The 144179-nt window shown below is 39.1% G+C and overlaps 1 protein-coding gene and 1 long non-coding RNA gene across 2 annotated transcripts; one reads left to right on the top strand and one right to left on the bottom strand.

Moving 5' to 3' along the window:
- Nucleotides 1-31577: 31577 nt before the first annotated feature.
- Nucleotides 31578-35694, bottom strand: LOC119871577. Its single transcript, XR_005358629.1, has 3 exons — nucleotides 35374-35694; nucleotides 34548-34636; nucleotides 31578-32061 (listed from the first exon to the last, which is right to left on the bottom strand). It is a non-coding gene; the product is annotated as an uncharacterized LOC119871577 (long non-coding RNA).
- A 21842-nt stretch (nucleotides 35695-57536) lies between these two features.
- Nucleotides 57537-113001, top strand: CDH6 (cadherin 6). The gene is made up of 11 exons (XM_038535409.1): nucleotides 57537-57893; nucleotides 81179-81473; nucleotides 84689-84808; nucleotides 86765-86932; nucleotides 88974-89161; nucleotides 91528-91781; nucleotides 97245-97381; nucleotides 99905-100026; nucleotides 101084-101201; nucleotides 101325-101576; nucleotides 106961-113001. The coding sequence occupies exons 1-11, from the start codon at nucleotides 57666-57668 to the stop codon at nucleotides 107449-107451; spliced, it is 2373 nt and encodes a 790-aa protein (XP_038391337.1). The 5' UTR covers nucleotides 57537-57665; the 3' UTR covers nucleotides 107452-113001.
- The last annotated feature ends 31178 nt before the right edge of the window (nucleotides 113002-144179 follow it).

The following is a 144179-nucleotide window of genomic DNA, read 5'->3' as shown; positions in this document are numbered from 1 at the left end:
AAAGCTCCACGCATAAGTGGACCCACACAGTTCAAACCCATGTTGTTCAAGGGTCAGCTGTACCTATGAGAGCTAAAGTTAAATCCAGTTTTGATGGCCAATACTCTTTCTTATGCTTTTTATGCTTAGTATGTATGTATGTATATATGTATATGTATATGTATATATACTCAGATGATAGATACAGATAGGTGGGTGGATAGATTCAGATGTATATATCTCAAATCCAAAAATAAAGTGTGGGGATATGCAATGTATATAATATATGTAACATGTACACATTTCTCAGGATTCAGAAATACAACTAGGAAGAAAACAAGAAAACACATCCTTCCTTTTCATCCCTCAATGATTATATCAGTACGTTTGCATAACAATTAATCATCAATTAATGATAGCCCAAAACACCAGATATCATCAGCCCCATGAAAGCATTTTAGTTTTAGGCCTGGCTATTCACTGTAATTTGAGTTAGTCTTGCAACCACTTAATGCTGGTCCCCAAAGGGAACCCAGCAAGAGTATTTGGGAGGTTCAGATTCATCATTCATTAATTTATTCATTCTATAATATTTACCGAAGGCCTCCTGTGTCCCATGCAGAAAGAAGAGCCAGCGGTTGACAAGACAGACACGCACTGGCAATTTGGGGGAAATAGATGCTTTCTTCATACTCTATACCAGATAAATCCTATAGGGACTACAGGATTTAGGAGTACAAAATAAAACTGGAACTTTACTAGCCAACAATTAGGTAAATCTCTATTCACAATGTTGAGAGAGTAATAGAATTGCTAAGCATGAAGCCAGAACTTAAAAACAAAGTGAAGGAACACAGCACCATTAGAATGTATGCTCTACCAATAGTAGGCCAGTAGGACCAGCTTGGTCGATAATGAATGGGACTTTCAGAGTTGATTATGTCTTGTCTTCTCCCAAGTGACAGTTTACATGAATATAGAAACTAGCCACTAATTTCGGGTTACATCATGATTTGTAGGGAGAAATGGAGAAAAATCTAATCATTTTTTAGGTTTGGCTTCTGACCTTCCACCCCAGCGCAGAAACAACCACACAGCCAAAGCCACTCATACCAAAAGCTTATTAGAGTTTTACTCTTGATAGGATGCCTCAGAGTATGTTCACAGTGTTTCTTCCCCCAATCCCTGCAATTTCACCAATGAGCTTGGTGTGCAGCAGAAAGCCTTACATAGATTGACCAGTAGAAATATATTCAGCAAGAAGTCACTTTACAGAGGCAGACCAGCTGAAATTAAGGTTCAGATGATAGAATTTCAATTCAATTCAAGAAGCATTTACTAACACTTTTGTGCAAGGCGTTGTCTCAGGTGCCACGGGTAATACTACGCTAGGATGTCAGGTTGGTTCCAATATGTATTTAATATAAAATATGACTGCTCATAAAATGCCATTTTAGAAACTTACCTAATGAACAGATAGATGTTCTGTCAGGATTGAGTCTTTTAGTCACGCAACAGATTAGGGTCTCCTTTTGCTCAATGGTTGACGCCTAAACTGTGTAGAGTATTCAGCTGGCGCACACTGGGACAACCGTTCGGGTTGCTGCCTCTGGCAGCCCCACTCATCATCTTCACGTGGCCAAATCTTATTGGATCTTCAGGGAAAAAGGGCGAGAGTCTATTTTTCCCAGAAGCTTTCCCTGACCTTCATTCAGCTGGCCTGCTCTCGGCTTAGACTTCTCACTGTATGATTCTCTAATAGCCCTTACTTCACCTCAATGCAACTGTAAACGCATCTTTCCCAAAGTCTCTGCATGATCATCTGGGTCTCGCCTATAAGCATCACCTACCTGTGAGCTTCTGGAGAGAGAGGCCTCTGGGTCTTACTTTTACCCCTAAGGCCTAGCACTGTTTTTGACTTTTGGCAAGAACACATTATTCTAGACTACATTTATGTGTTTTTATATTATTCATGTTGGATGTTCGTTTTCTTTACTTATGATCAGATTTCTTTTTGGACCCACATTGTAGGAATACACTTAAGCAGCAAGAAAGTCAGTGCCAGCCTTCCAGACTGTCCAGACCAAAGTGATACACCCAATAGAAGGGTGATATCCCTAGGACAACCTTGGTGACTTTGGCCCAATATGTGAAATAGTTACAGACCCTGTAACTGGTAGGTTTCCCAGTACAACACTTGAGGTTGTTTTTATTTAGGATGTTTTCTTATCTACAAGTTGACATTTGGTCACTCTACACCAAGGCATAGAATCGTTTATAGTTTTTATTTATGTGTTCAGGTTGAAAACTGTGGCCATATATTTTCTCTCTTTTGTGTAGGCTAGTGTGATAAACCTTGATTATCTTTTGGCTTATAATCCACCCATAGTAGTACATCAAACTGAATCTACAAAACAATCTGTGGAACATTCTTGTGTACATGTTTTGTGAGCAAAATAGTTTTTCCCTTAAATTTCTACCCTGGAAATGTGCCTTGAGGTTCTATGACGAAGCTTAATACAAGATTCTACATACCTTGTTATAACCTTGAACATGGCTGCACAAAATAGATTGAATTAAATTCAACTGATTATGTAGTCCTGTTTCATTCCTTAAGTGGCAGTCAATGCATGGGATAGAATCTTCATGAATATTGCTTGGCAATGAAATATGCACTTAGCCCAGCTCTATCTGAGCATGCCAAATGTTTTGTAAAGTTGTGAGATGAAGTGGGAGAGGTTTGGATGATGTTCTTTATACTTTCTCTTTTAATGTGATATCCATCAGCCTGAAGTCAAAGATACATAGAGAATTTTAAACTTATTAATCAATACAATACAATGATTTGTTTTATAGAAGTGGATTTTCTAGACTAGGATAGATATGGTGGTATATCCTATCAAATTTTTCTATTACATCTCAAAACTGTGGGACATTGTAACTTCTGAGGAAGCAGAGTAGAAATTAAGGTTTCAGAAAAATTAAAGCAGTGGCTCCCAAGATTCTTCTCTGCCTCTCAACCATTCTCTTGATTAACACCTTCCAATCAGTAACATCACTCATTAACACAAATAATCTGCACCGCTTAGGGGCAGTCCTCTCCCATACTCACATCCCCAACCTGAGAATGGTTAAGTAGAGAATTAAAGGATTTTCAGGAGTGATTAAGCTAGTGGGGGTAAAGGGGAAGCCAATAAGTAAGCCTATTAACAGAGGAAAGGCGATCAGAAAAGCAAGCTATACTAATTCATGTTCAGCATCCTAAAGATCTGATTACTTCGTACGCTTTCTCACTAAGTGTTTTCAGCCTGTGTTAGGATGCTTTGGGTTATGGGTAAGAGTAAATCCCATTTCAAACTGCATTAAGAAACAAATAAAATTACATTTTACATGACAGCCCATAGGAAAGCAGGCTTCAAGTGACTCACACGCCTAAGTGGTGTGATCAAAAACTCAGGATCTTTCTGTCTCTCCATCCCCCCACCTGAGGCATCAAAATCACTCAACCGGGGATTTTAAAATCTCAGCCTTTAACATGGTTGCTGGTGACAAATGGGACCACATACTTCCTTATTCTTGTGTAGCAGAAGACAGAGAAACCTCTCTCACAATCAAGAATTAAGGGTAATGCCCTTCGGTCTGACAGTCCGATTAAGCCAGTTTAGGTCATGCAACCACTCTTAATACATTAACTGCATGGAAATCCCATATGCTAATTGGCTTTTTAGACTAAAGAGCCATTCTTGGGATCAGCTTCCCTTGATTCCCGTACTATATTATATAAGTGAGCACTTCAATGGGATTCAGTTTCACAAACTATAGCTTTAAAAGTAATAAAATAAATAAGACCAAAATCCACCATTTCAAGAGAGGGTTACCTGCAAAATGGCAATCAGAATGATATTTAAACCATTTGAATGACCTCTATTCCTATCTCAGTTTACTCTGTGCATAAAGCAGATTTTGGGTGTATTTGATTTGGGAATAGACTAGAAATTCATCACTGTCCAAAAAAGAAAACATTGTTTTCATCTAGCCATTTGAAGCTTAACTAGCTGCAAGGAAAGTATAATTTCATTTTGTTCCTACAGTCTCATTTAGAAAATAATCTTAAGAGATTCAAAAGACATTATGCCATGTGAGCACTTTCTTTCCTCTCCGGGGGCTTGACTCGGACTTTAACTTTTCTAGCATGTTCTGAAGTGTTTTCTAAAGCAACGTTTTTGCCTTTAGCACTGTCCTGACCACTGGAGCTTTAACAAAATTTTTAAAAGTGTTTAAAAATAGCATCACAAAACAATTTTCTTGTCTCTTTATTGCTAAAAATAACCTGAATCCTTCCTTAAGAACCCTTTTTTTTAAGGTTTTATTTGAAAGGCAAATAAGCTGAAATGCAGATGTTTATCTAAATCCAACTCAAAACAGTAAGAAATAATTATAAAACATAAAATGAAAACCCAACAGAGCTCTGCCCCTGTTGTCTGGATAATTTTAGGCAAAAGGTTCTGAGATTGTGTTGTGTTTTTTTTTTTTTCCAAATGCATTAATGTGGATGTGATGTATGCCACACAACAGGATGTTATGAAACATCCTGTAATAAAGTCTAAAGTCTAAAATCTTATATTTTTTTCCTAATCTTATTTGTATTCCCTTAGAGCTGACCTTGCCACAGTGTGAGTCCACCTAACTGCAAATGTTTATGACGAAAATGTCTCACTCTCTTTTCTTCCCCTAGCAATTTGGGGGCAGAATTAAGGGACTAAGACCATAACAGCTTTGTATTTAATCAGGAGATGAGTAATGAATGAAATATCAAGGAAAGGGGGCATCTTTATCTTGGAACCTCTAAGCTGCCCTACTTCTGCGTAACTGAAAGAATCCCAGGTTGACTGTTGGTACGCCAGACAGATAACCCTGTTGGACATTTCTCATAGCACAGTTTCCTCCAATAAAATGAGGATAATGATAGTTTCAAGTCCATAAGGGTGTTGGGAGGAGTTGCCAAGGGAAGGCTGAGAAGAACCACAGCAGAGCGCTCAGCGTGTAGGAGGCGCCCCCCCCCCCCCCATGTGTTAGGGGTTTCTGTTGCTGTTACTACTGTTGTTACCACTCTTTCTTCCAAATTTTCAATCAAATCGAGGTTTGGGGGTTATTGTTAACATGCTGCAAGCTATTTTTTTTTTTTCTTAATTTCACTGATTGGAATGAAGCACATTTTTTATGTCACAAATGTAATGTGCCACTGGGGGCAATGTGCCCATAATTCTACGCACTGAATCGTGTTGTGGCTGACACAGTGAATGTGCCAAATGTGTCTTAAATTCGGAATTTCCTCAGAGCCTCTGCAGCATTGTTCCCCAGAAAAACCTGCAACCTGAGCTGGGCTCCTCATTCAGGCTGCAAAAGGTGCCAACTAACTAGGGTCCGAAGGAGGCAAGGGGCAGCCCGGGGGGCGCAGTGGTTAGCGCCGCCTGCAGCCCGGGGCGTGACCCTGGAGACCCGGGGATCGAGGCCCGCGTCGGGCTCCCTGCATGGGGCCTGCTTCTCCCTCGGCCTGGGTCTCAGACTCTCTCTCTGGGTCTCTCGTGAATAAATAAATATCTTAAAAAAAAAAAAAAAATAGGCGCAGCTTCTCTGGCACCAACATGCGCCGGCCCGCGGGTCTTCCTCTCTCCTGGTCGCCCGCCTGCCCGTGTGAACGCACCGGCGCGGGCACGCGCACACCTTGCACACGCACTTGCACATGCACGCACTTGCATGCACTTGCACACACCTCAGCTCCACCAGCAGAGACCCCTCAGGTACAGCGGTGATAAGGAGGCTCCGGCGGCACCAACTCCCCAAATCCACAGCCGCACGTGGCCCAGCGGCCTGGGAAGGGCCCCGGCACCCCGGCTGGGTGCCTCCGGGAGAGGCCCTGCGCGCCAGCCCCGCCACCCGCGCCCCGGAGAGGCGCCCCAAGCCCCGTAGCCCCCCGGCCGGGCCGCGAGGTCCCCGCGTGGGAGCGGCGCCCTGGGCCCGTGACCGCCGTGACCCCCGGCTCTGGTGCCCCCCCCCCCCCGCGCGCTTTGCGTGCCTGGGGGGCTCCCTGGGGAGGGTGCTTGGCGCAGACCCAGGGCCTAGGGCGCGTCCTCGGGGGCCACACGCGAGGCCCCGCCGGAGCTGCTACGGCTCGGCCGGGGTCAGGTCTTTGCACCGGCCTGGTGCCTGGCGGGACCCAGGCTTGCAGCCCCTGTGCACTGTATACATTTGCATGAGCCTTTTTCTTTTCTTTTTTTTTTTTCTTTAAGATTTTATTTATTTATTCATGAGAGAGGCAGAGGGAAAAGCAGGCTCCCTGCAAGGAGCCCGATGGGGGACTCGATCCTGGGACTCCCAGATCTCGCCCTGAGCCGAAGGCAAATAGATGCTCAGCCGCTGAGCCACCCAGGCAGGTGTCCCCATGAGCCTTTTTCATATAAAGTTACTTTTATGTGTATAGATAGAATTATATAACTACAAAAAATTTGCAGAGTTGCTTTGTGTCGTGATAAAGTTAAATCTGCTCAGAACAAAATTATTAGACTTCCAGGAAAAATATATTAATTTCAGATTTTAATTCATGTACATAATTTTTGCAAGGCATATGTGATCAATATGAGATGTTCCAGCATAAAAAGAAAAAAAAAACTACATTACATTAAAATATGTGGGGGAAGTTGAATGGAAATGAATTCATGAAGAGCAATGGTGTAAAATTTCAGACTATTAAGATGATCTTATTCACATATTTTTAAATGAGACATTGTGGCTATTGGATTGCGACTGCATTAAGATTCCACTGGAATCTTTTTTAAGGGATTTGATCGTTTGTTTTAATGTTAATATTCACAATTGGCCAGGAGGTGCATTATTTTTTAACAACAAATTTAGAGTAAAATATTTTGGCCGTAAATGGAAGAAATACATAAATTTTTCAGTATTATTTTCATTGACATGCAAGCAAAAAGTCAGAAGTAGGCTATGGTAGACCACAGAAGACTAATGCGAATGTATTCATGGTACCAGCGTAGCTGACGTGATTTTGCTCCGAGGCTCTGGTTCATCCCTAAATTCATCAGTTGGGACATCTCAGAAGCCGACATTAAGATTTCCCAGAAATATAATCCGGGTAACTCTGCACCAAGCCCAGGATAATTCCTTTGCAGTCATTCCCCTAACATGAGTGGGGAAAACATAAGGCCCACAGGTCCCTCCAGGCAAGTTTCCAGTTGTAAGGTCTCCTGAAAATATATCGCTCAAAAATAAGAATAGACGAAGACACACACAGAGCCAGATGAGTCTCATTCTCTATTTCTCTACCTCTATAATGATACGGTTTTACTAATAGCACAGTCAACTTACATTCCTAAACACCATACTTAAAATTCTAGTTTTCAACCTATGAATTCAAATGTTTTACATCTTTTTTCCTAAAAATGAGCAGCTCCATGTAGTATGTTAGTATATGGGGGACTGTATCAGATATCACCCAGGTACCACTTCACATCTGGTTGGCTTCACCTGTCTCTCATTCCAGCCACTGCCATGATGACCAGCTCTTCACAGGTTCTGACACACTTCTGCAGGTGCAACCTGATGGTGCTTTATGTCGGACCTGGGTCATGCACACCTTGCCTTCCACCCCGGGGCTTCTCTGTTGATGGCACAGAGCGAGACACCACAGGAACTTGTTTCATGCTAAAACCATATACAATCCTGAAGTGCTGGCAGTTTGTCCCATGATGCATTTCATAGGGTTTCTAGGATGATTTCATGAAGTGGTAGCCAACTTAATAACACTTCCTTGAACTGGTTCTCCTTCTTTCTTGCTTTGCTGCCCCAAAATTCTCTTTGGGAAAACACTCCCCAATAAGGTATTTGCATATGAAAAATAAATGAGGGAGTTACAAGTCTAAAATCAATGCTACCGGTTGGCTGGAGCTATTTTTCTAGCCCAAGTATGTGCTCCTGAACACCTCCCCTCACTATTCCCAGCTTGTATTCTTCTGATATTCATATTCACTCATTCATGTATTCATTCTTATTTTCAGCAAGTACTGATTGCTTGCTTACGAAATGCTAATTACAGCAGATACAATGGTGAACATAATTCCTGTTGCCATCACTGAGAACTTTGTCTCAAAAAGGACTGATAGGGTCTACTTTGAACGCATCCTTAAATCTAAAAACACAGATGCAAGCTACTTGCCGGCTGGACAGTGGATGGTGGGAAAGGTCATTAGAATGCAAACAGTGAACGTGCAGAACGAAGGCTGCAATATACCATCGCAAAATCTCCCAAGCAGTACACGTCGCAGATATTCAGAGGTGGGACAGATACATTTTACGGTAAAAATGAAAGAGTAAAATTTGAGACCACGTCTCCAGGCCACACATAGGGGAATAGCTATTGGGGTCCCCCATCCTGTGTGGAGTATAGGCAGAAAAGAGAGGTGCTGCTTAGCTCCTGGGTGAAGGGCTCTGGAGAGTGGGTGTTGATTTGGGGGGTAAAGGGAAAACAGCAGGCTGTAAAGTGAAAGAAGCCCAGCCTGAGCAGTAAGCTGCTGCTTAAACAGACTTACGCAGAATGTGATTGTATGTCTTTTTAACAGCCTCTAAAAGTCTCTTTTTAAAGCCTTTTCGGAAGTAGTTTCCTCTTTTCCTGTTGTACTGTCAGTTGGCAGATGCCTCTGGAAAGGGGGATCTGCTTTCCAAAAGGCTCTTAAAGAATGTTGGTTAAAAATTACTTTTAAAGCTATCTGCTGGAGAGCACCTTGCCCTCTTCCTCCCGCCTGCACTGGCATCTTTCATTTTTTCCCGACCCTAACTGATGTGCCAGTTACTTTCTCAGAAACCTCCCTCCTTGGCTGACACTTGTGCTGACATAACATCCTGTCCTGGCAGGCAACTGCCAATTCTCATTGGAAAATGATTGCTAAACATTCCTGGGTTCTGGAACAGCTCAAGGGGCTAGGGCCCATCTTTAATGGACCATGGCTTACCAGAGGGTGCCTTGAGGATGATAAAGGTGCACAGAGGAATTTGTGCCAGAAAGAAAGAAAAAGAAAGAAGAAAGAAGAAAGAAAGAAAGAAAGGAAGAAAGGAAGAAAGGAAGAAAGAGAAAAAAGAAGAAAAGAAAGAAAAGAAAAGAAAAGAAAGAAGAAAAGAAAAGAAAAAAAGAAAGAAAAGAAAAGAAAGAAAAGAAAAGAAAAGAAAAGAGAAAAGAAAAGAAAAAAGAGAAAAGAAAGAAAGAACTGGTCAGGAGGCATGTAAAAAGCCAAATGCACTGGGCAATGTTGATGATTTGAGAAACAGGTCATGGGGACATGTCAAACAACTAAACCATTCTTGTTTTCAACATTTTTCAGGATTAAATTCTGCTGCCATTTTCATACATCCTAAGGGGAACAAAATATCATCCATATATTTTTAAAAGGCATTAATTAAGTTTAGCTCTGACACCCAGGAGTAATGGTCCCTGACCTGAGCCCCGACCTCCAACTAGAGATTTCAGATGAGGCTAATGGTTGTTGCACAATCAGATCTGTGTCACGTATTGAATATAGGTCAAAGGATGACTACTCCCTGCAGAAAACAAAAATAACCTTTCTAAGACACCATTTCATATTAGCATAGACACATATGCTCAGGATCAGAAAGAAATTGTGTTATATCTAAAAGAAATCACGTTGAAAGAAAATTACATTTGAAGCTAAAGCATTTGGCAATGGAACTACATTTCTGTAAGCTTTTATTTACTGATTACAGAGGAGTCCTGACCTGAAATTAATGAAAAATGTGAACATATCCTAGTAAAGTTTTAGGAACTCCTATGAACTACCAACTTTAAATGATTTTATACTATGACTTTCCTTTTCTTAGTTTCAGAATGTCTAGTTTCAAAAAGTTTGAAATTTGGGGTTACCTGGATGGTTCAATAGGTTAAGCTGATGCTTGATCTCAACTCATGTCGTGATCTCAGGGTCGTGAGTTCATGCCCCACATGTGGCTTCACGTTGGGCGTGGAGGCTACTTAAAAAAAAATAAAAAGTTGGACATTTTAATGTAAAAAGCATTACAATTCATATTAACTGACTCATGAAATCTAATAGAAATGAATCGTCACAATATGAATTATTAGATTTGGTTTTTTTTTTATCTAGTTCCTACAATTGAAATTACAGTCCCACTGATAAAGAGATATCTTACCCAATTTAGGACAAATTGGCAAAAAGGAGAACAAGAAACTCCTTTCTACTATAACTCTCTCAGAATACTCTTCTGAATGATGTCTATCCTTAACTTTAATATATTTTAACTATAATCACAAAAAAGTTGTTCAGTAAGCACAAATCAAACTGCTTAATGATGCATTCTTTATATAATACTTTTTTACTGAAAATATTCAGTGAAGTTTTTTTTTTTTTTTTAAAGATTTATTTACTTACTTACTTACTTATTTGAGAGAACAAGAAAGAGAGAGAGAGAATCTTAAGCAAACTGCTCTGAGCATGGAGCCCGACTCGGGGCTCAGTTTCACGACCCTGAGATGACTTGAGCCAAAAACCAAAAGTCAGACGTTTAACCGACTGTGCCACTCAGGCACCCCTGAATCCTTAAATCCTTTAAATATATTTATATGTTTATATATTTATATTTAAATATAAATATCACACAGAATTAGATCTATAGTTCTTGAATTATAATAAACTTTTATGGATGTGAATATTATCCAACTCATGTTTCAATATACTTCCTACACTGGCTCCCTGAAATAATGTAAAACATTCTTTGTTAGTAAAAACATGCTTTTAAGAAGACAGTGAAAGTGATAGACTTGGGGGAAACCATCAATATTTAGGTAATAGAAAATGTAAAACCAAATAGCTTGGGGCCAATTCAGTTCTACTATGTAAAATCATGCTGATTGGAGCAAATCAATGCTTTGAAGACTTAGTCTAATATACTATAGCTCTAATAAAGTTAGGTAAATTGTGAATTCTGTGTATGGTGTATAGAGGACACGTGACTCATTCCAAAACAGTGATTTTAATGCTTCACGTCTCAACTGAAGAGCATTGTCGTATGGAAGCAGTTTCAGGTGGTGATCAAGTCAGAACCTTATCTGGATTCTCACCAGTCATGTGACCTTGACTAAATCAATCACAATCATTTTTCATCTATATCCTACCTCTTTATATTATCATGAGGATTAAGTGAGATGTATTATAAAGCCATCACACAATCCTTGGCTCACAGTAGGTACTCCATAAATCTTGGCCATTTTGATTAATATTATTATTATATTTTTATTATTGCATATTATATGCAAATAAAATTGTGATTTCTGAATCCTCCAAATCCCAATTTGATGGTGGAGGAAGAAGTTCCACATGAGGACCAAGAGACAGATGACTTTAAAAGCTGTTTTTCCTGATAATGACTATACTTTAAAACACAATTCCCAGTGTAAAACAGGAGGCAAGCTTTTGATTTTTTCAAAATCTCTGCCTTCCTACACCAGGGATGTGTGGATTTTACATGATTGCAAATTCTACCCGATAGTCTACTATATTTTTTAAATCACTTATTTATGCAAACATTCAGTACATTTTTAGAACTTAAAATATATCATCTGACATTTTTTTTAAACTTAAGGTTTTTAAAAAATAAATGAGACAGTTTCTGGGCTTAAGACAGTTTCTAATGCCTTATTTTGTTGATTCAGTCGTACAAAACCATTACAGTAAATCTCTTGGGAAAAAATATGTTGTTGCTCTAATACAAGGTTTGCAATCTGTAGCTTGGTTCGAATCCAGCCACTGCCAGTTTGTGTATGTCCTGCAAGCTAAGAACATTTTTCACATTTTTAAATGGTTGAAAAAAATCTATAGAATAGTATTTCATGACAAATATATAAAATTCAAATGTCAGTGTCCATAAGTAAAATTTTATTGGAACAGATTGTTTGAGTATTATCTATGGCTGCTTTCACACTACAATAGCAGAGTTGAGTAGTTACCGCAGAATCCGTGGATAGTCCACAAAGCCTAAAAAAGGGCCAGAGAGCAATTCTCATTAGCAAGCCCTGCTACCAAAAAAAAAAAAAAAAAAAAGTTGTTGAAGCAACATCCAACTCAGGAACAGGTTTTTTTCTTTGGTTTTTTTTTTTTTTTTTGAAGATGTATTTACTTGAGAGAGAGTGTGCATGAGCAGGGGAAGGAGCAAAAGGAGAGGAAGGGAGGAAGCAGACTCCCGGTTGGGCGAGGAGTCCAATGCAGGGCTCTAAGCCACGACCCTGAGACCTTGACCTGAGCTGAAACCAAGAATCTGACACTCAACCGACTGAGCCACTCAGGTTCTTCGGAAACAGGTTTTAGACCATAAATTCATTTGGAAGTCGGTTGTCCATGAGAATTAAATAATAAATGGCAATTTGATTCCTGGGCTAACCCACAAATGCTGATTAACTTAAAATGTATTTTAACTTTATTTAAGATCCTGAGTTATGAAGTCTGGAAATAGGTAGCCATAAGTTGCAGAGAAGATCTTTTCCTGACTGAAAACATGCAGCTCTTCTCGCTGGGTGCTCCCACAGTCTTTGAGCAGAGGGACCTGATATTGGTATTTTTTATCTTCCTCACAATATTCAGCCAAGAGCACTTTTAAGTGCATACTGCATACTTGTTAAATGAGGTGAGATCCACTAATTCTATGCTAATGTATGTTAAATAGTCAAGATAACCTCAATTATGTATAGTCCCCTCTTTGTCTCTTATTATTAGGCACAATTTTTATAAATTTTGGATTTTTTTAAAGCACGGTCATTTTAACTTTAATACCGAGAGCAACTTTTCAATGTTTTTATTTCAAACCACAGTGAAAAATACATTTTATATATTGACCTAATGCACATATTCCTATATATATTTATAACTTAAAAGTTTTCTGCATGCATAGTTGTCTGTTCTATTATATTCTACTCCATTTAATTATTTTTAAATTCTCATCAGACTTACTAAATTGGTTTCATGACTGACTAATGGGTCAGAATCCACGGTTTGAAAAGCTGAGTCTACAGTATTTCAAAATAAATAGCTGAATACTCACAAGTGAATTGAATGAATCAGTTCTTTGAGAACTGTTAATTGAGCACCATAATAATTGCCTGGACCAGACACATGCCAGACACTGAGATATTATGATCAAAAAGATGTCCTTCCTCACCTCAAAGGGCTGAATGTTTGGTTAGGAAGGTAACCAGTAAAGAATAAATGATTTGGAGTTGGAACACTGCTCAGTTTAACCAGGATATATCCAGATTACAGCATCAAATTCCCAGAAGCAAGTAAAGAAACCCAACTCCCAGGCCCAGCTTTGCTTCTATTTCGCTAATATTTTAATTAACTGGATTTAGGACATGACTTCCTGTTCTGCTATTTAGATGGATCTAATCACTCCCCCAAAATTTAAACCAGCTTTTGAAAGCAGAAAAAACTTTAAGATCTATTTAGCTTAAATATAGACATAATTTGAGTGTAAGTATAGATGATACTGGAACAAGCATTTAGAAGTTTGTTTGCATCAGTAGCAGAGAAGGCATTTGTTTTTCCCATCATCATTAAACTCTTTTAAGTTCGTTTTTATAACCAAATTATGAAAAATAATAATATTATTATTATTATACATTCAAAATTGCAGAGCATTTGTAATTGTGGAAATACTAACTTGAAATATACCTGCAATATCTTTTTGTAACCATTACTATTTTAAGTTTAATTATACTATATTATCCAATGATGCAATTAGACATTTTATAAGCAGAAAAACTCACACAAAAAAAGCAAAAAAAAGGTACACAATACTCAATTGTTGCATTTGAAATCCTAGCTAAAAGAAAACTATATCTGAAAGAGGTTTATCTCACATGTCTTAAAGATTTATAGTTAATTAAAGAAAAACATGGGTAGGTAATTCCAAATGCACTGCAGCTTCATCCATTTAACAAAGAACCTATTTTACTGATATAAATTGTAGATGTAAGAAAACAGAGGGGTTTTTTTGTTGTTGTTGTTGTTCTAAAGACATTACACTCACTCCCATTTTCAGAAACTCCTAACTATGTGCTTCCCACTCTTCCCCATCTTACTTAGGCCCCAGAAGTAGGCACGAGGCTCCTTGGGATTAGCCCCACATCTAGTCTGTCAGAGTCCAGTCACATCTGCTTCCCAGATATGCCCAGAATCCTTCTCCTTTTCTCTCTCTCCCTCCGCTACCGGAACCCAAATCCAAACCACCATTTCTTCTTGCCCAGACTACCACAGAAACAAGCAAACTTGTCCCTCTGAGTTCTCTCTCCTACTTCTGTGAAATCAGGCTCTACATACAGAAACTTCTGTAAAATTTAAAACAGAACATGTTAAACATACTGCTTCCAAAGCTCCAGTGGTTCCCGCTGCACTTACCTGCTCTCCTTTTCCACCACCACCTCTTTTCTTGTACACTGCACTTCAATCACATTTCACTTCTTTTTCTTCCCCAAATGGGATGGTTAATTTCATGTATGCGATGGTTAATTTTATGTCATATTTCCTAACCAAACCCATGACTCTGAATTTTCTATGAAAGCGATTTTTAGATGAGATGGCCTTTTAAGTTGGTGGACTTTGAGTAAAGCAGATTACCCTCCACCAGGTGGGTGGGCCTCATCCAATCACTCGAAGGCCTTAAGAGAACAAAAACTAATACATGCATCTGCTCCCAGCAAAAGGTAACTTGCCAGCAGATGGTCTTCGGACATGCACTGCAGCTCCTCCAGAGTCTCCAGGCTGTCAGCCTACCCCAGATTTTGGATTCACTAGGTTAAAAAAATAAATCTAGAGATGATGATAACTAGCTAGCTAGCTAGATATCCCATTGGCTCTTTCTTTCTGGAGAATCCTGACTAACACATCAAACACCAAACCTTTTCTCCCTATAATACCTTCGACACCTATAATACTAGAACACCTTTTCTCACGAGAACACCTTTGCTCTTGCTGTTCTTTGTCTCTGGAACTCTCTTCCCAGGCTCAACATATAACTGCCTCCTCATTCATGTCTCAGCGTAACATAGCTCTCCAAGACACTCCATTATATCACCTCTTTTCATTTCCTCTCTAGTACTGAAATGATCCTTACTCATTTGTTTGCTTGTATATCATCTATTTCTCCCTGACTGATTCTATTCTGTCAAGGAAAACACCTGTTACATCTTGTTCCCTGTTGGGTCCCCGGCACTTAGAACAATGCCTGGGACATAGTAAGCGTGCTGTATTTATTGAGTAAATGAGTGAACAAATTAATAAAGAAAGCATCCTTGTTAAAGTTCAAATTGCTTTCTTGGCACCGTTGATCAAGCATCAGGTTCTATTTAGTCCAGGAGGTCATTCTGCATCTAGAGTCCACATAATGAAGTAGAAAACTAATTAAATATCTCATGAAAAAGTTGTAGTTCGTCTGTTAATTTTCACACATCGTTGTAGTACTTAAGTCTTAAATGGGAAAACTCAACTCTATGCCAAACTTGTCCTAAATCTCTCTTTTTTTTTTTTTTTGGCATAGTTTCATCTAATAAATCTGATTAAATTCAGTCAATAATTTTATTCTTCCTTTGTAAACTTCCACAACTAAAAGCAGTTCTTTATATTTCCCATGGCAAATCACTCCTACTGGAGAGCACTAAAGGGTCTTGTCAGAGTGTGGACCTAGTACCAAAGACTGAAATCACTAATTTCTTTTTTTTCTTTTTTGAATTAATGAGATGGTATTTCCTATATTGCCAAAACGAAAGCAAATACTGATTTTTTTTTTAAAGCATGAGAACTCAGGAAGCAGGACCAACTCCAGCAGATATGCTAAATCATTTTACAAGTGTTTAGAATATTTTTGCTTTATAAATATATTCCACCACACACCTTGGATCTCGTATCTTATCAACTTAATGTAGTTGATTACTGTGAGGGTGGCCAAATTCTCAAATCATTCATTTATTCCTTCATCTGTTCATTTGTTGCATTATAAAGCACCGCTGAGTATCAGGTAGTGAGCTAGGTGAGAAGTATACCTTGGTGAATAAAATAGACATAGTCCTTGACCTTCAGAAACTTACACTGTGATAGAGGAAAGAAAATACAAATGAATACATAATTTGACATATAGACATGTTATTTAAGTACTATAATATGTGCTATGAAGGAGACAGACTTGGGTGGGATGATAGAGAATACAGTCTGATTGGAAAGTTACGAAAGTCTTCTTTGAAAATCTCTTTGATAGTTTATTCCCCACCCTGAAGAATAAAGAGAAGGAAGCCAAGAGAAAAGAGGGTGGGGAGATGGAGATGGAGAAAGGGTACCAGGAAGAGAGGGCAGTATGGGTAAGGACTAAAGGGACAAATATGTTTGATCCAGCTTAGGAATCGAAGGGGTCTTTTTCCATGGGACATCATCCTTAAAATCATCATGATTTTTCTCTTTCCTTTAATTTTCGGGAAGATCTTTGCCTATATTACCCTACCCTGGACACAAGGTATGAAGGCTGGTGTGGGAAACATGTAAATAAAAACCATGTAAGGCAGCCTGGGTGGCTCAGAGGTTTAGCTCTGCCTTCGGTCCAGGGCGTGATCCTGGAGACCCAGGATCGAGTCCTACGTCAGGCTCCCTGCATGGAGCCTGCTTCTCCCTCTGCCTGTGTCTCTGCCTCTCTCTCTCTCTCTCTCTCTCTCTCTGTCTCTCATGAATAAATAAATAAAATCTTAAAAAAAAAAAAACCCAACCATGTAGTTTGCCATGTAAATTGAATCTCTTCAACAAAATTCAGTTTACTAGATGTCTTGGTTGTCCATCCTGCAAGCATAGCCTGGCTGTGCTTTGAGGAAGCCCTTTGTCAATGGCAACAATTCAGTTTGTCCCCGGCCACTCTTCACTCCCTAGTCAAGCATTCCAACTCACTGCCAGAACCCTTTAGGAAGTAAACACTTCCGACTGGAGGGGTTGCATCAATAGTTCTCTTCCTTACATACCAATAGTGTTGATTGTGGCACACTTTTAGAAGCCAAAGTCAGAAACCTATTATTGGTCTTGCACTCAGCCCACTTGCATTTCAGATGATCTGAAATCAGCTTTAATTCTATTCTGAAAGAATTAAGGTATCACACCTCCAAGTCATAGAATCTTAGAATTCAGTGAGAATGGTCCTCCAGACTTTTAGAAAATTCATCTCACTAATTAATACTTTACCTTTTTGAATGTATTTTTATTGACCTTTATTGAACATTTTATTAAATATACCTGAGAGAAGGCTGCCATCAAAGATTGGTGACTCACAGAAGGAACTGGAAGAAATCAAAAGACCCAATCTAGTGTAGTAACAGAACTTGATGACTGTGTGCCATCTTGCATTTGATTTCTTCTACTCCTCATTTGTTCATTGTAAAATACAGTATGTCATATCTCTTATGAAAAGTATGAGTTAACAGATTCGGGCATGTTAATCAACCTGAATGTTTGAGGTGTTTAAGGGGAGGGATGTGAAGGAAAGGCAGCATGATGTAGTAGGAAAAGCTTGGGTTGTAGAGGATTATACGACAGTTAAGCCTCCGACTTGGCCATTATTAGTTTGAGTCTTTGAGATAAATAGTTCCTCAAGTTCTTTAAACTTAACTTTTTTTCATCTATAAAAATAGGGACCAAAAGTTCTATCTTTGTTGTATGGAGTATATGAGAAGCCGTATGCAAGACCATCAGGGACACTTGCTCTCAAAAAGTAAGCTCTCAGTATATTTTACTTTGCCTTTCTTTTACCTATTAACATTTTCAGTAAAACTATGAAATATCTTTCTCATTGTATTTTTAGGAATAGGAAAAACTTCCCAAATCAGATTTTCTATCTCTATTTTAAGAGAAATAAATTTTGGGCAGCCCGGGTGGCTCAGCGGTTTAGCGCCACCTTCAGCCTAGGGCATGATCCTGGAGACCCGGGATCGAGTCCCACATCAGGCTCCCTGCATGGAGCTTGCTTTGCCCTCTGCCTGTGTCTCTGCCTCTCTCTCTCTCATTCTGTCTCTCATGAATATATAAAATATTTTTTAAAAAGAGAGAGAAATAAATCTTAAAATGACCCAAATAACTTTTTTTTTGGACAGAAATATACACTGCTGTTTTAATATTTGAAATATATAGCTTCTGATATATGATATACAGTACAACCAAACTGATACCACGCGAACATTCTTTAAAACCAATTTTCCTTACTCTGAGAATGCAATCCCACCATCTTGTAAAAGTGATTGATACAAATATAAAAGTTAGGCCTGCACATAAATCAGACAGAGCAAATTAGATGTAAGTATCTCAAGTCCCTTATTCTTCTATTTGTCACACATATCAAACTTTATGAATTTGTATTTTGTCTGGGATAATGCTACAGAACGTCTTTTAATTAAAAAAATTTCCAAAAGAGTCTATTAGGTTGAGGTTAACATGAAAGTGTTTTCTTCTGATGACTCAAACATCAATACCATAAGAATCACCTCTTGGGTGCCAAGTTCAACGCTAAGACTTTAGTACACTTTTATCTTACTTAATCCTCTCAATATTTATAAGGTATAAATATATAAGTATTTAGATTTCTCATCATCTGTACAATAATGAGAAAATTGAGATGCAAAGAAGAAACTTACTTAAGGTGGAACAATTAGTTAATGAAGGTGTTATAACTTAAAGTCTACTTACTTCCACATAACCTCTAATCATTAATTGCACATGGCAAAAATAAAATTAAGCCAATCTAATATAAATTGACGCCATCTTCTGTTTTTAGTAGTTTTAGTAAATTAACCTGATTAGGGGATCCCTGGGTGGCTCAGCGGTTTAGCGCCTGCCTTTGGCCCAGGGCGCGATCCTGGAGTCTCGGGATCGAGTCCTGCGTCGGGCTCCTGGCATGGAGCCTGCTTCTCCCTCTGCCTGTGTCTCTGTCTGTTTCTCTCTCTATCATAAATAAATAAAAATAAATCTTAAAAAAAAATTAACCTGATTAATGTCATGATCATTACTTATTTTGAGAGACTATATCATTTTGTGAAGTCCTTTTTTTTTTTTTTATAAGAAAGAGAGAGAGAGAGTGTGTGTGAGCAAGCAGGGGTAGGGGCAGAGAATCCCAAGCAAGCTCCATGCCCAGCAGAGAGCCTGATGCTGGGCTCGATCTCACAACCCTGAGATCGTGACCTGAGCCAAAATCAAGAGTCAGACACTTAACCGACTAAGCCACCCAAATGCCCTACAAAGTCTTCATTTTTTTTTTTAGATAAAATCTTTTGTCCTTCTGCGACAGCTTCAACTCAATCTCTCACTCTTTCACTCCCTCTTTCTCTCTCTCTCTCTCTCTCTCTCTCTCACACACACACACACACACACACACACACACACAGCTTTCTTTTTACCAATCTCTTCACTCCTTCTATCTATATAGTGTTTTTCAGTACCTGAGGAAAAATATCCCCCATTTTCTTTCCCAGTTGACTTTTCTGCAAGCTCATTGATGCCATCTTCATCTTTTGAGTAGTGGAGATTTGTTTAGAAGCCCTTTTGAAAATGAACCAGAATTTAAGGACATAGTTTCATAGTAGAGGATAAAAGTTGCTCTTAAGGCTTCCTTGATGTATTTTCATCTCCCTTTCTTTAACTGCTTTGCTCACATTGCTCTAACTTACTATTTATTTCTCCTTGAAGAATTTGTTGTCACAAAAATTAATTACTTTGCTGCTAATAAAATTAGGATTTCAGAAAAACGGAAGCTTTGTAACATTATCCCTCCTTCTGGGAAACATACTTGTGCTCTCTAATGTGGAACTTAGGAGTTTTATAAATCCAGTACTTTGTTTAAATAGTTTAATGAGATTCTTATTTTATTCTTTTTTGTAATTATTTGTAGAATGTGCGGCTCCCGGTGATTTAATTCTTAAAAAACTAATTAGTGTGCTATGGAATGATTTGTCTTTCGTTAATTTCCATTAACATTACATTTTGGTTTTGGTGGTATATGTTGCATTGGGTTCCCTGTGGGTCTCACTGGATGAAATGCATATTTAACAGTGTCCAGTATAATGATTCATAATGAATGAATGAGTCATAAGGAAAAAGAATAGATATTTTGATGAGCCTTTCATTTAGAAGGCTGACATTTGAAACCCTATAAAGAAGTTACAAATGTATTTTCTGAAATAATTATTTTTTAAAACTATATGTAGTCTCCTGTTAAGAAACACTTCAGTGATGCTTGGAGAGGGATCTACCCATAATGTAATGGTGGTGATGGTAGTGGTGATGACTACTAATGAAAACAAATGCCAACATTTACTAATTGCTTCTGTGGGCCGGACATCACAACATTATCTTGTTTAATCCTCACATCAACCTGTTAGACATATATGATCATTGTCTCCATTTCACAAATGAGAGAGCTTAAACTTTGAGAGGTTCAGCAAATTCTCTAAAGTCACATAGATAGCTAGTGGCAGAGTGAAAGTTTCCAGAGACAAACTTTCAACCAATTTTGCTAGTATTTTCAGTCTTCATGAATATAAGAAGTTATCTCATGACATTTATATTGCATTGTAGTTCTCTGTATTGTTTAGCTCATAATTTTAAGGCAGTGGTTCTCAAGGGGGAGGAGAGTGGGCTTTGCCCTCCAGGTGACGTTTGGCAATGTCTGGAGGCGTTTGGACTACGCAACTAGAAGGTCCAGCTGGCACCTAGTGAGTAGAAGCCAGGGATACAGTTAAACAGCCTGCCTTTCACAGGACAGCCCCCACAACAAAGAATTGCCTGCCCCAAAAGTTAGCAGTGCTGAGGTTGTAAAATCCTGTTTTAAGGAGCTGCCCAGTGAAGGGTTTTCTGGTAATCATGTCTTTATATGGCTTGATTTCTGTTCTAACTGTTCTGTTTTAATCCGTAAATGACTCTGTATCTTGTATTTGTAGGAGAGACTGATAACACAAATGTAGAAGGCTTACATCATCCCTTAGAATCATGGAGAGTAGAAGTAATGTAGCCTTCAGGCTTGATACTACTGTTGCTATAGACACAACATGAGAGCCCATTCTAGACATACACTGTCCGACTATGTTATATATTCAGGTGCTCATGATGGCATTGCATGGCAGGTATGATTTTCCCCATGTTGGATATACGGAACCTGTACAGGGGTTAAGTTACTCTGCTAAAGTCGTATAAGCTCGTAAGTAGATGGACCAGGATTCACATCTCAGATACCAACTCTGTTCACTATATTCCAGATATGTTAGCAAGAGAAATGCCGAGCTCTTGAGTTCTGCCCTAATTCTTTACTATACTAAGGTGGGATTTTTTTTTTTTCTCAAATAAACACTAACACTTTTCAGTTTAGAGATACTTGAGTAGCCCACTGGACATAAGAATTTGAGAAGAAATCTTCTCGTTTCACCAAAAAAATACACTCTGCTATCTCAAAAACAGCATATAAAGATAGAGTGTTTAGAATGGCGTATGAATGATCATCTCTTCTCATCAGATGCTTCCCTTCCTGGGAAAAGAAACCAAGGCAACAGAGAGGTTGTGCAACTTGATTCTGCTCACACAGCAAGTTAGGGGAAGTGTGTGCCCGAGCCCAGCTCACCTACCTCCAGTCTCTTTTTGCTTTTTCCTGCATATGCCCACCTCCTTGACTTGCTCCCCCTGCAGTGGGGCTGATGGTAGGAGACCTGTTGGTTTGTCCTCCTCTTGAACTGGTAAAATGCTTTTACAAACTAGGGACACAAACTCATTATCTTCATTATTTTCATAAATTGTGTAGGACCACAAACATGTTGCAGAAAATTAGTCCTTTGAAGAAGAAAGATGACAACGGTAAATTCCCACAATCCTAATTATTATGCAGTCAAATCACTCCATAAAACTAATTAAGGATTTTGCAGTATTGTATGCTCCTCAGAATCAAATGTGAAGAAATATGATCTCATGACTTTCATAAGAAAATGGTAAGTCTGTTCAAACTACATAATTTCAAAGCCTAAAAAGTCCTCCTCCTGGGAAACTGTGCCTGTTCTCCCAACAGAGCATATTACCTGCAGACACGTTTCCCTTAAAGCAAGACTCCCCAGTCTTCAAAGTTCACAATCTGTCTATGTAGGGGGTCTGCTAACTCAGAAAATAGTGGAGGTTTCTTCTAGTCCTTTCCATCTTCATCTCCTTTCTTAAACTAAATTGAGCAAGAGATGAGGAAAGAGAAATATGAAGGGGGCACCCACCACCCATCAGATCACATTTCGAAACCTCCCTCATGCTTTACATCACTCCATGGTGACCAAGGAAGATAATCTATTGGAGTTTGGGAAGAAGATATTTGAACTTCTGTATTAATTATTTTTGTCACATATACTTTCAATTTATATTTTTTGTTTGCTCAATACCATATACTGTATGCTAGTACAGAAGTACATAGATTGTGTGTGTGTGTGTGTGTGTGTGTGTGTGTGTGTGTGTGTGTGTTTGGAGGCTATGTGCTTTACAATTTTTGGAAGTTGCCATTCTATGTGTTAAGGAACAGGAGCATTTTCTCTTTCCCAAGGTTCTAGAATGCAGACCAGACCCCCTCCCTGCCCCAACAGAACATCAGAAGTCAACACCTTAGTTCCTTCACCTCTTGCTAAACCTCAAAGGCTGAGGCTTCCTCCAGAATTTACATCTCTGTGGCTTCCGACCCCAACTTTATTTTTTTTAAAGGCAAGTATAGGTCCCATCCCAGCCACAAGATGTGGTTATACTTCTCAGACACTCCTTACCTATCAACTGCTCTGCCTCCATGACCCATCCACCTCCCGAGGTAAGGGACTCAAGCTAAGCCACCCTCCATCTAGATAAGCAAAGCTTGACAGCCCCAGAAAAGATAGGAATCCTGCATTCGTTGCCTATTGCTGCTGTGACAAATATTATCACAACTCAGTGGCTTAAAACAATACGAGCTTATTATATTACAATTTCGAAGATCAGAAATTTCCCTGGACTGAAGTCATGTCAGTAAGGCTGGGTTTCTTTTGGAGACTAGGAGACAATTCGCTTCCTCAACTCTTCAACTTCTAGAGGTCACCAGCATTCCTTGGCTCAGAGCTCCTTCCTCTAACTTAAAAGCCTTCAGTGTAGCACCTTCAAAATTCTCTAACTTTTGACTCTCTGTCACGTCCCCCCTGCCCTCCTGTCTCCCCCTTATAAGGACCCTTGTGATTACATTGGACCCATCCAGATAATCTCCCTATCTCGGGATCCTTAACTTAACCACATCTGCAAAGTCTCTTTGCCACATAAGCAACATATTCACAGGTTCTGAGGATTGGAAAGTGAAACCGTTGGGGGCCATGATTCTGCCAACATAGATTCTCTCTCTGCCAGGACTCATGAGTTGAATCAGCTAAAGAAGGAAGCACCATTCACCTTGATCCCAAACTGGGAGGAATGGAAAAAAGTATAATCCCAGAGTTAGAGAAACCTCGATTCCCACCCCAGTTTTGCTAATAACAAAGCTGTATGATCTTAAGCATGTTATTTAATCTCTTTGTAATTGTTTCTTTGCCTGTATCATGGAGAAAACCAGACCTCGACTAGGGCATTAAAATGCAGAAGGACCTAATGATAGACCTTTAGGTGTTCTGTGCATTCTGATGTTATAGCTCCAGTCTCACGTAATGCTAACTAGCAATTGTATGGCATTTCCAAATCATCTTTCTTAACCCACACAACAATCCATGAACTCTACTCCATCTCCAAAACTGGAATCTAAGGAAGGTTCAGGGTCTTACTCAGTGAAAAAGGAAGAAGTGTCAAGGCAGGAACTGAAAACCAACCATTTTCACTCCCAAGTCCTGTGTTTTTCTATTCTATATAGCATACTTCTTGTTCTCTACTTCTGGTCATCTGGTTAGAGATTAGATATTTGGCCAAAATAGATTGGTGTATGGCAAGTGGGGCATATTGCCCAGTATCTTTGGGAAGTTTGTGGAAAAGCAAAACAGATGAGAAACTGTGGGCTCAGGAAAATATTTTCTCTCTGGAGCTGTTAGGCATTTGTAACAAGTTGTTAAGGCAGCTTGGCTCTTATGAGTGTATGGCTGGTGCCAATTTGGAAGCTTTTATAGGTCTCTAGTTCCCCTGATATTATTGGCTAAACCAATAAGTGTGGTTAATTTTTGATGTAAAAAGAATCAACTCTCAAAATACTTGTGAGAATTAAAGAAACTCCAGAGTTTCACCTAAGGATTTCTTAGTGAAAGAATTAACTATGAGAAAGAAACTTAATTGCCTACCACCATCTTAGTAATGGCATAATTATTTCCCGGTACTTAATGTTACAGAAAATAAAGAGAAGTTTTTATTTGTTTTTGTCGTTTTGTTCCTAGTAGATATTTTAAGGCGCAGTGTAACTATGGCCTGATGCTTTTTGCCCTCGGTGACGTAAGATGTTTTGCTATCCATTCTCCTGGCTGGTGATTAACAGGCCCTTGACTTGGATCCTGGTATGACAATTAGGATTGAGTGGTGTCATCTGTTTCATAATTAAAATCTATCTTCCATATCCTTTGAATACTGTATTGGAGTTTAATTGACTGATGCTATATCTCTGATGCCACTGTGGCTTGTCTCCACAACAAAGTCAAGATAACAGTCATCTCACTCATTGCAGAATAGCCCAGTTGAAAAGAATTTGCTTTTTCTCTCACACAGAAAGCACTAAAGTCCCAATGTAGAAGCAGTGGTTACAAAGCCTAGGGCCTCTGTAGTCCTCCAAGTCCTCATTCAGGGTAACATTTAGACTCTCCATTGCAAATTAAAAGATCAACTCAACATATGTAGAGAGAAAGTCCTGTCTGACCATTTGATAATGTCTCCAAGAAGACGTAGGGAATGTGCCTGTGGGATGTCGGATATTGTGTAAACAGATTGTGCACAGGCTTGTCTGTGTAGCCATCACAGACAGAGAAAATCTCCAAAAAGCCTGGCTCATTTCCACTCACTTGCCAGAGAAACATTCTCTGTGCGTATGTATTAAACTCTTTGCGTTAAATACCGTTAAAATACACTTCCAATTTATTTTTTAAGAAAGACTACAGAAGCATTAGGCTTGCTCGACAGGCATGCTGTCTTGTTTCATTTTCAAGCAGGCAACACAAGGTGGTTAAGACATGAGGTAATGTACTTATGGAAACAAGAGGAGAAACTTATAGGCAAAGCAAAAAGAAACAAATGCTCCATGAGAAATTGAAATTATTTAAAAAAAAAAAAAGATTTAAGAAACCATCTGCAGGATAATCCTGATTCTGTTCCCAAGTAGCACAACAGATCCTTTCAGTTTAGTCAAAATCAGGATGTTTGAGATGTATACAAAAGTAGCTTAACAATATAGTTAGCATACCATTCAGGTAAAAATGTTATACATTAATTAATGGAGAAACAACTGTAGGAAATTTCAGGAACTATGAATGAAAAGATTGATATGAATCTCTGTATGAAATGCTTAAAGCCACATTAAGACAAACTTCAAAATTTAAGATCTAAGCATATAGAGAATATGCTAGAAGCATGATATGTTCTTTGTAATTTATTTCTAATCACATGATTATATTTTAATTATAGTTTTCATTTGTTGAAAGTATTCTAATGAATATTTTCCTTTTCTTCTGGGTAATAGTCTCTATTGCCTTATTTTCATCTTTCGATGATAGCCTATGGTGATTTAAGGGCCAAATGTTCAAAAAGTTTTAGTAGTTTACTCGTGATGCAATAAAAATTAAAATCCATGCATAAAATTGATATTTTAGGTAAATCATTGTGTATCTATGCAGTGGTTTAGAAATAAGGAGAGAGAGAGAAAGAGAGGCCTGGAGCCTGCCAGACTGCGTCATTGGATTTGGAGAATTTCTTATCTTTTCAGTATCCTTAATAATTGGCTGCTCCTTTGGTCCAGAATTCCCATAAATCATATTCAAAGCAATCCCCACTTTGTTTTGAATATTGTGTGTGTGCTTCCTTTGTAGCTGAACTACTAACAAAGAGAGACAAAGGGGCATTATCATGTCCAGTTTTAGAACTCTGCCCTCAAGGGAAGAACATTTGGGCAGAAAGGAGTGGCAGTAGGCCTACCATAATTATATATATATATATTTTTTAAGATTTCATTTATTTATCATGAGAGACGCAGAGAGAGAGAGGCAGAGACACAGGCAGAGGGAGAAGCAGGCTCCCTGTTGGGAGCCCCATGCGGGACTCGATCCCAAGGCCCCAGGATCATGGCCTGAGCTGAAGGCAGATGCTCATCCGCTGAGTCACCCAGGCATCCCAAGCCTGCCATAATTATATATATTTTTTAATCACCCTGATTTGTTTCTCTCGTTCTACAGGAATTCTTTTGTATCTTCCTATTCTTGACCTCTATGTCAAATGACTTTTCCACAGCTTAGACATTACCATTTAGCTTCTACTTCTGGTCTCCCACTACTTTGTTTCCAACTCTTTAATTAGAAATGGTTAATTTGACTCCGTGTCTTAAGGCAAGGAGAAAATGAGTCTTAAACAGTATTAAGCTCCCATAAATATTTCACTTTATGCTAATTCCTGTGCTTCTAGCTGAGCTGTTTGAAGTTCTCAAAAAAGTGTTTCTGTTCCCCTCAATTAAATACATAACTGGAAAACAGTAAAAATAATTATCAGTTTTATTACCTGGCCCTTTTTCCCCCCAAACTTCAACTCTGGACGCACACATTTTTCCTTCCACCATGAATGTCACCCAAGCCCAGCGTCATGGGCACCAGGTTGCAGGCCTGAAGAAACTAAGACGCCGGCTTTGCAGAGATCTTGGAGCTCCCTCAGGTGGGCACATGTTTAATGCACCCTTACCCTCTAGAAAACCTGTTTGGCTGCACCTTCTGGTCAAGCCAGAAACATGGAACTGCCCCAGTTTAGAAGCAGAAGAAGTTTCCACTTTAAGCTTGAAATATTCTACAAATAAAGTTTGAACTAGTTTGCCAACTATATGAACACGAGTGGCCAATGAGGAAATATCAAATCAAGCTCTTTCACTCTTGATTTTGCCTGTGGGAGTGTAAATTGGAATTAATAGTTACAATATATTCTACTTATTTGGATAAAATGTCAGCTGTTGAGGAAATTATCAGAGTAATCCTGAATATTGCAGTCATGCGATTGCTACATACACTATGTGCCAGGCACTGTTTTAAGAGCTTTACATATATTAGTTCATTTAATTCTCACCACATCCCTCTGAAGCAGGTCCTTTAATAATCTCTATGGTACAGATGTGCAAACAAAGGCACAAAGAAGTTAAATCAAAGATCACAGAGCCAGAACACAGAAGAGACAGGACGCAAATCCAGGCAACCCAAAGTCCACTATGCCATCCTCCTAACATGAAACGAACAGATGAAAATACACATACATGCATACGTAGATATATTTATGTATACACGTGCACACACATATATGCACATGCTGCACACACATTTAAATACATATACACAAACATACAGAGACTATATTTTATCGAATATTTTTTAATTTATTCATTTGAGAGAGAGAGAGTGAGAGCATGAGCAGGGTGGGGCGGGGAAGGTCAGAGGGAGAGGGAGAAGTAGGCGCCCCACTGAGCAAGGCGCCCAATGTGTGACTCGATCCCAGGACCCCAGGATCGTGACCTGAGCTGAAGGCGGATGCTTAACTGACTGAGCCACCCAGGCACCTCAAGAGACTGTATATTTTAAGGAGTATATTTTATATGAAAAAAATGTAATCTTTTAAAGTATAAAAGCTAAGAGAGGAGAAATGTGTTGTAAAATTATCAAACTCTGCTTATCCTGTTTCCTTATTATTACTTATTGTTACTCATTATAGTTTCTGGTTATCTCACCTTCTAGTGACCTTGTTTTATTAAGATTTTGGAAGTTTGTTTCCTCCTCTGGCCATGGCAGTTGCTGTTTGCTCTACAAGAAACTTCCACCAGTTTTTCCCATGAGTGGCTCATCATGATTCCAGTTTCTTCACAAAGAGGCCCTCCTTGCTCTTGTGAAATAGTCACCCTTCACTGTCTATAACTCAGTATCTCTTTTATTCTGTCCGTTTTATCTCTATGGGTCTTATCAATGGTTCAAAATGTGTTATTTACCTCCATCCACTTGTTCATAGTCTGTCTCCTACACCAGAATGTAAACCCCACAAGGTTGGACTTTGTGTCTACACGGGCATAATAGAACTCAAAAATAATTCTCAATAAATGATTGGATTATAAAATTCAATTTTGATGGCTTTTAGGTAAATGGGAAATTATGGTGATAGTCAATATCTCAAAACCTCCTTTTTGTAATGCTATTCTTTCTATGTGTGTGCTTAATAAATATTTTGAGAGAATATTATATTTTAAAGTCTAGATGTAGGGGAGGGGCACCTGGGTGGCTCAGTGGCTGAGTGTCTCCCTTGGCTCAGGTCATGATTCCAGGGTCCTGGGATTGAGTCCTGCAGGGGGCTCCCTGCGGGGAGCCTGCTTCTCCCTCTGTGTCTCTGCCTCTCTCTCTCTGTGTCTCTCATGAATAAATAAATAAAATCTTTAAAAAAATAAAATAAAATAAATAGAGTCTAGAAAAGTATAAGCCTCCAATCTAATAATAATTATATTTAAGAGTATATTTTTGTTCTTTGTTAATGTTACCTTGTCTGATGTTGTAACAAAAACTTATGATACGTTAGGTTTCTAAATACACACAAAGATTATACTAAAATAATACCAGAAAAGGAAATGCTTTAATTTTATGTTTCTATACACTGGGAGAAAACTCGAGGGCTGTGTCTATATTTTTTAATGGATTGTGTAATGACTTCAGAGTCTTATCACATATATTGATTGTATATGTGTCTGCTAATTACGTCTTTAAACTTAGTAAAACTATTACAGGTTGAGAATGGGAAAGTATCCACAGAGTAATGACACCAAATAATAGGAGCTGAGACGCTATTTTCCTAATGTCTGCCATTAAGAATCTTATCTGGAAGCAAAGGGAAAGTGGATGGGGAATCACATTCCCATCCAGCACTTGTGTTCCCTGTCAGCTTGGGGATCTCACCATAAATCACTGAACATTGGCATTCCTTCATTTCTGCTTCTTTGTTTCACTTCTTCTGTGGCAACCCTCTCCTCAACACCCCCCATGTGTTCAGTCAGAGTTCATACATATAAACCTGTCTTCTCTTCTAGGCCCCAGGCCTTCTTTCTTAGGCCTCCAGTATCACAATGACTAACCCACATTTTATATACACACACACACACACACACACACAGATCTGTAACACATGCATATATACATACACATATATATGTGTGCATAGAGATACCCACATATGTATATAGACCTACATACACACATATATTGTCTTTATGTATATTTATAACTACATATATAGTTATAGTTATATGTACTCTTTATAGTTTTGAAGTTACATAACAAGTATATTCTGGCTCTACTGAAAAGTTAGAAAAATTCCACTTTTTTAGCCAATACATTGTATCAAAGACAACAACAACTAAAGAACAATTTTGTGATTGAGTGGCTTTTCTCTGTGCTCATATATTTATAAGGAAATATTGTCCTGTGATTTCATTTCAAAGTCGACAGTTTTATTGCTATCTGCCATCATGGTACATTTAGAGTTTTCCTGTATCTGATTTCTACTCTTCTCCCCCACCCTTCCTCTGTCTCTGGTTTGCTGTAATGACAGTGAGAACTAACTACTCATACAATTTCTCTCAAGCAGCTACTGGACTGAGTGGGGGAAATAACACATTTTATGCATGACTGATTGCATAAACCCTTCATTTTAGAGAAACAAGCCTCAAATGAGTAATTTATTTATAGAAATGAAAACCAAATAAATAATACTTGTTTTCAAGGAACAAATGAAAGAAAATCTCATTTCCAAACATATTTTCTTTTTTTAATCCAAAATGAAAGGCCAAGAAGATACTGTAACACATGCAAGGAGTTACACGTTAGTGACATTTTTAAAAATTAAGAAAATTACATGTTAGATTTGTTATAAATACCTGCTTTACAGGTTTTGTATTTCTTTGATCAGAAAAAGGGAATCTGTGGACATTTTGCGACATTAGTCTACCTTATTTGTATTAATTTATGCCTACTGTCTATACTAACAGAATTGATATTTTCAGTTTATTTGCTTTTAATTGCTAAGCATTTTTTTTTTTTGCCATTCATGTTTTGAACAATAGAAAACAGTTGCCAGGCTTTTGCATAAGAAGCACGTCTTAAAATATGTAACAATTTATTATGAAGTATAGATTTTATTAATGGTTTAAGTATAAATAGCAAGTTTATATTTTGGCAAATGATTTTCCTTTTCTATATTTAATTGGCTAAGTGTAGTTTCTTTAATCGTCGGAAAATTAATGGGAAAATTTGAGACACTGCTAAATAATGATAGCGCTCACACCAATTATCCTCACTGTACTTTATAGTTTACTAATAACCACCTCAATCAAGGTGTCTTTCACTGAAACAAATCACTCAACTTTATTTCAGTTATATAGTTTGTAATGACCCGTTGAAGTATAATATACTCCCCTAATTAAGAAATGATGTGAACACGGTGTGAATGAGGCTGATGTGAAGCAGGGGGGAAAGAGGCAAATATCCATCTGATCTACTTAGTATTCAGGGGCACACAACCCTTCCCAGGCTCAGCCATGTGGTGAACTCATGGCCACATGCTCTGTCCAACCGCAAACACCATTATATCCCCTCCCAGCTTCTTCGGCCAGCCTTGCTGCTTTTCATCTACTGGGACACTTTGTGGATAAAGAGAAAGGCTCTGCTTGGAAGGAATCCCCTCCCCTCTCCCCCTGCCTCCTAGTGTCATTTTGTCCTCTATCTACACTTGAATGTGCTGGCAATAAACCTGTTTTGATAAGCAGGATTTGCAAATCTGGCCTCTCTGGGCTGCGACTTCACGTCAATATTTGTGCCCAACATCTGAATAGAGTGAGGGTCCCAGTGCACTGTTCTCTCCCCTAACTGTCTTTCATCATAGTTAGTACCTTATTCAATGTGATTTCAGATGCATGGGGAGTACTGTGGAATCATGCTGATAAGATGATAAAGAACAAAATTTATCTCATTTTTGAAGGAAATCCACTTAGATTTGTATTGTTTAAGAATACATTACCATTTAGCCATCTTACATATTTCAAGACACAGAAAAATACCTGTTTGGCAAGGTAGCATGTTTAAGTATAAATGAACCCAGTTTGTTTGTGTAAATCTCGTCTTGTTCTGGAGAGGATTTAAGGCAGCTGAACAAGGTAGGTGAACATATTGAATAACGTTTAATAAATGGTTAGCAATCAGAAACATGTTGGAAAGGCATGAATCAAGCACAGGGTTTGGGGTCTCTGTTATCACAAGGCAAAACGGACCCATCAGTAGGCTCCCAAGGATGTTATATGACCCGAGCACATCTATGCCCCCAAAAAGGATGGTGTCAGCAGATGGTGATAGCCACATGATTTCCCACACTTGATATCAACCTCAGAATATATGGCAGAAAGTTTGGATCATGCTCTCCACCTACTATTCATTTATTGTCCCCAGAGATCATGCTGTTTACCTCAGGGCCGAAGGCAGGCTGGAGGCAGACAGATTCCAGCCTTTCTTACAAATGGATGTTTATTTCTTCCAAACAGTAATAAATTGAACCTCTTTTTACATTTAATCTCCAACCCTAAACTCAGCATTTTTGATAAGTTGGCCCCTGGTCAACCTTACCCATATAATTAAAAATTGACTTTTCATTCCTGAGACAGAGGTAAAAGAATGGATTCGACCTTTTTTTCCCGATATTTCTTTGCATGTGAAATATGTTCCGCACCTGCAATTCTTCTCTTCCATGCAGTGTTCTTCCTCTCACATTTTCTCTTCTGCAGAAGAAGCAACAAAGTTAAATGGGCTCTTAAGGCACAAGATACCAAATCCATTTCTGACTCTCAGTTTGCTCACTGTGCAAACATGAGCAGCTTATGCAACTTCTAGAAAACCCCCAAGTCTTAGTTTCCTCATGAGTCAAGGGAGATGAGAATGTCTGCCCTGCAGGATTGCTGAAATAGTTAAAAATTCCGAAGATTCTCAGTCTCCTTGCACAATGCCTGGTACAGAGAAGGTGCTCAATAGGTGCTAATTCTTTCCTTTTCTCAGGCTCTTCCCCTCCCTAAAAACTTGAAGGCAGAGAGAAAGATACACTCTGAACTTAGGGCCACCTAAATCTTTATTCAAATATTCCTGTATTTGATTTTTTAAATAAGTAACCAATTGATTTTTTTAATGGAGGCTTCATTACATAGGCATAATTGATTAAGAACTGAAATGAACTCATTGCAAAGTACCATTTTAAAGAAAAGCCATACACAGCTGTGATGAGCACCGGGTATTCTATGTAAGTGATGAATCACTAAATTCTATTCTGAAACCAGTATTATACTGTGTTAACTAACTGGAATTTAATAAAAACTTGAGAAAGGGAAGAAAAAAAAGAAAGAAAGGCCATCTAGAGGAGTGGCTTTCAACCCCTGTCTGTCCCCACACCTTAACACCCCAAAGTTGTTCTACTTACATCCAACCTCAGAGCAAGCTCCCTTGGTCCTTTCGAAAGTGGAAAGGAGTCTCTCCAAATTCTGTCTCTATTTCCCTTTTGTTTTAATGTTGCATATCAAAACAATCACTGTACTTGTTTATTGGCAAGAAGTAAAAAAGAAGTGAAAGAATTACATATGTCTTAAAGAGAAAAAATGGCAACTGTTGAAGTAACGAGAGACATAAAAGATTTAAATCTCTGAAAATGCCCAATAGTCCTCTGAAGGACCACGATGAAATTTTCCATCTCCTTGTATTCTCTCTCAGCTGAACAGAATTAATTTCAGCCTAAATAACCAAGCAACTGGGTGGCTCAGTGGTTGCGTGTCTCCCTTTGGTTCAGGTCATGACCCTGGGGTCCTGGGATCAAGTCCCACATCAGGCTTCCCACAGGGAGCCTGCTTCTCCCTCTGCCTATGTCTTTGCCTTTCTCTCTGTGTCGCCATGAATAAATAAATAAAATCTTATTCTAAAAAAAGCTAAAAAAAATAACCAACAAAGATTTATTTATTTATTTATTTATTTATTTATTTAATTATTTATTTAATTACTATCCTAATATTTTCATTACTTATATGTAATATTTTAGTTGCATTAAAGGTAAAATAAATTTTAGAATTAAGCTGGGAAACTAACCAGTCTTTCATAATAATGTTTTGATTTTTTTTAATCATTCTAATTGAGAGAAGAGTGACATAAAAATTTGAAACAGAGCCTACTTAAAAGTGTGGAGCTACTTATATTGATTCATGTTTCTATGGGGATAAAGTAGAATTCGTTGTTGGTATCTAAAGCACCTTTCCCTTCATTAGCATAACAGAATCCCTTAGAACAGTGCTGTCCACCTGAAATATAGGGGATCCCTGGGTGGCTCAGCGGTTTAGCGCCTGACTTTGGCCCAGGGCGTGATCCTGGAGACCTGGGATCGAGTCCCACATCAGGCTCCCTGCATGGAGCCTGCTTCTCCCTCTACCTGTGTCTCTGCCTCTTTCTCCCTCTATGTCTATCATGAATAAATAAATAAAATCTTTAAAAAAATAAAAAATAAATAAAGACCTTGGATTTTTAAAAAAAAAAAAAAAAAAAAAAAAAAAAAAAAAAAAAAAAAAAAAAAAAAAAAAATAAAGCACCTTTCCCTTCATTAGCATAACAGAATCCCTTAGAACAGTGCTGTCCACCTGAAATATAATAAGAGCCACATGTATAATTTTATGTTTTCTAACAGCCATATTTTAAAAAAATAAAAGGAAACAAATAAAATTAATTTTAATAATATCTTTTATTTAATCAGATTACTTATTTAATCCAAAGTACTATCATTTCAACATGCAATCAATATTTTTAAAATTAATTGTGATGTATTTTATTCTCTTTTTTTTAACCAAAGTCTTCAAAATCTGGTATGTATTTTAGTCACATCTCAATTCAAACTAGTGACATCTCAAGTGCTCAGTGGACACATGTAGCTAATGGCTCCTGTATTGGACAGCACAGCTCTAGAAATTTTTGCCCCTTCCCTGTGCTATGAATATATCAGTTTGTGCCTAATTTTGTTCTTAATTGCATTGTAGCATATTCAAAAGTTAAAAGTTAGTCTGATTTTTGAGCCACCAATTTATTTCTCCATCTACATATAGGGGGAAAAAAATGGACATAACTTCAGTAGCCAAACATTCAAACACACTTTTGACCGATGGTTAAAAGAACCATGCTGGCTCCATCCTTTATAAAATAATGGGGTAGGATGTTTCCGCTTAGGTCATCTATTTCAACATACCATGGATCTGTGGTTCTAGAAATCATAACTGTTCCTCTGCAGGGCATCACAATGACAGATACATATTGAAATCTGCTAAATGTGGAAATCTGGAGGAAAAAATAGTATCAGAATCATAGAATGTTGTAGCTTGAAAGATCCCTAGAGGATATCATCTCCAGTATTTTACAGTCGAAGAAACTGAGGCCTAGAAAACTAAAGAAACACACCAACGGCCACAGAACTTATTAGAAACACAGAAGAAATGGAACTAGATTTCCTGACTCCCAAGTTCAGAGTTATTTTATTTTTTGAATAATGAGAATTGACTTAGTTATTGCTCCCGTATTTTAAGTAATTACCAAATCCATATTTCTAATCCCCATACTACTTCAGAAGAAGATGATCACTCCACTTATATTCAGAATTTTTAAATAAAATTTAGCTCATCAGAAATCATTGATATAAAGATGTGAAATTGTAAAGAAGAGCATCCCCTGAAGTATATGGAAATAAATATTTATAAATGAATGGTTAATAAACCCAGCTTTAAAAGCAAGGTGTGGGGCACCTGGGTGGCACAGTCGATTAAGCATCCAACTCTTGGTTTTGTCTGAGGTCCTAATCTCAGGGTCTTGAGATCGAGCCCTACGTCAGACCCCGTGCTCAGTAAATCTCTTTTTAAAAATTAAAACAAGGTGAATTTAGGGTCTGCTCTGATTATAACAAAATGTGTGACTTGCAGGTGCTGCTTCTCTTGTCCACATGGGCAGTTTAAAGGCGGTGCATGTGATGAAAAGTGAAAAATCTGACAAGGGAAATGCATAGTATTCATTTTAAAACTCACCTGCACAAAAGATATATATTAGAAGAGTCACAGAGGAATCCATAGCTCTTTGGCGTTGGGATGAAACATGCATTCCTGTTTCACTGGAAATTCACTTTATCAAGGGACAGTCTGCCCTCTCTCTAGTTCAGGAAAAAAAGCACATGATTTTTAACACAGACAGTTCTTCAAATGGTCTCTTAGATAAATGAATAGAATTTTACCCTTTCTCTTTTTATTCACATCAATTCATTACTTGTGAATTTTTCTGCAAAAAGGGAAATGAATTGGAGCAGCGGATCTCAAAGTATGGGCTGATGAACATTCAGTCCTCTGGGGTAAAAAAAAGGGGTCCCCAGATGTAGAAGTCTGTGAAATGGTGCTCTTGGGATCTCTGTCCTAGGCTCCACCACACACGGTAGCCTCATAAAGGCTAAGAGAAGTTCTGTGGTTAAAAAGAAAGAAAAACACTCTTCCCCTTTGTTTAATTCAGATTTACCCAAGTGAACTGATCATAGAGAACTGTTTTCCTCTGCAGCATCTCTAAACATCCCATGGAACTAGAGCCCTATGGAATGCTCTTTTAGGAAATGCCAGCTTTGTGTATTCTTTCTTCAACCTGAGGAAAGGGGGAGAAGCAAACGCGGTGGGCCAGACCAGAAACAATGGTTCATGGAGGGAGTGAGGGAATATATTCGCCAACATCAGCGCCTGAGTCATCTTGACCTTCACTTAGAGATAAAGTGTGGAAGGACACAACCAGATCATGTAGGTCTTTCTGAGAATAGAAAATATGATGCTGAATGGAAGACACCCTCACCTTATATCCCATGATGCTCCATCAAGAACTCCTCCCTCCCTCTTTCCCTGATGAAAACCTCAATCTTCTCAGCCCACTAACTGCCAGATAAAAAATACACCAATGTTTGTTTACTAATATGAACTAGTTTCTCCCACAATTAGAAAGCATAATGGTATGATTCGTTCTGATTATTCTCCACGCTCATCTGGCAACACACAGTGCAAAGTAGAGAGTGTGGAATGATCACGTCACTCTAACTCGTGTTTAGTAAAGTCAAACAGTAGGAAATTATTTTCTTTTTCTTCAATTTCTACATTCTTTCATGCTTTCTTGAATCTTTCTCCCTCACCCTATTTATCTTGGGCACCTTCCATAACTTTCTGGTCGCCTTGCTATTTTACGGTCCAGGCTAGTCCTGTCCAATCGGAAGCTCCAATGTCAGATCCGACCTCAACCCCTCTCCTACTGCTTTGCCCTCAGTCAGGCTGAACATGGGTTGGACCCAAGCTATTTCCTTTCTCCTCATTCTCACCAATCTTCTGGCTCTCAATCCTCTTCACCAAGAGAAGAGAGAGATGGATGAAGCATGCATCTCTTGTCTTACTGGCCATGGTGCCCCTTGACCATCAATACTGTCTGTAGGGCAGACATTCAAATAAAGCTCTCCCATAAGAACCAAGTGGGGGTGCTTCAAGTGTCCAACAAGGGTTCTTCAATTGCAGTTTCCTCAGGTGAGAGATCTACTCCAGCTCAACCTCTTCCAAGTGTGTTTAGATCTCCTTGTGGTTCTTGCTGTTTGGATCCCCTCATCCAGAAAGCATTCCCCTTGGGTCGAATACAGGCATAAAGGCCTGTGGTCAGGCTTTCTTCTGAAGTGTGCCATTAACTCGTGGGACAATCATGCGTACTTAGTTGGGGTAATGCCAGCTGCTATAACAGATACATCTGAAATTTTCATTGGTTTAACCCCGAAGACGTTTATTCCTTTTTAAAATAAAGTCCGAAGAGACTGCCCTTGGACTGATGATGATGTCTACTGATATCTTAGCTCCTTCTATCTTAGAGCTCTGTCCCTCCTCTACAGCCCTTCCGTTCTCAGCATTCAGCTTGGGAGGAGAAAGGGCACAGAAGATCGCACGGGAGGCTTTTATAGGCTAGGCCTGCAAGTAGCATATAATGCTTTGCTCACAACCCACTGAAAGATCCCAGTCACATGTTCACATCTAGCTTCAAAGCAGGCTGGAAACTATAATCTAGCCAAGGGCCTAGGAGGAAAAAGGAAAAGTGTTCTCGTGATACCACAGTCTCTGCTATAGGGTTGTTCCACTCTTCCTTTACTTCTTTTACCACCTTCCATGGCAGTACTGGGGATCATTTAAGAGAATCCCTGGAACACTCTAAGCCTCTCTTAAAGAGCACCAACCTATTTCCCCCTAGAATATTAGGCATTATCCCACAACACAGTGACATCTTTTTCCCCTGTTGGCCCGGTGGTATATAGAGCCCAATAACCAGGTGGCAGTCTCAACATTCAGTTAAATGGACCTATCATTATGTCCCTTAGTAGAGGCAACTTGTTTTTGCATCCTGAGATCTTTGAACCAGCAAAGTTCAAATCTGTGAGGCTGTAAAATATTATAAATACTATAAAATAATATGTGAGATTTAGACATAACAATGAGAGCTATCATCCTACTCCAGGAATTCTGTTTATGGAGAAACCACCATATATTATTCACTAGATCAGAGCATCCTGTAGGACGTAACCCAGTCTCACAATGATGTCTCCCAATTGTGTCTGTAATGGAGTTTTCAGTTGGCCAATCCGCCCTTCTTTAAGGCCAGCTGCTTCAGGATAATGAGGTACATGGTACCATCAGAGAATCCCATGGGCATTCACCCAGCACTTGGCTTTTTGTTGTTGTTGTTGTTGTTGCTGTAGAAGTTTCTTACTCAGAGCAGTATTGGGTGGATTACTATGATGACAGCAAATAATGCAATGTAAGTCCACGGATGGTGATGGTGGTAGCGGCGGAATCATGGCATGCAGGGAAAGCAGAGCCACAGCCAGGATAAGTGACTGGAGGGAAGACAGCTGATAGAATTGAACTGCAACCAAGATGCTTCCTGGTCCTCCTTACGGAATGGAAAGAGGGTTTTTTGGATTTTGTTGACAATATATACCTCCAGGTATCCCAGAGAAAATATTCCTTTCCTTAATATATTGAGAAAATATTATACCAGCATTGTTGCAGAGCGCCAAGGAGTTGTTCTCTGTAGGCTGGTGATGCATATGGTGATGCTAATCTTGCCATAGTGATTATATGCTGCCAGGATGGCAGAGGCAATGCGCAATATATGACTTCAGGAGACAAGGTGGGAATGGCATCATAACAGACACTTGGACGGGAGTGATGATCAAAGAGGGGTGACCTGCAGAAATCTTTGGTGGTGGCTAAAGGATCATAGAGATCTTAGGACTGAAATACTTTACTAAGATCTTCCTTGATCTGTAGAGCTGAAAAACTCCAGATTTAGCAAGCAGAGTCACTCCATATAGCGACCAAGCCACGAACAAAATTCTAAGACTTAAGGCAATTCCTAAACCTAGTAACTGTGAAAGAAGAGGTTTGAAATCTTTGAGATCAGGCCTTCTATTGACCCCAGCATTCCCCGAGGGTTCTTGTAGCCATTTACCAGAGTTACTTTGTACAAAGAAAGAGAGAGATCCCAAATTCTTTACACTTTTAGTGGTGGCCTATCTCTGAAATCCCTCTGGCCACAGTATTTCTTTTGGTTTACTTTGTTAGAGAGAGGGGTCTACACTGACTTCCACTTGACTCCTTCTCTTACAATGCTCCCCTTCCAGGAATCAGGGAGCTAATGTAGAGGTTCAGTTCTTGAGTTTCTCTCTTCCAACTATATACTCAGTAACTGAATTGTGGTGGGCATGTGGACACTGGCTCTACGCTGAAGTTAACACTGGGGTCTACCACTGGATACAGGTCTAGAGGCAATGACGCTTGGTAAGGTGGGACATGAGGAGAATTGTCATCCCCTTGCAGGCTAACTATCCCAATTTGGGGTTACTAGGCTGTCTTCAGGCAAGAGTGTTTCAGTCTCAACCAGACAGAGGAGGTGCTGCTTCTTCCAGCCAGGGAGGCACAGGGGGCAAATGAGGTTTGGGAATATTCAGGTCATCCAAATCCTCAGTGTCTCAGAAGATTTTAGTGAAAATAGCTCTTTCAGTTTCTTCACAGCTCCCTCCTTCCTAGGACTCAGACCTGAGTCCCTTAGGGGACAAATCCAAATGGCAGCATCATGCCGTGCTCAGGATCGTTCTTCTCGTGTGATGGCTGAGGCTTCATTACAGGTTTCAGCTTGTCTGCTTGACACTTGCCTCCCTGAAGACACTCTCCCTCCTGGGAGGCATCACGGTGTCTCATGCCCACAGACTCTGGGCAGGCTGACCCCAAGGGCCTGCCAGGCACACGTAGACCAGTTAGAATCCCAGAGGTAACCACGGCTCACGCTCAAACCTGGGGCTCTGCTGCATGACTTTAAAACAAACCAGCATCTTACCCATCCTCTGTTCAACATAATCAAAGGCACCTCACGAAAATGTGCAAAGGAAATGTTTGCTCAGATGGCACTTACAGGGCTGGCACCAAGCCTATAAATACCACTTTTAAAGGAAAAGTTCACGATGTGAATTTGATACAGTTTTAAAGTTCATTTCTTTTTATGACAGTTTCAGACTGATTTTGTGCAGACTTGTTTTATGGTCAAATCAAACTCTTAAGTACTGGGTTACCTGCCAGAGAAGTTAAACGTGTTGCAGTGACTTAATTTTAATGACGTATTTATACATTTTTTAATTGTAGTTATCACGGAGAGCCTGCTTATTTTTCCTAACTGAATTAAGCCAGATTTGTGTCTAGGAAGGAAGAGGACTCTTCCTGACCCAGTAAAAACTCAGCTACCAAGATAATATGGGCAATAAGGATGTGGATTCAACTCCCATCAAGGATGTGGATTCAACTCCCATCAGGTGCTAAACTCGTAAATGGCTCAAAGGCCAGCCTCGCCAGGGAGAGAAGATAAAAGGGGATCAGAGTGAGGGTCTGGCAGGATATTACTGGCAGATTCTGTGGTTGCCTGAGTCCCCACCCTCCTTTGTAAGACAGGCTGCCATCTTCCAATCCTAAACCTAATCAAGAGAGACTTTGGCATTAAAAGAAACATCCACCAGGCCCCCAGATTGTTGTGAGAGGTGCCCCTGAAGCTGCGAAACATAAGGAAGGCTAAGGCTAGTTCCTGACTCATGCTGTGGGAGGGAAAGCAGGCTGTCAACTGAGGTCTCAGAAGGGGCTGCCTCACGCTTTAGGCAACAGAGCTGGGGCATTCCAAGGAGTTTATCAAGGTATGGATATGAGTGCTTCCTGGGGATACATGTGAGCCTAAGGGGAAAGAACTGGTGAGGTGACAGGCATTGGGCTCCATACAATAGAGCCACCTGGAGGATCAAGGTGACCTCAGCAAGAAGAGTATAAAAGTGTTCAGGGCTGTGAATGGTCCTTTTAGGCCATCCTGAATAGATCCATATATGCCTGGAGCAAGGGACCTCTGAGGAGCCCAACAAAGTCCCCCAAAAGAGGAAAGTCCATTATAATCCTATACCTGAGCCACCCAGAAACATCAGCTTGAACAATTTGACAGGCCGAGAAAGCATAAAGTACCAGTCCCATTACCTTACCCTTCCTCCCTACTAACAACTTTGACACTGACAGGAGGCAGACAGTGAAGCTAATGAATTGGGGGCTCGGGGCTGGGAGACCGGGAGCAGAAGAGCCATGTCCCTATCTCCACCACACACTTCCAGCAGGAAGCAAGCCTGCGCTGAGAAAGGAAGATTTACACTAAGACTGAATTGAGACAACAGCCCATCTATGAAGTAAGAACGGCCAAATACGTCATAAGCCCCAACAACAAGTCAATGTTACTTTCACTGCATAAAATGTAAACAAACAGTGGGAGGTGAGTTGAGCCATCACAAAATTTGCCCTTATTCTTCCTGTCTTTCTCTCCCTCTCTCTTCTTCTCTCTACCTTATGGGCCTTTATCCAGGATGCAATGTTAACAAGTACCATTGTTACCTCCATAATTTCTTCAACCTATATGCCCCAGCAACACACGGTTAAAAAGGCTGATGGAGCACAGAGGACACTATGGGGTTTTATTTTTAAGGTGGATAGTTGTTTTAAACATCAGGGTACCTATGCCCCTTCAAATCTGTGTTCTTGTATCCTGTGGGTAAATACCCAGTAGTGCAATTGCTGGATAATAGGGAAGTTCTATTTTTACCTTTTTGAGGAACCTCCATACTGTCTTCTCCAGTGGCTGCACCACTTTGTATTCCCACCAACAGCGCAAGAGGGGTCCCCTTTCTCTTCATCCTCGCCAACATCTGTTGTTTCTTCTGTTGTTTATTTTAGCCATCCTGACTGCTGTGAGGTGATATCTCATTGTACTTTTGATTTGTATTTCCTTGATGATGAGTGATGCTGAGCATCACTTCATGTGTCTGTTGACCACCTGTATGTCTTCTTTGGAGAAATGTCTGTTCATGTCTTCTGCACATTTTTTAACTGGATTATTTGGTTTTGTGGGTATTCGGTTTTATAAATTCTTTATATATTTTGGGTACTAATCCTTTATCAGGTATATCACTTGCAAATATCCACTATTACTCCATAGGTTGCTTTTTAGTTTTGTTGACAAACAGCCAATTTATGGCAAGAGTCCAAATGTCCATCAACTGATGAATGGATAAAGCAAATGTGGTACACACACACACACACACACACACACACAATGGAATATTACTCAGCCATTAAAAAAGAATGAAATCTTGTCATTTGCAATGACATGGTTGGAGCTAGAGAGTATTATGCCAGACAAAATCAGCCAATCAGAGAAAGATAAATACAAATTCACTCATATGTGGAATTTAAAAAACAAAATGGGGGGAGAGGGGGAGTGTGTGAAACAGAGAGGAAAGCCAGGAAACTGCCTCTTAACTAAAGAGAACAAACTGAGGGTGACTGGAGGGGGAGTGGGCAGGGTGATGGGCTACATGGGTGATGGATATTAAGGAGGGCACTCGTGATGAGCACTGAGTGTTGTATGTAAGTGATGAATCACTAAATTCTACACTTGAAACTAATACTACACTATATGTTAACTAACTGGAATTTAAATCGAAACTTAAAAAAGGAAAAAAAAAAGTTGGATAGTGGTTTAATCTATCAGAGTGACAGAAGGTTGAGAACTAATATAAACAATGATTTTATAATTTATATCAAGGATTTATTTATTCATGAATGAAACTATGATTTCTTTTCATCTTCCATTTTTACTTACAGGAAATGTTATTTAGCCTCAGCAAAGACTCAGTTATCTATATTGCCAGCCACCCAAAGCATGTTTTTATCTTCCTTCCCACTTAATCTGTAAAACTACCCACTAGTTTTTCCGAGAGGATGAGATTCAGCATATGTCATAATTTCTAGAGCGACACTCCTGACTCTAAGGCTATCTTAGTATTTTCTAAAAGGACACCAAAACAGAGATGGGTAAGGGGCCAATGTACAGTGGGCATATGTTTTACTATTTAATATCTTGGTCTTATTTTTTTTCACTAAGAAATGAAAAGTTGTTCTCTCCATGCCCTTTCCCCACCCCAATGCACCTATTTCTCAGCCAAATCAGCCAAAATTTTACATTTAAGTGGCAAGAATATCCCATAAGAGAGAACCTACCCTGCCTATGTTTCGATTCAGAATGAGATGGAGTGGTCAGAAGGAGGGAGCTCCACCTACCATTGGTACAAGGGCACTAGAAAGCAGAGTTTATAGAAGTCTAGGTTGTCTGATTTTTCTCCTGTGTGCCCCAGGCCGGCCATTCTCATACCCCACAAGGTACCAGAGGCTGGGCAAAGCCACAGTGTGATGGTAACACCAGAACCTCGGATTTATAAGATTTGAGGGGCAAATCATAATTTGGGTAATAAAACAATTTAGATCTATTATTGAGCAGAATGCAAAACATGCTTAAGTATTTAAAATAAAGTTGAAGACATGAATACATTGGGTCCTGACTGCATACCTCCGAGGGATCTTTCCTCAGTACATGTCTGCAGAGGAGGTTGAGGAACAAGTTGCTACCATCTCTGAAAGGTTATGATGGAAAAGCAAAGCATCTCAAAAGCTATCAGTCCCTTAGGTCTTTACCAAAATATGACCTCATAATAGCTACCGTGTATCTACTCCTTCTGTACACCCTGTCATTTCATCCCCACATTAATACCCTAAGACCTGAACATGATCATTCTCAGTTTAAGAGTTAAAAGGCTAAAACTTAAAAAGGCTATCTAACGGGTCCAAAGTCATGTAAGTAAATAAAAATTTCAGCTTCTACCTGGCTGATTCCAAAGTCCATTCTCTTAGCTGGAATGCTCTGGCTACTTCTATCTGGTGGCATATTGGTTTGCTATTCCCGCACCAACTGGAGAGGACTGCCTCAGATAGCCAGGGATGCTGTGGCAGGTGGCTTGGTGTCTCACAGGGCAATTGCAATAACAGTCTTTCATCAAACAGATAAAGTGCCAAAGTCATTTCTCTTTAGTTATAAGCAGTGGGAAATGTCGTGCGTGCAGACAGCAATCTGTTGAGCTATGAAAAGTGCGGTTCATTCTATTTTTTTAGAAAGTTTTCACAAAAACAAATATTCTTCCGTTGGTGGGAGCATTTCAAGACATGGGAGATTTCAAAGCACTTGCTTATGGAATTTATGACCTAAGTTTCGTGGTGCCGCCTATCTTGCTCTTAGGAGTTTTTCAAATTTATAGAGTGTGGCTTACTCTAATTGTATTAGAAAAATTAAGGATTCTATAAAACTGACCTGCAGCCTAAACAGATATAACCAGGGAAGTCAGATACAACCAGAGAAAGAGTCGTGAGAGATTAATTATTTTGCTAAAATCTTATTTTAGAGACTTTTCCATACGGTTCGATGTAGTTTAGTTACTTTAAAAACTAAAAGACTGTCTTACATAAACAAAGATACCTAGCCAACCATAAGGAAATTGTTTTAAAGGTCTGAATTAAATATGTATACCATATATCTCTTCTTTTAAGCAATTACACTATTCACTCTGGCCTGCGAGGCTTTCTTCTTAATGATATTAAAACGAGGAAAAAGATTCATTGGCATGAATATGATATTTAACTGTTCAAATTAAAAGCAGACCTCAAAGCAGTCTTTCAAAGAAAGTATTTGAAATAACTTTTCTGTGAACTAAGCTGGTAATGACTTGGGGGGGGGGGAACACCTCTCTGTCCTTTTTCCACTCCTATGCAACTTCTCTGGGCCCAGGTATTCCCTGCTAATCATACATATTTTATTTTCACCCAACTTACCAGGCACCTTAATTTAAAAAAGAATCCCATAGTAAAGTACTTACTCAACACGATGAAAGTTCCCTTGCTTGTCCAATTTCTATTTCATGACAGCCTTCACTTTATACGATTCTTTTCATCTCCTTACTTGAAGGACTTGTTTTAGACTATAATTATTCTTGAGACTCCGGGTTAACACAACCATTAAATCTTGGATAGGTAGGTGATAAATTGGAGGCTAACAAGTTGTACTGATCTTTTTCTGAGAATTCTTCTTGTTTGAACTCAACCACCATAAAGCAACATGAAGAAATATCTACATTCTGGAAAGCAAAACACACACACACACACACTGACACTGCCTCCCTCCCACCCCGAATCTAGATATCATGACAGATTGTAGATTGTCTCTTGAAAATAAATAATTTCTATTGGCCTGTTGGTAAACGATTTGGGGAAAAATTTCAAAATAAGGTATGTCATAGTTTACAAATTTCACATTTGGTGGCTTTAACCATTTCAAAAAGATGTTTTGCCTTCCCCCTCCATCTCTCCAAAAGGAAATCACTGAATCGGTGCTCCTTTAAAATAAAGATAACATGGAACGTTAAGGGCTTTTCTTTTCTATAAATAAAAATCCTTAAGTAAGATTATTTTCATCTTCATTTTCAAGAATGACACTTCAGAACTTTATCAAAAATTCCAGAGCAAGCAAAATAAAGATTGTACCCAATTCCCTCTTTTCCCATATAGCTGAAACTGCATTTTATAGATATTTCAGTCCATACCCATCAAAAAAAATTCTGGGACAAAAATCCTGTATTGGGGGACCTTTAATGCTGATCCTTTGCATCTTAATTAATGGTTGCCCGTGACCTGGTGCACCAAGTATTGCACTTCTGGCATTATTTGTAGTTGGCTGAGATTCAATTAATTGAAATTTTTTGCTGTTGCTAAAAGAAAATGTGGAACTAGAGTATTTATAATCGTGGACACTTGATTTTTATTTACAGTCATCTGAAATAAATTACACATCAGTGACAGAGTTGCAACATCTTCTAAGGTCAGGATGTTGGAAGCACTTGACTCTCAAATCTCAAAGACGCTTTTAAAGTGTTTAAGTATACATCTATACATATATGTATATGTACATATATTCATTTTACAAAAAGAATTTCTACTGTGTTTTGGAAAAAAATCAGTCACATTAAAGTCCGTTAATCAGTTGCTAATCAAATAATTTCTAATCCTTCAAATGGAACTATAGCTGAGTTTGACAGTAGTTTATAGGACTAAATTATATTTTGGCTTAGTTTTAATATCCAGGGAAACTCATTTCATAATTAGTAGGTGAGCAAACATGCTGGCACTTCAGGTTCTTATTTTATTAGGAAAAATTCATTAGGACATTCTATTTCCCCTGCCAGCTGAAATTACAGAGCAAGTCAGTGGCATGTTTAAGTATCAAACACGCCTCTTCCTAGAAATAAAGTTTTCTTCTTTAAAAGAAAAATAACATATAGAAGAAAACGTTTTTTGTTTTGCTTTTTAAGTAGGCTGCCTTTTACGACATCTTGATTTCATGCTCTTTACTAATATTAAATGGCCCAAAGACTGCAGATTATTACATGTGCCATTCTTGCACTGCATAAGATTGGCTTTCCGTAAGCAATGAATGAGCTTACCAAAAAGGATACTAGCTCATATTCAATGCCCATTTACATGGCAACATGCTGAGCGTTTTGCATACTGTATCATATTTAATTTTTATAACAAACCAGTCAGGCTTAATTCAACCATCTCTACTGGCCTGGCCAGACCCATCAGTGGAACTTCAAATAACACACCCAAGGGAGACCTGATCCTAAGTCTCTGTCATTTCCCACACTGTGAGCACAAGGTGGCTTCTTACAGGATTTGAGAAATTTGGTGATCCGTTTCAGCAATATGGGAGTAAACGATAATAGTGTGGGTTATGCTATTTAAAAGAATAAGTTTCTTAACTATGGTAGAGATCATTAATGGGATATGTGCAATTTCTATCCCTGAAGATTTTCAAAATTACTTCGGGTACTTCCTCTGATTTTTCACAAAGCTACGAATATAGGGCATATCCCAGAAAGACTGATTTCATTTGGCTTTTCTAGTAAATTATCAAATGCTTTCCCATATCGGTCTTTACTAATGCAAGCATGGTTTACAGTAATAGGAAAGATTGGGATTCTAAAAAAATAAATAAAGTAAAAGAGTTGGTGGTATATTAAAGTAGGAACTAAAAACTCAATACTATTAAATTTTTTCTTTGTCTGCCCATTATGCTGTTTCTATTAAAAAGCATTTTTCTGTAGCTTTAAACAATTAAAAGGCCACCTTAGTACCATCTGAACATTCCGATCGTCTACCACGGAATAAATAAATAGATGCACAAAATCGAAAAGTGTTTGATTTGATGACTACAGACTGCAGAACATCAAGTAACAAAGCACAATTATTTTGAACAACAACTTCCAGTGGGAATTAGCTTTCCACTGGCCTTCATCGCATTCTGGTGCCCCATTGTTTATAATTACACATGTACACTGTAACAGCACAGTTGTTAAATTAGAAATTGAACTTCTTTGACAACTGCAGGAAAACTTGACAAAAGATGAATGTAATTTTTTTTGTTTGTTTGTTTCCCTTCTTTCACTTATTTAAACATGTATTAATTAACTCGTTCTGGCAAGTGTTTAGTAAACATTGAGCGAGGGCATTTCTTTAGTGGTATAATTAAAATTCCCTTTTAAAATGTTTTGCATGATATTTTATGCACAATTTGACTCAAGTAAACAGAGGTTCTAATTAAAGTTTTTAAATAAAGGCAATCAAAATTGATAAAAGACCCAGCAGCCCATTCAAGCACATTGTCTCCCTGTCTGTGCAAGTTTAATTTGATGGTCAGTTAACATTAGGGATTAGTTAAGATGCCATTACCTGCACAGACCTCCTTCCACTGTAGTCAGGCTCAGGGAGCAAACCTCTAAACGTTGCAGTACCCCCTTCAGGTTGTTATATAGTATTTATTTAATTACATGTCTTCTAAGTTATTACACCAGGATATTATGAGAAGCATCTAATTTAGGTTATGAATCCTCTACAAACCAAGTGTTACATAAAACTCATTGAATGAGCGAAGCTACCCAAACATCAAGTCGGGGTTCGATTATTTTTTCCCATTATAACTTGATGTAAAGGGTTACACCTCTGTAAATGGTGCTACCCCTCTGGGTGAGAATAGCATGTAGTTTCAGTGCTAACAGGCAAACGTCCAAAGCACATAAAAACATCTAGATCATTATCCCTTTTTGCTTGCTCGTGCCCTCTCTCTCTCCCTCTGTCCTCTCCCCACTATGTATGTGTGTGTGAGTGTGTGTGTGTGTGTGTGTGTGTGTGTGTCTGCGCCCGCACAGTGGGAAAGCTGAAGAGAGATGGAAAAAGAATTCATTTTGCAGGAATGCATTGATTGTCCTGAAGTGAAAGATATTTTAAGGGAAGCTTCAAACTCCCTATCTGTAAATTATTCATACATTTTCCTTTTAGTGATGCTGTAAACTCCAAAAAGCAAATCTCTAAATACAAGAATTGTTGGTAATTAATAAGTGACTTACTGGCCCTCAAGATCATGAATGTCTCTAATGATCTTTTTTAATTAGCGAGGATTAAAACAGATTTCTCAGGATCATTTCTTCAGACCCCTGGGCTCTGTACCTTAGCCATCCGCAGGTGGGAGCAGAAAGTCATCCCCTCTGGCTCTGCACCATAGAACTGGAGCCACCTTGTGGGTTTCTGTAAAAGAAAAAGTGAAATAAGATGTAACCCTGACTCCAGAGGGCGTCTGACTAATGCAGAGGGTGGGGTGGGGGGGGTTACTCAGCAAGTCTGCTCTGTGCTCACACTGAGCTACCTTTCCAATCTGCCTTTTATTATTTTAGTCATAAATGTGATAGCTGACTCCTCATCTAGCACTGCTTTATTTCTTAATTTCTTTGGAATTTTGGGTGCTCTTTATCAAGTGCCTCTACCTAGACCCCAAAGTTTACTATTCCCAATATGAAGATGAGAAAGTTGAAGCACATCATGTCAATTCACTTGACAACTACTCAAGACAATGAGTATTGACGCCAGGATACACATGGGTGAAGCCGCTGTGCTTCCAACCACAATGCGTTGTCACCCTGTGATAGCACACCGGCCCTAATTTCAGACCGAAGCTCAGAGGGATGGAGTAGCTTGCCCGAGATAAAATAGGAAGCAAAAGAAACACAATGAGGCCCAAAACCCAGCCCTTCTAAATACCCCCATAACAACTTTTGACAGTCACGGGGTTCAGAGGAACTCTACGGATCTATTCTCAAACATTCAAGAGAATGTGGACCCTTTCTTAATGATCCGAGGTCATCATTATGAATATTCATTGCTGGATTTGCAACACGGTAATAACCTCAAGTGCTGTGAAGAATTCATATGCTCACCCTGATGGCCATGAGTCATCCTGTCATTAATTCAGGCACTTCTACTGGGTCACCTGTGCCCTCATCCATAGCCCTTACTTTACAAATGCCTACCTACGGTCACAAGGCACAGGCGCTGCTCTTGGCCTAGGCACACAGAGCATCACTAACCCACCAGGCCAGCCCCTGACTCCATCCTTTCCGTCTAGTTCTGCTGCCCGTTTGCAGCCACCCTCTGCCCCTTTCAGCGCCCCCTCCTACTCAATATGGCTGCACCAGCTTCCAGCTCTCCTGACACCATCCCTTTAATGTGTTGGGGATTTAGAAACCTGCTGATACATTTGTTCAAATTTTGTGTGAAATGAGAGTAAATAAAACCTAGATGCTGCTTCCATGAGTGAAATACAAATGAGACAGTGAAAGTTATAGTTAAGAAGGAGCCTCCAGATTAGCTGGGCTTTATCCAGCTTCTGCCAACCAGTAGCTAACGTGCCCTTGGGCAAAGGATCCAGTCCCTCTAAACCTGGACTTCTCTCTAAGGCAGAGAAAGAGGAAGACAGTCTCCAGCTCAGAGGATTGTTAAGACTTACATATAGATAGAGCATTTATCCCATTACAGGGCACAAAGCAAACCTTTGTTCTTATTTAGCTTTATATATCTGACAACTATTTTTACCTCTAGAAACCTGGACTGCTGTTACCACTTTAGGGAAGTCATGAAGACTCGAGTCTAAGGTCACAGCCACACTGAGCTCTGATCTTGGGCTGTGACTCCTCAGGGTGTGTTCAGAGCAAGGACTGAGGGTTGTGGTGCCGAGGCTCAGACTTGGCTTTATTACACACTCGTGGTGTGACCTTGAACCAGTCACTCCACTTCTCCAAGCTTCAGTTTCTCATCCACAGAAATTATAAGATTACCCACCTCACAGAATGGGCATGAGAATTAAAATAAGACGTGTTTGTGGTATGTTTAACACGGTGCTAGCACAGGGTAAGGTCAGGGATGGAACAGGGCAGACTCACCAGTGTTATCATTTATGAGTTAGACTTCATGTAGGTGATAAAAGGCTTAGACATTGTATCAGGAGAAGTAAATACAACATCTCCGCTCGTCATAACACTTTGTACCAGAATGAGCCTTTAAAAATCATCTGCGATATGCCAGGTTTTGCAATGACATGTTGATAAACCCAACCACGTGACTTCTTTTAGGGTTTAATAAACTTAAATCTGAAAATAAATAAATAAATACATACATACATACATAAATTTAAATCGTTTTGAACTTCTCACACCCACTAAGGAACCCTAGCCTCCTGCCAGCCCATAGCTCCCAGCCAGTACTCTGAGGCTGCCCTTTCATTGAGCTATTGAAAGAGCAAACTCACTGAAATCACTCACACTACTGTGCCAGTGGGTTTTGACATCTTGAAGTCTTATCGAAGCTTCATTGTCTTAAATGGTTATGCATCTAAAAGAATTAGTGGAGCTGCCAAGGAGCCTGACTTACAAGCAGGAAGTAGTATGAAACCAAGTCCTTCACATATTTCTGCAACCTAGATGTATAGTTTGCTACAGAAATTGTTTGAAATTCATGCTATGACTATCTAATTAAAGGTGTAAAGTGCATTCTCTTCTCCTCTGTTTCCCTGAGTAAATCTTTTGGGAAAAGACAGCATCCACAAGCCCAGACACCCTCGGGAACCAGGCAATATGCATAAAGGAATGAAGAGAGCAATTGAATGGCATCATGAGGGACTGGTGGGGAAACACCTGCAGTGCTTTGGGAGGGAGCTCCATCCGCTCCAGAAATAAAAAAAAGTCACCAGAACTTCTGATGTTTCCAGTTGATCCAAAAATGAGCAAGCCCTGATCTTTAAAGATGGATAGCTGATTTCAGTTTAATTGTGAAAGGCAAAATGAGAAACACATTAAGACGCAAACTCTGTGCCTTGGGTGGTCAATGTGTGTGTCCTCTGCTAAGGCTTTTTTTTTTTTTTTTTTTTTTTTTTTTACAGTTTAGGTCATCCTGGCCATCTTAATGTTAGGATCTCACATAAATTCATTCTTTTTATCCTCACAGCCATCCTATTGGGTAGGTACTGTTTAATATCGTTCCATTTTATAGACAAACAAATTGAGACACACATTGATCCCCAGCCAGTGTTGAGTAGGGTTGAGCTTCTAATACAAATGTGTGGCGTGCCAGAGTCTGTTCCTAACCACACTCTGATACTTTCTCTCATGATAATATACATTGGAATTTTTTCCCAATATGTGGAAAAATACCTTCATCTTTATTCTCTGATTCAAGTTTTGGGTTTTGGTTTTTGTTGTTGTTATTGTTGCTTTTTTTTTTTTTTTTTTTTTTTTTTGGTCTCAAATGAGTAATTCAAATCCACAAATATTCCTTGAGCCTGGACTACACATAAAACACCATTTTATGTGCTGTAACACATTTGATTTTATCTTCATTAATGCAATGTGTGGAATATGATTTTAGAACGAGGGTAATACTGTTAAAATAGCTTCATCTGGAAATACATCAGTTTGCAAACAGATTGGCATATTATCCACAAATATAAACATTTACAAAAAAAAAATCAGGCATCATTTGATGGCTGTTGCCATAATGATTCATTGGCACAAGAGAAATGCTACGTGATGAGAGATGCCAAAGCTGTTTGACACATTTCAATGGAGTTCATTACACACATGAAACAGAACCAATTTTACTCAACAGTGACTTTGACATTTACAGAAAAATGAAATGGAGGTTTAGAAATGAAGACTTCATGTGAAATCTCTACCAAAAATTGCAAATTGGTTATGTCCTTATGCCACCACTTCTAGATCAGCCATGTTCTATAGATTTTTTATTCACAGCAGGTGGCAACTTACTTAAAACAAAGTTTCTTGGTAGATCAGATAATTGATCTTGAACAAACTTAATTGATTGTAAAACTCTTCTCTCAGAATAAAGAACATATATATTTTTAAAGATTTACTTGTAGAAAGGCATGTATACCTTTGGCTTCGCTCTGATTTCACAGTTCTGCTTCTTGAATTTGCTGGGTTTTAATGGAGTAAATATTTTCTTCATGCCCACTGCACCCAAAGACTGTGGGACTAGAGCAATTTCAGGTTTAGAGTTGGAATGAGAAATGTTCAAAAGTTGTAAACAACCAGTTGTTTTCTACTTCTTTAATGATATAATGTGAGAAAATATACCAAAACTTAATAAGAGAATTATAATACTTATATTCCCTTAATAAGGGCATTGTATTATTAATGGGGTATGCCGATGGTTAGGATGACTTATGTGTAGACGATATTTTCAGAGATGTTTTTTGTGAGCAGCATCATGCAAAATACCATCCTACAGCATTTATATGCAATGCCATTTATTTGAAGAAACAATTTCCTACCAGATTTTAAAACATTCTCTTACTATGGTAAATGGTTAAAGTATATTAATAATGTTGCTTATTAAATGCTTACTGTGCTTTCAATGCCCAGGTTAAAGTTCTGCATACCAAAGAATGAATGTGCTTGATCTAATTTGTAAGCCTAGATAGTATTCTAGTATCATTGCACTGATTAGAATTAATCAAGAATACTAGAACAAATGTATGCTAAGTCTGAATTCTAAAACTTTAAAGTAATTATATTGCTTTTAAATCTGCCTAGTATTTACTTATTTGTTTGTCTGTAAAAAGTATAATAAAATCAGTATCTCAAACCTAGATAACACAGTTGAGTCATTTAGACTATTATCAAACATAAGTCACTAGAGAAGCGATTCAATCAATAGAGAAGTTTTCTAATTAGCATATTAATTATTTGCAAATAAAAGGTGGTTTCAGAGTACTCCAGGGAACTTGAATACATTGCAGTTTGTCTTTTTATTCTATATATCCCTATGAAATATTTCTACATTGTTAATTTCCAACAATCTAAGGGAAAAGGTTTTGCTAATCAAAGGAAAACTTTACCCCAGCTTCTGCATTAATTATCACATATTCTAAACTGGTAGATCATGAATTAATGAGGTCTAGGCTCCTCCTAAATGACATGGATTAAATAAGAGCTGGACTTGACCATGTATGTATTCTTGTGAAGATGGAAGTATATGTGCATATTGGCTGAATAAAGTTACAAAGTATACAATTAACCCTGTGTGGGCCTTACCCCCCTATCCATAAACATCTTAATTACCTTCTACACATCACTGAAAAGGGGCTACTGTAAAGATGCAAACTATTTTTTCTGGATCAATCATTTCTGCACATCGAATTTCAGAGTATACAAATGACTGCCTATAAGAAACAGAAATTCCCTCCAAAAAGCCAGATGCCAGCAAAAAAGAAAATAAGAAGTAGAGGTGTGATCTATTAAGTAATCTTTTAAGTCTGTTGCTAAACGATCATTAGGCTGCAATTAGGCAGTTCAAGTTTTATTTTTATAGAGTTTTTGATATTTCTAAATGACTTGCTCTGAGTGCCATGAGGGGATGGTGGCGTAAAGGTCCAATATCCACTTTGTTTTGCGTTCTTTCCCCTCCCACTCTCTAATCTTCTAGTTCTTTCCTGATTGAATACCACACCTGCTATTTTAAAATTCACTATGTGTGCCCTACTTCTTTGTCCTTTTGATTTACTTCTTGACGTCCACAAAATGACCCAGCACAGTTGATTACTACTTGCCATGTAGTTCCCCTGTATTTGGACTGCTCAGAATTCAGCAGCTTCACCATATTTCTCAAAGTTATGCTACACGGGGGCCCTTTCCCTCCTTGACCTATGGCCATTTTGCCTCCTAAGAATCCTGTATTTTGCATCTGAGGTTTTGCTTGTAATATTTTTTTCATCATATTTTTTAGATTAAGTAAAGTCTAAAATATATATACATCATTCATTCCTCATTCACTTAAACTTTATCAAATTCTTATCCCATGTAGCATTAGAATAATAACAGCATGTTAATTATAAGAAGACACATTTGTCCAGTACCATTTTTACAAGGTCAAAATTACTACCTTGAAACTGGTTCTGATTTTTTAAGATTTTATTTATTTATTCATGAGAGACACAGAAAGAGACATAGGCAGAGAGAGAAGTAGGCTCCATGCAGGGAGCCTGATGTGGGACTCGATCCTGGGACTTCAGGATCACACCCTGAGCTGTAGGCAGAGGCTCAACCACTGAGCCACCCAGGTGTCCCATGGTTCTGATTTTTTTTTTCATGTGAATGAAGTAAAGATGATTTTTAAAATCTTAACATAACAAAATGGAAAGGGAAAAAAACACAGATTCTATGAATGAATCCATCCTCCAGTGAACTTTCCTTTTTGCCCACATTCTTCATGCAGCCAGCAGGCATAAAGCTTCCACCTTCTCTGTTTTTACACTACGACTGTGAAATCCCGAATTGAAGTCTACACAGAGGAAAAAGATCAACAAATGGCATAATTCTGATTTTTAAAGTGCTTCTATTTTTTAATTTTAAAATAATTTGTCTCGCTCAGAAATGCTTGTAGAAAAATGTTCAAGCAGAAGAGGGAAACCTATGCTATCTTTTGCAGACTCTTGTGGTGTGCTGTAGATGGATTCTTCATGCATCACAGTAACAATAGCAATAGTGATAACAATAGTTATAATAATAATAGCAGCTGATACCTATTAATACCTTACTAAATGCCAGGCACTGTTATAAGTGCTGTGCATGTAATGACTTAATCCCTACAACACCCTATGAGGTAGTCACTATCATTATCCTCATTTACAGAAGAAACTAAGGTACGGTGAGATTAAGCAGTTCACAGCAACTAACAGAGCCTGGATTTAAACCCAGGCAGTCTGGCTCCAGCACTGACAATCTTCACCACTGGCAATCCTGCCTATCACGAAGTATTAAATAAGAATTGCTAAGTTATACATTCAATAGTCCAGAGTTCGTTGGAGTTTTTTAAACTATGATTTTCACACAGAAGTCTATCCCTCTAAAAAGCTAATACTAAATATGAGTGGATCACAGTAATTTTAGTAATTTTGCATATTGAGTTTTTAACAAGGACACACCCTGCCAAGCTGATACAAAATGAGCTGGGTGATGGCAAATCTAGATGTTCTAACACACTTAGAAACACTGCTTAAATTTGCATCACTTTAAAAGCTCATTACCAACTAAGCAAAAAAAAAAAAAGAAAGAGAAAGAAAGAGAGAGAGAGAGAGAGAGAAAAGAAAAGAAAAGAAAAATAAAAAGAAGAAAGAAAGAAAGAAAGAAAAGAAATATTTGACATTTTGGTATCTGTGATATTAAAAAGAACTAATATTTAATATTCAAGTGGCAACAGCTTGTAGAGTTTCCACACAATGCCCACAGGGATCGATTTTTCTTTAAAATGGCCCTTAGGAGTCTGTCTTTTAAACAGCTGACACCTCCATTCTCTGAATCCCTCTTTCCTGCCAGCACCATGGGGCACACACTGAGTGCAGCCGCAGACATGTAATTCTTCACTGCAGGATTTGTCTATGCAAATAATGGAGAATATGAGAAATTAAGAAAAATGTAATTTCCACTGAATCGACCTCAGTGTAATCTCTACTACTAAAAATGAATAGATGTCTTCAGAGGGCTTTTCTCCATATGCTCCCCCAATCCCCTTTATATACTATCCAGGAGAAGAGAAGAATTGTCATGGCCTAATTGATCATCAGTTATTCCACACCTGTACCAAGGCTATCTAATGACAAGTATACGATTGCCTGGCATTTTTCCAGGATGACTAATTGTCACAGTACTAATTTACTCACCTGTGGAATTTTCAACTCCCCCCACCCCCCACCCCGCCTGCTGTCAGGAAGATGCATAGTAATGGAATAAAGGTTTAAAAATGCTGAACAGTATGAAATTCTTCACTGATATTCCAATAGAAAGCTTTCACTAAACCGCATGTTCGGTTGACTATAATTACTCATTGCTGGAATAAAAAAAAAAAATCAGAACACTGGTCATATATACTTTACTAGGTAGAATAATAGGAGACAAGTGAACATATCTTTTCTGACATAGAGAAAAAAACAATTCTCATCAGATTACCTAAAACAGATTTCATCTGCATTTATTCAGTGAAGCTACCAAGTTAATTACTCTTACGTTCTACATTACCAAGCGCTTCATTTTTAGTGCTAGTATTATCTAAGAAAATAGTTTTCTCATATCGAATAGTACAACGAAGGAGTAATTTGTTGGATTTCCAAGAAATGTGGAAAAGTTTAGGATGGAAATATAGGTATGTATTGCTCTAATTACAGGAAATAGTAAACCACACCGTAACATCTTTGCTAGACAGTCTGGCCCAAGGATTTTTTTAATGCGAGATTATGGTCTTGAAAATTAATATTTGTCATGGAAAATCATTATACACCAGTATAAGAGCTGACTTTTCTGGAGACCTTGTAGTCGACTCTCCTCACTGTGATACTGACATATATTTGATGTACCTGTGAAAATTACCTAGAAATTATTTGACCAGTTTTTTTATATATCCTTGATGACTTATGATACAAGTAAAATTTAGAGATGAAAGCCCAGGATTTCCTACAGAAACTTAAACAGAATTGCTCACTTAACTCCTATATTCTGCTATATACACATTCTATAGGTTGTTCAGTAACCCATCCTATAGTGTTATTAGGTCACATGAGGGGGAAAAAGCCTCCTGGTCAAGTTTGGGAAACCCTTTATTAAATGTAGGCTTGCATCATTGTTATAAAATTTTCCTTCAGAAACTTCAATATGCTAGCATGCATTCCGAAGAGAAGATGGTGTGTGTTTTTTTTTTTTTTTTTTCTAACCTTACTTGACCTGGGATAGACCCTACAGGCCGGTCTATTCCCACCCAACACATCTTTGAAGCCAAGAGTCTGAAGAATAGGCTCTGTCTTGACTTAGGCTGATGCATCACAGGTACTCAATACATTCTAGTGAAACTTCAACGTTATCCACTTTCAATCGAACCGAAATTGTCTATGATATTCTTTGCCTCAGACTTGTTCATGGGGATAAATATGCAAATGGAATCAGAAACACAGACTCGTTCCTTCTAACTAGATCTCGGCCCACATACGCGAGAGGAAAAAGAGTAGTGAAATAATCGACTCTGGCATGTTGACCTACAGCAACGCTATGACTTAAAATAAGATTTTTAAGTGATAGAAAAGGAGAAAGGAAAGCAGCAGCTTCCGACTCGGCACATGCCTTCCATTTAGCATATCTGAAAGAACGGTTTCCTCACTTCGAAATTGATAGCCAACTTATTTTTGTTGTTTCGCTATTCAAATTTCTGTCCTCTTTTTCCAGAGCTTATTTGCTCTAACACTGAATTTTAAGCATCTCTAAAAATGTTTGATATGTTATTATTCTTTCCAGATATCCTCTGAGAGCCAAGCAAAGAACATTAAGGAAGAAAGGAGGAATGATGCTGGAAACAGTGCAGTGAAAAAAGACACTTCAAGGAGCAGGGTACCCACTACCCAGAGACTGGACTGTGTCATCAGAATGAGAACTTACCGGTACTTCTTGCTACTCTTTTGGGTTGGTCAGCCCTACCCAACTTTCTCAACCCCGTTATCCAAGAGGACTAGTGGTTTCCCGGCAAAGAAACGGGCCCTGGAGCTCTCTGGAAACAGCAAAAATGAGCTGAACCGTTCGAAAAGGAGCTGGATGTGGAATCAGTTCTTTCTCCTGGAGGAATATACGGGATCCGATTATCAGTATGTGGGCAAGGTAGGATTCCATTGGGCGCTTTGACATTCTGGTTTTAAAGCCTGAAGAAGTTACTCCTAATAAATAGATGGGGAGGATGTGAACTGTTCCCCCAATACAGTAAGAATTGTTGCTTATCTGGTAAGACCTTTTTTTTTTTTTTCCCTTCACTTGAGTAGTTTCGGGAAGAAGACTGTAGCAAGAAGCTGGGAAATGTTAGCAATGCAACAAAGAAAGAAATGCTTCAGTTGAAAAAGAAACGCCCACAACCATCCACATAGGATTATCATAAATCCTTTAATTTTTACTTTAGCTTGAAAAATGTGGTCCGGCTATTCTATAAAGTAGGATGGTATTAAAAATAGGAATAGAGCGATTAAGCTGTAAGGGAAGGAAGGCTCCTTTTTCTCATTCTGAAAGCAAACATTCTGAGCGTCAGTCCTTTGGCCAGGTTCAAATTAACTACTGCTTAACACTGCTCCCGACAGTGCCATCCATTCTCTGACCAAACGGAGCCCTTTGTCCTCAAAATCCACCACTGCCTCAGATTTGGTTGCTGTTACTTTTGCTACCGCCGCTGGGTTTGTCTTGTCTCAAATAATTGGCAAGAGCCAGGCATTTCGCAAACTTGTGATTTAATTGTGGCAAGGTTCACAAAAGAGACAAATGGTTATGTAAAGGTGCTAGTTCCCAATATCATCTGACCATTTTATTGACTCTAGAAAGTAGAATGAGGAGGCATCACTTATCATAGCCCTTCGAGGTTACTGGAGCTGAGTCAGGGAAACAGCTCGGTTAGACTGTCATCGTGAGTTTCACTGAAATTTTATCATCAGCTACATTCTTGTTGCAGAGTCTCTGCATACTGCAAAGATGGGGGAAAAAATAGAGACACGGATTTGCACTTTTGCAGGGTTCTGTGTCCCACAATATGGTATTGATAGGAAATGTAATTGTCACATACCCTTTATGTAAACAGGATGAACATAACAGAAATGATAAAATGTCTTTGTTTATGATTGCAGCTATGATTTTGAAACGACTATGTTGGGATATCATGCAAATAGCGTAAATTTTGCAGATTCCAAGGGCTGCATGTTCACATTCCAATCTGTTATCAGATATCCCTAAATAAGGAGGTGCAAATATTCTCTTTAAGTATTTACCACTATAAATGAAGGAAAGCCATCCATGGCTTGGGCTGAGGTAACCAGGCATTGTTCCAATGAATGAATTATTAATGTGGAATAAAGTAGGAGAGGAAGTATTCAGTGAAGGGGTGAACGTCAACACAGATTCCCCAAGGGTTTAGCCTTGTATTTGATGTGAAACTCACACGCTGTGTGACTGCTGGAGAAAGACAGTCCACTTACCTGTACCTCACTCCATGTCCGTGTGAAATCTGACTGGCAAGCACTATATCAACAGAGCAATGGTTGTAAATAATAATAATCATCATCTTGCAATCTTTAATCTTTGCAATTTTCTATAGTACAAATAACATTGTCATAGAAGATTAAGTCGTTTTTAAATGCTTTAAGTAATCGATTCCCCTTTCTTTCCATTTTTCTTCTAAAATCGTGATGCCATTTTATAGCAAAAATACTACGTATTTTTAAAGAAAGGCTAGGATATTTCAGGATGCTAGAAGCTGAAATGGAGGAAACTGCATAGGAATCAGTTTACCATGATCATTGTGAGAGGTAATCTTGCCACGGGGAAAAGTTTTGAGCTGTGGACTCCAGCAGATCTGAGGCTGCGTCACTGCACTGCCATTTGTGTGGCCCCAGCCAGGTTGTTAACCTTCCGAGGCTTTAGTTTCTTCGTCGAGAAGATGCAGGAGGCAGTGCCTACGTCATGGAGTCGCAGTGTCGTTAAACTAAGAGAACTAGTGGCTGGCACATAGGTGCATAAGGATGTTCTTATTATTGGTGACAAAATCCATGTCTACACTCTATTAATGATTATCTGTAATGCATTGAAGTGGGATATTGATTTTTATATCACTGCAGAAGTAAAATGAGGAAATTAAGGGATCTCTCAGTGGGTGAGAAATGTAGAGGATGGTGGCAAAAACCCTTCCCAATCACAGCTTCAATGTAACTAGTCAGAGGTGGATATTTCTTTTGGCAGCTAGACATATTTCCCTACCTCACCATCATCCTTACCTCATTCCACTTCCTTGTGACACATAAGAGAATATCTGTTGGGGAAAAAAAAAGGCCAGGGCAAATCACTGAGGTTGCCGTGGTCCCCAGCATTGCTATGTCAGATGTGTTTAAGAGGTGTTCTTGCTCTATTAACAGGGCATTTCCCCCCGAATCTACCTTTGGGGTTATGTTTGATCAACACATGAAAGGATTTCAGTATAACATACTTTTACTAATTAAAAATAGACCGAAAAAAAAATTTTTAAGAAAAGTCTGTTCCTCATGTGGCAACAGGTTGGTCTACTTTTAAGTAGATCTGGGACAAAGCATATACCTGATGTTAAGAAACTTTTGGAAAAGAACAAGAAAAAATAGGATTAGACTATAGCAGAGGTTCCAAAACATTCTTGGTTCACGGTACCCTTATTATCTCAATAATTGGTTTCACAGTGTGCTCAGGACACAAGAAACAGGTCCAAACAACTTAATAGGTATTTTTGTTCTAACAAATAAGTAGCTATTTGGGGGTGGGGGGGTGGGGAATACACAGCAATTAACAGAAAAAACAGTATTTTGATCTTATTGTGAAATAATCAGAGTTCCTTACTGACCGGATGCGGGCGCCTACTGGGCACTGCACAACTTCTAAGGGTTGACCCTGCGCCTTATTTCCTTTCCACATTGATTTTGCACTGTCCCCGCCCAGCACGGACACTGTGGGGCATCCGGGGACAGATGACATCACCGAAAGGAAGGTAGCACCACCTACTGTTGAAACTGTGAACTACCCTGTGAACCACCCGGAGCCCGACGGAGCCCAAGTGTCGCTGTTTTGCTCGAAATCCAAAGAAATCCGAAAATGCCTCCGGCCCCCGTGGGCTCCCCGATGCTCAGCGCGCTCGGTCGGCGGGAAGGGGTGTCCCGGGGCCAAGGGAACCTTAAGCCCTGCTGTGGGCCGAATTAAGTGGCAGTTCCCAGAGTCTATCCTTGGGGCCCGGAACGAACCAGGTGAAGACTGACCGCGCGGAGGGCCCGAGGCCCTAAGGGAGACAAGTGCGGCCGCGCCTGGGGGCGGGTGGCCGTGCGCTGCGGCTGCGGCTCCGGTCCCGGGGTGCAGGAGGGCGGATCCCGGGGTCCCGAGGTGCAGGAGGGCGGATCCCGGGGTCCCGAGGTGCAGGAGGGCGGATCCCGGGGTCCCGGGGTGCAGGAGGGCGGATCCCGGGGTCCCGGGGTGCAGGAGGGCGGATCCCGGGGTCCCGGGGTGCAGGAGGGCGGATCCCGGGGTCCCGAGGTGCAGGAGGGCGGATCCCGGGGTCCCGAGGTGCAGGAGGGCGGTGGTGGGAAGAGGGAGGGAGGGAGGGAGGGAGCCCCGAGGCCGGGGTGACGATGGCGCCGAGAGACCAGGGGACACGTACAACCTGGAACACGGGGCGAGGCGACCGGACCCGTGGGCCCCCCGGCCTGTCCCTGGGTCCCGTGGCCGGTGAGGCGAGCGCAGAGCCGGGGCGCAGAGGGCGAGGGAGGGAGGGAGGGAGGGAGGGAGGGAGGAAGGGAGGGGGAGGGAAGAGGTAAAGGGGAGAGGGAAGAGGGGGCAGAGAGGGGCAAAGGTAAGGACAGAGGGATAAGGATGGGGGAAGGATGGGGGAAGGGGGAGGGAGGAGAGAGGGAGAAGGGAGTGGGGAAGGAGAGGGGAAAGGGGGGGAAGGGGAGGAAGGAAGGAAGGGGGAGAGCAGTAGAGACGGGAGGGATGGGGAGGAGTGGGGGGAAGGAGAGGAGGGAGGGGGTGGAAAGGGGAGGGAGAAGGGAGGGGAGAGGGGTGGAGGGAGAAGGGGAGGGGGGAAAGGGGAAGGAGGAAGGAAAGGGGAGGAGAAGGGCAGTGGAGGGGGGAGGGGGAAGAGGGGAGGAGGAGGGAGGAAGGGGGGAGGGAGGGGGGAGGGAGGGGCGAAGGTAAGGAGGGAGGAAGGGGAGAGGGGTAGGGAGGGGGAAGGGGGAGGGAGGGAAGAGGCGGGAGGAGAAAGAGAGGGAGCGGGGAAGGAGAGGGGGAGGGAGGCAGGGGAGGGAGGGGGGAAGGGTACACCTCCTGGGCCCGAGGGTGGGGAAGGCCCCTTACGGGTGAGGGTGAGACGTTGACCGTCCAGATTCGGGTTTAGGAGCAGCCTCCGCGCCTCCCCAAGAGCAAGGCGCCGCCCCAAGAAGGCGGTGGCAGGTAGGGGAGCGAGGGAGGAAGGGAGGGTTGCCCCGTATGGGTCAGTTCCTGGGCTTAAGACTGAGATACACAGACAGACGGGGATAAGGGATGGGATTCTGTTCCCCGAACACCTGACCATTGGGGGCAACTTTCGGCGACTTCAAAGGATCTCGTCATCCTTTCGCCGACGTCCTCTGCCCCCGGATCCCCCGTAGTATCTGTGATAAGCGAGGACGGTGCCAGATCAGAGTCCCCTCCGCCAGAGAATCTTAGTTGGTTTTGCGTTGTTTAGGATTCTGATATGGACTCGGCCGCCTATAGGGGCCGCGATGGTGAGAAGGCGCCAAGGTCAGCGGCGACACGGCCAAGGTCACGGGGAGGCAGCGCGGAGGGCGGACGCCGAGACCCTCCCGACCCCGCAGGCCGCCCGCGGGGGGAAGCGGCGCTACCGCTGGCACAGAAGACCCGGAGGCACCTGCCCTCCCGCCAAGGGGGGACAGGAGGGCGGGTGGATCTCGTTCGAAATCCGCCCAGGTTACCTTTGGCTTGAGTAGACTAGCAGCATCGTCGTTGGCAGAAGGGCCCTGCCAGCTGCACACAGTGTCGCAGCTCCTCGATGATGATTGCGGTGGAGACGAAGTTCAATACGAAAAGAAGAACGTAGGTCCGTAGAGACTAGATCCTGGGCTTGTGGGCATCATTAATACAAAGATGCGGCACGCCTGGGGGGCTCAGCGGTTGAGCACCTGCCTTCGGCCTCGGTCGTGACCCTGAAGACCCCGGATCCAGTCCCACGTGGGGCTCCCTGCATGGACCCTGCTTCTCCCTCTGCCTGTGGCTCTGCCCCCCTCTCTCTCTGTGTCTCTCATGAATAAATAAATAAAATCTTTAAAAAAAAAAAAAAGGATGAAAATATTGAAAACCTCAGACCTTGGCCCAGTTTTAGGCAAAAGATTTGCACATGCTCATTAAACTGCCCACAGCAATGTGGAATTCCCTGGTCTTCTCCGTTTTATTCTTTACAATGTTCTCTCTGTTCTCTTTCCACATAATATGTATACATGAGATGAATCTCCATTAGAAGCATTCGAGATACTTCTATTTGTACCGGCATACCAGGAGTTCTGTTTTCATTTGACAAACTGTGCATTTTCATAGATATTTTCTGATGTTGCCCTTTTGGAAGTTGATGCCCTTTTGGAAGCTGATGATGGTTTTCTCTTGTGGAGTTTTCCCCAAAAAAATAGATATGCTGTGCTTTCTTTATTTTTTTTTAAGATTTTATTTATTTATTCATGAGAGACACACACAGAGAGAGAGAGAGAGAGGCAGAGACACAGGCAGAGGGAGAAGTAGGCTCCGTGCAGGGAGCCCAATGTGGGACTCAATCCCAGGTCTCCAGGATCAGGCCCCTGGCTGAAGGGAGGCACTAAACCGCTGAGCCACCCTGGCTGCCCTGTGCTTTCTTTAAACAACATGAAAATTTGGGTTCTGTTTGAGGCTGTAATGTACAGGTCCTCCTAAGATGCCTGTCTCCTGAGTCTTTAAAATTAATGTCTACCCCATTTAACAAAGGATAATTAGACAGTAGTTTATTTTGTTTTGTTTTGTTTTGTTTTTTGCTTTTTTGTGGGGTTTTTGTTTTTGTGGGGTTTTTGGGTTTTTTTGTTTTTGTTTTTGTTTTTTTTGAGCCAAGAGATAGAAGTTTATTAAGCAGAGAAACAGAGAAAGTTCTCAAAAGTGAGAGGGGTCCCGACAGGGTTGCCCAACAGTAATGTTTTAATGGTTTGTAAAAATAAAAGTTGTCATCCATATACCCCCTTAAAATTAGTAATGAACAGTTATTTGTTCCTCGAATCACATGGTCTGAATTCAGTAAACACGAAGCAATATGATATTCATCCTGGAAGGCCACTTAAAAGATGCTATCCTTAAGATACTGCTTTCTTGTATTCCTTTTTTTTTTTCTTTCTTTTTTCTGAAAAGAGCCTCTTAAGTTTCAGTATAGAAACCTCCTGGCACTAATTTGAAGGGTGATTCGGAGAGTCATTTCACCACCGTCAGTCACTTCAAACAGCAGCATCTGATTAAAAGCATCGTCACGGCTAACATTTCCTGAGCATTATTGCTTCTTTCCAGACACTCTGTTCAGGGCTTCGAGTGTCTTATCTCATTGATCCTCATAGCAACACTAATGCCAAGATATGATTTATATCCCTGTTTTACAGATGAGTAAACCAAGGCTCAGAGTACTCAAGTATTTCCGCCTAAGTGCTCAGCCTGCTAGACTTGGCAATGAGCTTGGCTGACCTCACAACTGCTCACTTAGAGTCCTTCCCCTTACGTCCACTACTCACAGAGCCATTGCAAGGCACGAATGAAAAAACATTCCCAGAACATGCTTTGACATTCAGTGACTGCATGTGGCTCAATGCCAGAAATATCTGCTAGGAATCTGATGTGTGAAACCCAAGGGTAAATAGAAAGGGAAAAAAAAAATTAAGACTAATGTTAAAGAGCTACACAAATATGTTTGCATTATGATTACGCACATTCCCTTTACTTTCTCTTGATCTTAATTTTCAGACTACATCAGTGATATTCAAAATAGTTACATGTGGGCATTTTAAAACTAGATATGCAATTAGCAGTCTTTTTGGTCATCGTGGTGAAAGTGTGTCTTTTCTTTTTATTTCCCTTGATAACCTCTAAACTTCTATTCTGGTTCAATGACCTGCAATAATCTTTTCTCCCTGAGTCAGGACAAGTGCCTTGGGCACATCTTTCTTCTTCATCATTTAAATTTAATGCTAGGCCACTTAACATTTTTATATTTCAATTGGTTAGTGTATTTAAGAGACCGTGGAATGGCTGGTCGACTGTACTTTGAAAGAAATATTTCAAAAAGTAACTTCCCAACTGCCAATATTGGCAGTAATCCTCATTGTGTTTCCATTCTCGCCAACTGAGTTCCCTTTCTTAATGACATAAGCTTCAATTTGCTATTTGATGCTAAGATGTCCTGTGTGACAGCAGTTCTCTGAGTCTTAAACGTTCCCTCTCTGCACAGCTGCTCTTGTAGAGAGCAAAATGGTTAGAATGTCTGACCTTGGTCATAAACCCAAAGGCAACACTGTTCGATTGCCCAGGTCACACAATCAAAGTAAAATATAACAAGGCAAAGAAGGACCCAACCCCAGATCCTCCAACTTCCATGTCATTTATGTCTGTGGAATCCCATATCCTCCTGCTTGTAATTCAATTTGTTGAACAAAATGGAGGGATCAAGGTGAATAAAAGAGAGTTAAGGAGTCAGATCCTTTTTGTTCCCACTGAGCTATATTATCTCCTAACTCCACAAACTGAACAGTTCTAGGGGTTGTTGGAAAGTTATAGGCACTCTACATGCTCATTATAACAAATCCCCTCCAATCTATACCATAGGCATTCCTAAGTATTTATTTACTGATTACCTTAACTTATTTGTGCAGTTATCAAGTAATACAAATACTTGATTTGCACCAGAATTTTTTTTTTTGTCATATTATCAGCCCACCATAGGAGATGGGAATTTAAATATGCAAAATGCCAACATCCCGGTTGACATTTCTTTTCAAATCAAAATCCTTAATTATCATTTTGGCTAAATTTTATTGCAAAATTCAGATAAATATCCCTGACTTATTGATTTTTTTTTCATCTCCACTGATTTAAATGACATTAATTTCAACACGAGAAGCCAAGAATATACTGTAACCAGAGTTATAAGTTTAACTTTCAGAAGGCTTTATCTCTCCCGTCAAAATTAAAAGATGTCTTCCTTATGCTCTGTCCTGTTTTATCAAAATAAACAGGGTTTTTTTGGTAGAGGTTCTGCCTTTGATAACCTTCATCAAATTTAGACATTATCTTGATATGCTAATGTGTCATTGGAATCTAAAGAAGGCATCTTTTGTTGCGTAGATGTAGTCTGCTAGTAGCAAATTCCACCTTCCTATAAGCTTTTATGTTGTCAATTATTAAAATGACAATGTAATATAATCCTCATGAGCATGCTAAATATATCAATATTCTTTGCAACCTATCTTTCCATCTGGAATTAAAGAAGAGGTTGAATGAAAGTACAGAATTCTCCTAAGACAAAGAGATTTTTTTTTATTGCTATTTTGATAAATAAGTAGAAAGAATAGATATTCTCAAAGGTCAATGTGAGGAATCAAATTTGAAATTACGTGACCTGGAATAAAAAAGAAAAGCAGCATGACAAAATATTTCACCAGGAAAATAGTCACAGCTTCTTCCAGTTTTCCATTCACAGAGAATACATACACACTCTTTTCTTAAAGAGGGGCATTTTGAAAGATTAAAATGTCTAGATGTGTGAAATATATGAATATTTGAATTGATATGTTTCAGAAGACCTGAGGGCAGGAATGGGGCTGGATGTGGGATTTAATGGTGACTAGAGGACACAGAAATTGGAGATAAGGAGGCAATTGAAGAAGTTATCTCGGCTACGACATTTTTTAATAGGTTTGGAGAGAAAATGCTTTTCATTCATTCGACAATTATGCACTAGAGAGTTAAGCTAATAGCCAAGGAGGCTGCCTGTGTCTGTGCCCCCAGCTACACTATGACCACCTGGGTAATACTGGGCAAGGTAGTTAACATCCCTGCTCCCCATTTCTTCGACTGTTACATGAGGGAGTAAGAAAGTTATTGAGGTGAGGATTTAATAAATTAATACACAGAAAGGCTTAGAACGGGGTCTGGCATATACTCACAAAGGGAAGACCATCTAAGAAGGGAAGTCACCCTGCAATCAAGTGTGCCTTCAAAGAATGGGACCAAGGAAGAGAAGGAAGAAGCAAAGGTGCCCAGCGGATTACTGCACTAGTGTTCAGTCTCCTTCCGTGAAGTCAAGTATCACGGGCCAGAAGACGGTGCCAAGCCGCTAAGGCAGCTGCAGATATGACTCAGAACAGCAATTCACAGAACTACGCATGTATAAAAATATGAAGTCTTCCTTATTATCCCAACCAAACTAAAAATAAAATGTGCACTACTCTTCACCTTGTTTGATGATCCTGGTAACTTTTGTAGATCCTTCTAGTAAGGCTATTTCTTATTTCATTTTAAAACATCATCCCCTTACGGCACAATTTGGAGTTCATATTATTTAAATCACTATGAAATGGTAAAAGTCTGATTAGGTCTCATTATTTTTTCAGTACAAACTTGAATGCATCCAACAATGCAAGAAATGACTATTGCACTTAGGGTATACTCATGTTTTAAGTTGGAATAATCGTAATTAAGTTGTTAGGTTGGAATTAATATCATAATCTCTTGTGTTATTGAACCAAAGTTTTACTGAGGGAAAATCACTCTTGACTTAATTTCTTGCCCTGAATGCTTCACCTTTTTAAGAGCAAAATAATTAATTCTTTGTTTAAAGTTCAACTCTGACCTTCAATATATTGAGTAGTGTTTTATGTCAGGTCCCAGGGCTCCTTTTTCAATTAGTACTTTAGATATTGAATTTGAATCTTCACATACTTATATCTTTGTAAACTCTGCAAGACCCTAGACTACATGTTTTATTCATGTTTGTATCCTTAAAAGTACCTGGCACAGATATGCACAGTGGAAACAACCAAATATTACTTGAATTAAGCTGCAATGACTAAAGAGATAAAAACCTGCCATGTAATCTAGAAGTGTTTCCCAGTTTATTGGTGTGCATAGTTTGATATGGATATCACTGATAGTGTTTTGTGTCACTGGGTTGACAACTGAAAATCTAAAGTCTTTAAAGTTCAAGGATATATTAGGTAGTAAACATATAAACTAAATTTATTATGTCTTTCCATGGAAGCTACCTCTGGAAATTTCACATCAAAATGACACAAATATTTTATGATACAATGGAAAAAGCTCAAGCTACCTTAGTGCAAACCAGAGAAACTGAAGACAACACAGTTGTATGTGCATAAACAAGAAAGATAAAAAGAGAATATACAGCAAATAATATCATATCATAAAAGTTCGTTCCTTTAGGACTTTTACAAATGAAAACCAGACATCATTTAGGGTCTCAGTATAAGAAAGTTTGAAGCAAAATGGGAAAAAGTGAGAGTTGACCAATAGAAAGCACATTTTTCCTAAAATTCCTAGAAAGCTACATTGTGCAGACAATTCAAGGGCCTGGCAAAAAAGAAATCATTTAAGACCTGAAAATGTTGATTGCAATGATTCACACACAGAAAATCAACTATGGGGGAAAATGTGATAATATAGGAAGAGAAAAATTCTATATAATGACCAATTCTTTTCTTTACCAACTGTATGTTCTCCTAATCAACATATTTTGAGTTCTCAGAGGAAAAATAATCATTTCTGGAAAATAATCTCATCTTAACTCTTTCTACCATTTATAGATGAGCACAATTCAGAAGAGAAACAGGAAAAAAAGATGCCCAAAAATTCGGCTTTAACATACAGTCATGCAAAATTTTAGCATGCTTTATTGTTTTCTTTCTACAAATTGGGAAGCATGAGACTGGCTCATTTCCTTACTTAATCTATAGCCTACAGCTTCTTCCTCACCCTCACCCCCTTCCTCACCTCACCTCCCAGTGAGGGTAAATACCTTCCGGAAAGCAAACTTCCACTTTAGAAGTCAAGTAAAGCAGAATGGACTGTAAAAAGTTACCTTCTTGTCCAACTGTATCTTTTTTCTCCACTTTCATTGAGAAATAATTGACATACACCACTACTTAAGTTTCAGGTGTAAGGTATGATGTCTTGATTTACATGCTGTGAAACAACTATTACTACACGAGGTTTGGCGTGGCTAGGATTCATCTCATATAGACAAAAAAAAGAAAGGAAAAAAATTCTTTTTGTAATGAGACGATTTGTATCTTGAGTGTCCTATCCATCTTCCCAACTATGGGTATTATGTAAAAAGAGTAAAAAAGGGAGGGGCTATTTATCTTGTGCAAAAGCTCTGATGTTGGTCATCACCCATCCACCTTCCTTTTTAAGGAAAATATTTTTAGAGCCAAATCAAGAAAAACTAAGTGACTTGGTCCAACTTGAGTGGCAGTATTTTACTCCATTTTATCTCCCTTCCAACAGTCTAGACATCACTTACTTCAGTTTTAAAATGATAATGCAGCAGTTGAAACTTTACTACAATGGCAAACCATCAAGTACTTTCTAAAGAAAGGAAGGGTACGAGGATACGGGATAAAGAGACAGAATAGAAAACACAACACAAAAGGAATCAGTGCCAGGCAGGCAAAGTGATTGGAGTAGCAGAAAGTATTTTAGACATGATGGACAGATGAAACAAAAGCATAATTGCTTAGAAATTGGAACTGTATGAGAAGAGCCCTCAAATTCATGGCATTAGCTCACTTGTGAACACTGTCTCCAGCCTGGCCATCCAGATCCTACACATTTCTCTTCGCTGATTGTTTCATCGGCCTCTTGAAGGAAGGAAAGAAAGAAGGGAGGGAGGGAGGAAAGATGGAAGGAAGGAGGAAAGGAAGAAAGAAAGAAACAAACAAAAAAAGAAAAAGAAACTGTTCAAATCATAACTTATAAACTGGTTCCCAAGCAAGGAAAACTAATAAATGAATGTGTTTATAATGTTATCTCCTAGAATCAGTCACCAGAACTTTATGAGTAGGTTACAGAATTCCATTTAGTCATCATTTATTGAGTACATTCAGGATGCTTGAGAGTTAAGATTTGAACAAGAAATAGTCCCTCTCTCAAACAAACTACTTGTTTTATAAAAATTGTAACTTGAACTTTTTAGATTCTAAGAGTCAATATAAGAATATTCCTTCCTACATATCTTTTACTGCTGAAGAAAAACACATTTTAGGAAAAGTCCATTAGCTAGTGAGAAACCTTTTTTAAGAAATTTCTGCCATTTGAGTCATCATGTCTCAAATGTCTGCATTTATATTTTAATATTTTCTTCCAAAGTGTATGTGTCAGAGCGAGAGGGGAAATCAGAGAGAAGGGACCCAGGGAGCGTCCATGTACCTTTGTGTGGGCATGTGTCCTTAGATATGACAATTACTAAAGAGATGATACCATCAGGCAAAAAGGTAGGATTGTAACCAGTGAGTTACGGTGCCTTACTAAATCAACTTTTGACTGGGTATCTGGCTCTCAGCTTGATTTACCACTGGCTTTTTGAAAATGAAAATGTTAGACTAAGCAAGAGCTGAGACTAATGTCACAGTCTGCCAAAGACCTTGGCCATCCAGAGTCAAGCTAAAGGCAGTAAACAATGCCTTTTTGGGGAAATAACTTCATGTGATGAATAAACCAAAAGGCATTTGTTTAATTGATAAATCCCAAATGAACAATAACATCTATTACAGTTTGTATCATTTGTGCCAATAGAATTTACAAATAACTTAGCCTGGGGTCTAATATAATAAATACAATGAATGCAGAAACCTCTGTAATCATCCTGGGGAGTGCTGTGTGGCAGTATGCTCTGGTGTGAATTAGCATAGACACTGGAGACAGGCAGATCTTGGTATTCCCTCCTGCCCATGCCCTGAACTTTGGGTAAGTTACTTAACCTCCCTGACCTCAGTTTCTCCTAAAGAAAAAAAAAATGGAGAGAGTAAATGTTAGCTCCTGGAGTCATGAGCATTAGCTGATGTAACACACAACACTTTCTTGCAGTATGTGACACATAGTAAGAGCTCACCAAAGGTGAGTGTTCTTACTTTTTGCTGGGATTCTTGAAGGACCACATTCAATTTCAGACCACCTTGAATTCCAAGGATAAGGAACTACTGCCTTAGTTTCCTATGGCTGCTGAAACAAATTACCTCACGCTCAGTGGCTTCAAAGAGTACAGTCTTATTATCTTACAATTCTGGAGGTGAGAAGTCTGAAATGGGTTTCACTGGGCTAAAATCAAGGTGTCTGCAGGATGTTCTTCTGGGAGCATCCGTCTGACTTTTTGGGCTTCTAGAGGCTGCCTGTGTTCCTTGGTTCATAGTCTCCTCCTCCATTTTCAAAGTCAGCAGCCTACTGTGTCTCACACACACACTCTGAACTCTGCTCCATCATCACATTTCCATCTGACTCTAACTCTCCCCTACCTCCTTCCCTTATAAGGCTTGCCTGGATAATCTAGGGTAATCTCCCTGTGTAAAAACCTTTATCTTCATCACATCTGTAAAGTCCTTTTTGCCAGGTAAGGTAACTTAGTCACTAGTTCCAGAAATTAGGACATAAACATCTTTGGGAGAGCTATTATCCTGCCTCCCACAACTATTACAGCACTAAAGTTTTGTTCATTTTATAGTTACTCTGGTACTTTTGACATTAAATTCAAGGTATTGAGTATAAAAGATAAATGTCAAGGGAATTAAAAATTTTCTCCTGAGTTTAGATTTAAAATTCTTTTGCTTTTAGCACTTTGTCAGAAATTCTCCTCCACATAACACAAGGTCTGTTTCAATGGTTATTAAATCTAACAAAAGATAAAAATTGAATTGAGTGGGGTCGTGTAGAGTCTCTGCAAATGCAGAATCTGTATAGTATTATTTGAATGTATTTTAAATTTACAAAGTACACAAATGAGAAAGAAATGGAAGAATAGAAAGACAATAGACTACAGACAGATGGATAGATAGACAAACAGAATTCAATCAGTGGTTCTCAATGGAGGCAATTTGTCCCCCACTGGACATTTGGCACCATCTGGAGACATTTTTGATTGTCTTAACTTGAAAAGTCCTACAGGCATCTAGTGGGTAGGGGCCAGGAATGCTGCTAAACATCCTATAATGCATAGGATAGGTTCTATTACAAAGAATTACTCAGCGCAAAATGTCAATATTGCAGAGGTTGAAAATCCTGAATTAGATAGATCTTTGTAACTCAGCACTTAAAATACGGTTTGGGAGGGGCCTGGGTGGCTCGGTCTGTTAAGCACCCGACTCTTGATTTCAGCTCAGGGTCATGAGATTGAACCCCAAGTCCAGCTCCGTGCTTAGTGGGGAGTCTGCTTCTCTCTATAGCTACCCCTCCCCCCCCACTAAAATAAATAAATAAATAAATAAATTTTTTTAATTTTTAAAAAATAAATATAATATTGTTTGGTACAGAGTAATCCTTTAATGAACGTTCATAGATCTGAATGCAAACATTCAGAGATAATATTTGTGTTGTAGTTAACAGAATACATGGAGGTATCAGATCATATGGACTCAAATACTGCTCGTTGGTTGTATGATGCTAAGAAATTACTTAACTCTTATTTTGCCTCCGTTTCCTCATCAGTTAAGAGGAAATATGAAGAGTGTCATGATGCGTAACAATTTATGTATCTATGTAATGAGTTCAGCACATTTCCTGGCCCACAGAATAGGCTTAATAAATGTCTGCTATTATTATTTTCCCAAAACCCAGCCAGACCAGTTGTCAAACAGATGAATCATATAAGAGAATGCTTTAAAGATAAAATATTTCCACTGTTATAAAAATCAGTCAAATTATTTATATTGTATAGAAGAATATAATTTTTCAAGTCATTATAAAAAAGCAACATAGTCCACTTGAAAAAGAACATGGGATATGGAGGCAGCTTGATCCTAGGTTTTGTCAGAGAAAAAGAGATTTTTCTTGATTTTTTTAAAGCCCATTTAATGTATCAAGAGATGGGCCCAACCAACTAGAATAAAACTCATGAATTCCATTTATAAATATAGTCACCAAAAATTACTGGTTCCAGGCTCTTGGCTGCAGGTCATGCTTCCATTCCATTCCCACTGACTTCTTAATTTTTTATACTGGGAATTGGCTCTTCCTGTCACCAAAACTCATTTTGCTATTTCTAAAATCAAGGGAGGGATTCCACAGACCTGAAGTCCTTTCTATATATAGCCTTGAGATTATGTATCTGAAGTCCCCAGGGAGCAGTGGCAGGTTTATGGGTTAAAAGTGAAAGTAGACTGGTTTTTGTCCATTTCCTTTTGGGGCAATCATGTGGTGAAGGAGAACCCCCTCTTAGCCCCCAGGAGACTTCCCAGGCTTCTCCAGGGCAAGGAAGGGATGGATGATCCCATAGTTGGTACCTATCAAAGACAAAGCAACCCAGTAGCTGAGACCACAGGAGCCAAGGGTAGTGGAAGTCACAGTCAGACATCAGGAGCTTTTTTGATGGCAATGAGGCATACAGGATGGAGCTACTCAGCTTTGATCTTGGAAAACTGATATCATGCTTCCACCTGCCAAAAAGCACAGATGCCACTGAGGAAAGTAATGGATGAGAGATATCTCCAAGAAACCAGTGGGCCAGAGGGCAATACAAGGACTGCCCTTGACTCCAAAAGCCCCCAAGTTTCCCTCTGACAACAGGCCATCTGAGTCTCTTTTCTTTATACACCCAGATGGTATCTTGGACTGGATCAGGGGTAAGGGGAGAAAGCAGAAGCCAGAAAGACTGAGATTTATCTAAAAGAGTTATCTAAAGAGACTCTATTATTGAATCAGGTAGACGTTATTGGATTGCACTAAATTATTGACTCGATGTGCAACCTAATATTGAGTTCCTAATACTCAATAGGATTAGAGCTTAAGGGATAAACTATAAAAAAAAAAAAGGAAGCTGCATCTTCCCTTGCACATCTGAGTGCAGTGTGCGAAAATATGTGGCCCAGCAACTCAAGGGAAGCAGTGTTTCTATTTTAGCTGACTTTATTGCTTTTATTACCCCAGGCACATTCTCAAAGCCTTCTCTGATTTTCTCCCACACTGAGCCTTGAAACCATGCCACGTGCTCATGCTGGATGCTAAATCATTTCTCTTCCATCAGTAATGTTACCTCGTCCAGGAAGTCTCCATAAACCATCAAAGGTTGACATGTTCCCTGACTCTAACTTATCCAATATAGAAGTGCCTTCTATGCTATTCTCCTGCTTTTTACTTATCTTATTATTCCTAATACTTAATAAGAGTACTCAAGTGTCTAATTTCTGCTTTTATTCAGAGTCAGTACTTCCAAGCCAAACTGCAAGTTTGTAGAAGGCATGTGTGCTGCGTTTTTTTTATTATTTTATTCACTGTCTCATGCAGCTCTTCAGGCCCATATATGTTTTCAAATGGTCTTGGTTCATAAAGTTAAATTAGTTTTATTATTGGAATAATGTTTCTGTGAAATGGAGCATTTTCCATTCATTATCCATTAGTTTCTACAACAGGAGGATATTTAAAATATAGCACCATAAGTCTTGAAGCTCCTTCACCTTTAACAGATGACTTCTGTCCCAACACTCAGTGTACTTATAATGTTCAGTGCACTCACTGTATTTATAACTTGTCTACTTTCTTCACCAAACCCAATACATGTTAGCTTTATTATTGTACTAAGATTTAATTGATTATTAAAGAAATCTTTTTAGATCTAAGGCAGTACCTTGAACTCCTCCCTCAGACTGCTCAGATTGGACCATGTGCCTGGTGTTTGGTAGTGATTGCTAAGTGATCTGGCAACTTCAGGAATGTATAATCTTGGTACATAGAGTCACACTAAAATCCAGTGAGATGGGAGATGGAGGACACTAAGATTTATTGATTACTTTCTATATGTCAGAACCTTCATTGATTATTGATATTTTGTCGAATTTTATCTTTACAAAATTCATTCATTCTTTCTTTAAAATCATTCATTATTGAGGACCTATAATGTCCAGTATGTCAGGTGCTGAGAATATAGAAATGAACTGGACAGTTTTGGTACCTTCCTTCACGCAACTTCCAATCTAGCTATTTACTGATTAAAAAACATGAAAACGAGTCATCAAAAGGATAGAATCCTCTAATGGCTAAGTGGGGAATAAACTGAGAATGTATAGCAGAGGAATCTAACTTAGACTAGTAGCTTAGGGAAGGCTTTCCTGAGGAGATAGAGATTATGCAGACCTGATATAGGAGTGGGATCACCAGGTGAAGTTCTTCAAAAGGACTTTATGCCAAGGGGACCATATGCAAGGAGGCCTAGATATGAAAGAGATCAATGTATCCTTTAGGAAGAAGCAGAGTATGCTGGAATATGGGTGTCAGGGAAAGAATGGTGGCTGAGGAGGCTAGTGAAGGGGCAGAGACCACTGTGGACTTTGGAGGCCATGTTAAGGAGTGAGGCTGGGCACTTTTAGCCTGAGAGTAAAGAGAAAACCCTGGAGGACTGAATTAGAATGGCATCCTCAGAGTTGGTGTTGTTACTGTTTAAGTCGGGCCAGTTGTGAAAAGAAAAATAGACTGAGAGGAAGCAAGACAGAGTATGTGTGAGGGCCTCACTGCGATAGACCAGGGAGAAATGGCAGTAACTTGGACCAGAGTGGTGGAAATGAAGACAAGCAGGTGACTCCAGATAGATGCAAGAGGTAGAACTGACAAGAGTTTGGTGGCTTAATGAAGTGGATGATGGAGGCAGAGGGGAGGGTCTAGAATGACTGTGGTGGCCTTTACGGAGATGGGACAGAGGAGCAGGTTTGGAGAGAAGGTGATGAAGTAGGCTTGGAAGTACTGAGTGTAAGTTGTCTACAAGTTGTCCACAAGACTCACCTGGAAATCAGATGCATCTTTGACTCTAGATCTCCAGAAGATGGTCTGCCCTGGGGTCATCTATAGGTTTGGGTATCGAGGGCGCACAGATAATATTTGAATGTAGAAAATAGAGAGATGATCTCATCAGGGGAAAAATATGTGAAATGAGGAAAGACAAGGATCTAAGACATCGGCTTAAGGGTGACCAACTGTTAAGCAGCAAGTACAGGAGGAATAGCTGGCGATGTTCCTTATTCTGAGTTCTATCTTATGGATGACAGAATTATACTAAGCTAGTGTCATTAATTTAGTTAATTAAGCAGGAAAGTCAGAATTCAGACCCAAATCTTTCCACCTTCTGAATACTTCATGTTTATGATGTGAAAATGATTTATTGAAGCATTTCTCTGAGCCGTCCTTTGAGGCATTTTACATATGTTATTTTATTAATTTTCAGAGTAATGTCCCCATAAACTAAGTATCATTATTATTCCTAACATAGAGATGAGAAAACTGAGACTCGGAGAGATTAACGAAGTTTCCCAAAGTTACACAGCTAGTACCTAGCATGCATTTCCACCCATATCTCTTTTTTTTTTTTAAGATTTTATCTTTTTAAGTGATCTCTACACCCAACATGGGACTCAAACTTAGAACTCCAAGATCAAGAGTCACATGCGCCACCGACTGAGCCAGCCAGGCTCCCCTACGCCCATTCCTTTCCCTTGCCCAAGTCCATGCTTTTAACTATTGTGGTTATACTAGTTAAGGCAGCCCCAAACTTGAACACTCATCAGAATTACCTGGAGGGGCTTCTTAAAACACAGATTGCTGGATGACACTCCTTGAGCTTCTGATTTGGAATGTTGGTGGGGCCTGAGAATTTGCCCCATTTCCAACTAGTTCCAGCAACCTGCCACAATAACATGCTGCCATCAGCGTTTTAATTTGTAAAGCAGTCATCAGATATAAAGTAGTTAACTCATACTAAGTCATTAACATGCAAATTCAGCATATTAAAACACGTACGTAACATAAAATTTTATTGAAAGATATTTTTATTTACCTGACCCTATAATCTCTAATACAGAACCTACTTCTAATCCCCACCATGTACTTCAAGCAAGGCTGAATTTCTTCCTGGTATAAGCTCTTTACAGCCTTCACAAAATTAAGAATATTCACTAGCATTGCAGAGAGCGAAGTATGTACTATACACATATATACTCAATATATATATGTGTGTGTATATATATTGAATTCAGTGAAGCCTCAGTTTGTCCTAACTTGATTGTAGACTTATTTTCTTAATTTAAAATAATATTCAATCTGTTTAGCAGAAAGATGTTCTCTCTCTCTGCTATAACTCCTTTCTCTGTCTCAGCCCCATTCAGACACCTTTTCACAACTGTTCTCTCATTGCCCTATGACATACCTGATTATCAACCTTTAACACTTCTTAAATGGCCACATAACATTGGCACTATACTCTATGAGCCTATCAGCCATAATCTAATTTTTTACTTCAGCAAAAAAATCACCTAACCCCTTTCGGGCTGTTGTGGGTAGTTCTCCAGGCACACCACAGAGGTAAGCTACGGTTTACACTGTTTTCTGTCTCGATGATTCATATGCTTAGAAGATTCAGTTTGATTACTGAGCCAGATAGTTACTTGGTGACCCATAGGTAATGGGAGGAATAGGGCAGCATTAGCTAGTTTCATAAACCATGAAAAACCTGCACAATTAGTGTTATACTTTTGAATTGGAGTCAAAATCCAGATGAGAGCTGGCACACGTAGCGGGTAAAAAGAGGCTGGCACTGCTTTGGTGTTACCCTCCATGGGGCCATGTCTACAACCCCAAATCCTTGTATTTATTTGTCAAGGTGCTGCACTTTAAAATAATAATAAATCAACAGAAAAACAAAGACCACGAGCTCCTTCTGGAACAAAATGTTGCAGGTACAGTAGTAAAAAGTCCTGCCAGCCCCAGATGAGATGTGACTTTCTGAGGAAAGTGGATAATTTTTACTTGATGGTGAATCGTTAAAAGTGAGCCAGATGATTAAACTTAATGGAACAGCCACATTAAACTGAAATTAGTAAAAACATGCCTCGGGCAGCCTACAACCTTTTATTTGTTGTTGTTTAACTTCTGCCTTTTACAGTGGCCATGATGAATGACATCACAAAAGAAAAAATCCAATTAAAATCTAAGTGCTCAATAAACCCCTAATGTCTGGTTGCCACCACCACGTTCACTAGCACTGATGTGTTATGTTTCCTCTTTTCTCCAAGAAGAGAGACAAGAACTGGCCCCAGGGGAATTCAGTGGAAGGAGAAAGAACACATAAAGGCTTCTGGAGGTTTCTGCTCTCTGCACTCTATCAGACATAGGCACTGCACTTCGAGGGGGATGAGGTTAAACTGTTTTATTATCAGACAATGCCTGAGTAAAGAGATGCATTTTCCCAGTAGTTTTCAAATATTGGTAAATCAGAATTGGGATCTGGAGAGCAATCCTGTTCATACTCTTAGTTGGTGTCTCCACTGCCCTTTCATACTGTCTCGGATGTTTGTTCTATAAGTCATCGAAATGGTCTCTCCTGACAGCTAAAAATAAGTTTCTGATTACTTTTACCTGAATAAATCTTGTGACCAGATGCGGTATTCACCTACTAAGTTGCAACAATTACAATATTGAGAGTGATGAAAGAACCGGCCAAGGGAAGTCTACAATCTTGTGGAAGGTGGAATCTAATATATCACATGGAAAGACAGCAATTGCCACCCGGTAGAAGAATACTAGCTTTTGATGACAGATTTTACCTTAGAGATACCATGTGTTTGTAAAATTGGGTTTTCAAGGTCCTCACGACAAACTTCTCAAAGTCAAAATAAGAGCCAAAACGTTCTTCTTACGAACGAGGGGCTAATAGGAATGATATCTTAAAATGCGCTTTTACTGCATGTTTATATAGGAATTAATATAGTATTTGGCCATGGACTCTAATTAGATCTTCCTGATAGCCTGGTCCTGTGCTTCTATTAACCTCATTTTATTGATAAGGATCTTGGCTCAGGGAGGCTAATTGACTCTGCTATGACCTTACACTTGGTGAGTGAGAGAGAATGAACACAACTCCTATTTGGGACTCTGGTGCGGTGCCCCCTGCCCTGTGCCAAGTTTGCTAACCATGGCTGCCCGGAAGCCAGATCCAATGGGCAGTGATGTTGGTTTCATTACTCATGACTTAATGAAATAGCTTTTTAAGAGCTCTCTTCAGTCATTAGAATTTGACAATTGAGAGTTAAAGTTTCCCCAGTGGCTCTTTCTGTGTAATCATGGTTTCAACATTTCCTTAGCATATCACATTACACAAATCATGGAGTCCTCTTTTGTTTTACATTTCTTATTGCGTTTGTCTCACTTCTAAGCAATCCCTCCCCGTTGCCATTTATCTTCCATTATTTCTGCCAAATTGCTTTCAAGGCTACTAATTGTATGAATAATATTCTCTTCCTCAAACTCTGCTATTAACCAGCATTAGCTGTGTGGCATTGGACACAGTATGCCTATCTCTAAAAACAAGAAGGTTGCACCGAGTAATCTATGGGGGCCTCTTCTTGTGCTCAAATTCTAATCTTCTGACTTTCACACAAGGTGTGTATATGACTTTGAAAACACTCCATAAACCGGAGCCTTGGTTTTCTTGACTCCACGATGATGGATTCAGTTAGCTCACATTCCCCAAAGTGTGTTGGAAAACCGTCCTCAGGAATGCCAACACCCAAAAAGGTTTCTTCACACAAGAATGTTGGGAAACCTAGATTAAATAAAATCAAGTACAGTTTTAAACTGTAGGCATTCACTGCCTTTAATATGTTAATGTACACTGGGTGACTCCCAAGACAAAGACAGAAAATGAAGTATTTCCCAAACATGGGAGCAAAGAACCCCTTTTCCTTAGCACTTTGTATAAACGATAGTCCATGAAATATACTTTTAGAAAGACTGGATGAGCTTATTTTAAAAGTCCCTTTTTGGCTTGAGAGTCTGTTTTCAAATGCCTCAAAGACACTACTCTGGGCATTTTGTGTAGTATGAATCAACAGGACACAGTTGGCTTACCTGTTGCTAGTGTTGCCGCTCTTGTAACACAACCCATACTCTGTTTAGACAGAGCTAAAATAAGGTTTAAGGATTACCTGCCTTCCCAATAAATTATCTGGTCTGTATGTAGCTGATACTTATAATTGTGACCTTAAAATAGTTTCCTTGATTTTCACTTCTGCAAATTCGTGAATAGGGTTAGCTTATCTGAAGACCTAGGAAAAATACTTTCTAAACTTTTGCTTAGATAGAGAAAAGGGGATTTAGGGACACAACAGGAACTCAACACTCTTGAAACCATCTCTGAGATAGGCAACGTGGGCAAGTGATCCAAGATAGAATCATTATCTTCTACTTCAATGGTATATGAGCATTTGCTTAATTCAACCTTTAACCCAGACCCATTTCATTGACACTTAATCTCATCAGAGCCTCTGCTTGATTACCTTCAGGAGCAGGGAACCCACTACTTCATAAGGCAGACTATTCCATTTTAGTCTGGCTCCACTTTTTAGAATATCCTCACCTATATTAAATGAAATTCTGAGTATTAAATGTTCTTGTTCAAAGTGACCTTGTAAATTACCTAGTCAAGGGATTTTCAAAGCACTGTTCATGGCAACACTTAAGATGTTTCTCAAGTGCTTTGAGTTGAATTTCATACATAATTAAATAAATACATATCTTCCCAGAAAAGTGATTATAAACTCCATCATATAAGACTCAAAGAGACTGAGTAGCTTCCCTAAATTCACCAAGATAGGAATATATAGAGGCAGAATGTACTCAGGTCTCTGTTTCAGAAATCAAAATCCTTTCCTCAAGAGCATATCGTTGCTCTTGTATGTCCAGATACATAAAAGTGAGGAGGAGAGTGTACTTGTAGAATCTGAATGCTGTCGTGAAAATAAGAATATAGTGAAAAAAGTTTCGTTCCAACCAGGCTAATATGTCCTTGGGTCAATTGCTATTACTCTGGCCTTTAGAATTCCCTTCTTCAAAACAAAGATTACTGCATTTTCTATAAGCTCTGTTCCAGTTCTGGAAAGTTCTATAATTGTAAGGAAACATATTCTTTAATGAATGGCATTACTGTTGAGGGCTTAATTAAACAGTAAAAGGAAAAAGAAAACCTCCAAACCTGTATCCCTCAGAAAGGATTGAATGAAAGTTGACATAGCAAGCATCATAAAGACAAACAGTTTAGAATCACATGCTTGACTTTTACTTTCTTTAATTTTTTTTTTCTACACTAGTTACATTCAGACCAGGATAGAGGAGATGGATCACTTAAATATATCCTTTCAGGAGATGGAGCAGGAGATCTCTTCATTATCAATGAAAACACAGGGGATATACAGGCCACCAAGAGGCTGGACAGGGAAGAAAAACCTGTTTACATCCTTCGAGCTCAAGCTATAAACAGAAGGACAGGGAGACCCGTGGAGCCTGAATCCGAATTCATCATCAAGATCCATGACATCAATGACAATGAACCAATATTTACCAAGGATGTTTACACAGCCACTGTTCCCGAAATGTCTGATGTTGGTGAGTGAGATGCAATTTCAACCACACAATGTTTCTCCTCTAGTACATCAACTGAATAAGGGATCCTATGAGTGAAATTTGCTGAGCTGAGTGAATTTAGATGCTAAATTCTAAAACTATCGTATTTCAAACAATTCCTTTATGACCTTTTTGTAAATGCACCTGCGTTTCCTAATGTTACTTTAGTCTCATTTTATCATTATCTTTAAGAAAATAGCATTTCCTCTCATGATAAAGGGATGAAAAATGGCAGGCAAGAACAGGAGGAAGAAAGAGACATCACCTCATCTACTTCCTACCCCCCAAGTGCCCACTCTGCTCCTCACACTGAGAGACAGCAGCCCTCTCCACCTCTCTTAGCACATATTGGTACTGGGCCTGAGGTGAAGATCTCCCCAGCGTAAAACAAAAGCCTAATTTACAATCCAGACTCAAGAGTAATAACAGTTGCTTTAATTAATTATGTATTTGAGAAAGAGCCCCAAAGAAAATTTTTTTTAAAAAATCCATAAACAATGTGCAGATGATGTTGTCTAGGGGATATATCCTTTATTAAGTGATGGATATTAAAAGATTTTCATGACATTAATACAGTGAATTAATATTTTGTGCACAGTTCTACCAATTTCAAAGTTAATAAAGTTTGCCTCTAATTTGCTTAAATTGGGAGAAGGTCAACAGAATTTAAATTTTAAAAAATCCTACTGACATCAGTCTTAGCCACATTAAAATACTTCATGGGAGACAGTGATAAATTTTAAGCTACTTGAACCAAGAGTTATTTTTATTTTCATTCAGTATCAAACTCAGAAGGGCTAAATTACATAATAACTTTTCTATAATTCTGTGAGTCAGATATCAGAGGCGTTTTGGGTCACAGTTCCAAGACTTGGAAAAACCTAATCCATGGAAATTATTGTAAACCCTCTAAATCTTTCTCATCAAGAAGTTGCTCATCTCATTATTAAAGCCACTCTGTATTTTCAGAAAAACCACAAACCATCAACAAAGCAAAAAAGAGGGATTAGAACTCTTTTAAAAGGAAGATTTTAAAAGGAAGATTTGTTAGGAAAAAGTATTTTTCCTCTATGCGGTAAAAGGCAGGAAGCATTAATGAAAGATAGTCTCATTGTGAGCACCACCCAATAAAACAGTTTCTAGAAAACAAAACTTGATGTGCAAGGTGTCCCTGCACAACTATGGGGGTGCCATTCACTTTTGAAGCCATTATAGAATTAAGTATGTATTACAAATATTTGAGGTAGCTAGAATTAACGTGTCTTGAGGAAGGAAAGTTTTTCTAATTTGCACACAGGCACAGTTATGTTCATATTAACCATTATCATAAATTAACATGTCATTATTATGATATAAAAAGGCATCTTAAAGAAATTACATCATGATTGGGGGACAGCAGCAGGGTGGTATAAATGCACTTTGATGTTAAACAGACCTGAGTTTGAAACTCTACTAATAAGCAGCAACCCGATGTCTCCAATCCTTCAGTTCCGTATGTACAAAAATAATAAAGGTCAACGCCTAAGGATTATCATGAAGATGAAATGAGAAAACAGGTGCAGAGCCCCCAGTATAATATCTGGCAACTAACAGGGGCTTAAAATCCAGACAATCATACCTTAAAGCATTCAAACTTAATAGTGATGTCAAATAAGAATGTGGGTGTTTGTTCATTTCTACTCTTAGCTCTTGCTCTAAAATCATATAAATGCTTTCATTCTCCCCACCTTCCTTCCCATATTACAAGGATGGGTGGTCTATCTCATGCATCAACATGCTAAACCCAGAGCATCCAACCCTAACACGGCACAATATACTTGCCCAACAAATGGGATTGTTTAGCTATTACAAAAGCAATGTAAAACTTCCATATTCCCTGATTGTACCTTCCCTGCCCTTTCCATGGACTCTAACAGTAAGCTTACTGTTTCTCTGATATGAATATTGAAAGTCAGCCATGAAACGATCTTCATCAGAGGGTCTTACCCTTTTTGGAAGTTACAGATCCCCATGAGAATAAGGTAACATCTATAGATCTCCTCTTCAATGAAATATACATGTAAGCAAACACACACAAGCTTGTGTGGAATCTCATGGGGGTTACGAATACATTGATGATCATTAGGTGACAATGGTCCTTAAAAACAGAATGCTTTTCTAGGGATCCCTGGGTGGCGCAGCGGTTTGGCTCCTGCCTTTGGCCCAGGGCGCGATCCTGGAGACCTGGGATCGAATCCCACATCAGGCTCCCAGTGCATGGAGCTTGCTTCTCCCTCTGCCTGTGTCTCTGCCTCTCTCTCTCTCTCTCTGACTATCATAAATAAATTTTAAAAATTTTAAAAAAATTAAAATTAAAAAAAAAAGAATGCTTTTCTAAAATACCATAACCTTCTTTGTGTTGTTTTTTTTTTTTTTTTTTTTTTTTTTGGAATTACAGTTTCCAGATGCGAATGCTCTAGTATTCTAATTTAATCCAACACTATCTCTTTTAAGGTTTAAGGTCTTTCAATCTCCTAGAATTATCAGTGGGTACTTTTATTTGCAAGTAACAGAAAACCCAAATAAACTAGTTTAAACAAATACAAGTATTTATTGACTTAAGTCATACTTAAGTCAAAAGCAAAGTGGGCTTCAGACATGGTTTGGTTTGGGTTCAACTATTCCTCTGAAATTTTCGTGTCCTACTCAGCTTTGTCCTCAAGCAGGCATCTCTGAGGTCACAAAATAGCTGCTGCACTGACAGGGTCTAGATCAGCACATTACAGTATAGGAGAAAAAGCACCTATGACACAGAATTCCCAACAAGTGGCTTCCTGATTGAAGAACCCCAAAAGTAATCCCTATAGACAAAGTAATGCAAGATGCTGACTGACTAGGTCTGGATAACTTCCAAGGATGACTGTACCAAGAATCCAATCAAATCTCATCCTTTGGAGATTGATTGGTATTGGTTCCACCCAAGGTCATGACCATCCCCATGCTTCTCTTTAACTTAACCTTTACAACATTTAAAAATGTTGATCACACTCCTTCAGAGAAATCCAAGGCTATTTAACCTAATACTGTCCTGAAGTTCTCCATTCCCTTGCCATGAGAGTTTTGTACAAAAGTAAGATCATGCTTTCTCTTTCTGGCTATGCATCAAGGATCCATACGAACCCTTAATTCATTTTCAATTCATGTTTCTGTCATTACAGGCACATTTGTTGTCCAAGTCACTGCAACTGATGCTGATGATCCAACTTATGGGAACAGTGCTAAAGTTGTGTATAGTATCCTACAGGGGCAGCCCTATTTTTCAGTTGAATCAGAAACAGGTTAGAATTCCTTTTTTATCTTCTTTTTACAATCTATAATGTTAATCAACATGTTCAGCTGAGCTGGCATATTTCTTAGTTTAAAAAGTCAGTGTAATTGAATTTTCTTAGTCATCTGCCAGATATCAACAATATACTTATAAACATGATATCTACATAATTTCAACGAAGAAATCTGACAATAGATGTTTCATCCATTATGTTTATATAGGGTAGATTTAGAAAAACTTCTACAATGTTCTTTTTCCTTCTGGTTTGGGCTGAGGTTAAAGACCAATCCCTTCTGATAGCCATTAGGGCTATTTACAAATATTCCAATTCCTCTTTTTCTAGTTATTTGGTATCTCTTTTTCCTCCTCTGAAGCTAGAAATGGCTGCGAGATTTGTTTGGGTAGTATTTCAAGTCACTTCCAAGCAGAACTTTTAGACCTGGTGCACAATCCACATTCCTATCCTCCTGCCACAGAGATCATGAATGGAAACCAATGTTGACACTGGTTTCCAGCCTGGATGTCTGTTATCCTTAGCAGAGCTTCTTGCTGGTGTACTCAGAGCATGAACAAAAAATTAATGTTAGCTGTGTTAAGCGAGTAAGATTTTGCATGGTTTGTTATGACATTGTCTAGCTCATCCTCACTGATACCGTCCTAATCAACAAAATGGTTTCCTTAATGGATTCCTTTTTTTAAACATCTCATTTTTCTGCATTTTCTCCACAGAGCGGCATATTATCTTATGATGAATTGTTTCTTAGGAAATATTGCCTGTGCTGTACAGTAAATTCTACATATATTTTTGCTACCATAATAGGAGTCGGGTTCCTTTTGTACATTTTTCAAGCATCCATTACTGTTAGTAGAAATAAAAATTTTTCTAGATTACTACATCCAGTTGGAAATCGATGTGTTAAGAGGTGCAATGAACTTGGAAAGAATCCTAAGGAAAAAGAAAATGTTGAGTTGAAAAACAATAAGGATGAAAAATTAGAAATATGCAATGTAAAGGACAAAAGGCTAAGGGGAATCTCCTGTGTTTAAATGGAGAAGTACTGTCCTTGGAGAAGGGGGGTGCAGCTGCATGGTCACTGAAGCCAGGACTACAGGAATAAGATTAACCTGTTGTCTACTCATGTTTAAAATTAAAAAAAAAAAAAGATATTTTCAGCTTCATTAGTTGTTAAGCACTGGAATGTGCTACCAGAGAAGGTTATAAAGCCTTTAAAGCCTTCAAAGACTTTAAAGCCTATAAAGATTTTTGAAAGAATGTTGTTAATTTAAGTATAAAGCCTACATAGAGATTAGGCAAACTTTGAGAAGTTCTTTCAACTACTTATTTTATAACTACCTGACAACAGAGATAAATGTAACCCAACATAAGAACATTGGTCACTGCTGGGACTAGTTGAACTAATGCTCACATCAGCTTTAGGAAAACTTAAGTCCTCTAGGATCATACAGGATGATAACTGTGGGAGAACTGATGCTGTGTTTTCTAAAGACCATAGTTTTGTAGTTTAGAAAATCCTCCCAACATTCATTACGGTTGGTATAGTTGATGAGCAATTAGCTCATTCGATAAAGCAAAACTCAAGCTCAGTTCAAATAAATGGCATAACAATTTCCTCATGGTACATTTAAATGTCTTTTATCAAGCAGCTATAGGAGGATAACATTGTACCACATGCCAAGTTACATTTTGCTATGTTATCTTATAACACATGATTTTTGTACTACCTACAATCTATCCCATTGTAGAATTGACTTGCACTTAACTCTCCTTGTACGATAGGTGTTTTTTGTTTTTGTTTTTTTTTTTTAAATAGACTATCTCCCCCATGTGGTTGTAATTTCCTTCAGCATGAAGGCTATCTACAATCAAACCATGTTTGTATAAATAAATAATTTGATAAAGTATTTTTAATACATCCCTTTCTACTTCTGAATTTCACATCTATAGGCATCATCAAGACAGCTTTGCTCAACATGGATCGAGAAAACAGGGAGCAGTACCAAGTGGTGATTCAAGCCAAGGATATGGGTGGCCAGATGGGGGGATTATCGGGGACCACCACAGTGAACATCACTCTGACTGACGTCAACGACAACCCTCCCCGGTTTCCCCAGAGTAGGAACATTTGATTGAATGAACTTCTTCAGTGCACTTTTGTAAAACTCTAACGTTAAGAATGATATTTATTTTCCATTGTTATTATCAATATTGGTGACCTTAGTAAGAACCATACCTTTATTAGATGGGCAATTTCTGTTATGGTTATTGTTGTAAAGGCAACACAATTGTTTTATTTTTCCTTATTAAAAAGACTACCACAGACATGAATTTGCTTGTGCAGAACATATGTACACAAGCGTGCTGCTATTGGTTAGAAAAAAACTGACTTTATGTTTTGTGAATTTAATCAGTCATGTAATCTCTTTTAAATCCTCGCAAAGTTTTATAAGGGAAGGATTTATCATTTTACTGTTTCTAAAAATACAACTGGGGAAATAACCATGTACTTAATCCATTTGTAATCATAAATAGTTTTCTACATTACGGTTAATTGAGATATGAAAAGTCATCTCTAAAATCATTAACTCTCATGACTAGGTAGAAAAAAAAGAAGGAAAAACAACATTCTTAAATGCCCACTTTGTATCAAGCAGTATACTAGAGCCCTTCATAGAGAGCACTTCAAGTGGGTACTGGTTGTAATATAATATCTCTTCCAGGAACAAAATTCATTTCTGACTGTGATCTAAGAAAACTAGCTGAATCCTGTCTTCCAGGAGAAAATAGCTGCCCACCATTAAAAGAAAGCCCACTTACCCAATCAAGGCATTTCTTTAAAGTTGGTCAGCTAACAGGGGCTTCTTTTATAATGGAGATACATATGGATCAACAAGAAATTGTTGAATTTTCTTTAGTTTTTTTCAAGCACTTAGTCACAGTGAAATGCAAAAAACAGAATATCAAGCTGATGAAATGGGTAGGAGAAAGAATTTACAGGCCCTAAAATTCCCAGCCCCACCCCCAGAGGCCTGAAATGACAATATCAGGTTTGCCCACGAACCTCCTTTCCAACATGGGAATGCCCTGGGGGAGGATAACAAAAGTATTCGCCACCACCTAGAAAACCACAGGACTGTCCCTCACTTCCTCTCCTTGGAGAGCCCGAGATCATTGCTGAATAATGTGCAGAAGGGAGTCACTCTAGAGGAAAACCTTGGCTTGTGTTATCATTTTGCCAAGGATGAGCCCTACACTTACTGAATGGATTAACACTACTGCATAACTATATTCTAGTGGCGTCATAGTCTGTGTCTTTCCAAAATAATTTTGTTCTTCTCTCTCTCTCTCTCTCTCTCTCTCTCTCTCTCTTTTGTCCTAAGTACATGCTGGTCTGGCATATATAAATTGAAACCCACACACAGTCTCCTTAAACTCATTTTGCAACATGAGGACATCAGAAAAATGTGCATCATAAAAAAAGGAAAAATGTACATCTACGAAATACAGGTTTCAAATCAGCAGTACAGATACAAGAATGGGAGAAACCTACGCATAGAAAAAATACTGTATTGAAATGTAAAAGAAAGGATTAGTAAGGAAACAATTAGGAGCTTTCTCTCTCCATGCCTCTATCTGTATCCCTAACTACAGCCAGACCAGCTCCCTGTATGAGAGAGACAGTACTTGGTTACACCCTCCAGATCGCTGTCATTTATTTTCACCTTCAGTTGTTATTAGCAATGACACAAAGAACCCTTTTAAGAACTATCTCGTAATTGGCTCAGTCACAGGTCAGGTTAAATTCTTCCCCATTCTTTCTGCTAGATGAGTTAACGGGGGCTTTGAAACCTTCTGCACCCCCCTCTAGCCACTTAGTCTCTCCTGCCATCATACCGTGAACCTGCAGGCCTATTTACAGGACAAGAAAAGTGTTCTCCATTTGCAAAGAGACAGGTCATGACAGGAGAAATATTCTGAACAATCATGAAAGTAAGGATGTAAGGAGGCTAGAGCACCATTAATTATTGTGAGGAAAGTACCAATCTGCCTGCATCCCAGTAATGTCTGCAAGAACTGTTAGAAAATAGGTTTTGTCTTTATTATGATAGAGTATCCTTCATCTGTGCTTGACTTGTATCTGTCTGGTGATTAATAGGTACATACCAGTTTAAGACCCCCGAGTCTTCTCCACCGGGTACACCAATTGGCAGGATCAAAGCCAGCGACGCTGACATGGGAGAAAATGCTGAAATTGAGTACAGCATTACAGAGGGAGAGGGGCTGGACATGTTTGATGTCGTCACCGACCAGGAAACCCAGGAAGGGGTTATTACTGTCAAAAAGGTAATGCTAAAAATAAATAAATAAATAAATAAATAAATAAATAAATAAATAAATAAATAAAACAGGTAATGCTGTTTGTTAAATACCATGCAAATGAGACATTCACTTTTCTCTGCCTCCCCCCGGCCCCCGAGTAAGTGGGGCAATTACACCTTCACATGAACATTCCTCTAGGTTCTTCTGTTACTAATTTTTTTTTTTAAACACCAAGTCTAATGGTTGGCTTTTAGAAGTCCTTGAGAATCTGATGCATTCATTAATTTCATACTTTTAATAAATGTTAAGAACCTTCTAATAAGTATAAATAAATGATATAAATAATACATATTAAAGTACATAAAATAAATATTGTCAATGAATAATAAATGAACAGTGTGCCAGACACTATTTTAGATGCTGGAGGTACAATGGTACCTTCAGCAGAATGGTCTCTGGTTTCGCAGAGCTGCCAGTCTAAGGCAGAAAGAGACAAGGAAATAAATTAACAAACAAACAAATGTATAGTTATAAATCCTGCTACATGCTTTGAATGAAGAGAGTAACACAAGCAGTGATAAAGATGGCCTGAATTAAAAAAAAAAAAAAAAGATGGCCTGAATTAGAGAGAGGCTATAAAAAGACCACAAAAATAAATTAACACAAACTTCCAATGAGTTCTGTAGCTACTTTTTAGAACAACAATAATTTTTGTTTAATTTCTGAATTCCAATTTTTGCCCTATGTACTCATTCACTATTTACTCCTCAAATTTATCTAGCACCACGGAGCAGTACACAGAAGTGTGAAAAAAATTTAAAACCAATAAACTGTGTGCTTCAATAGAACTATTTATTCAATATAAAAATATATTAATTTTGGTCACTTTTTTTAATCACTGCACTGTTATCATGTGTGGTATAATATTTTCTCTCTCCTTTAGCACACTGTTATCTTTGCTGGTAAATATAAGCATAGGTGGACATAACTAACAAGAAAATTCTTTCCTCTTAAGCTTTGTATTACATGTCTCAATACCTGGAAACACAATAAAACATGTTTAAGCGACACTCAGACCAATGTTTTATACTATAATATAATTAGGAAGCCCATTAGTGTGCATTAACCTTTTTAATTTTCTTAGTGCCTTATCAGATTCAAACTGAAATTTTGCCTAGCCGACTAAATCACATTCACTAATGCCTTGATTAATTGTGTTTCTAGTGAGCCTTGTCATATCATCATCTAAAACTAAAAGTCAGCAATAAGCATTTGGGTTCACTATGTCTCCAGAAGTAGAGATACTTTTCCTAAAGACCTCTGACAGCAATGATCATTACTTTCGTTGGCAAGTAATTAGCCCAATGCCCTTATCAGGATATCATTTGGAATATTTTATCAACTCATGCACATGCAAAAAAAACCCCACAAAAAAACCAAAACCATATTAAATCTATTTTATCTCAATGAGGAAGAGGGGGTCATGGTACAAACATGTGGTTCTCTATTCTGGGTGCACATCAGAATCATTCAGGGAGGTATTTGAAGGTATAGATTTCCACCCCCACTGCAGATATTTTAGTTTAATGATCCGGGGTGGGGTCCATATACTAGCAAATTTTTAAACACTCATTAAGTGTTCAATTACAGCCAGATATGACACAGAATAACATACTATGTATCTGCCAACTTGTCCCCTGACATGGCTCCCTCCAAATACAAGAACTTTTTTTTTTTTAAGATTTTATTTATTTATTTATGAGAGATACAGAGAGAGGCAGAGACACAGGCAGAGGGAGAAGCAGGCTCCATGCAGGGAGCCTGATGCAGGCCTTGATCCCAGGACCCCAGGATCATGCCCTGAGCCGAAGGCCACTGAGCCACCCAGGCGTCCCTACAAGAACCTTTTAAAGGAGATCTTAAGGGCAGCCCTGGTGACTCAGCGGTTTAGCGCCACCTTCAGCCCAGGGTGTGATCCTGGAGACCCGGGATCGAGTCCCACGTTGGGCTCCCCGCATGGAGCCTGCTTCTCCCTCTGCCTGTGTCTCTGCCTCTCTCTGTCTCATGAATAAGTAAATAAAATCTTTAAAAAAAAAAAATGTTTAAAGGAGATCTTATGAGATTCCCTTCCAGGTTCCCTTCCTTGTCCATGATACCTTGCACCCTTGCACCCACCTGTAAGGCAACAGTTTCAACCCACATTTTTCATCAGGATGGTGTAGTATCTGAACTCCCATGCCTTTGCCCAATATCACACTATGGGGTGATGTCTCTAAGCAATACAGTCATATTCATTTACCCATGTGATTTGCACTAAAAATGGCTCATGTGTTGTCTTTCTGTGTGTCTTGGTTGCTTCAAATATGTCTCTTTCTCCTACCCACCTCAAGCTCTTAGACTTTGAAAAGAAGAAAGTGTACACCCTCAAAGTGGAAGCCTCCAATCCTCATGTTGAACCCCGCTTTCTCTACCTGGGTCCATTCAAAGATGCGGCTACAGTCAGAATTATGGTGGAAGATGTGGATGAGCCTCCCGTCTTCAGCAAACTGGCCTACATCCTACAAATAAGAGAAGATGCTCAGATAAACACAACAATAGGCTCAGTCACAGCCCAAGATCCAGATGCTGCCAGGAATCCTGTCAAGTAAGCACACTTCTGCGACACGTCTCTTTCATAAGCTTTAGCCACTTGCTGTGCAAGTATCATCTACAAGTTAGAAAATTAATCCTTTTTTCCAACGAAACACTTGTGTCTTCCTGAAAAACTACTCTAAACAGCATCTTCACTCTCCTTGCTCAACATAAACATTATTTTGGCAGCAGTGTGAATCTAAAAAACACAAAGTTTGAGGGGAAAACACAAAATGATCTATAGGAGTTTACTACTCACATAAAAATGGTATAAGGAAATACAACAGAATGGCCTGGAATTTTTCTCTAAGGTCTTAGATTTGTCAAAGAGTGACATGGAGAGAGCTCTGTGATTTTTAACAAACAAGACACAGAGCTGAGAGTCTGTTTCTCAAGTTTGCAAGAACCTCTCATGTAACACTTACAGGCAGAATTATGCTCCATTTGGATGCGTAATTTTTTTCTTTTTCAGACATGGATAAAAATAAGAACCATTTCATGATTATGTCTGTGAAATCCTGGGGAAATTAATAGAGCTGAATCATAATTTATACTGTGTAAGCAAGCTCTATTTTCCCTATATATTCCTTATACCTTAGCTGTAAATCACACTGCAAGAAAACCTCATTGATCTTTGAAACCATAGATGCTTTAGTATTCTAGAATTTTATCATGAAAGCGCCGGAGTCAACAACTTCCAGCCTTGAGTCAGTAGTTTAGTTGACTAGATGAGAAAACTGCTAAATCAAAATATCATTGTATCAATTTGCCCCCATTAAAAAAAAAAAAAAAAAAGGCAGCAGACTGACAAGCTAGCGGAACTCTTGCCAGTGAGCCCATGGATAAATTCCAATCAGGGCACCTGCCATATGCCAGTTATGCTCTAGGCTTTAGAGATCTAACAGAGAACAATATCAAGTCCTGATCTCATGAAGCTTACTTTCTTATTGTGGCAGACAGAAATAGGCCAACAACAAATATGCATTATTTCAGATAAAATACATTGCAAGCAGTAAAATAGGACAGAATACGGAAACAAAGGGTTTCCATACCATGGAAATGGGGTACCATTTGACATAATGTAATCAGGTCTGCCCTTGGTAGGAATTCATCTGAGTAAACATTGAAGGCATGAACCACGATGATACCTGAGAGAACATTCCAAGAAGGGGGGGGAAAGGGTAAGGTCTGATAACAGAGCTTGCTTGGCATGAAGGAGTAGCAAGGAGGCTTACCTAGAAAAGAATAAGCAAGGCGGGGAGTGGTTGGTAGGGTAGGAGGCAAAAGGGAGGTATGGTGGTGAGTGTGGCAGGTCCTATGGGCATTTGTAGCTCTTGGTAAAGACTGGATTTTATTTGACTGAGGTAGGAAGCCGCTGCAAAGCTTTGAAAAGTAGTATTACCTAATCTAAAACTACTTTTTAAGAGGATCACACTGGCTGCCGCATGAAGAATATTATTGCAGATAAAAAGAGTTAGAGCTTCTAAGGCAATCATTTTCTAACTTTTCAGCCATAAGCTCTTTGTTCAAATGAAACTTGATGGCAAGTCCCACATCTAAAACACAAAAATGGCTGGCTTATTCTCAGGGAATAGTTTAAAATCATTGGGAAAATAGACTCTGTTGTCTTATCATTCTACTGAAATATCTATAGACTCCTTGAACTGGACTATGGTCAACCCAAAGCGGCCACATCTAAGCTCCATGGATCAAGTGTTCTTCCATATACATTTAATATTATTAATAAGGAAAATGAATAACAGACTTTGTTGTGCAACACAAATAATTTTAAGTACTTTCACAATGATTCTCTCACTTGAAGTTTGTCCTAAGTGTATGGAGAAAAAAAAATCTTAGCAAGTCAATGTCAAGACCAATTTAAAAGTGTTAATGCTGGAAGTTTATATAAATATGAGCTTTGTTACCTCTTTAATCAATCCACATGTTTTTAATTGAAAGAGATAATGTCTCCTGGGAATTCAGGCTACATTTTTGTCTATTTTGTTTCTTATAATGAATACCACTGCATTATTTTATGTTTTATTAAAAGAAGTAGTTAACTTGTCAGACTGGGTTGGCTGTCAGCTAATTTTAAAGTTTTTTATGCCAGCCTTTTCTTGGTACATATGGATTTCATATGTAGATATAGATTTAAGGATAAAAATACTAATAAGGGTATATTGGTATATAAATTCTATTCCAATGAGCCCTTTTTTAGGACAAACATGATTCTTATATTGGGAAAGTTCATCCACACATAGTTTTTGGTTATCCAAGATGTAAATATTGAACAATTAGGTGCTAGACAATATGTTAAGTACATAATTAATACTAGATAATCTTTCCCAGAACATTGATGTATTGTTATGCAGACACAAATATTTAATTCTTTAATTACATAAAATAATTTTCTTCCAGTAACTTTATCACAAATGCCCTTGACTTCCATGAGTCTTATAAAATGTCACTCTGAATAGACATTATGAAAAATTATATGCAAACATACTTCCTTTCATGACCCACAAATCTCCCTGACTTGAGAGGCTACATTAGAAGACAAATTATTGAATCACAGAATATAATAAATTTCTGGGGGGGGAGAAAGAGCTACCTAGCAAAATAATCTGCTATAATCATGTTAAGATTGATTACCTTGTTCCTTATCTGTTATGACTACAATTAATGTGACTGGGCGGTAAATATACTAGATATGAATTGAAATGACTTTGGAAAGAAAAACAAAAAACAGATAAGGCTTCATGTGCAAACATCTTTCCTAAACAATGTAAACATCTGAAATTTCCTATTAATTTTTAAATCTCCCAATTAAGGGAAATACTCAGGTACAATTTTGGTATTTCCTAAATAGTTACTTTCTCTTTAAAATCAAAAGCTGGCTTCAACTAAAAATTCCTCACCCCATACTCTTTATTTCAAAGGCTTAAACAGGAAAATATGACTACTTGTAAAACTTAAAATTATAGCAGGAAGAAAACAAAGAACAAGAAAAGATTACTGCTGTATATAATTGTAACAGCTTATAAAGGCAGTAAGCAGCACATCTTAAGCTTGAACTTTTCCATGAGGGAAAAAAATATTTGTAGCAATTATTAAATTTCTTGCAACATCTATGAATATTGAGATTTCTTTTGGGGTAGTTAGTTATGTGCTATAAATATTTATCATTCTCAAGTTAAAAATGAAGGCAGGTGATCAAGTTCAATGAGTTGCCTAAATTCTTAATAAACGTTGATTCATGACATAAATGGCAAAAATAATAGCTGTTTTATCTGCAGGAGATGAACCCTTAATAATAATATTAGGTTTACATAAACTAAAATTAAAATTCTAACCTAACTTGAGATATATACATATATATCCTTTTTTTTCTAAGATTTTATTTATTTATTCATGAGAGATACGGAGAGAGAGAGGTAGAGACACAGGCAGAGGGAGAAGTTCGCTCTATGCAGGGAGCCCAACGTGGGACTCGATCCTGGGTTTCCAGGATCACACCCTGGGCCAAAGACAGCACTAAACTGCTAAGCCACCAGAGCTGCCCAATATATTTCTTTGAACTTCTTAATTCTCTTTAATATCAGGTTCAAATAGCCTCCAATAATCAAATATATATTTTATTTTGCCCTGATAGATGACGAAAATATATTTTATTACAATATAATAATAAAATATATTATTTATGATATATTTATATTTTATAAATATAAATAATAAAATATATTTATTATAATTTACCAGTTACCAGTTTTATTTTTTTTACCAGTTACATTTTAAAGCAAAATAATCAATTGAAATAAAACCTTGAACATGGTACACTATTACAAGTTAGTAATGTGCTTATTTTTCTTATAGCATTCATAATAAGTCTACATGTATATGACTAGTTAGTTCATTTACTTAATTGTATTTCTACTGAGCCAACATTTTTAAATCTCCCATCATGACATAAATTTTGAGACTCCAGCTGAAATGAGCAATTTTTTTCCTCTAATGACCTTAACATATCAAATGTCTCCTGAGTTTTCTCTTTAATGTCCCCTACATAAAGTAGAGTGCAAACATATTTTCCCCATATATAGCTATTCCAAAAATTGGTAATAAATGTATAAAGAAAATAACATTTCTCAAAATCTCCTAGTCTTCCATCAATTTCGGTGTTGAAAACTCTGTCTTCCTTTGAATTCTAAGACACTTCTCAGTTTTCTTTGAATTCTCAAAACTCCTTAAATAGTTATCAAGTGCCTACTCTGCTCTGGGCACTGCTTTGAGCACTGTGGGTCTCCATTTTCCCATCATCTTTTAAGTGATCAGGTCCTTAATGTTTTTCTCTGTTCCCTAGACCTTTTCTTCCTAAACAATCAAATGAGAAATCTAAGTTGTCAATCCAGACCTTTTCCTTCCCGGACTTTCCTTGGACACTTCAGCTTCAATATATCAAAATGGAAACTTAGGATCTTCCCCAAATTCTGTTCTTCTCTTCTATCAGTGTGTGGTCACACCAACCAACCATTCTCCTCAATTCAAACCAGTGATCTTTACTAAACGTGACTTAGATTGGAACATTTCCCTGCTTAAAATCCACTGTAGATTCACATTGCTCTTGGAACAAACTTCAACTCCTTGCCATGGTCAGCCCACTCTTCTACAGTCCAGACTCTGAATCTCTCCCCAGTCTCATTTTCTTTCTTTTTTTTTTTTTTAACATTTTATTTATTTATTCAATGAGAGACAGAGACTCAGACAGAGGGAGAAGCAGGCTCCCTGTGGGACTTGATCCCAAGACCCCAGAATCACAACCTGAGCCAAAGCAGACACTCAACCACTGAGCCACCCAGGTCCCTCCCAACCTCATTATCTCTCTCCCTTTTCCCACCTCACTAACTGTAGCCACACTGGCCAGTTTTTGCTTCTTTCTACGTAATGATTTTAAAAATAAAGTGAATAACAGAATACTAGACAATAACCCTACTTATGCACATAAACACTCATGTACACATTAAAGTTCTAAGGTTCTAGAAATTTGAGTTAAAATGTGACCATTACTATATAAACTTGATACAAATTACATATACAAGAAACTTTATTGGTGATTCTCAAACTCATGGAACTTGTCTAATGGGTTTACCATTAGGACCTCAATTGTAAAGAATTTCCCAGAATATTTTGCTTAATATTAACTTATAGATATGCAATATGTGCTACAAGTAGAAAAAAAATCACGTAACAGGCATTCTGGAAATAGTTTTAGGATGAGAGAATAACAAATACAAAGAAAACCTTTCTGGCATTGTATGGGGACAGATGGTAGCTACACTTGTGGTGAGCATAGCATACATGTAGACTTGCCAAATCATTATGCTGTACACCTGAAACTAAGGTAACTGTGTGTCAACTATATTTCATTTTAAAAAGAAAAGAAAAGAAAACCATTCTAAATTCTACTCTGCATTTTTAGGTATTCTGTTGATCGACACACAGATATGGACAGAATATTCAACATTGATTCTGGAAATGGTTCAATTTTTACGTCGAAACTTCTTGACCGAGAAACATTGCTGTGGCACAACATTACAGTGATAGCAACAGAGATCAGTAAGTTTAACCTCACACTGCAACTGTCCCCCAATTGACGGAGTGAGTGTCCCGGCAAGGGCGGGTTGAAGCAAGGCTGAAATTCATCACCATGTACAGATAGCCTACTCGATACATATTGAAGGAAAGAGCCGCATAACGATTTGCAGTAATGTTTCTTCTAGGCATGTGTTAACTCATTCACAAATGCAGAGGTACCTATGGATGACCTGTAATTCACAAATAATGAAATGAGAATGCATCTCTCAAATGAGGTTGAACTGGTACATACTGGATTTGATTCCACAAAGCTTTATAAATCAGAACACCACAGAAGAAGCTGAAAAACATGGGCTCATGGTTAGAATTGGGAGGGGAGGGGAATCACATACATTTAAAAATGTAGGCATTACTTAGAAGTCTTTCAGAGATCTATCCTCCAGCTTTCTACAGAATTTCTATTTCAAAATCATTACAGAAGTAAGAGATATAAATTTTTGCTTTTCCACTGTACACCAAAGTGAGCAATCCAAACCACCAAGTAATCAATAAAATGTTTAGAGCGAATTTTATGGAAGTCCCCATGAAATTGAAGGCAAAGAAAAATAGTGCCAAATGAATGCTTCAAATAAAATGATTATACACAGAGAGAATTGTGTAATGTAAACACAATGTGTAGGCCTAAGTACATGAAAGAAAAAGTATTTTTAAAATAACATTTAAATGTTTAAATATAGGCTTCCAAATTATAGCTCATTTTTTAGTTTTTGTTTTTGATTTTAAAAGTTCAAATATTTTTAGCTCAGTTGGGTATCTAGTGTGAAATATTCCATATCTAATGGTATATTACAGTAGTATTCTTTGTCAACATTACTCATGAGATTTGAAATGTCTGAAGAATATTGAGTAGAATAATAAATAACCAATATGGACAAAATGAAGCATCGCTTTGTGATAGCATTAAGAGCTCCTAATTACAAATTTGTTAGGTAGGAATTTGCTCTTCAGAATTTATGTGGAGGGATTAATGCAGATACCAATGACAGAGCATACTTAAAGCTTTAAAATCACAAAATCATTTTTCACATTGAAAAGGACCATTTTTTATAACATCATGAAATTTTATATTTTATTGAAGTAGTCATTTTTGTGTATTTTAAGCTTTGTGCCTAAAAAGTTTTTTTTAAGATTTAATGTTTCTGTGATATATTTGAAAGTACTAGCGATAAAGACCTTTTAAAACCTCCTCTTCGGCAGCTCTAACTTTGGAAGAATAATGTGAGCAACATTTTAGAGGCAAAGGAGCTTAAGAATCTTATTGTCTAAACTTCTTAACTATCTTTGATGCAACAGAAGCCCAGAGCTTACATAAAACCAGCCTACTCCCATCCCAGGGCCTTGGCACTTGCTGTTCCCTCTATGTGGAGAGCCAGAAATAGTCACATGGCTTAATTCTTCTCTTTATTTGTGTCTCTGTACAAATGGCATCCCATCAGATGAGCCCGAGTGGTCATCCCACTCAAAGTAGCACCTCCACCTCTCTCCAGTCCCTTTCTCTGTTTAATTTCTCCACAGCATTTACCATCTCACGCATTATATATTTATGTGTTTACAGCTTGTCTGCCCCCAGTAGAATAAAGCTCTGAGATGCAGGATCTTTGTCATGTTCCCCACGTGTCCCAGCACCCCAAAGAGTGGCTGGCATATATTAGACACTAGATGCTCACTAAATATTTATGATGTGAACAAACAGATGTATAAGTGAAGTGAATGAAGAGCGCTGAGCTCAGAGATTCCAACCCCTGATTCTCAGACTGGGAATCTGTCATCCACACTACCCAAAATACTCATTTACACCCCACCCCACTCCTCATCTTCAAACACGGATGCTGCTCTCTCATTATCCTGGATGAACACCTGGGGCCTTGGAGTCAGACAGACCTAAGTTGAAATCTAAGTTCTACTTCTTATTTATCATCTCTGAGAAGATGAACAACTTACCTAACAGATCTGTGCTTCAGTTTCCTCATCTATACGGTAGGGGCAATAACTGTATTTACCTCAAAAGTTTGCAAGGATTAAATAGGATAGTATAGCAAAGGGCTGAGCCCCATATCTAGCTTGTATTCAGCATAAAAACTAAAGAACTAAGGCCAAAACAGCCAGTTGGTTTCTTTCATTTCCCCTTGCTCTTTCTCTTGTCCAAAATTTCCCCATCTCCCTGCTTCTTTGGCTTCTCTTAAAATCTGCCTCTAAACTGCCTTTCCTAGATAGCTTTTCTTCATTTTCTGTGACTCCGGGGTTTGCTATACAAAATAGCACTACACTGACACAAGTAGCTTTGTCTCCCAGGTATTTCCAGCAGGTGTATCTAACCCCAGAAGTACCTATCTAATTCTTTTTTGTGGCTAAGTTGGTACACAATGCCGTGTGGTACTCAGAGCAGCCTTGGGGAAACTGTGTATGAAAGGAGGGAGTGACTATTATCTTAAAGGGGATTGGTGATCAATATATAAATGCCCATTTCTTTTTGACATGTTGCAGATAATCCGAAGCAAAGCAGCCGAGTCCCTCTATATATAAAAGTTCTAGATGTCAATGACAATGCCCCAGAATTTGCTGAATTCTATGAAACCTTCGTCTGTGAGAAAGCAAAAGCAGATCAGGTGAGTTTCATAAAAAAAAAAAAAAGTAAATTAATTTAGTCAGATTAATTTAGATCTTCTAATACGCAGAGCTGAGGGTGAGTTTTAAATTATCTATGAAGCAAATGCTAACAAAATTAATACTATAAATAAGGGCCAGAATGAATGTTTAACTTGCATAAGAGAACAAATAGTTTTTAAGAACTGGAAGTTCATCATTCTCAGAGACTGATGCTGATTCAAATCAGTCTTATGTTTTCATTAAAATAGATTAGTCACAGCTTTATTGGAAAAATCTTAATTGGTGAGCAGATACTTTTAATTACCATATACACTGGAAAGCAATAACCAGAACATATTTTACAATTGCCTATAATTCATAGTTTCACTTATTTATATTGCCCATCTGTACAAGTAATACAAATTCGTGAATGTTTTCCTGTTTTATACATTTGTCCCTACCTGAAGTAGGTCTTTTCTGCCAGCGATATAAAAATTATGTTACAGTTTGTCGAAATAGAAGGGCACTGTTAAAATACATGTGAAAGAGGGAAGCTGAACTTGTATTTTATGTGCAAACTTTCTTTTAGCTTTTATGCAAGTCAGTGGCTTACATATTTGTCAAGACTGCATTTCTAAACAGGCTGCATCCAAAGAATGCCTGGATCTTTTAGCTGAAATGTTATCATAAATCATTGTGATATTTTATAGCTTTGTGTTACTCTAGGGCAGTGTTTCCCACCTCCCGTGATTTTGCCCCCAGGGGACATTTGGCAATGTTTGGGGACATTTTTGATCGTCACAAAGTGTAAAGTGTGACTGGTACGTAGTGGGAGGAGGCCAGGCTTGCTGCTAAACATCCTACAGGACCCAGGACAGCCCATAACAAAACATTATTCCTAGCTCTGTTTCAAACCCGTCAGTTCATTGCGTAAAGCAGATTCGTTGAAAATTCTCTAGAGGCTATTGTTTTTAAGTTAAAATTAGAAATCATTTACTCAAGCAATTTACTGCAAAACCATAAGGAACACTTTTGAGTTAGCAAAACTTTATAGCAGCTTTATGGTTTTGATTTTAGTTGATTCAGACCCTACGAGCCATTGACAAAGATGACCCTTACAGCGGGCACCAGTTCTCATTCTCTTTGGCCCCTGAAGCAGCCAGTGGCTCAAACTTTACCATTCAAGACAACAAAGGTGAGTCCAAGTGATCATCTCTGTCGATACATTTATACCTCTGTCTATCTATTAGCATCACAATTGCTCCAATCCATGATGTGGTACGAACATAACTTTCACTACTTTGCTTTCTGGTTCCAGATAACACAGCAGGAATCTTAACTCGGAAAAATGGCTACAACAGACACGAGATGAGCACCTATCTCCTGCCTGTGGTCATTTCAGACAACGACTACCCAGTCCAAAGCAGCACTGGGACAGTGACTGTCCGGGTCTGTGCATGTGACCACCATGGGAACATGCAGTCCTGCCACGCGGAGGCCCTCATCCACCCCACGGGACTGAGCACGGGGGCTCTGGTTGCCATCCTTCTGTGCATCGTGACCCTACTAGGTAAACTGCTTCTCCCTGCATCCTATCTCCCCATGCTGAGGGGCACACACTGTTACTGTGACACCCTAGATTTATCTGCCTCCCCCATTAAGGCATACAGCCCAATCTAGGTGAGTAGAGTTATATGCTGAGAATTTGTTTTGTTCACTCATGAACTAGTTTGAAAGCTTGAAAATAGCTTTAGAGGATGAATAGATGTGAAACCTGACCATGTCTTTACCTACCCAGGGAATCATTCCACTAAAAGAATCTCTCATCTGGCAGACTGGGAATGAATCCCAGAGGGACTTGAGGGCACCGTCAATATGCCCTTTTCATTTCGTTTGTTGTTTACTATTTAACCTGGCAAACATGTTAAATTTTAAAGAGAGAAAGTCATCTGGCATGGAGGGTGTGGTGATGGCCCTTTCTAAGAAGGTAAAGTTTAAAGATCAATGGGAAAGTGGAAAGAGAAATGTGATGACTTTTTCTCTCTCATATAAGGAAATAAAAAGCGATTAAATTTTCTTCCAGCCAACTTGCTTTGTTCTACCCATTTGAATAACTACCTTCTTAGCATTGCTCCCTGATTGCCACATACACAATGTCTATTATTTCTCAGACTCTGAATAATAAACAACTTCTGTGACTGAGGAAATAAATCTGAGACCTAAAGGAAATGAATGCAATCAAAGTAAAAACCGAGGTCCAGCAATGATTCGAATGAAATTTTTTTCCCCCAGCCCATGAATTAAATACACAGGTTGGGCTCAAAATGCTCAATAGGCCATTGACTGTTGTGAACTAAGAAATCAAATGCTAGTTAATTCAGTCTTTCCAAAAATCAAAGTAAGCTTGCCTACGCAAGGGGAAGAAAGGTACGAAGTTAAGTGTCAACCTGGACTGCACAGGGGAGAAACCTCTTTTTTAAAATGACAGTATAGCGACTTTGAGAAGAATAAAGAGTACAAGACCTACATTTCTCCAAGAAGAGAATGCCTAGGGATCCCTGCTTAAGAGCTTCACATTCCATATCAATTTTGCTAATTATAAGTCTTGAAACTTAAACTACAAAACTGTGATTCTCTTTGTCAACGAAAATTTGGGGAAAAGTATTTTAAGATATGAGGATAAATAAAAGCTGACAGTATGCAAAGACAAATCAGTGTTTCTAATGGTGTGAGTCTGTAAAAATTGTTTTGGAAGAGGAGGATATGAATATTCTTTTTGATTAGAAAAAAAAAAAGGTTGTTTTTAGAAGGGCTGAATTGGCAGGGCTGTAGTCAGTGAGAATTCCATGGACTCTTCTGTGGTCTATAGAAGGCGAGCTGACTCTCATCTCAAAGAGGTGATGCTTCCTTTCCTTCATCATTCACCCATTTTCTCCGCCACCACCACCCAATTTTTTTTCCTCCTCACCAACTCCCTTTATCCTCTCTTTATCATTTTCTTCCTCTAATAAATTCACTGTCTCCTCGTTACTCCTAACTTGTCTCCATGCTCCCTACATCGGGTCTAGTCTCTTTGGAATTCTGTACCTATTTAAAAAGGAGCTAAATGGGACTGACCCTTTACTAGACTAATACTGTGGGCTACACACTAGTCAAGATGCTTCACAACTGTTCTTCTCATTTAACCCTCCGAACCATCTGGTATACATGTATCTGCATCTCCAATAAGAAAACCAAGGCTCCAAGATGTGCAGTCATGTAGTCAAGTCACACAGCCAACAGGTGGTAGAACAAAGTTCCAAACCCAGGTCTTCTCCCCCTGAGCCTTGGTGCTTCCACACTGCACTCTACTTTCTTTGTGAGCTTACAGAAGGCAGGGCAATTTCCAGGCTGAAAGAGAGCCCGAACTGAAAATGAAACAATTGAAGAAGGTGGAAGCAAACCTGAGATTTTTGTAAGAGAAGGAAAGCCACACGGATATAGGAGGAAATCTGCAGTCAATAAAGTGGATCATGTGGCATCTCTTGTTTTATTTACAAAAATAAAACCACGGTGAAAACAACTACTACATCTCGTGTCTCTATGGTGCTTTAAGAATCTACAAAACTTTCACATTTACTAACTCATTCCTTTTTTTTTTTTTAAGATTTTTTTTATTTATTTATTCATTACAGACACAGAGAGAGAGAGAGAGGCCGAGACACAGGCAGAGGGAGAAGCAGGCTCCATGCTGGGAGCCTGACGTGGGACTCGATCCCGGGTCCCCAAGATCACACCCCAGGCTGGAGGTGGTGCTAAACCACTAGGCCACCGGGGCTGCCCTACTAACTCATTCCTCTTTTTTTCTGTTAATTTTTTTTTTTTTTAATTTATGATAGTCACACACAGAGAGAGAGAGAGAGGCAGAGGGAGAAGCAGGCTCCATGCACCGAGAGCCCGACGTGGGACTTGATCCCGGGTCTCCAGGATCATGCCCTGGGCCAAAGGCAGGCACTAAACCACTGCGCCACCCAGGGATCCCCTACTAACTCATTCCTGATGACAACATGGGGCACTGTGTTATTGCCTCTTTTTTACAGAAAGAAACGAGACTTAAAAGGGTCAAATTCTTTAAGGGAGCCTAGGCAGCCTGATTTCAAATGCCTTGCTCTCTTCTAACTTTACAATGGGATTTGAGCACAAATTGGTCCAAGCATCCCTCACCCCAAATCTCACTGCTGTCCTCTGGCTTCAGCGGGTAGAGAAAAGGGAAGAGAATAGTTACTGGGAAGAAAGCTATTACTTTCTCAGAATGTATTTCTGTTGTTGTTGTTCCATGTGCTTAGAACTCACGTCTTCAAGTCTATAAAAGTTAGCTTTAAGAAAGATCTCCCTTCTAGAATTTCTGTTCAGATGTACATTGGGCTAAAAAGAAAAGATACAGGCAGTTGTAGCTGTAGGGGAATTAGGAATTAGGCAGTGAATGAATGTCTTTGAATTATCCAATGTGCCCTCTCTCTTCTAGACATTACACTTTCTCGGGTGTGCAAAGGACTAAAACAAAAGATACAGATAACTTAAACTGGGGCAGAATTAGGAAGTGATAAATGCCGCTATCTTGCCTTAAATGATGGCATGAACCATTGTACATAGGGTTTAATGCTTTGAGAGACAGTCATCTTGATTCTATTCACTAACCCCAGAGGCCATCCTTAGTGACAGTCCTCTTGTTTTGCAAATCCTTCTCATTGGTCACACTGGAATCCACCATAAAGAATAGATTATTAAGCATCCCTCCACCCAAAGCCCTGCAGTTTTCCACCCACCCACCCACATCTCAGGGTAAAATGAAGACATACAGCTTCCAAGCCCCAAAATACATGGCTTTTCCCTATTCCTTTCCTGTCCCCTGACCAGGGCTCCCTGTGGTCCAGCTGTAGCATCTCTTGGCTGTTTGTCAAGCACTCCAGGAACCCTCCCATCTCAGGGCCTTTCTTCTAGCTCTGTCCATTTCACCCGACAGCTCCTTGAATAACTCCCCACACCTTTGCTCATATGTCACTTCCTCAATGATGCAATCTCCTCCTAAAAAACATATACAGTCCCTCACTCATACACAGAAGCACTCTTCATCTTCCTTCCTCTGCTCTACTTTTTGTTTATGGTATACATATCACCTTCTAATAATTTCCTTATTTATTATACACATTATTTGTCTCTGTCCACCACCCCCACCGCTCCTGCCCACCTCCTGATTAATGTTTTCCATTGATAGTGCCTAGAACTGCCCCTGGCACAGACAGAGTAGGAACTACATAAATATTTAGTGAATAAGTAAATATATAAATGCCCTGAATGGCTGGGACAAATGAGGCATGAGGATGCTCTTTGGCAGCAAGAGAGGATGTGTACAGTATGTTATACAACCACGCACTTGAAATGGCAACATTGGATATCCTTTAAAAGTAGTCTATAATCCAAACATGCTTTAACGCATGGTGATTAAGAGTGTTGGCTTTTTAGTCTGACTTGGATTTCAATTGTTTGTATATGTGACATCTCTAAAACTCAATTTCTCCTATGAAAGATGGTTACTATATTATATAATATGTATATAATAAAATGATGATACCTACTTTGTAGGTCTGCTGTGATAATTACATGAGATTCAGTATATAGAGCACTTAGCACAGTGCTTGGCACACAGAACTCTCTCAATAGATAATTATTATTAATACTATTAACACTTGAAATTTTAATATATAGATACATATGGGTATGGATATATCCATCATTATATAGGTAAATATACATACCCACCAAAAGACATTATTCTGTAACTCTTACTACAATATTTCCATTTTTATGGCTCATAAAATCAGGACCATGACATGGATGAGAAAGTAAAAACAGTTACTAGTACTTCCTGTAATAAACACCCCTGGACCAACCCAGTTTAACAGTGCATTTTCTGCCCTGCATGGCTGTTTCCTCTCTAAGCTGTCGCTATGCTTTTATTTCCCTACCCTTATGTCCATTCCTAGATGCGTCTCTCTACAGGAAGCCAACTGCATTTGACCCAGCCAGCTGTGAAAAACCATCAGGAGTTATTTAAACACAATTCTTGTTGGGCCTCTAATTTGAGTTGGGGTGGGGGGGGGGGAGAGAAAAAAAATCAAAAGAACAAACATTCCAGGCAACAAACTTGGAGAATGTGACCTTTGAAAGATTTTTTTTTTTTTCTTTTTTAAAGTTCCCTCTTACATGTGTCTGTTTGGCTACAACAGAAACAAGCTGGTGCGAGTCTTAGGACCTGCCCCCTTTCAAGTGGGCTGATCTTGAAGGTCAGGATGGCTTTCTGAATTGCACCTGGGCCTCTCCGGGTCTTATCTGCAATAGTGTTTCTTCCATGTAGAAAGGCATGCAGACATTCACATCTCTACTTTGGGCCTTACACTAATTTTACACTTCTCTCAGGGGAAAAAATAAATAAATAAAATAAGGGAGGCATGGTGCAAAAGTTATTTTAGCTGCGGAGTTATGCAAACCTTCAACACATCCCGAAGGTGCCAGCCTTGTGCTTGTAAGCAGTTTCAGAGCATTTTAGGTGTTCGGCATAATTTGCACTCTCGCTGCGTTTGAGCCTTTTTATGATCATTATTGTCCTTCCGTTCTTCTTCCCTTCCCTTGAAGCTAGTTTGCCGTGTCGGAGCCAAAGGGAACTAAGTCCTGACAACCCGGGAAGGTGTTTCATCCTCTAGTTAAATCGTAACTTTCTTGCAGATATTCGCCCCGCGTTGGGGTTGGGGGCGGGGTGGGGGAGGGGGGCGCGGGGTGGCAGCGCCCCGAGGCCCGAAGCCCTGGCCGGGCGCGCGGGGCTGGTCGCGGGGCCGGTCGCGGGGCCGGTCGCGGGGCAGGTCGCGGGGCAGGTCGCGGGCCTTAACCCCTCCCGCTCTGCTCTGTCTCTGCCCCCAGTGACGGTGGTGCTGTTCGCAGCTTTGAGGCGGCAGCGCAAGAAAGAGCCGCTGATCATATCCAAGGAGGACATCAGGGACAACATCGTGAGCTACAACGACGAGGGCGGCGGGGAGGAGGACACGCAGGCCTTCGACATCGGCACCCTGCGCAACCCCGCGGCCCTGGAGGACGGCAAGCTGCGCAGGGACGTGGCGCCCGAGGCCCTCCTGCCGGCCCGCCGGCCGCCCGCGGCCCCCGACAGCACGGACGTGCGGGACTTCCTCCGCCAGCGGCTGCAGGAGCACGACCGGGACCCCACGGCGCCGCCCTACGACTCGCTGGCCACCTACGCCTACGAGGGCGCGGGCTCGGCGGCCGCCTCGCTCAGCTCGCTGGAGTCCAGCACCACGGACAGCGACCAGAGCTACGACTACCTGCGCGAGTGGGGCCCGCGCTTCCGCAAGCTGGCGGACCTGTACGGGGCCGCGGACGGCGACCGGGACTCCTAGTGCGCGCCCCGGGACCCCACCCCCACCCCCGCGCCCTGCAGGACGCCCCAGGTCTGCGGGCGGCGCCCCCACCGCGCGGCCCACGGCCCACGGCCCACGGCCCACGGCCCACGGCCCGGCCCTGCCTGCGGCGCCCGCGCTAGACACCTTTTTCTAGCACACTTTTATGAGCTTCCGAGACGCACAGGTTTAATTTTCTAGCGCATCCACTCAACCGACCGGGCCCGTGCTGGAGGAGGAGGGAGAGCCCGAGTCGTCCCCTTCCCTCCCTGGCTCTGCTCACCTTCCCTGGCCCGGGCCCCCCGCCACACTCCGGGGGCTCGGGTCAGCCGGCTGCTCTGACCGCACACTTCACGCGCTCAGGCGATGAGGGACCGAGCTCTGACGGTAAAGGTAGAGTTTCGGAAAAGAGAAACGAGGGGGGCGCAACGGCCAGGTGGGTCCTGCCCTGGTACATCAGCTCACAAGGAGATGAATGCGCTGAACGTGGGTGTGTATTACGGGTGTGTTGCAAAGGACTTAAAATGGCATTTGCCCGTCCTGTTTTGTTCTTCAAGAACTTCATCTGGCACCAACGACTATTGCGAACATCAGACCCGCCGACGTTTTAAGATTCTTGGTCCTCTCTAGGACTAGAAGCAAATGCAATGGCGACGTTCAAAAACAGCAAACAAGCAAAATGTAATAGTACCTCGTTCCTTGCCACTAACTCACAATTTCTTATATACGATACCTGCAAAAGTTTGCCCTTGCACCACATAAAGAGAAAGGGAAAACAGCTAATGATGTTAACGGAGGAAATATTTGGCATATTTTAAAGTTCGGGCCACCAAAAGTACCACAGATCACTCCAAATTATTTCAACCATCAGTAGGCTAATTACAAATAAGTCTAATTGTTAAAAATTCTTGAAGGAACTCTTCTGAGACAAATTTTAACTCCTTGTCTGTAGTTGTTGTCAGTATTATTCTAATATACTTGAAAGTAGCAGCGTGAAGTACAATAATCCATATTCTTCAGATACTTCGTACACAATTAAGTTGCATTAGTAAAGATAGATTAAATAAAACTCAAATCCCGCCCTCAGAGTTTAATGGGGAAATGAGAGCCGGCCACACTTGAACTTGATATCCTGTCCTCCACATCTGGGAACATCTATATATTTATATGACATGACAGATCTAGATATATTGTTGAGATCATAGTGCAAAACTACGTATTACATGTTTGGAAGACGCTTACATAGGGACAAATTTGATTCTCTTCAGTAAGAGTGTTTAAGATTCTATTAAAATGATAGTTGACTGTCAAAAGCATTAATATTTTTTCATTGTTTTTGACTTTGTTGCTATGGCAACCCTGCCATCCTTGTCTTTCAACTAATGATAAAGTAGTGGTCTCATACTACAACGGAAAAGTAATGTACAATCCATCCAATCTATTATTTCTCTAAGTATGCAATTAGCATCATAGTTATTATCCAGAGGACCCAACTGAACTGAACTAATCCTTTTGGCAGGTTCAAATCATTTATTTCATATGGCTGTTCTAATGATTTGTATCATTAGAATCCTACATTGTTCGATCATCAGAAATTTCCAAAGTACTGTAATGAAAACATAGTTGTCTTGAAAATTTAAAAAAAAAAAAAAAAACCAAACCCAGGCTCTGTATACTTATAAATATATATATATATATATATATATATATATATATATATATATATATATGTACTTAAGAATATGCTGACTTCAATTATTAGTCTTAGGGATTTATTTTCAATTAATGTTAATTTCCTACAGATAATCTTAATGTCATTTCCATTTGGAGATCCTGTCATATGAGCACATACCTTCTATTTGGAAACACACTTTTATTAAGTTTTAAATAGGTGTGTTACCCAGGAAGTAAAGACGGCACTTTCAAAATAAGAGAAATGTAGTCTTTTGGGTCACTCAATTAGAGTGAAAAAGTTTTACAACCATATTCTTCCCTGCGTTTACCGAATGGTTTCCTATTTTGTAACGGACTTCCCCGTATACATACTAACAAGTATTTCATGTTTTCAGGGTTTACTTTGGCTAGTTCTTCCTACACATGCAGGAATGCAAACAAAATACTACAGGAGGGTTTCACTATAATGAATATCTTAGTCACAGTTAAGTGTTGCAAAAAAGATAGCTTAGGGAAGTTAATTAGTAAGAACTAGTTATTTATAGCAATAGAAAACCACCTTAATCACATGACTTACTGTATAACTAAAGAGCTCTCTGTCCTTATGTTTCATGTCATGTAATAAATTGAATCAAGAAAGATAGTACTGTAAAAAGAAAGGTATCATCAGAAGTCTTCCTTTTGAACTTTTGGGTTAATTGGAATGTCTGAGGGTCGACACTAGCAACTTCCACTGTTTAAGGGTAAGGTTTATTCTTTCCCTGTAAGTGAAAGTAAGCAGTTCTGTAATGGAATTCGAGATATAATTGGCAGGGTATATTATCCCATCTTGAAGATGGTACAGTGGACCAAGAACAAGTTAATATGACTAAATATTGAAATAACTGCCTAATCTCTTGCCACAAAACCTGATGATGAAGTGAATCTCTAAGAAATTGGACAATTTAAGACTACAGCTGAATATTTAGTACAAGGTCCTATAAGTATTTTTCCTATAATTAAAACTCTCTGATGTCATGGAGATCATGAGAGCCATACTTCCATCATTCTGTGTGGGTCTCACTTCCTTCTCACCAAGATATCGAGTCCAAGACCCCAGTCAACACGAATGATTACTGGAGAGAAAAAAAAAATTAGTTTTTGGCTCAGTTTTCACAAAGTCCCTGTCCTGATATCAGATGTTAGTGACAAGAAGGATGGAGGGAAAATGGGAAGAGGTAAAATTTAATATCTGCTTTAGTAAATAAGAAACTAAAATTCATTAATTATAAGCAGATCAGTTTAGTGGATTGCTTCAAGGACTTTGAGGCCCTTCTGAAACTTTGTTCCCTTCCATTCAAAGGGGAGAGTTTCTTCAAGATGTTCCCTAAAACAAGCTGCGATTTTTTTAAATGTTAAGCTATCGTGCATAAGTTTACAACCTCTTCACTTCATAGCCACTTTCTGCTGAAAACAGAAACATTTGTCCTAAACATTTGTCCCCAAATTAAAAAAGTGAAATCAAATGGAAGAAAAGAAAAGATGGTTCCATGGAACCATCTGACAGGAGCTCTGAGCACAGTAAATAAATGTTTTTTTTTACAGAGCTTTCTTAGCTTTAAGTTTAGTTGCATACAGGGATTTTCAGATACAAATTGACTCCATTTTCAAATGTAACAAAACCTGGCAATTCAATTTTAACTCATTAAAAAAAATGTTGGCTTAGTGTTCATTTTTAGCTTCAAAAAAGTTGTACAAAAATTCTTTAAAAGTTGAATCTCTATCTTGGAAGCATCCAAATTTTACGAAACCAAATTAACTTCAGAAAATCTCCATTACTTTCATTTCTAAGTACATAAATATTAGATGTCCTGATTTACTGAGCAATTCCTTTCATCAAACACTTTGCCTTGAAATGGGCATTTCATTGAAGATAATCCTGTATAAACTAAGAATTAAGAATTCCTCAATTCTACATACTTGAGGGCCATAAAAGTATGCAGTTAAAAGGGAAAAACAGAGTTGATTCGTGGACACAAACTAAGTATTTAAATCATCCAAATTCATCTTCCCCAGGAACCAAACCACCAAATCAATTATCTTACCCTAGTCACTAGTTTTGAAGCAATATAATTACTTTGGAAGAACACTCTAGAAAGTCATGATGCCCCACTATTTTGAAAGATATCCTATTAAAAAGGATCATTTTAGTGTAATTTTATTTTTTATGATTTCATCTAGATGAAATCTTTTTTGAATTGTGACAGGGGATTAAACAGCCAAGCATTTACATTTAACACTAAAACCCAGCCTCCTTTATCAGATTATAAGAGTGGAAAGAGTAAGACTTAGTGTACAGACCTTCAGGAAGACGAACTATTTTCCAAAGTCCAACAAGCAGCTTTCTTTTCCAGAGAATACAGAATTACAGTATGGTCACCTTAAAAGTTCAGTGACTATTACGTTTGTAGCATTTTTCATCTCCCTTTGGCATCTTTATGGAACAGTTTTCTAAAGGGGCAATTCTCTACTAAAAAACATCAGACCCTGATCATATTCAATGTGCAGAAGAAAACCCTCTTAGAAAGGAAAGACATTGACTCACACACTTGTTAAAAGTTAATAAAGAAATAGCTCATTTTTAAAGCCAGAAGTTTATGGTCTCTGCATCGTCAATTTAATTTAAGCATTGCTGAGACGATCTTTAATCTACTCCCCATTTTGTAATACCTTATTTATGATGCATTTTCATTTTTTTAATTTGGGGGGAACGTTAGTCCGACAGAAGCCAGCAGATGAAAGTGCCAAAAGGAGGTCAAATGGAAACAAAGCCTATTACCCACTGTATTTCAGACAGGACCGAGGCACTTAGCCTGAGAGCCACTGGGTTATTAGATTAATTTCAAAAGAGCTTTTACAAGTTGCTTAATTCCATTTTTTTTTTTTAAACCCATGGACCACAAACTCAAATTTCTCTTCAAATGGGGTTAATTTGACAAATGAGGCATGGACCCAGCGTTGTGGAAAAAGCATTCCACTATAATGAGATCTTGGTCTTTCTTGCGAGACTATGTTATTTATGTAAATATGTCTAGAGGCACCTTCTATAAGCTTTTAGTTTTCTATGATCTATTAGTTTAGTGTTTATTAAGGAATCAGATGTATAGAATTGCTAGGCATTCAGGGGGAATGCTGTGTAGCAAACAAACCGATCTGCTCTCGGAAAAAAAAAAAAAAAAAAACATAGGAACACTTCAAAACCACCATATTGTTTTGTTTGTGATTATTTTCATTGCTTTGAAAGTAAACTGCATAAGAATAGGCCTTATAATAAATGCTACGTGCGTCTTCAGTAGTACCAAGCTAAGGCAATTTGGCATTCTCCTACTGTAATTTGTGATTTTAAATCCAGAAAATAAAAGCTTTTTGGTATTGATTGTTTTTAATTAAAAATACTCCCAAGTATAAATTGAAGCTGATGCCACCCTTGAAGATTTACTGGCTGGAATGCTCAGTCATACAGTTTTTCTCAGTATCGCCTATATCTGGCGATGAGAACACCTGAGAGAAACCACCACTGCTCAGCTTTCATCAACATTTCTAGTTGGGGAGATTTCCATAACTTCACAGTTTACATGAGAAAGCTTCCTGTATTAGAAGGAGAGGTAAGATGATTACCTTCAAGCGCAGTGTGGCCGGGCCTTTTGTGTAGTCAAATGGCAAATACACGCTCCTTGAAATGGCTTCTTTTATTTTCCTTTGTTTTCTTAGACTATAAATTTGAAAAGAATGCAATTTAAAAAGTGATTTCTCACAAAGAGTAAATATGCCTTTTGCAAATCAATTTTTGTAACAAGTTATTTATATGATATTACTTAATAAACTGTTTTTTTCTAAGTTGTTTTTTCCAATTCTCTCAAGCTATTGTTTTTAATCAGAGATTTCAAAAAAATGTACCTGCCGATACACACTTTATCTTTCCAAATCTGCTGTTTGAACCTCTCAAATAGCTAACTAAAGCCAACTTGTTATACGATAATTAGCTTGTAAACAATAGTTTCTCCCAGCCAGCAATATACATCATTGGTGCTGCCCTGCAGACTCCTTACTGCTGGGGCATCAAGAATTTTACTGTTATTTATGGAATTGCTGTATTAAGAAGAAAGCTGTTTTTCCTCATAGTAATTGCTTTAGATAAAAAAAGACAGTTCTATATTTTTGCCCATCCCAAATCTCCATCCTTTATTTCACTCCCATAGAAAAAAAAAAATGTCTATGGATCTCTGATTTAAAAAAGAAAAAGCAAGAGCCAGACCAGAGGGAAATAAGGATAAAATCCTTCCAGAATTCTGATACTATGAGTAAATAAAATGTTTTTAGCATATTCAGAGCTATAATATTTCATATGCTTGCTCTCTTTTAAGCTGTCTCCTATTCTCCTATTTTTACAGAGGCTGTTTCATAACTTTTTAACTGAGAGAATTCATAGCTTTGCAAAGGAGACTTCCATTAATTCATTCATTTGTTCAGTAGTAGGCAATCCACTGTGTGCCATGAAATATTCTACAGTAAGCCAAATAGATATATTTTCCCTTCTCCTCAGAAGTTCATGGTCCAGGAGGAAGGGCTGCCACAAACTCCTAACTATAGTGTCCACCAGAAGGTGGTGGGGAGATGTCTTCAGAGAGGGAGAGATGCAAATGTTCACAGGAAGAAGAAACTGTTTCTGCCCAGGTGGAGGAGTGTGTGGGAGGTTTAGGAATTCATAGGACTGAGATAAAGGGAGATAAGAAATAAAGAAGAATAGCAGGGAAAAGAAAAAAGAGAGAGGGATGTTTAAGCAATGCCACTGATCTTAGCTGAGGCTCCCTCGAAAGGGAAGAAGCTTGGAAAAGTCACGGGGCACCAGAACACAGAGGGTCACTTACCATAGCAACTGATTTTTGTTGTTTTTTGTGGAGCTTTTGCCACTGGGTTTAAAGTTAACTTGGTGGGAGCCAGAACCCCGTGGAAAGGAATGATGGTATTAGAAATACACGTTTTTGAAGGATATGCACATTGCACAGTAGTATGCACAATGTGCTAGAGCGAAGCCCCTCCCCTGCACACACACACACACACACCCAGCTCTTCACGACTGCAAGGCAAGCAGAGTCTGCAGGATCTAGGAAACTTCCTTGATGTGATGGTAAGGTAGGCAGGAAGGGCAATGTGCTGTCAAGGACCCAGTTCAGGAAGCGGTTTCCTGCAAACATTTAGACAGCCTAACCCATCTCCCATCACCAAAACAAACCACTTCCCGTAACAGTGGTTTGTATTAGTATGTATTAGAATAATTCACTCTAGCTGCTGCAACAGACAAAATCCAAAATCTCCATTAAAAAAAAAAAATCTCCATAAAGTTTGTCTTACCCTTATGGTGTTTTGGGTTGGTTGTGAGCCTTTCTCCTTGTAGCTCTGCCATTTGGAGCACACTGCCTCCAGGGTTTACATGGCAGGAGAGGAGAGTTTGCTGGGTGATCATATGAGATATTTCTAAGGGCACAGGACCTAGTCATCACTTATAGCACTTCTGTTCACAATTCATTGGCCAGAACTCAGTCGTATGGTCCCACACTACATGGACAGAGGCTGGGAGATGTAGACAAACACCTGTGTATTGGGCGATACATTCTGGTGAGTGTAACTTACATGTAAGATATATTTAATATGCATCTGCCACTTACAGGCTCAGTGTCTGTCAGTCTTGCAGTATTGTTCCCAAATCCCTCCAGTTTCAGTCATCATAATAAGCCACATCTCATAATAATCATGAGGTTGTTATCAAAAGAGAAAGTTAGGAAATCATGCACAAATTCAACCTTCAACTTGAAAACCCTTCTAAAGGAAGTTCGTCTACCATCCCTGATCTCAATGCCCATGGCAGATATTTCTAATCAGTGCATTCATAGATCTTCCAGATATAGCATTAGAACTCCTAACAGGAATGCCCCAACGATAGAATAATATTGACCCATTTGGTATCCCAAACCTAAGAGATTAAGTTCTCCAGTGAAAGACTAGTTTTCTTTCATTCTAAGTTTTGTTGACTAACCACCAGTGATATTTGGGAAGAGCATTCTCATCCTGAGATTGTCAAAAATTTGAAATAATTAAGGAAGCTAAAAAGCTTCACTTGCTATTATAAGTAGCCCACATCTTTATTTCATCAATCTGAGCCAACAAGCATATGTGTCTTTGAACAATTCAGATATTAATTTCGGCTTGGGGAACGCATATCCCCTCAGTGATACTCCTGAATTTCTGCATTCATTCTGCAAAATTCATTTGAGAATCTATAATGGGCCAGGCACAAATCAAGGTGATTGGGTTATAGTGGTAAGAGACAGATACACTCCCTGCTCTATGCATACCCTTCTCTCAAGGACTGCCATGATTTAATCTCCCATTATTAATCTTAGTTTGCTTGACTAAACATTTTATACTGAATGACACCCTAATTCTTTAGATTGCTTTTCTAGGTCTCATATTCCTGAATTCAATACTTTTCTAAATATGCTATGAATAGATATGGCTCTTTTAAAAAAGTAGATTGTCTCCTACTTCTGTCTATAATATACTTATTCCTTTTTTTAAATGTCTTCCTTGACATATTAGATCATCTTTATTGCTTCCTGAGCCATTTAGTCGCAAAAACTAAACTTTTAATGGCAAATATGTCTTGTTTGCACATTGGTAAGAAAATGTCTCCTTATAGTCAGTAAAGGATAGGTTTTATTAAGGCTTTTAACTTTGCTTAGCTGCCTGATAATAATGCCTTACTTTTATATAGCACTTTAGAAATAACTGTTATATATATGACTTAATATAACTTTCACAAAAGCCCTGCACAATAGGCTGTATCATTCCCATTACACAAACAAATAAAGTGGGGTCATTTGTCCTGAGGTCTCATCACAGGAATTAGAATTAAAATCACTTTTTTAACCCAAGCGCTGTAAGCCTGCCACTGGACCCTACATTTTCCTCTTTGTATACATAATCCAATCTCATCCGTTTGAGAGAAATATTTATTGGGAGTGGAAAAGGGTTCTTTTTTCCTTACACAAATTCAGATGAGGTTGGATTCTGCTGATGGCTGTAGCCTCAAAGGCCTTTCTACCTATAAGTTCAGTCCAAATGCTCTGTGAAGGAAAAAAAAAAAAGCCTGAGAAGAAAATTCTGCCTATTGATCCCAATTATCCAACTGATTTCCATCATAAAATTAGAAGTGTTCCCAAAGAAAAGTATTCCCAAGAAATATAAAATTCCACCCAAGACAGCAAGAGCTGTAGCTGTTTCTGTGATAATAATCTTGACAGTATTGGTATTTCAGACATCAAATTGTGGTAAGTCCTCTGTAGGGCAGCAATGCCCTCTAACAGGACAGGGAAAAGGCAAGGAATGAGGACTTCCTAGCACTCCTTAAGCACTTCAGATTCCATAACTGAAGCAGGAGCTGTGGAAGGAGAGGGACTTGCTCTGGCCTCGAGCACCCATTAAATCCTGGTACCCTCTCCAGTGTAATATGGTATCTGTGATAGCCCCGGAAAATCTCCAGCCCAGTGAGGTGGTGTCCCTGTGGCAGAACAGTAGCTATAAATCTTTGTTTATAAACAAGTAATGTGTTTTCCATATTTTTCTATAACTGAGCTTAATTTCTGTTTTGAACCTTGATTCCTGCGAGCAGCAGAAAGTCAACTTTAGTCATTTGGGGTTTCTTTCTGCAAGCCTTCCTGATATTACCGCTAATTCTAAGAAGCTATGGTGACATAGAGAGTTGGGGTTAGCAGGAAGAGAAGGCAGTCAGGGCTTAAAGCCAACCTGCTCAGGGAGCTGGGAAGGGTGGGTGGATTCTACAAAAAACAAAACAAAACAAAACAAAACAAAAAACCAGAAGAATTCTCTTAGCCCTCCCTGTTGGTCCTTCCACCTATCACAAAATGGGGAGGCTGAAGTTCATTGATCAGAAATGTTTCTTTATGTTATTGTCATTACTTCTCATTCTCAGAAGGTCGGGATCAAAAGCTTAAGAAAGACACCTGATTGTCTCCTGACTTATGGCTGCGGCAAAGATTCAGAGCTGAAAGTTACCACGGAATGTCACTATTTCAAATTGAATGGGAATTTATAATGGTATTTTCTTTTGCTTTACTGTCTCAAGCATTACAAAAAGTATTCATTTGTAGTATTAAAATATATTAAATAATATGTTAAGACTGAGCCAGTTTTCAATGATTTCTGAACAACTACACGATGAGAACTTTCCTACCTACTTTATATGTAAAATATAGTTTTTCTTAACAATAAGTCAAGAAGATCACGACAAAGTGTTTTTTGATTTGTGAATACATTTACATGAAAAATCTCACAAAGTTACAAAAATTAAATCACAATTGAATATATATTTAACAAATGATTTATACTGAAAACAATAAGCATGTTAAATCCAGACTGTTTGGTTCCCTTTGGAGCCAAAGAAATATATCTACCTTAAAAGAATTTGACAAAATGACACCAAAATTCAAATGATAGCTCTCGGGTGAGAAAGGTTGAGAGGCTGATTGATTCCAGCATTAAGACTTGAGCTGGGCCTCCAAAAGAGCATTGGAACCTACAGCAAAGTCATGAGGATGCTTCTCGAAAATGTAAATTCCCCAGTCCCACTCCAGAATCAATGAGGGCTATTTTATGTTCTTCACTGACCGTAGGCCATTCCAAATTTTGGAGGCTCTCCATCTTTCATTATAGGAAACATATTAAAATGTACCCACACTTTGCCTCAAAGACATGAATCAGGTTGCAGTTTACTACTTTACATAATATATACACCATTAGACTTTTATTGTTTTTTTTTTTTTTTTTTTTTGTAATTTTCCTTGTGTATTTTGAAGTCTCCCTTTCTAAAATTTGGGTTTGGGGGGGGTTATAGTTCATTTGAGAACAAATAGGTACTGTGTGTGTGTTTTGCCTAATGTATGCAAAGACATCCTAAAGTGAAGAAGGGATTTGGGAATCTGCACTTAGTGCAAGTTCCCCAGTGATTTTTATACACACCAGAATTCAAGATCCACGTGAAGCTAGTGAAGTAACTAAGGCAAAATCGTACTCAAGCAACTGGAGGTAGGTCAGTCTGACTAGCACAGAAGACCCTGCAAGGGATGAGGACAGATGTAAGTGCTAATATTCTCACACATGCCTTCCGATTTTCCTTTACCTACTGGATGCAAAGCATGTACTTGTCTAGCAAATGATAAAGGGATTAACACAGGAGCCCTCCCTAGAAAAGTTTGCAAGTTTTCAGTTAAAATGCCAGTAGTCCATACATACCTATTTAAAGCCTCAAGGGAAGCTCTCCACTCCCCCACCGTTTTTTCCAGAACTTTTCTGGCTACTTTCCCTGTATGTGTCAGTCAGTAAGTAAATAATTGAAATCCCTCCAGAGTTGATTCACCAGTCTTCCCAAGCATTTGCTTCTATTTCTCTCTTCTTAAAGTCAGCTGTTATTCTATGAGCCTCAGCTGGGGAGTGCCTCCTCTCCCAGGGCCCAATCAGAGTTCCACTTCAATTAGCTTAATTGGAAGAAGACACAACCAAATTTCCAATTAAAGTTCTAAAGGAGCTATTAGAACAGCTATTTTTGTCTCTTCAGAGAAAGCTCTCCTAATAGTCATTTTTTAAAAGGTAAAAATCCTTAAAGGAGAAAAGGTGAGCATAATCAGATCAATTACCACTGCTAATCATTCCTGGAAGTAAAGTTGGGTCTTTTCAATTAGGTAATTTGGAAGTAAGCCACCTGTTCATTCTTTTATTAATTTTAATTATTATTAAATTAATATATGTATGGTGTCTAAAATGCCAAATAGTTCTAGAAAGCTTATAGCAAAAACTTACCACTCGATCGCATTCTCTTACCCAGAGGTAATCTCCTTCAACTCTCCCAGATAGTTCTTCTAGTATTTACTCCCACATTTCTAAATAACGCTGTTCATATTAGGTTGAATCATAAGAAATGGTCATTTTTGTGGGTAAAATGTGGTAAATATCAACAACCTCAGTTCAAACTAAAGCTACCACTTTTTGGGTTTACAGTTTTGAACATTGTCTACCTTACTCTTCCTGCTAGAATAAAAATTTAGATTTACTACAACATCCTAAATGTGTACACGCATACATATTGCTCACTTCTCTCCCATCCTTCCAATATAGTTATAACACAATTGGTAGTTAAGAGTTTACATTTGCCCTATGTAAATATTGCTCACAGTTGAGCCTATACTGCAATGTAAATTTCTTTCTCACTCAACTTAATTTTTTCCTGAAATTCATAATTGCCTCTTTTTTAAAAAAAAATTGCTTAATGTTTTACATACCTGTCATAATTCAGTCAAAAACTTCCTGATGTGATTCTAAAATTCCTCTAAACCATGTAATCTCCACTAGTTTTCTGTTGTTTACAATATGACTCCAGAAATTCTCCATCTCTCCAATGTCATGAATAATTTTTTAAAACATTTTCTTCTGCTCTCTGCCGCTTATCTCTATTTTATCTGAATCTCATTTCAGTGTTTGCTTTGGTCTTTTCTTTTTTTCATATTAAAAGTCTTCCTCAAATGTCTAGTGATTGTTAGCTGTCTATTCATACTTAATAATGAGTTCCTGAAAAGTTCATTAGAAGCTCTGGCTGTCAGCGGGTGGGCCTGACCACAGGCTCTTCGAAGGACACTGATGGTTTCATTGGAGCACCCAAATGTGTCAGCATTTGTAAATCTTTTGTACCTCTCATCTTCTCCCTGAAGGTCCAATCCTAGCTGTCAATATTCAGAGAGCTTTAAGTGGGGTAGGAAGTGGGAGGATCTCAATGTTCATAATCTAGATTTTTCACTTAATCTTAAGGTACAGCTACCCTCCGACTCTCAACCGTACCTGCTGTTCCTGAGTGCAGTCTCTTTGATTCAGCTTTTCTAGAGGGTAAATCTCTTGCCTTCTTCTAGGATGGAGAAACAATAGTGAAGAAAAGTCACCTTGGCTATGCAGGGTAGGAAAAGGATCTGAGGTTACCTGCTCCTGATACAGATTTACAGTTAATCTGTTCTCAGCCACACCCCACACCCTGGCAGTCAGAGGTCCCGGCACCTCCACTTTCTGACCTTGCCTTAGATCATTATGGATCAGCTTGCTTCTTATCTGATTCACACCCCATGCTAGGAATTAGGCTTCAATTTCTCCATTCTACTAAGTAAGTTGCCACTCATTTATCTTCCTTTCATCTTTTTAAAGTTTTTCTAAACGTGTTTTTCCTATATTCAATCAGTGAATATGAATACATATTTATCAAGATAAATATTTGGGACTACAACTTTGAACATAAAAAATTGGGGGTTTATAGTATAACAGAGAAAAGATAAATAAGCAGCTGTAATAAAGAGCTATGATAGAAGTATGGGGGGTATGGATACTATAAACCATGGCTTTTGAGAGGAATAAATGATTATGCTAAACAGTGAAAAAGAAGTATGAGATGAGACAAAGAACAGCCAAACAAAATGAACAGCCTATGAAAGGACTCAAAATTGACAGATCACATGGTACATTTAGAGAACTTTAAAAGTGTGGTATAATTGGAGCACAGTGTGAGGGAGAAGCCACACACTGAGACAGGAAAGGTTGAGGGGAGTGAAGCCAGGTCATAAAGAGCAGTAGAAGACATTTTAAAGGGTTTGGACTTTATTCTGTAATGGAAGCCATGATAAGACTTAGAAAAGGGGAGTGATAAGATTTTCTTTTGAAAGATAACTTTGGGGTACATGCCTTGCTTAGTGGTTGAACAGACGTCTGCCTTTGGCTCAGGTCATGATGTCAGGGTCCTGGGATGGAGTCCCACATTGGGTTTTCCAGCAGGGAGCCTGCTTCCCCCTCTGCCTGTGTCTTTGCCTCTCTCTCTATGTCTCTCATGAATAAATAAATAAAATCAGAAAGCAAGCAAGCAAGCAAGCAAGCAAGAAAGAAAGAAAGAAAGGAAGAAAGAAAGAAAGAAAAACCTCTGGCTCTAGCATGGAAAAAGGCTTGAAAGGCAGACGGAACTAAAAGCAAGTAGACACAGTCGAAGGCTAGTGTGGTCATTCAGACAGGAGGTGAAAACAGCTGGTACCAGCATGGGGGTAATAACGATTTTATGTTTATGTCCACAGACTCCTGAGAGATTTAGAAGGGTTTTGCTGAATGACTATATTGTGGGCCATTCCTACATGTTTCTGGACTGAGTAAATTACATGGCTTGTGATACCATCAGAGACAAGGTCCCATAAAATGAAGGGATTTGAAGGAAGGCAACCTGTTCAACTTAAGCACGCTAAGTTTAAGGCATTCATGTGACAAGAGGAGAAGTCAAGCAGTGGTTGAATATATAGATCTGAAGTTTAAGAAAAGTGATTTGGGATACGGATGTAGCTTTTAGAGCCAGCTGAATATAGGCAACAATTTCAAGGTAGGAATGGATGAGACTGCAGGGAAGTCTGTAGATTGTGAAGGGAAGGAGAGACAAGACAAAACCTATCAGAATACCAGCAATTAAGAGATAGACAGAAACAAAAGAACCTGCTATGTAGGTTGAGAAACATTTTCTCAAGAACTAGGAGGAGGAATGGCTGGGTGGCTCAGTGGTTAAGCATCTGCCTTTGGCTCGGTGTGATCCTGGAGTCCAGGGATTGAATCCTACATTTGGGTTCCCTGCGAGGAGCCTGCTTCTCCCGCTGCCTATGTCTCTGCCTCTCTCTGTGTGTCTCTAATAAATAAGTAAGTAAGTAAGTAAGTAAGTAAATAAATGAATAAATAAAGTCTTTAATAAAAAAAGAACTAGGAGGAAATCAGGATGTCACTGTTTCCAATTTAGGGAAAGAGTTATAATAAAGATGGAAAAGTCAACAGTATAAAATATTACCCAGGGGTTAACTAAAATAAGAACTGACAAGTTTCCAGTGGACACAGAGAAAAAGAGGGAGTAGATGACCTTGGATACAGCAGTTGCAGTGGAGATGGGACATTAGCCAGGTTGTTGGGTAAGGATGTGAAGTCCTGAACTTTACCAACTCTCCAGAAATTAAGAAGTAGTGAGAGAGTATAATGGCAAGGACGTGAGGTACTGCTAAGATGACAGATTTAGGGTCAGGAGCTTTCTAGAGTTTCTACAGAGAATATGAGAAAGACATGACTGAAGAGAGAGAGCTTTCCAGGTAGCATTAAGGTCCAAGTTGTTCAAGAGCATGAATTTGTAGTAGCTCCAGTCTCTAGCCTGATGTGAAATTTGAACCATCTCCTTACTTCCAAAAGCCTAAAAGATGGAAGGTGATATAAAGCCATTCACCTTTCCATCAAACTTGTAAGCTACATAGAAAATTTAGGGAAATAGTAATACTGTATTTTACAGAACAATCCAGTGACATATTCAACAGTGTTAAAATTTCAGTCTCTTGACAACCTACTTCACAATTTGAAAGATCATATTTCTTCAGGGGAAAGGCTTTAAATGATTCTTTTAAACAACCTATTTGATTATTCTTGCTCCCTTAGTTTCAAAGGCTATTCATTAGGTCCTTAGAAATGAGCAGCTTCCTATAAATGCAAAATTCCCCCTCCTAATCTTGGAATCCCAATGTTGCACTGCACTGACACCTTATTGTTTTAAATCTGTATGATTCTCAGAAAACAGATGACCTCTATAATCAAGTCAGGCTTATCTCATTTCACTTGGAAATTTTTTAAAGCACTGGTGCTCAGATTACCTATCCTCAATCAAATTTGGTTTGGATCTACTTCCATCATCAAAGAGTCTTTATTTAAGATTCTCCTTTGTTATTGGTGAGTAGTATATAATGTATCTTTGGGGGGACAAGGTTATTAAAGGTATGCCTGGTCATGTTATTATGGTACATAAAGAATAATTTTCAACACCATTTATAATACGTAATCAGTCCTCTTTATTTCTGCTTCATTGGTAAAAGCCCTCTAGGAAATGATACGCATGGTCAATACGATACGTTATACATCTTTGTTACCCATCAATGTACCTGCTGTGTTATGTACGCAGTTGGCCCCCAATGAATATTTGTTGAATACCTGAATGAGTGAATTTTTATATCTTTGAAGAAGAGTTACTCTTTAATACCTATTCTTCAGGAATATCAAGCTGTGTCTAAAAGTAATCAAGTATGACAACTGTAATATTTTCCTAAGCTTTTATACCTTAAATTTTACATGCTTTCACATTCACTTTCAGATAGCAAGTGCATAAAGCATCTTTTTTCCCGTTTGCAATGATCTCCCATAGTCAAGATTGGGCTTGTGTGTGTGTGTTGGGCTATCACACACATTGACCTTGAAATCCCTGGGCACAATGTTGGATGGTGACTCAGGAAAAGACGTTAGTTTTTTTTTTTTAATGTTGAATATTGCAGCTGGGCCTCTTAATAAAGAGAAAAGAGGCTGAATACCTGGGGGACAACTGTTATACATTCACTGAAAGGCAATGCTCATCTCTTCTGAATACATGATAATGGAGAGGAGAATGGTGCTGAGCAAGCAGAATGTTTAGGATATTCGTGTGGACCACGGAAAATGCTGCACAATCAAAGCTGATGGGAAAACGTCTCATCTAGAAGCTTTGAAAATACTTTTTTCGAAATTTCAAAAATAGGTTATTTCTTTTAAAGATTTGGGATGAATATTGTTTCTGAATTTGGGGCCCTTTGTGAAAAGAAAACACTGTTTTCTGAATTTCACTATGTCTATTGGTCTATTGTTGGAGAGCGTGACAAAGAGAAAAAATTGAGGCACAATGCCAGAAAGTTCAGGCCAGGAAAAAAGATGTTTTAAATCACTGGTTTAGATAAAAAAAAATAATGGTTTTCCAAAGGAGCATTAATGAAATGGAAAACTTTTACATGCAAAAAGTATTTTGTTCTAAGTTTACTCTCAACATCCCAAACATCCAAGATATTTAATGTGGGTTTTGCTTTAAGCAAACTCTTGTACTAACTTCTCTTTGTTTCTGCATACATTTATTTATTTGTTTCTAAAAGCATTTGTCATGCACCTGCTCCATGCAAAGTTCTTTAGAAAGCCTTGTCAGAGATAAAAAGGGAGTAGGATTCTTGTTTATCCTGAAAGAGTTGTTAAATATTTTCATGCTGGGAATGGTTCAGCATTGTTCATTAAAAATGGTTGTATATACTCTCACCAGTTAGAAGAAAAAATTACTTGATACCTCTAGCTATTTTACCTATAATGGATGCTTTTCTAACTAGTCTGTTGTGTGGCTTGAGTTAATAAACTCCCAAGGAGAAATTAATAGGCTACATTTCCATTTGTAGAATTGGATACATTGAATCATGCTTCTAAGTATCTCAAAGCCTTTTACTTTGCATTATTTTGCTTAGTGTGAGGAAAGGAAAAAGGTTTTATGGAAAGTATTTTTCCCATCTGTAGTAAAATTTTTAAGAGATTAATAATCCAAATCACTAGTGTCCCTGCTTTATCATTTGAATTACTAATTCCTTTCACAGAATTCGAGGGAAAATTATGAAAAAAAATAAATATTTAACATTTCTTGTTGGTGTGAGATAGCATTTGATGTAACTAAATATCATTTAGGACTACCATCATTTGATATGTATTTTTTATTGCTAACTTGTTCTATATTTTCTATGGAGGAAAGCTTTGTATTTTTTTTAGATAATTTTCAAAGTTGGAGGAAAACAGTACACCTTAAATGTGTTAATAGAGCAGTGTTTTTATTATAACTTTCATGGTATTCATTTGATTAAACAAAATTATGTTACCAACAAATCTGCATCAAATATTTTTCTCAAGTATCAAAATAACTTGTAATTAAGGAGCACACTTAATTATCAGAGTTCATCTTCCTTTGAGAATGCATGTTATGTCTGTAAAACCAGGTATCATAATAAAACATAAGAACAAAAATACATGATATAAAATGCCGCATTTTTAAAATCGGTTTGACATTTTTTGAATTGCCTATTGTGAATTAGATACTCATTAGAAATAGGAAAAAAAAGAATGACTTTAAAATGCTAAAAAGTTGGCTGGGTAAACCAACAGGCAAACCAATGAATATAGGTCAGTGTTCTCGTAGACACCTGTTGAGACATGTGCCCAGCCATGACTGGCTGAACACTGACAATTCCACCTCAGCACAACTAAGGTCTCCTTCCCATAGTTGGTTAGACATTTGCTTTTGGCAGCTCAAGCTTTGTTTCTGTCACTTACAGAGGTACTTACATAGTTTTGTTGGTACTATTTTGCATGGAGTGAGGAAAGTAAAAGGGTGACTTTTGTTTCTGTTAATCAAACAAAACGTTACTAAGAAAACTTATAAAAAGTGGTAGTTCGGGGTGACAATAGGCAATGGTTAGGTCACAGAGCACTCTGCTCAAACACTAATATACTGACAGCAGAGGGAAGTCCACCGTGTCTTCCCACCTGCAACATGGCTCAGGAGTAGAAGCTGGCTAGGGCAGATCATGTCCAAAGCACCACAAGTAGAACAAAGACCCCATGCTACCAACTATCAAAGCAATAATAGCTCCTCAAGGGGGCCTGCCTATTCCCCAATGTTCCCTCAGTATGAAGGAAACCAGCCAAGACCTTCAGGTCGCATCCATTTTCTTTCCATTCTTCAGCCACTTACACGGGTGTAAGGCTGCCCCCTCAGGCTAAAGAGCCATCCTGGAGTGAAAATGCAAGGCATGGCTGCAGCAGCTGACCATCCTGTTTGGTGGTGCTTGTGAGGACATTCTTCAAGGGAGGGTGATCCATATTGTCTATCAAGATGGGCCATGCCTTGCTGGGCCTGCGTCACCATCCTCTCCGTTCCCACGTAATGCACATGAACCCATTCAAGGCACTTACTAGACCAGAAACACCATCCCTTTGTGTTAAACCTTTCACAACTCTCTCTGTTCTTCTCTATCATTAGATGTTCATCAGGTAAAGCCTATCAACCCTAATGTCTCTACAAAATCAAATTTCAGTGCGAAGAAGTGGAGGAATGATTAGACCATCTTTCCCAACACCTCTGAGTTGCCTACACAAATTTCCCCATCTCTGCTCCAAAGCTGGTCATACCCTAAGACAACAATAGAGATTGAGTTACACTTTTGGGCCTGGACTAGACCCTGTTGGATGCACATCTGTGTGACCCTGATCTAAATTCAGGGTCCCTCTGCCTGTTGTGAAAGTGGTTGTCAGAATCTGAATGAGGAAGGGAAGAAACCCAGTGAGAAGGCACTGAACTATCTAATGAAGAAGGCCCTGTGAAAGAAGTGTCCATATCTAGCTCATAAAACACTTTCTGGAAGGGAGGATGTTCAAATTGAGTTTTAAGGATGAATAGCAATTTTCCAGAAAGAATTGGCAGTAGTCTTCCAAGCATGGAGTGGTGCAAAAATATGCCTCACTGTAGCAAAAGCAAGTAATTTAGTATGACTACAGCCAATGATAAGTGTGGGAGAAATTCAAGCTGGCAATACTATGCCAAGGAGTTTGAATTTTCATCTGAAAGCTATAAGAGGTCCTTAAAGGAGTTGAAGTAGAAAAGTTATGGAATCAAATTAGGGATTCAGAAACCTCAAAACAAAAACAAGATAGAGAATTGAGTATAGCCCTGAGTTAGGAGGTCACTATACTAATTTAATCAAGAAGTAATGAAGGCAAAGAGAATAAATCACGAAAGTTCTCCCTCCAAGAAAAAAAGAGGTGTAACTATATGTGCTGATGGATGTTAATTAGACTTATTGTGGCGATCATTTCCCAATATACATAAATATCAAATCACTATCTTACACACCTGAAACTAATAGAACATAATATGTCAATTATGTCTCAATAAAAAAATAAAATTTAAAAAGTAATGAAGTTTTCTAAGTAAGACCACTGAGTGAGAATAAGAACTAGAGGAAATATTTTGGATGTACACATGACAGAACCAGTTGCCCAAGAGAGAGGAACAGAAAGAAGCAGGGGCTCTGAAGACTACCAGCTTTTTCCGGTCTGGTGACCATGAGGACAATGGACAGGCAAGAAGGAAAAGAGCTAGTTATATTTTGGTTTAGTCACTCTTTGCAAAAGCACTGCAGTGTTACCTTAACCTCTTCCCATCTAGAATTTACCATCATATTTTTCTCTGAGACCTATTAAGCTAGAAAATGTTTATGTATTAGCTTTCCACGGCTATCTAAAAATTATTACAGAGTTGGTGGCTTGAACCACCTGCCTATTAGCTCAGAGTTTTGTAAGGCCTGGAGTCTAGCATGGTGAGGGTGTCTGGGGGGCTCAGTCGGTTAAGCGCCAGCCTTTTTCAGCTCAGGTCCTGATCCTGGAATCCTGGGATCGAGCCTTGTGTCAGGCTCCCTGCTCAGCAAGGAGTCTGCTTCTCTCTCTCTCTCTCTGTCTCTCTCTCTCTCTCTCTCTCTTTTTCTCTCTCTCTCTATCTGGCATGGTATGTTCAGGTTCTCCGCTCAGGGTCTCACAAGGCTGGAATCAGGGGTCAGCTGGGCTGGGCTACCATATGGAAGCTCTGGGGAAGAATCTGCTTCCAAGTCCATGCCGGTTAGTGGAAGAATTCAGTTCCTGTGAGGACTGGACATTTATTTTCATTCTCCTCAACTGATGTTGAGCCACTGGTGGAAGCTGACTCTGTACACACCGCAGAAATGCCGCAGGGCATGAGGGTTCAAAGTGCAGGCTCTGTAACTGATGAGTCAAACTGGCATAGTAATAGTAGCCTCATCAGGTCACTGAGGATCACTTGGGTTGGTTTATGAAAGCCATTTAAAGCAGGGCCTAGCACACAGTAAGCGCTTGACAAATACTGGCCACTGTTACTTGTTGATACTGTTATTTGCGGTATTACCATTCCCAGTATATATGCTGCCTCCAGGATGATTCCTGCAAAGTTAATGGATTTTTTTTTTTTCCTTTCCTGCCAATCCCATCTGGTGTGCACTGCCTTGGTGTGGGATGTGGAATTGATGGTTTCCAGTAAGGGATAACTGGTGAATGCTTCTGAGCTGTGGCACCTGCTATTGGAACGCTCTGCAGAGTGTGCAGAGACTGTAAAGTGTGCATTCACTTTTGGCATCCGCCTGGAATTGGGGCCAAATGGCCCTATATTTAGAAGCAATTCTTCATAGTTTGGGGCTGTATCTGTCTTCTGGTTTCATTAAAGATGGACTCTTTTGTTAGAATTTGTCATTTTTTTCAGTTGATATTAGAGAGTGGAGCTTAATACAATTATCTTTATGCTGCCATCTCCAAGCACCTCTTAATATTTTTAAATCCAGGAATATTTTTAAATAAGTGAGAGAATGGTGCACCCCTCTCTTTCTCCACTGAAGCTTAAATATGAAGACATTATAAGAAGGATTTAAGAGTTAATGCAGTGTTCATAAAAGGACAGTTTAAACCTTAAAATCAGTTCCTAGGGGAGATTATTAAATCTTATTCCAATTTTGTACTTGTGACTAAATATTTTTTTATTTAGAAAATGGTTTTGCATTAGAAACGGAAATGTATTTGTAATATAAAATCTCGGTAAATACGTTTGATGTTATTTAAAACTTCTGTGAAATTTCAACTGACTATAAATAGATATATTTTTCATATTGCTATTTAAGTATCTATGTATGTATCTGTGTATATATATGTGCACATGTATATGTATATATGAATGTAGATATTCAAGAGTTATATTCCAAATTATATAAATCTGGTTTCAATCCATTCTGCCCAGCACATAGTTTTAATTTTATGGTTACTTTCCTTTGGGGTCTGTATCCTACTCATTATGTTCAGGGAAATAAAATAATTAAACCAGTTAATAGTTGTTTGTTATATTCATGATGATGATGATGATGATGAGCTCACATTTATAGTGTGCTAGGCACTATGTTTGTAAATAATTTCATTTTCTTTTCAAACAACCACATGAAGAAGGAGCAATGTTATGCCTACTTAAAAGATATGGAAACTGAGGATTAGGGGGTGAAGTCACATGTCCAGCATCATCCAAATAGTAAGTAACAGATTTACCAAGCCACACTGGCTCAAAATCCATGTTCCTAAATAAATAATGTGCTAACCTACCCTCCTCTTTCTCCAATATTGCCTGCTTAGTAATACAAACATCATAATACTCATTTTATGAGGGGAAAAAAGTAAATTTCAATTCAATAATTTGCTCAAGGTCATCCAATTCAAAAGAGAGAAAAAAGATGATCTTTTCATGACAGCTCTTAAAAATTAGAAAATTAAGGTTATATGTCCCAGAATACAAAGCAAGTGATAACATTTAATCAATATTTTTAAAATTCATGTATAATTCTTTAGAACTATTTTCCCGGTACTAAGGCAGTGGGAGAGGAAAAAACACCCTCAAGAATGTTCTTTTCCATTGGTGGCCAAATCTTCCAAAGCATGAATGCAACTTCAAAACAAATGACCACTTGGCTATTAAATGTAGGAAAAAAGAAATTGCTCTGAACAATGGTGCATATAAACTGAATTTTTGAAGTATAATAAATATGATTCTCCTTGAAGGTGATTTTTTAAAAATTCAGGTTGCTGAACTCAAAAGAGACAAATATAGCTCTTTGCTTCTATATGCCGAGGTTAATCATAAAATGCATCTTTGTTTTAAAATCCCATGAATGTCAGAATAGGAAACCATGCAGTGTCAGTTCATAAATGGACCATTCTGTTTGAAACTTTGACAAATGACTCCCTGGCTTTGCTTCTCTTTGCTGAGGAGGGAAGTAGTGGCCTTCTGGGGCAGCTCCTTAAAGATATTTCTATGAGATTTATGTGGCACAAAGCGCTCTCAAAGACAAATCAATATATCCAAGTTGAGCATTCTAATATAATCACACTGATCAAAAAAAGTGCTTCCTCGCCACAGATCTGTCATTTCTTCCTTTCATTGTGCGAAGATGCCTAAAGGTTTTATGTCCCTGAAACAAAGCTCTGAATGACCATTTTCAGTCACATAGGATATTAACAGAATTCCATAAAACCAGCCATCACTCCAGAGGCATATTCCCCTTGGGAAAACCATTCAAGCTCAAACTTGGTGAGAGAAATATCAAAGAGCAAAACTAATGGGAGAAACAGTCTTGGATTATAGCCTTATAATTACTTATGAACCTAAATATGCAACAATACTGACCGTGAGTATATTGGCAAATTGTAAATTCCATACGGTTGTACAATCATCTCATTGCTCCATATTGTTTCTGAGGGAAGGTTTACAGATGCCTAATAATCAGGGGATCAGGTTCTTACCAGGTCTTATCCTGAACCAATTCTGTGTGATACACAACCTAGCAAACCCTCCCACCCCCACCCCAGAAACCAGCCTTTGAGCATTACAGCCTTGCTTTCTCTTTAATGAAACTAAACAGTGCCCTGATTAAAATTTTCTTAGTTCTTGGCACTGAAATAAATGGAGAAAAAAAAAATCTGTCTCAAAATTGTGTATGAGACTGTATTTAAGAAAGAAGACAAGATAGGGGTGGTTTATAGAGTTTTAGAGGGTCAATAAATACCAATCTTTGTTTTTGGCTGAATTGTGACCTCTCTCCCATGCCCCAAATTCATATGTTGAAGCCCCAAACCCCAGTACTTCAGAATGTGACTTTATTTGGAGATAGGATATTTATTTATTTATTTATTTATTTATTTATTTATTTATTTGATTTATTTATTTGACAGAGGGAGAGAGCACAAGAAGGGGGTGCAGCAGAGGGAGAGGGAGAAGCAGACCCTTCATTGAGCAGGGAGCCTGATGCAGGGCTCAATCCCATTGTGCTGAGATTATGACCTGAGCCCAAGGCAGACACTCAACCAACTATGCCACCCAGGTGCCCCAGAGAGAGGGTCTTTAAAGGGGTAATTAAGGGATCCCTGGGTGGCTCAGTGGTTTAGTGTCTGCCTTTGGCCCAGGGCGCGATCCTGGGGTCCCGGGATTGAGTCCCGCATCGGGCTCCCAGCATGGAGTCTGCTTCTCCCTCCTCCTGTGTCTCTGCCTCTCTCTCTCTCTATGTCTATCATAAATAAATAAATAAATAAATAAATAAATAAATAAATAAATAAGTTAAAATTAGGTCATGAAAGTGAGCCCTAATCCAATATGACTATCTTGTTGTAAGAAAAGGAAATTTGGATATAGGCAACTACAGAACAAAGATCTTGTGAAGAAAGAAGACAGCCATCTACAAGCTAAAGAGAAAGGCCTCAGAAGAAACCAACCCTGCCAACAACTTGATCTTGAACTTCCAGCCTCTAGAAATGTGAGAAAATAAATTTCTGTTGTTGAAGCCACCCTTCCATGATACTTTGTTTTAACAGCCCTAGCAAGCTAAGACATGCTCCTCCAGAGTTCTGAGCCAAATGAGAAACAAGTGACAGGAAAGAGAGATGGGATCAAAGCTATAATATGGATAAAACTGATTTAGGAATGTGGCTTTGGATCGGTAGTCAATAGAGCCTGCATTGAAACCAAAGCAGCAGGCCTTGCCTGGAAACATCGGCTGAAGGAGCTGAAGAAGCACTATCTGGATAGGCAGACAGATCTGAAAGAAAGAGGACACAAAACCAGTGAGGAAGAGGGAGGATGCCCTCAAAGGAGTGAGTAAAGTATTAGAGAGAGCTTGGGAGTGTTCTTTATTCCTCTGGGTGGGACAGTGTAACTCCCTCCTCTCTATGGAAATGTGAGAAGTGAAAAGAAAAATAAGTGTCTCCATACTCCCACTTCAAGCCATCTCAAGCTTTTTCATCTGTACTTCAAAAAGAAGCGAAGTCATCTCTGGTCATCTTCATTTGGAAACACCATATGCAGCTAAAAGGCCACGAAATGAAATCTCACTTTGCCCCCCTTCAATATGTTCATCTTCCTATAGTTTTCTTGAATAGTGACATCATTGTTCAACCATGGGCCCAAGGCAGTCACCTGGCGTTATCTCACTTTTTCTTTCTGTCTACCTGTATTCTTGTGGATTCCTCTTCTTAACTAGCTCTTGAATCTGCTCCCCAGCTCCAACTCCATGGTCAATGCTTTGGTACATCTCCTTGTCACTTTCCCTGGGGATTCCAGCCCAATCTCCTTTTAAAAAATTTTTTTTTAAAGATTTATTTATTAGAGAGAGAGAGTGAACACTAGTTGGGGGAGGGGCAGAGGGAGAAGAGGAGAAAGAGAGAAGCAGACTCCCCAGTGAGCAAGGAACCCTACACAGAGCTGGATCTTACCACCCTGAGATCATTGAGCCGAAATCAGGAATTGGATGCTTAACCAACTGAGCTCCCAGGCACCGCCCAGCCCAAACTCCTTAACTGGCTTTTCCACCATGTGCCATTCTCCTACATTGTCACCAGAGTGAATCTTCTAAAACCCTGACCCCACCACTACAGGTCATTAATCCAAATCTTTCAAGCTCCTTATAGTCACTAGGAAATCTGCCTAATCTGGCTTCCTCTACATCTTTTTGAGGCCAGGGGCATCAGAATCCAGAGCCCCTCATGAGTCAGGGACACCAGTCTTTGATGATGAAGAAAAGGAAGACAAGTTCTACACAGGGTCACAAGACAGTCCCATTGTCAGTGAGAACAAAACCCCAGGCCTGCCTCTGCCCCTCTCACCCATTCCTCCCAAGGGAAGAAGAAGGATCTACTGTCGAATAAAAGAAATGGGCTAGTATGTCTCCCTCTTCTCTCTGGGACCTGTCTGCTCATGGAGAAAGGGTCATTCTCTTAGGACGTGGAGTAAGTCTTCATTCAGAGGCTCTGTCCCTGCAGGAGAAAACCTGATCCCGAGCACTGACGGTATATCAGGCAGTTGCTTTAATTCTCAGGGGCAATTCTAAGGAAGTCCATCTGACCCTCACACTAAGCCTCATTCTCCTATAGTTTTATTCAGCACTAGAGATAATATTTTGATCTCCATCTCCTGAGTCTAGACTTTCAAATCTGAAGCTGCTTGGGGCAGGGGGGGGGGGGCGGGGGGGGGGGGAGAAAAAACAGATGTCATTCTAACCCACTCAAACCCTAACACTCCTGAAGGCTCGTGATTCTGCCCCTGGGTTATGGCTCTGTGATGTTAAGAGCTAATGAATCGACACAATAAAAAAAGGTCAGAGTTAACTACTTTTGCTCATAAAAGAAGTGAATTATAGCAGAGGGGCCCTTTGCTTTTCAAGCAATTAAGGATCCACTGGCACAGGGGTAGGCAGTCTTGTGGCTCCCTCCTTGGGGGGCTTGTTGGTCACACAACATCTCATGGTTCTGAGTTCTCCATTTTCATGAACGATACCACTGTCTTGCTAATCACAGTGACATCAGAGCTCTGTGTCACTTGCTAGTCCTCCTCCTTTAACTCTTTACTACTAATTTATTAGCAAGTATGAAGATCCCACCATCTTAAGTCTCTCATGCCCAGCCTCTCCTCCCACTTCTTAGCTGCCACCTTACTTCATTATTTTCATCAGAATACTACAATAGCCTCCTAACTGCTCTCCATGAATTGTGTGTGTCTCTCTCTGCTGCAATTCGTCCAATTCATTCCTGGCAGATTAATATTTCCAGCAGGCATATTTGGTTATATCTTTCCCCTATTCAAAACCTGTCAATGGCTCCCCTTTGGTTTCTAAATTAAATATGACTCCTCCTGCTGGAATTCAAGGGAAGTCCTACACAATAAGGCTCCAGCTTCCCTTTTCAGCTGTCTTCCAATGTTTTGTATTGTAGTCAAGCTGCATTAATTAGTGTCACCATAACACAACTCTACAGTTTTCTGCCTCCTTCCTTTTGCTGCTGTGTTCCTACTTCAAAAGATGTCTTTTTTCCCCTCTCTAAGATGGACCTTTGAATCAATAGGCAAATCACAGCTATTTAATGAAATCTTTTCTTATCTCCCCAGCACTGACAAAAGACTGAGCCTTTCTCTTTTTGATAACATAGCATCATAGCACTTTGTGCTTATCTCACTGCATTTTGTTTACTCTCCTCTGTAGACACATACTGATTCATCCCTTCCCTCGAGCAGCACCCACATTTTTCCTTGGACAATTGCTCCCGTCCTGTTCTCAGCCATGTGATTTGGGTGGAATTTACTCCTCTTTTGTGGTTCAAGTGGAACATAAACGATCCACTAGTCCCACCCTGCCCTCCATCCCTAAGTCTTGATATCTTGTTCAGAAAAGAAGATATGATCCAGTTAAAGCCCATGAGACCTAAGAAGTATCTGCTGGGGCTTTGAGAACAGAAGTCTCCCTTATCTTCTGAAGGAACTCCAAGAAGACATATTCTCTCTCTCAGATGGTGTGCTGAGAGTGTGAGGTCTAGAATTGTAGAAGTCATTTTGCTAACATGAGGGGAGCCAGCCTGAAGATAAATCTGGCACAAAAAGGAGGGACAACTAAAAGAATCATGAAGAAAATGTGATATTTTGAAACTCTGGGAAGACAGTGCTTGGAGCCAGGCCTAATTTTATACTTTTCAGTTAAGTCAATAAATTTCTAAATTTGTTTAAGCCTATCTGAGTTTGGTTTTCTGACTCCAACAATAATTTTTTCTTCTTCGTACCAGACATATGGTATCTTCTCCTTGGGCCAGGTTTAAAGTTACAGTAGTGGATCTCATAGTACCTCACATAGCAGCTTTTTAACAGACATCTTTTAATGAGATTGATTTTTGCAATGGGGAAAAGTGTTCCCATGAATTTCCTGAGACAGAATTTTGAAAGAGAAAAACAGAACAAATATCCACTAAAGGTTTGTTGAACCGAATTGGATACGCTGCTACTTATCAAGCCCACGTTGTATCAAGCCCAGGAAGAGCTATGGAAAATAACTTTCAAAACCATGTTTTAAATTTCTGGTTGTTTAGGTAAGTAATCAGCAGACCCTTTGTGTTCAACTAGAAGTCTTTAAAATGAAAGATGATTCTCTGACCTAGTGTACAACAGTAACTAATTCTTAAAATCTGACTATCTATACCTGAAAGTTTGCACCCCTTCACCAACTTCTCCCTATGTTCCCTGCCCTCTAGCCCCTGGCAACCATTTTTCTATTCTCTGTTTCTGAGTTTGACTTTTTTTATTATTGTTATTATTATTATTCCATATACAAGGGACATCATGCAGTATTTGTCTTTCTCTGGCTTATCTCAGTGCAATGCCTTCAAGTTCCATGTTATTGCAAATAGCAGAACTTTCTTCTTCTTCCCAGGAGAAGAATATCCCATTTTTTAGCTATACTTCACCTTTTTCATGTGTTTATCCATTGATGGACACTTAAGTTGCTAATTCTCTTACAACTTTTCAGGCAAGAGATCTAAAATGGAATGGCAGGCAGTACTATGCTTCTGCTGGAGGCTCCAGGGGAGAATCCATCCCCCCTGCCTTTACTTAGCATCTAGAGGCCACTGGTCTGCCCCTCGTCCGGTGGTTCCTTCCTTGCATCACTCTGACTTCTGCTTCCATTATCACACTTCTTTCTTTACCCTCACGCCTCCCCCCAGTAGGGACCCTCATGATCACACCTGGCCCAACCACATAATCCAGAGCAATCCTCCCATCTCAAGATCCTTAATGTAATCACATCTGCAAATCTCTTGCCTTGTAAGGTAATATATTCACAGATTTGGAGGTTTGGGACTTAAATATCTTGGAGAGGGGGCCATTATACTGCCCACCATACTCTTTTTTTCCAGCATAATGACTTCATATCCCAAAACAGGCTAAATAGCCATAAGAAGTGATATTTTGAAATTCTACTTTCAGGCAAAGACACATTCACTAATTTACTTAGGCCAATAGCTTCTGGTTAGAGAATATTATCTGGAACAAGTCTGAACTGCACACATATTTGTATGCTTCAATGCTTTGCTTTGTGTGACCACATGGAGCAAGAAAAATGGAAAGGTGGCATCTGCTGATCTTCAGTCTGTCTTACATACTTCCATGTCTTTCGAAGTTCTCTCTCATGTTTAGCCTTTATTTCTCCCTAAAGATATTTTTCTGTGCTTAAATTTATTTTTAAATGTGGTTTGAGATCCAGATAACCATGAGCTCTAAAACGGTTGAAGAATTGGTGGAGAAAATAGTGTAAGAAGAAAAAGTGCAGTAAACCTCCATTATGTTACAGTTTATGTGCAAATTCTGTGTATTTTACAATTGTTCATTAACTATTGAATCTTATTTTAATTATCCAATTGACATATGGCTCTCTCGGATGAAACTGAGAACCTTAGGTGAGGACAGAATTCATTACAAGTAATGGAAGTATTTTTCATGTAGCAGGTTTTCACGTAATGGCAGGGGTTTCAGGAAAGAATTCAAATTGATAGAAGAGGGTTAGGTGTATTTGTGCTTAGTCGACTAGGCAGTCCATTCAGGTGGTTCACCCAGAACAAAAGAACCATCTTGTGCAGAAAGGAGCTCCGACGCTTCCAATGAACTAGACAGCTGCTGGCAGTTTTTAAATGACAGGTTTTCCAACTCCTACCCATCAAGACTTCAAAAATCCTAGGGTTGAATTTCAACCAAAGCACCCTGTTGTAGGTATAAAATATGTGCATGGAGCCTGATTTTGATTAAATCTCTTTCTGTATTGTCAGCTGTGAATAAGCCCTCTCCTAGGTGGTCAAATGAATGGCCAGAAAGCAAAGGCCAGTTTTCAGGTATTGCATTCTAGCGAAAGCAATCTACCCTAGTGCTTCTAGGATGCTGTTATTGGGAAAGCAAAATTGCACTGTTAGAGGTCAGAAGTTCCCATTCACCTCTCTGTAGCCACATGAATAGAATTTTTCTTTGGTGGGACCATAATATAGTTGTGAACAGCATGATTATACCCTTGGTGTCACAAGTTGAAATCAATTTTAAAAAACAAATCTTGGCTTATTCTCTGATTTTCAAGAGTTTCTGCAAATGCTTTCAGGAAATTTGTCAGGCTGAAAATTTTAATTAGTCCCACTAATTGTTGTTACCAGACATAAATAACTTGAACTGATTTGGGCTCCAAATACATATAACCCTTACTTGCCTTTTCAGACGCTACGAGAATGAACTTGGTAGCATGTTGAAGATGCTACTTTGCATTGATTGCCCTGAAGAAAGCAATTAGCAGATGCCATCCACATCACTAATTCACCTGTCCCAGAATGTTTCTCTACTTTTACAGCTCCATCAGCCCGAAAATAATAATGAAGGCTATTCGCTGAAGTTATTGGTACAAAAGTTACCCAAACTGAAAAAGAGAGAGAGAGAGAGAGAGAGAGAGATTTGATTGCACGGGGTCATGTGCTTAACACTACAAAGATTGCTGGTCTGTTTCCTAGACCCCCTTGAAGTCTCAGTCCTTTGTTCCAGGAACTGCATGTTTCAGCATGGGTCAAGTGACCACTGATTGCAGTCATGACCTCCTAGCCCTTGTCTGTCAGCCCTCTGTCTGTGTGGGGCCATGGATGAAGTAGGGAGATCAGAGAGCATCACAGACTTATTTCTGAGGCCTCAAATGGGGCTCCCAGTATCCGATCTGAAGGCCAAGTGAGAAAAAGATGATTGGTGGGCTATAGCGCAAGCTAAACCCAATATGAGTGTGTGTGTGTATGCGTGTGTGTGGGTGGGTGGATGTGCACACATGTGTATATTTATGCCTTAAATGCTCCTAGTACATTTCACACAAGACCATTCGAATTCCACATTTGTTATCTCGCAGCTCCAGCTGCCAGGACACAACCTTTGATACAATCTCTCTCAGAATAACTGTTTTGAAAAGTCTCCCTATCTAAGCTTCATACATATTTATCCTTCTCTTTCTTGATCCATAGTATCCATTTCCTCATGGCCTACTGGTTGCCATATTTACCCACAGAGTCTAGGAATTCTTACAGGGCTCTGCAAAACCATTTTCTAGTGCATAATATTCCATATTCTTAGAAAACTTAAGGGTACTTTTATCATTAATTTTTGTTTTATTTGAGTATAGTTGACACAATGCTATATTAGTTTCAGGTGTGCAACATAGTGATTCAGCATCCCTATACCCTATGACAAACTCACCATAAGTGTAACTACCGTCTGTCACCATACAGCGCTATTACAATACCATTGATTATATTCCGTATGTTGCTGTTATCTTTTGTGTATATATTCTACTAGCATATGCCACTACAGCATATAGCAAAGCACACACAGTTTCATGATTGTTTTTTATCTAGTTTAATTTATATCAAAGTAACATGACTATGTTGTAAGAATAAAAATCAAATAGTAAAGCACAATTAATGATGAAAAGAAAATCTCCTGCCTACCCCCAGCCCCTCCCCAGGAAGCAACCTCCAATCTGATTTTTTTGTTGTTGTTCTTACACTTGTTACCTTCAAAATACTAAACAACATGAATATATGATTTCTGAATGTATCAAATTTATAGTTAGTCTATTGTCTTTCAGAAATGAAAGATGAGGATTTAATTAACTTTTACAACCACTGTCTCTTCTCTCCCACCCATTCCTCCTTAAAATATTTTGTGCCTTATCATTTTTATTTATTTACTTCTTTATCTTAACTACTTTCAATAACATACTCATGCCTCAGTTTCTTACATAGAGAGTTTCAATTTTCTCAGGCTGTGTTCTTGGGCATAAATAGGATTAACTTCATTTCTATAACTAAAAGATCCTATTGCACCAGCTGGCAGAAACCTTAATCATTATCAATTCCAAGCAAACTCAATCATTTTACATGTAAACTCTTATGTAGTCAGGTTTCATTCCTCTCTTGCCTATGTTCACGGGAGTGAAGGTTGTTCCTAAGGTATTTATGTGGTACCAAAGCTCTCCAAGTAGGTAGCCTTCCATCTATGGTTGACCTTTGTCCTCCTTGGCATCTCCTGATCTTTGGTCATCAGCATGTCTTTTAACATCCACTGAGCTGATCCAGGCACCAGCAGAAACTCTGATCACTAGTTCACATGGACTGTGTATCTGTGTTCTCTGATAAAAGATCCTTTTAGATTCACTAGCCATCCTAACCCTTTTCTGATCCTTTTTTGGGGCCATAAGCAGTTTTCTGACTCTATGATGTATGAGGACAGAGCAGACCCAATGAGGCTGTCTAACTCTTTGCCTTGGCCTGACTTCCCACAATGCCCATGGTACAGCTGAAGCATCTTTCTTTTAGGCACTAAGGGGACTTGTGTGAGGTTTGCTGTTTGGCTTGCTGCCTGCCAGGACTGGAATGCATAAAAGAATGCTTTGCTTCTTTTTACTCTTACATTTTCAAACCCACCCTCTCCCCCTCCAGGACTAGGGTGAAGAGTGCTGGGCAGAGTGCAGGTGACTTCCCAAGTACTTGCTTTCCTCCTAACTCCCTAAACCTCTGGCCTTCCCTCTTACCTCAGGCACACCCTCCTTTATGTCCCCATTCCTTCAGAGATTTTTCTCTGGATAATTAAAACCCAGCCTCTGGAATTTAACTACATGTTCTTTCTCAAGAAGCCTGGCTCTTACAAATTGAAAATCTTTGGATTTCAAGAAAATGAATTTCAAAAGCATACTTAGAATTTCAAAAGCCAAGAACTTGATTGATGCACTTGACTATGTCAGCCTTCCTCCAGGTAATAAGCCCAGAATGCCTCAGCCAAATAGACTATATTTAATAGGGAAAAGATCTTGAGATTAAAAACAAAAACAAAAAAAAAGGTGAGGGTAGATGGGGAATTACCAAATATTATCATGGGCCAGATTCCAAAGACAGAAGTCAATATCTCAATTCCACCATATATAAGGTGAAGCTATTAGCATCCCTATCCTTCATTACACCCTTTCTCCTTCACTCGACCTTCTTTTATGTCATCGATCAGTTGTTGTTCAGTTTCAAAGGACAGAACACCTGACTTATAATGACTCAAATATCTGACTTATAAATCAATTATCAATAAGTCCAGCAAAGACAAGCCAGAACCGATAGAACAGTAATGAGATCATAGAAAATCCAGACTCTGTTTTCCCATCATGCCATTCTGAGCATGTTGGCTTGTGGTCCCATGGCTGCAACATGATTGCAGAGCCAGGAATCACATTTGGGATCCAGGCAGGAGGAAGTGGAAAAAGGAAGAAAGGGCTGGGACCATCTGCATCTGCTTCCTTTATCAACAAAGCAAATGCTTCCCTAGAACAGTCCCCTCCATAAACTTCTGCTTATGTCTTACTGATCAGAACTGTGTCATGTGGCTACCATTAGTTGTGTGGGTGACTGGGTAAGTATGTACATTTACAACCTCTGTCTAAATCTATAAAGTGAAGGAGGTTGGAAATAGATGTTGAGTAATTCAATTTACAGCATCTGCCAAAGTCCTCCCTTTGGCTCATCAATATCCACATACACTAGCAGAACACACTCATCCCTTCACCACGGGAGACATACACAGAGTGTCGTTCAGATGCTGTGTCAAGCTTGAAGTTCTCAGTCCCTAAGTGATTATTCTCTGCCAGGTGTAGAGGGTTCTCCTTGGGGTCAAGCGGTCTATGCTAAGAAACAGTACACCTGATACACACTGGAGAAGAAGAAACATAATAACTGAAAAATAAAAATAAAACTAGCAAACCAAAAAACAAGACAAAACAGGACAAATACCGCCCATCTGGAAAATGGCAGAATGGGAAGTGTACAGAGGTGACTGTTTTGCTTTTTTTTATCAAATCCCACTATAGCAAAGTTGATCTTTGGCTCTGCTTTCTGTATGCAGCTTTGATGGTCCTTCTCCTACCCTTGGTTCTGCTCTCTAGGAAACTCATTGTTCATTGTGTTTCACGGCCTACTTAAGACTCATTGAGAACCGACTCCTCTAGAATGATATAGGACTTTGCAGTCTACTTCCTATCAGTGCAAAATCAAAGGTCTGGGAATTACTGTCATGTAGAGGTTCTCAAATGGGAGTGGCTTTGCCCCTGAGAGGACGTTTGGCAATGTCTAAAGGCATTTTTAGTTGTCACAACATGGTAGAGGTACTACTAGAATGTAGTGGGTAGAAGCAAGGAATGACGCTAAATATTTTATAATGTCCAGGACAACCCTCCACAGCAAAGAATTACCTGGTCCAAAATGTCAATAGTGCCAAGGCTGGGAGAATTTGGTCTAGGCTATACACAATACTCTCCTTCCCATTTCTAGTGATTTTATAGGGGTGAGACCCAATTCATGAGCTCCAATGTGACCCTAGGGAAAAATCTCCTTCAACATTTATGGGAAAGATAGTATCACTAATAATAAGTAACACTGGGTAAAAAAAAAATTAAAAGCAATTTTACTCATGTAATACCTCCTGCCAGCCATAACCATGAAGAAAGAGATCACTAACATGCTGAGGAGAGTGAAGTAGAAAGATGAAAATCCCAAATCCTTGATGACATTGTGGAGATACTCCATTTAAGAACTGTTCCATCTCCAGATTTTTCTTTATATGAGAAAATAAACATCTTCCTTACTCCAGTCCATTTTAGTTGACTTTTCTGTTACTCACACTTGAATGCATCCTAGCTGATAGAGGTTACTTGATCTTTCTTTTCCATGTGACTGGTTTTTGTCCAGGACTGATGATTTGTCCTATTTTGTTCAATGACTGATAATGTAAATTCACATTTGAGAGCAGAAACCAGAATGACTGGTGTGGCTTTCCTGCTATTGTATAAGTAGAGCTATATTCTCAGAGGCCCTCTCCTTTTCTGAGGGAATTCTGATTGGGAAGTCTGTTCACATGGATGAGATATGTCAGCTGCCAGTTTTGCTTTACAATGACTGAAAGGTCAGCTTCTGTTGGCCTGCAGGTTAGCCAGGGGCAGAAAGAAGGGGGGTCTACTCTAGTCATTAACAGTTGGGACCTTAACTTTTTCCAGAGTTTATATTTGTTTTAGAAAAAAGCTTTTTGTTTTTGCTGATTGGTTGTTGGATTGGTGGACTGGATGGCTGGTTGGGTGGTTGGGTGGTTGGTTGGCTGGGTGGTTGGTTTGGTTTACAGATAAGTCCTAGCCTACATACAGAAGTGTGGGACCCACCTGTTCAGTTGTTCCATATTATCCTTGACTAATGGCCTTTTCTCCTGTTTTAACCCACAATTTGATGCAGAACCTGGAGTCTCTTCAAGGTTCTTGGCTTTTACTTGCACTGCTATCTTCCACAGCATGTTCTGGGTTTCCTTCCTTCCACACAGTTCCATTCTCTATCTCCTAGAAATTCATTGAAATTTCTTATCCATTGGTGACATATCTCTCTTTCCCCTTAACCTGGTCTTCTCACTATGGATTAATTACTTCTATCCTTTTTCCCCCAATCGTATTTGGGAAATGTCAAAAGGCAAATATGTGTTCAATCTTCCATCTTCAAACTGAATGAAGCACATACGTTACAGAGTATATCCTGTAACACCCAGCATATCATTTCTGAAGGAATGCATTGCACACTACTAATAACATCAAACTGAGAATGGGGTTAAAGTCAAAATATGAGATTGGGACTTAATTTACCAAAACTCCAGAAGTTTGAATATATTGGTGTTTTTCTGGACTGGGGAGAACTAATAGCCTCTGTCTTTATATCATGGCTAAGGGTAGGATTTGGAAAAAATTTGCCCCTAAAGCTTCTATGAACTCAACAAAGAAAACACTGGCTGTGTACAATGATGGCCATGATCTTCCCAATATGTCTCAAGTAGATAGCCTACCAGTCATGTATTTTATTAATTTTTAATCCAACTACATAGTTTGCTCTCTGCCTATAAAATAATACATGAATCTGCAAAGGAGGAATAAAGTTGAAGTAGTCTATGAAACTTTTAAATCCAGCCCTTGTAATTGGAACAGAGTTTGACAAATGGGGCTCATGGAAACTCTCCTTCATTAGCAATGTTACTACAGCAACATGAACATTAGGCCTGATTTTAGGAGAAACTAATCTCTAAATTTGAATTCCCATGATACTCAGGTGGATAGAGGAGATGTAAGAGATTTTCTGAATAATTATTTTTAACTTTCTGGGACTGTAATCTATGAGTTATTCCAGCTTCAGAAGTCCATTTCACCAATATAACTAGGAAGGAATCTGAGGATTGGACACTGACCATGGAACACAGAGGTCAGAGAATGCTACGGACCATGTGGCAACTCTATAGGACACTTTAGCAGGCAGCAAATGATAGTGTCTGGAATTGTAGGTGCATCATTTTACCTCCTGTTCTAATAAGCATCTCCCAACATCGAATGCAGAAGGCCCAACTGGCAGCCTGCCTCATCCCTTATATTCAACAGTGAGCCACAGGTTATTACTTCCACCTTAGAGGATCAGGTCCTCAGGGGAAACTTACGCTTCCTCCTTCCTGCAATAAAAGCCCACGAAGTGCCTGCTGCCCTGGTGACAGCAGCAGACAGCTATTCTAGTCATAGCACTTCAGCCTTCAACCACCGTTACTCAGGGCTCTGAGCTGAGTAGCTGGCTTCCTCTTCAGAAATCTAGCATTTCTGGGGCGCCAGGATGGCATAGTTGGTTAAGCATCCAATTTGTTGATTTTGGCTCAGGTCATGATCTTAGGGTCATGAGATCAAGCCCCACCCGAGGTTCCACACTCAGCCTGAGTCTGTTTGAGATTCTCTCTCCCTCTCTCTCTGCCCCTCCTGCTCTTGCTCTCTCTCTCTCTCTCTCTAAAATAAATAAATAAATCTTTTTTAAAAATCTAGCATTTCTGGTCACTTCTGTGTTTTACAACCTGCATGAAACATGCCCAACAGGAAAACCATTTCATATTCACTTTCTTTCTTCTATAAACTCCCACGTGTATTCATGATAAGTAGAGTTTTAACAAAGCTCCTGTGAGAACAGTATAGATGCAATACTAAGAAAAGATTTTTTTTTTAAATCAGCCCTTTAAAATGTCTCCAGTGTGGACATATTTTAAAGCTCTCCAGGTGAGAGAGCAA

The sequence above is a fragment of the Canis lupus genome, chromosome 4, assembly GCF_011100685.1.
Source record: "Canis lupus familiaris isolate Mischka breed German Shepherd chromosome 4, alternate assembly UU_Cfam_GSD_1.0, whole genome shotgun sequence".
NCBI lineage: Eukaryota > Metazoa > Chordata > Mammalia > Carnivora > Canidae > Canis > Canis lupus.
This window is presented reverse-complemented; position numbering and strand designations above follow the sequence as displayed.

Excerpts from the sequence above, each read along its gene's own strand:
- CDH6 (XM_038535409.1), top strand. The coding sequence starts at position 57,666 with ATGAGAACTTACCGGTACTTCTTGCTACTCTTTTGGGTTGGTCAGCCC. Across the intron at positions 81,474-84,688 it reads TCCCGAAATGTCTGATGTTG|GCACATTTGTTGTCCAAGTC; the intron begins GTGAGTGAGATG and ends CTGTCATTACAG. Across the intron at positions 89,162-91,527 it reads GGGTTATTACTGTCAAAAAG|CTCTTAGACTTTGAAAAGAA; the intron begins GTAATGCTAAAA and ends ACCCACCTCAAG.